This window comes from Dipodomys merriami, unplaced genomic scaffold (genome assembly GCF_024711535.1).
Source record: "Dipodomys merriami isolate MVZ:Mamm:240054 unplaced genomic scaffold, mDipMer1.0.p SCAF_120, whole genome shotgun sequence".
NCBI classification, from domain to species: domain Eukaryota; kingdom Metazoa; phylum Chordata; class Mammalia; order Rodentia; family Heteromyidae; genus Dipodomys; species Dipodomys merriami.
In genome coordinates, this window is record NW_027202494.1 from 1258447 (window position 1) to 1380342 (window position 121896).

At 60.0% G+C, this 121896-nt stretch overlaps 4 protein-coding genes across 9 annotated transcripts in view; 2 read left to right on the forward strand and 2 right to left on the reverse strand.

Moving 5' to 3' along the window:
• Positions 1-20265, reverse strand: part of LOC138823523 (genetic suppressor element 1-like) — a 225934-nt gene extending 205669 nt beyond the window's left edge. For 2 of the 4 annotated variants that reach the window (XM_070016893.1, XM_070016892.1), the window contains exon 1: positions 18994-20263. In XM_070016893.1, the coding sequence (XP_069872994.1) occupies positions 18994-19989 (996 nt within the window). In that variant the 5' untranslated portion in view covers positions 19990-20263. Of the gene's footprint in view, positions 1-18993 lie in introns of all 4 variants that reach the window. The other 2 variants (XM_070016895.1, XM_070016894.1) reach the window with 2 other exon arrangements.
• Positions 20266-53250: 32985 nt separating this feature from the next.
• Positions 53251-58561, forward strand: LOC138823498 (CBY1-interacting BAR domain-containing protein 2-like). Its single transcript, XM_070016858.1, has 10 exons — positions 53251-53380; positions 53867-54101; positions 54283-54351; positions 54430-54531; positions 54673-54722; positions 55380-55572; positions 55761-55865; positions 57126-57239; positions 57905-57988; positions 58436-58561. Exons 1-10 carry the CDS (start codon positions 53361-53363, stop codon positions 58559-58561), a joined length of 1098 nt encoding a protein of 365 aa, XP_069872959.1. The 5' UTR covers positions 53251-53360.
• A 4507-nt stretch (positions 58562-63068) lies between these two features.
• LOC138823524 (uncharacterized protein KIAA0513) lies at positions 63069-91686 on the reverse strand. 3 transcript variants are annotated; one of them, XM_070016898.1, is made up of 13 exons: positions 91572-91686; positions 76757-77230; positions 75384-75483; positions 74269-74342; positions 71443-71513; positions 70623-70818; positions 70205-70245; positions 69225-69303; positions 68238-68315; positions 67119-67148; positions 64428-64508; positions 64111-64205; positions 63069-63316 (listed from the first exon to the last, which is right to left on the reverse strand). In XM_070016898.1, the coding sequence occupies exons 2-13, from the start codon at positions 77083-77085 to the stop codon at positions 63267-63269; spliced, it is 1224 nt and encodes a 407-aa protein (XP_069872999.1). In that variant the 5' UTR covers positions 77086-77230; positions 91572-91686; the 3' UTR covers positions 63069-63266. The 3 variants fall into 3 exon arrangements, with proteins under 3 accessions (XP_069872999.1, XP_069872997.1, XP_069872998.1); XM_070016896.1 differs by lacking the exon at positions 91572-91686; XM_070016897.1 differs by lacking the exons at positions 67119-67148; positions 91572-91686.
• An 8733-nt stretch (positions 91687-100419) lies between these two features.
• Positions 100420-115726, forward strand: LOC138823525 (palmitoyltransferase ZDHHC7). The gene is made up of 9 exons (XM_070016899.1): positions 100420-100493; positions 101519-101723; positions 109185-109270; positions 110804-111134; positions 111778-111902; positions 112951-113047; positions 113315-113396; positions 113871-114001; positions 114314-115726. The coding sequence occupies exons 4-9, from the start codon at positions 110823-110825 to the stop codon at positions 114488-114490; spliced, it is 924 nt and encodes a 307-aa protein (XP_069873000.1). The 5' UTR covers positions 100420-100493; positions 101519-101723; positions 109185-109270; positions 110804-110822; the 3' UTR covers positions 114491-115726.
• Positions 115727-121896: the final 6170 nt, after the last annotated feature.

The following is a 121896-nucleotide window of genomic DNA, read 5'->3' on the forward strand; positions in this document are numbered from 1 at the left end:
TCTACAGGTGAGAAGGTGAGGCAAGAGGCAAGGAAACCAAGCAACCTGAGCCCCAGAGTTTCAGTGCAGAGGAGCGAGGGCCTGGTCCCGGGAAGCTGTGCCCCACGGCCCTGGAACGGAAGCCACTCAACCACGCTCCCTGCCCACGGCCAAGACACCACTGTGTGGCCTGGAAAAGGGCTCGGGGCGCTTCTACCCGGCCTCCCGAGCCGCCAGCCGTGGGGCGCTCCCCTCCCTCCCTCCGTGGCGCGGCGGCTAGCCCTGCGCCTCTACCCAGCCCTCCCCCAGGCGTCGAGGGAGGACAGGGACTGGCTGCTGAGCCCTGTCCCGTCCACTCACAGAAGCTCCCTCCAGCTGGCTGCGGCCCCACGTGGCCTCCCTGGGCCCGTGTCCCCGCCCCGCCTCTTCACGAGACACCAGGTCACGGATGCAGACCCCAGACCCGGTCCAGCCTGACCCCATCCTAGCCTGATGACACGTGCAAAGGCCCTGCAGATCCCAGTGGCACTGCCCAGTGGAGCGGGCTTCCCTAGTGTGCTGCCCCAACGAAAGGCCACGGTGTGGAGCGAAAGCAGACCACCGGCCACGCAGCCACTCCGTCCACCACACCCAACACTCACACATGCGATCTCTAGCCAGACCCAGAAAAACAGCAGTACTAGCTCCCGACCTGCAGAGCGGCCCTGGAGCGGCCAGAGCCTCCCAGCTCCTGAGCTGGCCCGAGCCGCCCGCCGGGGCTCTGCAGGGCCGGCCCGAGCTCTCTGCCCCGCAGCCAGCCCTGCGGCGGCCCTTGGTGATCACACAGCCCCTGCAGGCTCCTCGGGCAGAGGATCCTCAAGCCCAGCACCAGCTGCCCGCCGGGGAACCAGAGACACACTCCGGTTCGTGGATGGGTCCACAGCCGTGGTCCCGGCACTCGACCCCAACCCGGGGGTGGGAACGGCGCTGCGGTGACAATGGCAGCGGGGAGGCGCATGGGATGGGTGGCACCGAGGGCCCTCACGGCGGTGGGGGGGAAGAGCTCGATGCCCCCGGGAGCGGGCTGCGCTCGGGGCTTCTCCAGGGGCGGCGGGCGCGGGCTGGCAGTGCAGCACAGCACGCCAGACCGGGCTTCGTCACAGGAGTCTCCGACGTGCAGACCCCAGAGGCAGGGCAGGCCTTCGTTCGCCCTGTCAGCTCTCTCACAGAGCCACAGAGCCAGAGCCGAGGCCCCAGCTCATGACCCGGAAGACATTCACAACAGCCGGGTCGCCTGAGGTGGGGACGGGCGGCGGGGTCCCACGGAGGGCCTTCAGCCACGCAGCCTTGAGCCCCACAGGAAGGAAGTCCTGCCACGGATCGCTCCACCCAGGGCAGCCCTGCTAGAGCCTGAGGATTGTGCTCCAAGGCCCACAGAAGCGAGATGCCCTGTGGCCATGTCCGGGGTTGCGGCATTCTGCGTGGAGGGCGCTCCTGTGCAGGGCGGGGGGGGGAGGGGCTCCCCTCCGTGCCGGCTGCCGGCTGCAGAAGGGCGGTAGGGACAGGGTTCAGGGGCTCCCTGGGCGAGAAGCCAAGGCATACACGAACACCACACCCGCCAGCCTGTCCCCGTCCTGGGATGCGCGGGCCTGCCAAGAGCCGAGTGGCCAGCAGCGCCAACGCGCCAAGAACCGCGGGGGCCGTAAACAAGTCTTCCCCGCTTGGAGCTGAGGCCCACGTGGGGCCGGAGAGCAAGGGCGGCCAGCGGGCCCTGGGAGGGCGTGGAGGACACCGGCCAGCGGGGGGGGCCAGCCCTCGGCCTGGCAGCCTGCACCCCCTCCCCTAAGCGGCACCCGGAGAACAAGTGTGAGTGTGGGGAGAGCCCTGGGGCCCGGCCAGCTGGGGCACCGCAGCTAAGCAAGGCCGGGGAGGCCCAGACCCAGACTCTGCCCCACCAGGGTCTCCACAGCCTCAAGCCAAGCCTGGGCACCTGGGTGGAGGCTGCCGGGACGCCACGGAAACCCTGATCACCACAGTGGGGGAGGAAGCTCACACTGGCGGGGCAATGGCAGCCTCCCACGGGCCCCTGAGGGAGCTGAAGCCCCCTTCAGTCATGGAGAAAAGGTCCACGCTCGGGGAGCATCGGCCTCCCACTGCTCCTGGCCAGACTGGTCTAAATCAAGCTCAGACTGCTCTGGCTCTCTCCAGAACGACAAGGCTGTGGTGGCCACAGGAACCACAGAAGGGCTACTGTCCTTCAGTCCACACGGCCTCCGTGTCCTTCACGGTCACACTGCTACTTCTAGCTCCCCACTGCGCCCTCTCATCTGCCTCAGGACCTTTGCATGTGCTCCCCCCCCACACACACACACAGCTGGGATGCTCTTCCCTCCTTGTCCTGGCTTGTTCACGCTGCCCCATCATTCAGCCCCGAGGTCCACAGCCATGGGCTACAGGAAGCTCCTTGATGATGTCACAGGCTACTTCCTGTGTTCCCTCTGCCTTTGTTTCCTCTAAGCCTTTACCCAGGGTCACACTCGCATCGTGCCACCCTGTCCCTGGCATCCGTCTGTCCCTCCAGGGCTGGAGCTCCAGGAGTGAGGCAAGGCAGGACTGGTTTTACTCAGCCCTCTTCTCTGCGGGGAGTATGTGCAGGAAGGACACGCAGCCCTCAGAGAAGCCGCTTTAGTAAGGACACACAGCACTCAGGGCCGTCACCCACCTCCTCCCAGGCTCCACCCCCCCCCCGGGCTCCCCACCGCGGGAAGCCCAGGAGGGTCACCGAGAAAGAGAGAAGGGAGAAAGGCTGTGAGGAGCACGCCTGAGCACAGCCGCCGCCCGCCTGCGGTGCCGCCACGGCCAGGCCCCGCCCCGGGACTTCAGTCCCACCGTAACACGCAGCAGGCGAGGGTGGCTTTCATCTCTCCTGGGACCGTGGGGAGCCCCGAGGGAGCTAGGACCACAAAGGACGCTGCACTGTTCAGCCACTATCCTTCCGAAACATTCTGAGGGGCTCGGCGTCATCTCCCCCAGAATGCTCCAGGCCAGCGCTCTGACGGGGGCTCCAGGACGCTGAGCGGACGGACACTCGCCCGGGTCTGCGGTGCCCGCCGGGGCCTCAGAGCCCACCCCAAGGTCAGCCTGCTGTGGGGACACCAGTCCCAGGAGGCTGCCGGCCCCACGCACGGCAGCTGCCCTGGGGCACAGACATGGCAGTGGCCCGGCAGGTCGGATGGCCACGTGTGCGGACTCCACACAGCCTGGCACACCTGAGGCGCTGCCCGACCACACCACGGAGCAGGCCGCCCTCCTGGGAGACACCTCTTGCCGAGGATAACGTCCAGCCAAGGAAGGCCCCGTGCTGGCCCATGCCTGAGCACCGGCGCCCCGTGGGGAGCAGGTGGGCCGTGTTACTAGATTTCACACACAGGAGCTGCACAGGACAGGAACCTGGGAGGCTGCTGGGGGGGGGGGCGGGGCGGCCGGGCATCAGGACAGAGAGAGCGTGAGCATGCGCACAGCACTGGGCTGTTGGTGGTTTTCAAGGCTCGTGGGATGGAACCCAGGGCCAGGCCCACACTCCACCAGAGCTGCACCCCAGCCCGGGACCACACACCTCTCTCCGCTTGCCTCGGAGGTCTGGTCTGTGAAATGGGGGCAGCTCCAAGTCCATCCTCCACATCCCAGTGTCCTCCCCCACGGCAATGGGGAGTGGAGGAGGAGAGGACAGGAGGGAGAGGAGGAGACGGAAGAGGGAGAGGGAGGGGAGTAGAGCAGGGAGAGGAGGAGGGAGGGGAGGAGGAAGAGCAAAGAGGGGAGGAGCAGAGGATGGAGAAGAGGAAGGAGGAAGAGGAGAGAGCAGGAAGAGGAGGGAGTGGAGGGAGGCGGCGGGAGGAGCAGAGGATGGAGCTGGAGCGTGGCCATGCAGCCTGTGGCCTGTCCCCAGGGCAGTGCAGGAAGAGCTTGACCCAGGCTCCCGTCAGCCTGCCGTGGCTCTTCCCTCCTCCCTCCTCGGATGGAACGAACCAGGCAGGACAGACCAGAGTGTCTTCTCCAGACTCCTCCCACAGCCTCTGCAGCGGTCAGCAGAGATGTCTGCACACACGCACACGTGCGCCCGTGCGCGGGCACACACACACACACACACACACGCCCCTGCAGGACTTGGGGGGCGTGGCTCCACAAGCATCATCTGTAGTCTTCCTGGGGGCAAAAAGACCCATGTGCTGGTGTCCAGCACTGAAATGACTGGAGTTACACCTCCAGTAGGCCAGGCCTGATTATCAACCCACTGCCGTCTGGGGGCTCCGTGTCGTCTGGAGCTGGCTGCTAACCCTTGTCTGCCAGCCGGGGCTGTGTGCCTGTGCCTGTACCCCTCCCCTGGAGCCAGGCCCCAGGGCCACGGACATCCAAGGAGGCCCTGGGGGCCGCACAACGTCACGGGGCGCAGGGAGCCACCGCCGCCCCTCTCCAACCACGCTGGCCCAGAGCAGCCCTGGGGTCCAGCTCCTTCCTACACAGGCCAGGATCAGAGCCACACCTGTGGTTCTCCAGCTGGTGAGGGATCTCGATTTGGGGGCCCCTGGGTGGGCGAGGCTCCAAATTCCTACCAGGACTATATTTACCTGACGTATTTTCTTGGGGGGCGTGGTGCTGCTTTAGGTTTTTTGCTGTTGTTTTTGGACAAGGCTTCGCACTTCTGCCCAGGGGCAGCCTCAGACAACGGACCTCAAGTTCAAGACCTCCAGCCGCGGGCCTGGTGGCTGCTAGCCGCATCTAGTGAGGGACTGCGGGAAGGGACTGGCTTGGCTCACGAGCACGGAACCAGCAGCACTTCATTCGCTCACGGAGGCAGGTCTGCAGAGGCTGGCGCTGGAAGGCTGCTGTCCCCTGGGGAGGTGGGGCTCAGAGACTACAGCACAGCACAGGGAGGGCTGAGCCTCCTCTGAGGGGGAAGTTTCCGGTCTGGGAAGCCCACAGGTTCTGCAGACAAAAACGCTGCTGCCGCCGCCGGCCCTCAGGCCATCAAACTGCCCTCCTAACAATGGGTACCATACTCAGTTTTACATTCGTTGAGTTTTAGTCACAATAATAATAATGAGCAGAGCCCCGAGTGCAGGTCCTGCCCCACACAAACAGGGTATGCAGCGAAGGAAGTTGGGAGGCCCCCTGGGCACCAGACTGGGGGAGCAAACCAAAGCCCTCTGGAAGACACCCACGAACAGCGGGCATCGCCCCCGGGGCTGGGTGCGGCACGGGGCTGGGCCGCCAGAGGGGGCTCTGAGGGAATAAGAAGAGTACCCCAGGATCCCCGCCCTGAGGAGCGAGAGCCCCAGGAAAGATGAAACTGAACACACGCTGCGGCCGGCACCAGCGCCGGGAGAGACGCGGGAGCAAGTACATCTGAAGGTGGAGAGAGGGAGGAGACGCGGCAGAGCGCAGGGAGCGGCGGAGGAGGGTGACGGGAGGCGCTGAGGGCAGGTGACAGCCCAGCTATTCTTATTCAGGGCACAGGAGAAGAGGTAAAGTCAGGCAAGGCGGGTGATCACACCATCCAGCCCTGCAGCCGCTCCTCCCCGCGCCCGCCCTGAGCCCTGGCTGCAGGAGGCTGGAGGAGCCCACGCCCGGCCCACCCGCGCCGCAGCCACGCCTCCTCTGGCCCCCTCCTTGGTCTCTCTAGGGGTCTGCCGGGACACTCCGGGCTACCTGAGCCCCAGGGGACAAGGGGCACCCTCTGAACACCATGTTCCCACTGCGTTTTTTTGGGTTTTTTTGGCACCTGAGCTCCCCGACTTAGCGTTGAGAGACGGGCAGAGGCGCGAGCGCCAGGTTCCCACCCAAGCAGCGACAGACTGGGTCGGGTGGGAGAAACGCCGGGTGCTCCGGAGGCGAGTGCTCGCCAACTCTCGCAGCTCTGCCAATTTGCCAGGGGGAAAATAAACCCGGCAGGCTCGGCTCCGTCCCGGGAAGAGGCTGACCTCTCCGAGTCCACACGCCTCTGCCCGCCAGCGGAGGACTCTCTCCCCGGGGAGCCCAGGGCACAGGGGACCGCGCTCTTTGAGGGTGGGCGCCGCAGTGGCCTGTCCTGTGGCCCAGGGGATCCCCACCAGAGACCGCAGAGGCTTGCTGGGAGCAGCCCCGGTTCCGGGCCCTCCCTTCCGTACCCACCTCGGGGAGAGGACCGAGGCCAGGCTGGAGGAGGCCACCTTGGAGTGGAGATTCACCCTGGGCGCAGTGCTGGCGGGAAGCAGGGCCTGGCTTCTTGCGGGAGAGGCTTGTCCGCCACTGCTTGAACCCCAAGACGGTCCTGCACGCTCAGCTCATTCACCAGCCCAACTGACCCGCCACAGCCTCCACCCCAGGTCATCTACCACTTGGAGGACCTGGTCCTTGGCCTCAGGGTGGCAGCCAGGGAGCAGGAGGACCCCCATTTGCCGTTGAGACAGCGGCTCCAAGGTGACAGTGGGCAGGTACACAGACACCAGGCCCGGGGGGGGGGGGGGGGAGGGCACTGTCCATGGCTCCGCCCTGAGCTGGCTGGCTTTGGGTTTCAGGCCCTGAGCTCCCCAGGTCCCCCCATCCCAGTCAGCACCCCCAGCACCCCAGCAATGGCTCCTTTCTTCCGTCCAGCTTCATCACCAGGCTCCAAGCTTGCTCTCCTATGTCAGGCAAGCAGTAGGAGCCACTAAATGATCACTGAAGGGACTGTACACAACCCCTCAACCTTGTCAGTTCCCAAGTTCCCCAGGGGCCAGCAGGACCTGGCTGGCATCTCCTGACCAAGCCTCAGTCCATCCATCCTCCGTGTGGCTCAGCCTCCTCTGGAGCCCAGCTCAGTTACCCCTGAGCATCTCAGAGAAGCCCAGGCCAGGGTGACCTACAAATCCAGTTAAAAATGGATTCTGCTGATCTTAATAAAAGGTCCATTTAGCTTCTGAATGAGGGAAGGCAGTTCCCACAGCCCTGCCCTCTGAACACAGCCCAGCTGCTGTCTCCAGACGCCCTGGGGGCGGAGGGCAGGGGCAGGGGACGCTGGCACAGAATAGTAACACCCACTGAGGGACGGTTGCACAGCCACTGGAAGGCCTGGCCGCCGGGGAAGGGCCGGCCCTCGTTCCTCCCATCAGGAGACCAGGTTCATGATCCAGAAGACTCCCCAAATCCCACATGGGCACAAACACCAAGAGGCCAGTGGGCACCAGTCACCCTGTAGTGGAGGGCAGCTCCTTATCCTCCACGCATCCCAGCTGCCGGCTGCAAGTGCAGTGCAGGCCCTGACATAGGAGGGGAGCTCCGGCCCTGGGCTCTTCCTTGGGAGTGTAGGCTCCAAAGGCCGCTGGTCCGTCTCCCTCCCTCCTGCCCTCCCCCGTGGCAGCCAGTGCACATCTCCCTGAGTTCCTCCAGATCCAAACCCAGAAATCTGCCAGGCAGAGGGCAGAGGCCTGCTATCCCAGGTCCCCCAAGCGGAGGCCACTGCCCCCGGCCCCCTCCACCCCGGCCAGCGCTGCCCAGGGCCAGCCTCCTCCTTCACCCGCAAGCCAAAACCAAAACTCTTTCCTCCATTCGGCCACAGGAGGTGCTGGGCCTGGACACCACACGCCAGGGCTGTGTCCGCACAGCGCTGGGGGCTGGAGTCTGAATCCAAAATGGACCCAGGCCCGGGGACAAGGACAGCAGCCATCTCTAACGACGTCTCGGGCTGCCCACCTTCCCACCCGGTCACAGCTCAGATGTCCTGCGCCCCGCGTGCGCGCGGAGTGCACCTCCCCAGAGACCAGCCCTGCGCACTCACACACTGGACCTCAGGGCTGAGTGAGCAGGCCCACAAGGACAGATCGGAAGCGCGTGCCCCAGAGCACCCCCCCCCTGCGTGATCCCAACTCGTCACTTGACCTCTGTGGGCTCAGGAGGAAGGGAAGCCAGGAGGAGTCTTGCAGCTGCCCCTTCTCCCTCACCACACCCTGTACCCCGTTCCTACCAGTTTCCTTCCCTCCTGCCAGCTGCCTGACTCGTCTTCCTACCAGTTTCCTTCCCTCCTGCCAGCTGCCTGACTCTCAGAAAGACGCCGTCCCTCCAACAGCGGCTAGCTATTGCCCCAGTGAATGAAGCTCAAATCCCGCTGCGTGTCTAAAACAAAACTTACATTAGGATAAAAAAAAATCAAAGTCTGGCTCAAGTGGCAGAGCACCCCGCTAGCAAAACAAGGCCCTGAGTTAAAACCCAGGACCGCCAATAATAATAACAGGTCATCTGAAATCCCACCAGCCCCACAGGGCATCTGTGGCGCGTGCCCTTCCTGTCCACGACCTGTGCCCCGCGCCACGAGGCCTCCCTTCCCCGCCTCGGAGCACCCAGGACCCGGCGGATATCACGCTCTCCACTGGCCCCAGGAGGCCAGCCCAGATCCTCTCACAACCCCACGAACCCCACGGCTGATGCCCCTGGAGAGGGCCGAGACCCTGCTTAGCTATCTGGTCTACTGTTCTCCCAACATATCTGAGCGAGGAAGTCACAGTCGTGCCAACACCGAGTCCTGCCTGCTCCCTGGCACACACGGGAAAGGTCCAAAGTCACCCCCCACGCTTCCACAGTTACCTCTGCTCGAAAGCCTGCCAGAACCCCCCCCCCCGGTCTCCCTGGTAAGATCTGGACCCTGAGCCTGGCACCCACGGCCAGCAGGGCCCTGGGTCCTTTCACCTTGTAGACTGCCATGTGCTGACCTATAGGCATGGCCCCAGGTCAACCGGGGGAGGTCCCATCTTAGGACTCCAGGCTGACAGCTGAATGCTGCCACAGGCCCAGGGTGACTGTTTCCTAAGGAGTCCAGGGCTGGAGCTGGGGCTGGGGGACTGGGGGCCGGAGACTGGGGGCCAGCCCACAGACACACAATCCAAAGAAGCCTGCCCCTCCTCATCCAGTAGAAAGGACACACACAGCACACTACATACACCACACACACACAGCACGCATATACCACACACACACACACACACACACATACACCACACATGCACACACATCACACACACCATACACACCCCACATGCACACACCCCACACATATACCACACATGCACACACACCACATACACCACACACACCCCATACACACCCCACACATATACCACACATGCACACACACCACATACACCACACACACCCCATACACACCCCACACATATACCACACATGCACACACAGCACATACACCACACACACACCACACACACCACACACATATACCACACATGCACACACCCCCACATACACCACACATGCACACACAGCACACATATACAACACATGTACAACACACATATACTACACATGTACATACCCACACATGCACCACACATGCACACCCCACACACACACCACACATGTACACACAGCACACATACCACACATATACACATATACAGACATACACCACATATGCACCCAAATCCACATACACCACACATGCACATATAACACACATATACCACACGTGCACACATAGCACACATATACCACACACGCACACACCCCATACATACACCACACATGGACACACCCCATACATACACCACACATGCACAACACATATATACCACACACCCACACACCACACATGTACACACAGCACATATACACCACATACAGCACACATATACCACACATACACATACCCAAACATATACCACACATACACATACCCCACACGTACATATCACACATACACATCACACGTATGTGCATACCACATGCAAGCCCACACGCCACACACATATGTCACATATACATCACACATGCACACACACCACACACAAACACACACCACACTACACCACATGCATACACTACATATACCACACCATGCAAATCCCACATGCACACACATGTACCATACTACATGCAAACTACACACATACACATTCCACAACATATATACACAAACACCACTCACATGCACATGTGTACACACACACATCACTGGAGAAGTAAAACTCATGCGCAGCTCTGCGGGACTCCAGGCACTGGAGATGGGCAGGGGTGTGCAGAGGACAGCGCCGGCACCCGTGCAGTGGTCTCGGCGAGACCCATGTGAGCCTGTCAGCTAAGGCAGAAGAACAAATCACTGCCCCTCTGGCAGGGCAGCCCTGACTGGTGGAGGGCAGACCGGAGCACCGGTGTTCAGCCTGCTGAGGCGGGACTCACAGAGCGAGCATGTCACGTGCAGATAGGAGGAAACCAGCAAGGAGACAGAGCACACCAGCTAGCAAACACACAGAGTCACAAGTGGGAACAGTGGATCTTTCGTACAGTAAGGAGCAAAACATAGCCCGGTACTGGTAGTTCATGCCTGTCACCCTAGCTACTCAGGAAGCCAAGATCTGAGGAGCAATGCGCTAAGCCAGCCCGGGTGGGGAAGTCCATGAGATTCTTATCTCAAAATAAGTCGGAAGTGGAGCTCTGGCTCAAGTGGTAGAACATGAGCCTTGAGCAAAACAGCACAGGGACAGGGCCCAGGAATGGAGGAGATGGAGGGAGAGAAAGAGGGAGGGAGAGAAAGAGGGAGGGAGAGAAAGAGGGAGGGAGAGAAAGAGGGAGGGAGAAAGGGAGGGAAGGGGAAGAACCAGCAGGAGCAAAACTAACAGTATCCATGCAAATTCTCCATGCTCTAAGTAACACTGCCACTGATACATAAAAAGTTCGACACTTAAACCTGTGGTTCTGACAGAATGCCTTTCTTTGGGCACTAGAAACTATTCATCCAGGCATCAGTGGCTTCCACTGGTTATCCAAACTTCTTGGGAGGCTGAGTAGGAAGATTACAGCCCCAGGCCAGCCCAGATGGACCTATTTGTAAGATCCCCTGGTCAAGGTACAGTGTGCGCAGCAGTGTGTGCACTCATCCCACGCTACACGGGGGATGGAGCCCAGCCGTCCTGTAAGCCCAGCTACACACGAAGCCCAAAAGGAGGAGCCCACGGCTCAGGTACACTCGTCAGGCAGGAAATAGGACCCAGAACTTCTAAAACAGACTTAACAACAACAACAAAAAAAAGCTTGCTGCTTAAGCCTGTGATCTCAACTACTCAGGAGGCTGAGATCTGAGGATCACCATTCGAAGCCAGCCCAAGTGGACAAATCTTGAGATCCTTAACCTCCAAGTAACCAGCAAAAAGCTGGATGTAGAACTCTGGCCCAAGTGGTAGAACACCAGCCATGAGTGAAAAAGAAAGAACAAGAGGCCCTGAGTTCAAGCCCCAGTACTGGCATGGCACGAAAAGAAACATATTAATTAAACATAACCTCGTTGAGAAAAGGGTTGACAACAATCAATGACCCTGTAGCTGCACTGAGGACGAATCTCACCAGTGCTGGGAGTGGGGAGGAGCCGCCAGAGTCCACAGGAGGTGACGAGGAGGCAGTCAGAACCGTGCCACGTCACTCGGCCACCGGGGTGAGGTGGCCAAGCCCCGGGAAGCAGGAAGGACCGGAGCTGACTGGAGAAGCAGTGAAGCCCTTGGGCGGCCTCCAGAGCGTGACTCAGGAGGAGGAGGTGAGGTTTGTCAACCAGGGCAGAGCTGTGTGTTTTGGCAGCCATGTCGCCCAGAGCGTTTATTTGCTGTGGTTTGAAGACACACACTTACGCCGTTCTTATTGTTTTTTTCCTTCACCTCCCCTTTTCTCTGCGACACTGATCTTGCCAACTGCGCCTGGGCCAACTGTGGTGCTTTTCAAGAATGCCCCTCCCAGGCTGGCAAGCGGCCACGGCGCACACGTGCGCACGAAGACCCGGCGGAGGGACGGCCGACCACGCCGACCCCGCTCCTGCTACCGCATGGCTGACGGCCTTGTACATGCCAGGCACAGCACCATACGCCCGACTGCCATCCAAGGGCTGCTCGCCACCCAGCACGGCCTTAGCAGGCATGAGCCAGCCAAGGAGCAGCCAGGGCAAGACCAGAGGCAGACGCAGACAGGAAAGAGCAGGTGTCAGGATGGTGCAAAAAACAGTGATCGTGGTGTGCAGGGAGTCAGACATGTACATCTTGGGGTTCTCATCCCCCCCTTTGGTAACAGCTGATCTTCTCCCCAGAAAAGCATGGGAACCACATGGGAGGACGGGATATGCACAAGCAGGACGGGTCACTAGAATATCCTATTTTATGGGGGGGGGCCTGAAGTTCAGCTGTGGGACTTGAACTCAGGGCCTGGGCGCTGACCCTAAGCTTCCTTTGCTCAAGGCTCTACCACTTTAAGCCACAGCGCCACTTTCAGTTTTCTGAGAGGTTTATTGGAGATAAGAGTCTCACAGACTTTCCTGCCCGGGCTGGCTTTGAACCGTGATCCTCAGATCTCAGCCTCCTGAGCAGCTAGGATTTTAGTTGTGAGCCTCGGGCGCCCGGCTCCCCTAACTCTTGAGCCTGAGGATCCCTCCTGGGATGAGAATCTGAGGTGCGCGCCAGAGCATGGAAGCAAAGCAGGACGATAGTGAGAGGCAGAAATGAGAACAACAGGCCCTGAGCGCCTGTCTCCCACGCCACACCCCGTATCACACTCCCCTGGAGCCCCAGCAGGAGAGAACGGCCATAGAGACAGACAGACGGGCAGCACACGCGGGCTTCTCTGCCACCCAAAGCCAGCACGGTTTTCCTCCTGCCTATCCACCCTAGCGCCTCTGATCACTCGGATGGACACCGAAGTCTAGGGACAGCTGGCACAGGCTCAGGGCACAGGGTGGAAGTATCCCTTTGCCACTATGCCCCAGAGAAGACAGCCTCTTGACCTTGACAGGCCGGGGACAGAGTCCTGCTGCCAGCCGGGCCCTTGAGCCCCGACTACCATGACTCTTCTCCTTTCTTCCACTGACGTGGTTTTGAGTCCAGACCACTTGGCAGCTGGCTAGCCACCTCTCCCGGGAGGCAGCTCCTGGCAGTGTCCCCGGGTGTGGGTGAGGAGCCCGAGGTCAGAGACCTGCCGAGGCCACCGGGAGGAGGTGAGGCAGTGACGTCACCGCAGCGCGGCCAGACCTCCGCCCAGCGGGAGCGGCACAAGCGCTCCTGGAGCCCCCATTTCCCCATCCGCACCCCGGGTCCCCGGGGCCCACATCACTCTGTGTAGCCCAGTCGAGGGACGCAGAGCCTGGCAGAGCGCTGAGGGGGAGCGCATTTTCCATTCCCAGGGAGAAGGGCCCTAGGTTGGCCAGGCTCCCAGCCGGGCAAGGCACACCCCTGAGCCCCCAGAGCGCCTGGGTCCACCCTGCAGCTGCCCCCAGCGGGGGGGGGCTGTGCCTGCCCCTCCCGCTGCCCAGCGCACTGGCCTGGCCCTGCCTTCCTTTGACTGGCCTGATCTCAGCCCCGCCGCTGGGGCGCAGCCAGCCGGTCGCTGCTGCTCAGGCCTGGAGGTGACAGAGGCAGGAGCATCTCGGGGAGGCACGGTCCTTGGCAGAAGGCCCCCATCCAGGCTCCATGAGTTGACCTTGTCCAGGCACCTCAAGGTCATCCAGGAGACAGCGGGGACTCAGGAAGCCACTTTTCCCACACATCGGGCAGGAGCCTCACTCACCAGCCTGTCTGGTCAGCACCCAGTGAGCGGCAGCTGTCCCCGCCGGTCCCCAGGGCTGTCATCACCATCACATGACCATCTTCACTGAGGAGCCCGCAGCACGCCCTGCGTCTCCACAGCAGTGGGGAGAAGCGCTGCAGGGAGGTGCGCGGCCTCCACCCACATGTCCACAACCCCCACGCCCACAACCCGCACCCTCCACCCCCACGCCCACGCCCCGCACCCTCCCCCGCACGCCCACGCCCACGCCCCGCACCCTCCACCCCCACGCCCACGCCCACAACCCGCACCCTCCCCCGCACGCCCACGCCCATGCCCCGCACCCTCCACCCCCATGCCCACGCCCCACACCCTCCACACGCACCCCACGCCCCGCACCCTCCACGCGCACCCCACGCCCCGCACCCTCCACCCCCACGCCCACGCCCCGCACCCTCCCCCGCACGCCCACGCCCCGCACCCTCCACCCCCACGCCACGCCCCGCACCCTCCACGTCCACGCCCACGCCCTGCACCCTCCACGTCCACGCCCACGCCCCGCACCCTCCACCCCCACGCCCACGCCCCGCACCCTCCACCCCCACGCCCACGCCCCGCACCCTCCCCCCCACGCCCACGCCCCGCACCCTCCACCCCCACCCCACGCCCCGCACCCTCCACCCCCACCCCACGCCCCGCACCCTCCACCCCCACCCCACGCCCCGCACCCTCCACCCCCACCCCACGCCCCGCACCCTCCACCCCCACGCCCCGCACCCTCCACCCCCACCCCACGCCCACGCCCTGCACCCTCCACCCCCACGCCCACGCCCCGCACCCTCCACCCCCACGCCCACGCCCCGCACCCTCCACCCCCACGCCCACGCCCCGCACCCTCCACCCCCACGCCCACGCCCCACACCCTCCACCCCCACGCCCACGCCCCGCACCCTCCACCCCCACCCCACGCCCCGCACCCTCCACCCCCACCCCACGCCCTGCACCCTCCACCCCCACGCCCACGCCCCGCACCCTCCACCCCCACGCCCACGCCCTGCACTCTTCTCTCACACAGGGTGGCGTGCAGCATGAGCAGGACCTCCGTGATGAGCACCCTAACCCGTGGGCTGAGGCCGGGGAGCACCCGTGCTCCACCAGCCCCGGGTGATGCTGGGGATGGGACAGTGTGAACGTTGTTCCCCCCAGCCCCCCCCCCGCCGCTGCAGGACAGGGGACAGCTGGCTTCGTCCCCAGGGTAGCTCCTCCAGGGTCCCGGGAGGGGACATTGTACAACTGCATAAAAAGGTGACCCAGGAAGACCGTCTAGAAGAGGGACAGGACACCCGGCAGCTGGCACGCAAAGGGACCACACAGCCCAGAGCTGGCACGGAGATCGATCACACAGATGTTCTCAGGGTGTCAGGCCCCACGCTGCCCTGGGGTACCTCAGGCCCCTGCAGCCCCTTGAGGCGCAAGTGACCCCAGGGCCGGGGGCCCCGTGTGCTGGTGCTGCGGACCACAGGCCAGCACCGCGCCACGCCGGGGAGTCCCCACTTCTGGGTGGGAAGCAGGGCAGGGCGGGGCCTGCAGCAGCCAGCGCTCCGCCCTCTCCTGCTGGCTCTGTCTGGAGGCTATGTACAGCATGGGGGGGTCCCCCCGAGCTGCCATCCAACCCCGGGGCACAGGCATCAGCTGGCCCCTAGCCAATCCACACCGCTATGCACCCTGCGTGCCAGGTGATAGGAGACATGGCCACTCCCCCACAGCAGGTGTTTCTGCAAAGGTAACCGCCCTCCCCACCCCACCCCCACCGCTGCCGCCAGGGCGCACTGAGCAAGGCAGAACCGCAGGAGGGGCTGGAGCAGGGCACAGCAAGCATTTCCAAATGCCACCAAGCTGCTGGAAACACTAGCCAAGTGGCCTGGGGTCATGGGTCATGGGTCACAGGCCATGGTCATGACCAGAGTCACTCTGACCTGATCACGTCACTGTGCGTGGACACAGCCTTGTGGTGTTTGGGGATTAAAGCAGTACAGGAAATTTAAAGCTAAACACCAAAAAAGCTCCCGTTCCCCACTCCCGGCCAATACACCCGGGACTCCTTCCCCACCCAGGGCTGCCCACAGACATCCCCGGGGAACACAAACCACTGCAGCCCTGAACGCCACCCTTCCACCCTGCAGATGGGGAAACTGAGCAAAGGTCACACAGTGACCTCGCTGGTGGCAAGTGCATGGAGCCCTCTTCCTGGAGGGCAGAGGTCCTGTCTGCCACTGTCCCCACCAGAGCCCAGGCCTGAGTGGCCTAAGATCCTGTCTGTGACCAAACACTTAGCTCCTCACAGCAGCGACAGGCTCAAGGGAGAGAGCCCCAGAGATCTAAGCAGAGAAGGGGCCGGGAGGCCCGGCAGCCTCCGGCCCGCCTCCTCCACGCAGAGGAGGCTGTTTGGAAGGCCTCTGCCTTCACTTCCGCTTTCCCAGTGGTCTCCAGGTTCAGGACAAGACATCTGGAAAGTTTATTCCTCCTAGCAGTTAGCCGAGCCCAGCACGCCCCTCCCCTTGGAAGAGGCAGTCTGCGCTTGAGCAAGGCCCAAAGACCACGCTGCCCAGCCACTGCCGAAGGGAGAGTGCCAACGCAGGCCCCCAGCAGGCTCTGCCATCCAAGGGGGCCTGACCAGGTGTCCCAGGGGCCTGGGCCTGGGCAGAGTGGTCGGGCCTCCGTGATGAGCGGGGAGCCTGTGGGTGCGGAGCGCCAGGAGGCCGGAGGAGCAGATCTGTAGCTGCCCAACAGGCAAGCGGTGACAGACGCTCCACAGAACTCAGACGCCCGTGGCGGGGAGAGGTGCCAGGCAGTGACATCTCTGGGTCAGGGCTATCTTTCCATGGCTTCACAGTGGAGCGGGTGCCAGGGGCGGGCGGCGGCCCTCCCTGCCCACCCAGGCCCTTCCCCACCCACGCAGTACGCGGGGGAGACCTGCGGGGCACAGCAGTCGGGGACCCGGAGACAGCCAGCAGCAGCAGCAGTCCAAGGACCCCGGCCCACACCCCTTCCTCCCTTGCCTTTCTCCTCTGTCTTTTTAAACATTTCCTTTTGCAGGGTTGAAAGCTGATTCACTAATGAGCAAGCACTTAGCAGTGAGCGGCTCGGGAGCCCTAGGAGGTTCTGGAACATGCCGTGTCCCTGCTAAGTGGTTTCCCGCGGCTCCCTCCCACGGAGTTCTCAAACCGCACACAGAGGAAGCTGAACGCGATGTGGAAGGCAGGCTGGGACGGCCCCTGGCTGAGCCCCCCCCCCGCCCCCCCACTCCGCGCTGCGCCCATCCGCACATTCTTGTGAACTTGCTGTGCCGGCCCCTCCCCGAAACACCACCGGTCACGCCTGCCCCGCTTCCCGGACCTGGAACCTCGCCTGGTGCACAACAGGCCCTCCAGAAATACTTGCCGGATGAAATGGGAAAGAGAGAGGGAGAGAGGGAAAGAGGGAGAGGAGGGAAGAAAGGAAGGAGGGAGGGAGGGAGGCCAGAGGCTCCTCCCATCCCTGTTACAGCTGCCTGGGAGCAGAGCAGCTCCCTGGAGCCCTGCAGTGACCCCCCAACCCCCCCCCCCCCCGCCACACAGGCCCGGCCCGGCCCCTCCACCCCCCTCCACCCGTGGGACCCAGGCCACCCCCAGCCCGTCCCACATTTGAAAAGTTGGTCCAGCTCCTCCCGCCAGGCTCGCTTCCCCCCCCCGCCCCCCCTCCCTCCCCCCCCCCCCCCCGGCACCGCTGCCCACAGGAGGGGGAGCCGCAGAGCGCCCTGCCTCTGCGCCCTGTGCCAACAAAGCCTTCTTGTTTCCCAGGCCAGGCTCCCGCAGGCCCGGGGTGGGGTGGGGCAGCCCAGGGACCTGGAGGTCGGGCCAGCCCCAGACACCTCCCAGATGTGACTTGAGTGTCAAAGGCAGGCGTGGATGGGAGGACCCGCGAGGGCGGGTGGGTCACCTGCTTCAGAAGGCGGCTGCGTGTAGGGCTGACCCTTCAGCTCCGGCAGCCCGCTCTCCATCCCCACTACCCTGCCTGAGGGACCTCGGCTTCTAACTGGCCTTTCCGGGGTTTGAACTCAGAATCTCATGCTGCCTTGAAAAGCTCTCTGCCTCTGGAGCCCCATCTTCAGCCTGGTGTCTTTAGTTTCCTCCAGTGGCAGTCAACCCATACCCAGTCACACAGTTCAGCTGTTCCGTGGGGAGACACCCCCCCACACCAGGGTGTGCAGGCTGCCGGGGCGCAGCACCCATTGGCCTCAGCCTCATGAAGAACTGCCCACCTTCCACCAGATTCCCCCCCTGCCTGCGGGGGTCCTTGGGGGTCCAGCGGGCCCCACTGCCTGACCTGGGGGTGCTCAGCTCTCCCCCCACCCATCACCCCATCCTCCCGGCGTCCCCTCAGGCCACGCACTGTGTATTTGCTTCCCAGCCAAAGATGCCAACCGAGCGGCCCTGATCAGAAGCTGCCAGGAAGCGGGCAGGACTTAAGACCCGTCCTGCTCCAATCCCGGGCTCCTCCCCCCCCAGGGCTGCACGCTGCGCCTGGAGGTAGGAACTTCTCCGTTCAACCCAGACCAAGGCCACTGGAAGCCTGAAACCAAGGCGGGAAGGGAAGGAAGCCCGGGCAGCATGTGGAGAGGGGCACCCAAGTGGGCAGACACCACGTCGGGGAGGCTGGCAGGCCTCTGTCCCCAACTATCTCTCACACACCCCCATCATACAGGACAGCAGCCATTCATTCCTCAACAGCCCAGCCCCACGCGTGTGTGGCCCTCTGCGGGCCTCTGATGGTCACCGGCCAGGCTGCTGGGCGCCGGGGCCAGGGCAGCGACCGCATTCACAAATGTTCCCTCTCCAGCCCCACGGGGGCAGCCCCCACCGCAGCCCTGGAAAAGCCTGATCCAAGTCCTCAGAGCAGCACAGAGGTGGTCGCCCCGAGGCGGGGGGTCACCCCTGGAACAGAAGACCCCTAGACGGACGGAAGTCTGTTCAGACCAGTCACATTCCACAACTGAAAACCTGTGGGTATCTGCTTTGAGGCAAGCAGAAAGTCACACGTGAACGTGGTGAACTGGCGTGGAAAACTCTGGAAGAGTGAAGGAGCCTGGAACCACAGCAGAGCAACTCCCCGCCGGTGTGTCTCTACCTGAGCGCAGAGCGACCTCTCTGGGACTGCACGGGTGGCCAGTGTTATCAGGCGGACCGCAGGCGCCCTCCCCCTTCCTCCCATGGACAGATTCCCCTGCAGACACGGCAGCTGCGGCCCCAGCCTGCCGGGCCCCGCAGGACCTCAGGGGAGCACCGGGGACTCCCCAGCTTCACTCTCCTCCTGCCCCAAGCCTCCTGGGGCGGTGGCGTGGTGGCCAAAGGAGGGCACCCGCTGCTGGAACACACCCCACAGGCCCAACGAAAGGCCTCGCCGCTCCCTTCCCCGCACACCTGTCGGAGGAACAAGCTAAAATGAGAAGCTGCCGCTTACCTTTGTGGCTGTGGCCGCTGGGGAGCTCCAGCCCGTAGATCCCTGGCGGGCGGTCCCTTGGCCTGCACACACCAGGGTCCCACATTCCACACAGGCACCAATGATCAGCTGCCGCCCGTCGTCCACCAGCAGGCTGTGGCTAGCTCTCAGGGTGTAGAGAAACAAGGGCAGCCTGGCCACCCGCACGGACTTCAGTCCCAGACACCGCTTCTTCTCACGCTGGCAGAAGAAGCAGACGAAGGTCTCCACCTGGTACTGCCGAGACCAGGCGCTGAGGGTGTGGTGTGCGCCGCGCGCCTCGTGCCGCAGCCACTGGCCCAGCAGGTCGTGGTAGCAGAGCAGGCAGGTAGCCACCAGACCGGTGGAGTCAGCCGGCCGGGCCCGTGGGGCAGGCGGGTAGACGGTGAGGAAGGGGAAGAAGGGCTCCTTCTCGCCCAGGCGGCTGGCGGGGTTCACGTTGAGCTGGAACTCCTTCCCGGGGCCCAGCTCGGCCCCGCAGATGTAGCAGACAGACGCCAAGCCCCCGTGGGCAGGGGCGGGCGGCTCGCCGAGGGCCGGGTCCGAGGCGGAGAAGGCCTGGTGGTACCTGCCCAGGAAGCCCTGCACGGAGCTGATGAGCTCCTGGTCTTGGTAGGCTCGGTACAGGGCCCAGATGTCCTCCAGGACGCTGAAGCACTTGGGGCAGCTGCGCACCTCGGAGCGCTTGTTGGGGGCCCGGGCGTTGGGCGGGCAGGGCAGGAGGGCGAGGAAGGGGAAGTGCATGGTGCTCCTGGCGTTCCCGTTGAGGATCCGGGAGGGCACGGCCCGGGCGTCCTGGGTGCAGTCCTCCCCGCAGAGGTAGCAGGCCTCTGGCAGGGCCCCCGGGGGTGGGGCCTCCTCCCTGGGGAGCCGCCCGCCCTTGGAGGCCATGCCCGGCGCGTGGCTGGTCAGGGGCACCACGTAGAGTCGCTGCAGGACGGGCACGTCGGCCAACTCGAAGCTGTGCCACTGCTGCATGAGGGAGGAGAAGCAGCAGGCGCACACCAGGGTGCTGCCCGCCTCGCTGATGGGCTGGGCGCCGGGCGGGGGGCTGTGCAGCCACAGGAAGGGGAAGAAGGGCGCCGGGGCCGGCTTCTCCTGCTTCTGCACGAGGATCTGGCGCAGGGAGGCCGGCGACAGCGCCGAGCCGCAGATGTAGCAGCAGAGGCCCTCTGGCGGCCCGGCCTGGCTCTCCACGAGCGCCCGGGGGACGCGGCCGTCCTTGTCCTTCGCCTCCCCGGAGGCCGGGCACGGCGGCGGCGGCGGCGGCGCGCCGAGGCCCAACTCCTCCTGCTCCTCCTCCTCTGCTTCCTCCTCCTCCTCCTCCTCTTCCTCCTCTTCCTCCTCCACCTCCTCGCCGCTGGTGATGTTGACATCGCTGTCCCCCTCGGACCCGCCGCCGCCGGCCCCGGGCGCCCCCGGCGGCCTGCTGGCGGGGGGCTCGGCGGGCTCGTCCGAGGGGGCGCGCTCACCGCCGTCCGGGCGCGCCGCCGGGAGGGGAGGCCCGGGCCACGGGTCCGGGAGGCCCCGGAGGACGCTGGCGCGGGGCTCGGGGGCCCAGGGCCTGCCCGCGGCGGCCTTCCCGCGGCGCCGGGCTCCGCTCCCGGGCTCCATGTCGCCGGCGGGGGGCTCGGAGGGGCCCCCGTCCTCGTCGGCCGCCGCCGCCGCCCGCGTCGGGGTCTCGGCGCCCCGTCCGGGCGGGGGCGCCGGCGGCCTCCAGTCCTGGCGGCGGGGCGCGTCCCGGCGCGCGGCCGGGCCCGGCTCGGACGGGGGGTCGGTGTCGGACAGCTCCGACAGCTCCGAGTCCGCGGGGTCGGCGGCGGCGCGGGCCCCGTCGGGGGGCTCGCGGGGGGCGCGCGGGGGGCCGGCGCCGCCGCCCGGCGCGTAGGCCGCGTTCCACTCGCGGGGGGCCCCGCGGCGCCCGCCCGCGCCCCCCGCGCCCGCCGCGCCCGCCGCGCCGCACTGGTGCGGGCGCTTGAGCCAGTACATGCGCTTGTCCACCGGCGTGCGGGCGCGCTCGAAGGCCGCCCACTGCTCGCCCAGGAAGCAGCGGCACACGGCGCACACCAGCACGCAGCCGTCGGCCGCCGAGGGCCCGCGCGCGCCGGGCGCCGGCTCCTGCTGCTGCAGGAACGGGAAGAAGGGCTGCGCGGGCCCCGCCGCGCCCGCCGCGCCCGCCGGCCGCTTCACCTGCAGCTTCAGCTCCTTGCCGCGCCCGATGCCGCCGCCGCAGACGAAGCAGGAGAGCGCCGCGCCCGCCGCGCCCGCCGCCGCCCGCTCGCCCGCCGCGGCCATCAGCCGCTGCTTGCGGGAGACCGGCGCCGGCCGCCCGCTCATGGCCGCTCCGCGCCCGCCCGCGCCGCGCCCAACTCGGGCCGCCGCGCGCGCCCGCCGCAAACTTTCCCGGACCCGGGCGCGGGCGCACGGCCGCCCGCAGCGCCGCCCCCCGGGGCCTGCGCCGCCCCCCACCCCCGGGCCCGCGGAGCCCCCCAGCGGCGCCGGCGAGCGCGCCCGGAACGCGGCGGCGGCGGCGGCGGCGGCCGGAGCGGCGGCCGCATGTGCGAGCTCGGCGCCTGCCAGAGCCGGGGGTCATTTAATTGGGGAGGAGGAGGAGGCGGGGCGGGCGCGGGGGGCGGGGCGCGGCGGCGGGGAACCCCTCCCCCGGCCGGCCCCCTCCCTCCGCCCCGCGCCCGCCCCCCTCCCGCCCTCCCCCGCGCCTGCCCCCCCTCCGCGGCGTCCCAAACTGCGCACAATGGCTCCCCAGCTCCTCTATCTATTTTGTGTCCAGTCCGGGCAGCGCGATGATTCATTGGCCCAATTAGGGGCGCTCGCCTGCCCTCCCTCCCTCCCTCCCTCCCTCTCTCTCTCTCTCTCTCTCTCTCTCTCTCTCTCTCTCTCTCTCTTTCTCCCTCTCTCTCTCCCCCTCCCTCCCCCCTTCCCTCCTTTACTCCATCCATCCCTCCCTTCCACTCCCTCCCACCCCCACTACTTGGCCCGGCCTAGATAGGGCCCTCCAGGACCCGCCAGAGCCCAGGCCTTGGCCGGAGGCCAGTCTTTAAGGAAAGGTCACCCAGGACACAGAGGAGCCAGGTAAGCACCCCGCCAGGTCCCAGAAGGACATCACTGCCCAGCAGCCGGGTGCCCAGCCCCTTCCCGCCCAAAGGTCTCTGGGCTGGGGGCTTCTCAGGACCCAGTTTCCTAAATTTGGAGAGCCAGGGAAGAGCTGTGCCCTGGGTATCCCCTGAGTGACCTGTGAATGCATCCCTAGCACCCAGCCCTCAGCCTGCGCCACCCCTCCCCACCACGGGGTCTCCCACAGCAAATATAAAGGGTATCGTGTACCCCCTGGGCCGTGGCTCAACCTTTCTGGGCTCCTTCCCCTGGTGTTAATATTGCGGCCCAGTTGTTTGCACACGTCATGCATCCGGTGGAGGTGGCAACACGCACTTGACACACCTGGGATAGATGGATGTAACACAGAAGCCAAGGCCCTGGAGTGCCCGGCACGGCTCCAGGCACCTCCTGCACTCCTCAGCTGCTTTCCCACTAACTACGCCATCACCCCATTTTACAGGTAATGAGGAAGGGGTGATGGAGTGCTGTTGCTCCTCCAAAGAGGCCCAGTAGGATGGAGACCCAGCAGCGAGGCCCCAGGCCCCTGCTGTCTGCCCCAGGAGTGCAGCCTCCAGAGACAGACATCTGGTTCTTGTTGCCCTGTCGCCCTTCTGCTGGCAGAGACTCCACCACACACACGCATCCCTCTCTCTCTCCCTCACCCCCCCCCTCTCTCTCTCTCTCACACACACACACACACACACACACACACATACACACACACACGCCCCTCCCCAATGCCTCAGCCCAGGCTGGGAAGCCTGGAGCAAATCCGCTCCCTAGACCCCATTTCATGCCACCTTTGCAGCTTCTGGATCCCATGGGTCTGATTTCCTTTCCAGCAGTGTGCAGCTGTCCTGACCCGCCAGCTGGAGCCGGAGTGGGCTGGGGACAGAGGTGTGGGGTGAGCCTTCCCCACTCGGGGTGCTGACACTTAAATGAAAGCCGGCTTCCTCTTGGCGCTGGCCTTATACACGCAGAAGGAGAGAAGGGGCTTCCTGGGAATCCCCGGCTATCTGATCTTTCAGGGCTCACATGCAGGGATTAACTGAGAAAGCCTGGGGGCCAGGGAGGGGGCCTGTGGGCCTGGCAGCCCAGGGAGAAGCTGGCTCAGCAAGCGTCCTGTGGACCCCTGGGGGTCCAAGCCTTGGCTTCCCGGCTCATGGCATTTTTTTAATACCTGGTGGGAAGAGAGGAGGCTGTTAGGGAAACTGGAGAGAGGAATCTGCTCATGGTATCCTTCCCAAATGGGCCTGTGGGTTGCCCTCGGGTGGAATGCAGGTCTTGGTGGAGGTAGGCAACCCCTCACCCAGGCCGCCCCCTGCTCTCAGGCCCCGCAAAGCCCTCTGGCTGCTGCTCTTTAGTGTGGGAGACAGCCATCCTTTTTGCTTTTCTGTCTGCTGATCCTTGCCTGACCTCCCATTCCTCCCATGTTCCCTCCTGAGGGCAGGGCCCAGGGCTGGCTGGCTCACTCCCCGGCCAGGTCTGACTTGCTGCCTGGGGCCCAGTCCTGTCTGTCCCCTGTCAGCGTTGGGAGCCTGAGGCAGACCGCTTAGCTCAACAGTCTGTTTCCTGCTTTTGGCAGTTGAAAGGGCTGCAGTTCCTGACCTTGGACTCAAACAAGACACAGAAGGCTGCCCTGAGCCAGGGCTCCAGTGACTATAAGTGACTGTACCTATGTGCAGTCCCTCCACAACCCTTCCCGGTGTGTCAGGAAGCTCTCCCGCTCCCCTCTGCGCTCCAGCATCGGGGGCCACTGTGTCAGGCAGAGAGCCAGTGGTGGGGCCAAGGTCACAGGGTCACACGGAGAGGCGTGGGGCTCTCCTGGAGCTCTCCTGGGGCTCCCAGCGAGTGATTGCCACGTGCCACGTGTGTGTGTCTGTGCAGTCTAGGCATGCACATGTGTGTGCTTGTACATGTGTGTGGGTGCACCTGAGAGCAGGTACAGGCATACAGGTGTGTGAGCGTGCAGGGGGGGTCCGTGTGTGAGTGTGGGAAGTGTCCAGCTGGTGTTTGTGTTTCTCTCAAGGCCCTCGTGGAAGAAGGAAGGAGACAAGAGGTGGGTGGGGCTTAGTTGGGGAGGGTTGGGGGTGAGGGGCGGAATCACAGCTCCGATGACTGCCACATGGGCTAGGCCCACGCCTCGACCCCTCTGAGCCTCAGAGAGGCTGCAAAATAGAGCTGAATGGACGGCACACCGTGGAGGGTGGGGGGAGAAAGGACCCTCTGCGTACTGGATGGTGTCCATCGTCCCTGCCCCTTGTAAGGCCCAGTCGCCAAGTTGACAGGTTCAGTGACACCCCAGATCTTGGTTGAGACTGAAACTCAGAGGAGGGAAGACACTAACCAAGAACACACAGTACAGAGAATGGGGAGCCCCAGCTGTCAGCCAGTGGGGCAGGAGCAGCCAGACAGGCTTCACCTTCTTCTCTCGTGGGACCCCAGTCCCACAGGTAAACCGAGGCCCTCTCAGAGTCCTGGACAAGTTTCTATCAGCGTCAAATGTATGAAGATCTAACGGGACTGAGGCATCTGCCCGCCCCTGCCCAGGGCTACCAAGCCAGCCTCCTCATCCCCAGCAGAGCCTCCTCCTCACCCTGCGGCCCAAGCTGCCTCTGGGGAAGGCCGGTCTCTCTCCACAGTGTGTGTGTGGCTCTGCTTCCTCCATGCTGAGACTGGAAAGTTCCGGCTCACACAGCCCTGGCACTGGCGCAGGGCAGTCACCGCCCACTTGTTCCACAGGAGACAGGAGGCGGAGAGCACGGAGCGTCTGCACGCATCTCCAGTTCACAGCTGCTGCAGGGGTGGCCCCTGCCCGGGGCCTGCCCAGCAATCACCAGGCGGTATTTTGTGTGTCTGTCTCTGGCTGCCTTTCCGGTGGAGCAGAGCCTGGCACAGGCTGTGATGATCGGAGCCAATCAGTGCTGGGACTGGGGACGCACAAGAATGCTAGGACAGGGAGATACCACGGCTCAGCAAGCTTCGGCTGCACCGCACCGGCCATCTCCCCCCTCACCCCACCCCACCCCCGCAGCCAGCACAACCCCCACCTGCCCCAGTGTCGTCCCTCACCCCGAAGCCATGCCCACGCCTCCGCTTCCCTCCCAGGACCCCTTCACCCCTCCCACGCCCCTGCATCCTGCCTCTTCTCACACAGCCTCTGCTGTGTCTGGCCTTCTGCTTGCTGGAGACCAGAAGGGAAAAAAATATATATCATCTGCCTGTCCTATTTTTTTTTTCTTTTTGCCTAAGAATGAAGCAAACCCTTTTCTACGATACCCATAAAGAGCTTGAAACCTGGCAGGCCACTGGCAAAAAATACATCCTCCTTCTCAGAGGGAAAGAATGTTACTGTTCACAATAAATTATATGTATATAAAAAAAAGCCCTGGGATTTATGGAGGCCTCGGGCCTACAAACCACTCACTTCACACCCGTTATCCCGTGTGACTCAGTGATCTTGGAGGTCTGAGGGGAAGAGTTCTGTCTGTTTGAGAAGGGGGGAAACTGAGGTTCCGTGGAGCAAGGCCTGCTGAGGGGCAGGATTCCTGGAACCGGGACAAGCCGCCCACTGCCAGGGCTGGTGAAATCCTCCAGCATTTCCTCTGCATTCATGGCATCGATGTATTCAGCATGAACTGCAGCGTGTAATGGTGTTTGACACCCCTGCCTTGAGCCCCACTGCTAGAGTCAGCAGGGGGTGGGGTGGAGGGGGGTATCCCCCCACTCCTTCTCTGGGGCCTGAGACAACTTAGGCCAGGAACATTTTGTAAGCTGCAGAGTTTTAAAAACATACACACACACACACACACACACACACACACACACACACACACACACAAATCACAGCTGCATTAGGGCCAGCCTGCAGAATGCAGATCCCAGCAGAGTCGGGCTCCCAGCCTGGCCTTACCTCCAGCACCTGACCGAGTTCAGGAAAGGACAGCCCCTCCGTGTCCCCTCCAGAGATGCCACCACCCCCCTCCCCGACACCAGCCCTCCCCCATCTGGGAACCGAGGAGATGGCCGTGAACTTCAGGGCCTCGTAAAACCGCTCTGATAAACGATCGCCAGGAGGATGACTGGACAAATACTGCACATAAATCTCGCGTGTGCTCGGAGGCTCCTGGCCGCCCCGGCTCGGCAGCCACCCCCCGCAGGCCTCGGCGTGGCCGCCCTCCTAACCTCCAAGCCACACAGGGTCTGGGGCAAGGTCCAGCAGGGGCAAAGAGGGAGCCAAAAGCCACCTCCTTCTGCCCTCCCGGTGCCCGGCACGCAGTCTGCTTAATCTGAGCCATTCAGCTTCTTGCTGGCCACCATAGCGTCTGCTGGCGCTTGCTGAAGGCCCGTCTATGTCCAGAGCTGATGATTGTCTTGCTGAGTCACAACACCGAAAAACAAGTGGGCACTGCGCTCACCGAGTGGGGAGGTGCGGGAGCCGGGTTTGAACCCAGAACCTGGCCACGGGCTAAGCTACAGGCCTGCCGATCCCTCCCACAACAGCATCCTGTCCATCACTGGGTCCTACCTGTGATCACTCCCCAGCTGCCTGTGTCCAGCCTGGGCCCCAGCAGGGGCCCCCAAGTCCTCAGACACTGAAGCCCCTCGGTGGGCAGTGGCAGGCCCCTGGCACCAGCCTACAGGCGGCCTGGGGCCTGAACAGCCATGGATTCTGTGCAGCCTTTCTGTGGCCACTGCAGTGAACATATCCCAGACCTCAGACGCCTGTCCCATTCCTTGTGGCTGGCGGGCGCGTGGGCTCCGAGGGACACGCGGTGGGCCTGAAGCGTGTGCTTCATGCTAACCCAGGATGCTATGTTTTTAAAAGCCTGTGATGGACGTGAGACCCTGTACAGAATAGTGCAAACGCCCGCCTCGCATAGCGGGCTGAATTTTCACAAGCGACTGCACACCCTTGTGTGGCCACACCCAGCAGTGCTCCCTGTGGTCCTCCCAGAAGTCCCTCTGTCCCCGTCCAGCCTGGACAACTCGCAGCCACTTCTGCATCTGCAGTGGCCTTCGTGGGACAAGATTCGCAAGCCACAGAATCCACCCTCGGCAGTTGTGGGCTTCCTTGGCTCTCAGTCCACGTGAAGACGTGAAGACGTCGGCAGCCAGGGCTGCAACCAGCTTCAGATGGTTTTGCCACCCCCCAAAAAGAACCCCCCCCAATGGCCAAGCCCCAGTACCATCAGCCCACTTCTGCTGCAGGATTTGCCAGCTCTGGGCTTTTGAGATGACCGTGGCCTGTCTGGCTCCTTTCGCTGGCTGTAATGTTCTCAAGGCCAAACCACATCCCAGTGTGCGTCAGCCCAGACTATCTTGTACTTTATGGGGGGGCGGGGTGTTGTATGGACCCTTTTGGTCTGGCTTTACTTTCCTTTTTGTGGGGGGAGGGAGGTATCGAGTTTGAACTCAGGGCCTCACACTTGCTCTACTGCTTGAGCTGTGCCTCTAGCCCCTTTGCGGTTGGTTATTTTCAAGGTAGGTCTCACTGTATGTCTCTACCAGCCTGAACTCTGCCATCCTCCTCGTGTCACTGGGAATGACAAGTGTGCACCACTATGCCCACCACCATGCTCACAAACCTTTGTACACACACTGGTCTCAAGCCATGATTCCCTGACCTCTACTTCCTCAGTAGCTAGGAATACAGGGTTGAGTTACCTCATATTTGTGGTAGCTTTTCTGTTGTTGTTGTTGGTCATGAGGCTTGAACTCAGGTCCTGGGCGCTGTCCCTCAGCTCTTCAGTTCAAGGGGAGCGCTCTACCACTTGAGCCACAGCGCCACTTCCTGTTTTCTGGTGGTTTATTGGAGATAAGAGTCTCACAGACTTTCCTTCCCAGGCTGGCTTTGAACTGCGATCCTCAGATCTCAGCCTCCTGAGTAGCTAGGATGACAGGCTTGAGTCACCGGCACCTGGACTGTGATAGCTATTTTTTTTTTTTTTTTTTTTTTTGGTGGTTGTGGGGCTTGAACTCTGGGCCTGGGCGCTTGTCCCTCAGCTCTTCAGCTCAAGGCGAGCGCTCTACCACTTGAGCTACAGCGCCACTTCCGGTTTTCTAGTGGTTTATTGGAGATAGGAGTCTCACGGTCTCTCCTGCCCGGGCTGGCTTTGAACCGTGATCCTCAGATCTCAGCCTCCTGAGTAGCTAGGATTACAGGCGTGAGCCACCGGCGCCCGGCTTGTGATAGCTATTTTTGAGATTAGGGTCTCGCTTCCTGCCAGGCTCCTGCCTAGACTAGAGTCCATACATGTTAGGCTTCCCAACAGCTGGACAGCAGAACCTGGCAAGCTCAGCTGCCACGTAGTTTATATGGATTGGAAGGGGGGGGGTCACAGACTTTTCTGCCTGATCTGGCCTTGAGCTGTAAGCGTCCCCATCTCAGCCCCCCAAGTAGCTGGGGTTTTAGGCACCACAAGAGCTTGCCTTTGGCTGTATTTGTTTACTTATTTTTAAATTATTTTTATTTATTTAGAATTTTAAAGTGTAACAAGGAAACCCCCCTCCATCTAGCTCACATAGCTAATATACTTTTAAAACGTATTAGCATGCAGTAGTTGCACAAGTGGGATTTCACGGTGACGTTTCCATACGCGCACACCCTGCCCTGGGATCAAACTCACCCACTGCTGTTCTCTTTATCCTCACGTCACCCGAGCCTAGCTTTTTGCTTCACATTATGCCTGTGAAATTCTTCCCTGCTTGTGTGTGGATGTGGGGGGGGGGGTATGGTGTGTGTTTTGCTGGGGATTGAACTCAAGCCCTCCTATATGTTAAACCTGCATTGCACCATCGCATTGTACCAGCTCCTTTCCTGCTGTCGCAAGGAGTGGCACATTTTCCTTTTTACTGCTGCATACTAGTCCACTGGAGAACATACTGTCCTGCATCCATTGGAGGACATCTATGTTTTTCTAGATATTCCATCCCACAACTTCTGTGGATGTCAAGTGGGTGTCTTTCTGTTGGATGGACACCAGGAATGGAGCCGTTCCTTCCAGTTGACTGTGCATTGCCCTCAGGATCCTAGGATCTCTTAAATCACATCCATGGTGGCCGCTGGGTTTGCTGCTCCTCTCCTCAGCTCCTGCACACCAGCCGTCCCCTTAGGCCGCCGCCCCCAGGCCCCCCTGCCACCTGAGTGGTCCGAAGAAGCCCGTTCCGGCTTGGCACTCCAGGCCCGGTGGCCGTGTTTGCATTGGGTCGAGCACACACATGTAGTTTTTCTGCCCGGCCTCGGAGACTGTGCGCCCTTCACAGGCCAGAAATACTTCAGCATGGCTTGCTCTAAAAGGAGAAACACATTTTTAAATTCCAATCTGCCTGGGTCTTAGCATGATTTAGAACATTCCAGCTGTCTGAAGGGGCTCCCTCACCAGAGACCAGGAGCTTCCCACCCCTGGCTCACACCCCACCCTGGGCGGCCACCACTCCTGGGAGCCGCACTGACCCTCAGGGTCCAGGCTCATGGTAGCTGGGTGGCAGCATGCGCTTCAAAGGAGACCTGAGTTTTGTAATGATCGCAGACTCTCAGTAGGGGCAGGTATGGTGGCTCATGCCTGTAATCCCAGCTACTCCAGAGGTAGAGATTCAGAGGATGGATGGTCAAGGAGAGACAGGGGCAAAAAGTTAGTAAGACAACTCACCCATTAGGTTAGGTGTGGCGGTGCATACATGCGACACAGATACATAGGTAGACACACAGGTCACACACAGCCCAGGCAAAAACACAAGATTCTACCCTCAAAAGGCTGAAAGGGCTGGGTGTGTGGCTCAAGCAATAGAATCTCTGCCTTCTAAGCACAAGGCCTTGAGTTCAAACCCCAGTGCCACCGAAACGAAGCCCTAAAAGCTCGGTCGGCCTGTTCCAGCCTTGTGGGCATCATCCCACTTTATCCATTCAGTGTGGACTTTCAGGTGGGATTAGAACCTTCTGGAAGAGAAAACTGAAACACAGAAAGGCTAAGCTGCTTGCCCAGGGACACATAGCGTCCAAGCGACAGGCCCACACGCAAATGGAGTTAACGACATGTAAGCACTACATGGCTTTGCCTCTCCACGTGGACAGGAAGCTCTGCTTCTCGTGTCCGCTCGGCCCAGGGCGCGTGGCTCGCCTTCTGAGCTACGCTACAGTGTCCGCGTCCACAGAGCAGGGCCTCACGGCCTGGCCTCCATCTGCAAGAGGGTGAACGCAAGCCAGGGAAGCCCCCTCCCCCCCACACTTGTCTAAGGTCACCCACGGTCAAGACTAGAACTGGACTGAGCCCCCAAGCCTCAGGAAATGCTGATAGTGATGATGGGTAGATGTGCGTGCCTCCCCACCCCTTCTCCTGACTTTATTTCTTCCTGGGAACTCGAGTTTTAGCTCAGAGAAAACCAGCTCGAGTCCCAGGAGAGAAGCAGAGCCCGTGTGTGTGATGTTTCCGGCATCCTGGGTGTCCCCCATGGCTCTCGCCCAGGGCTCAGACATGCCTTCCAGAAAGACCGTCTCTCAGTGGACCTCCACCCTCCCTGCACGGCTATTAATATTGATCGCACTTGAAAGCCGAGCCGCCCGACAGGAGGGAAAACAGCCGTGGACAGGTGCTGTGGCTCTGCTACTGTGGTCCAGGCTGTGGGCAGCTGGGGCCTGTGGAAGGTGGGGGCTGGGCAGCCAAGCCGGGCCTCCAGTAAGTCCAGAGCTGAGCTGCCCCTGTGTGCTGCTGCTGTGCTGTTCCTGCAGCAGCTCCGTGTGTGCTGGCCCACACGGTGGGGACAGCGGGGGCTCTCTGGGCTGAGTGCAGGCTGGGGCCTGGGGCTGGGGACCCACTCCTACCTGCTCCCCTCTGAGGTCTGACATCCATTCTCCACCCAGCAGCCAGCACACTGGCCTCGGTCTCTCTCTTCAAATCCTTCTCAAGTTTCATAGCTCTCAGGTTAAAGATCACACTCCATGTTTGTGTCCCCCACCCCTACCCCCGCTCCTGTCTCCAGGAGACCAGGGACTCTTGGATCCTTGTCCCTACCCTGTGTCTGGGCCTTGCCAAGAGGCACCAGGGGAACCACGCCAGAGCGTCTTTGCACACGCTGTTCTATTGCTGGGAACCCCAGGACTTGCTTCCCTCCTCCCTCTATGCCTGCCTGGATGATGTCTGCCAGTCCCAGGCTGGTCCCAATCCTCCCTTCTGAGAGCTGCAGGCTTGGCCCTATGAACTACATTTCCCAGAATCCCTTTGCCTCTGACTTCCTACTGGAGACAGCCAATGGGAGGGATCAGAGGCTGAGAAACCCAGGCCTACTAATTGCTCAGAGTTCCCCACCCCCACCCCCCTTCCTCCTCCCTCCCTTCCTCTCCCTCTCCCCTCTCATTCCCTCCTCCTCCTCCCCTCCCAGGGCAGTCTACTGAGCAGCAGATTTGTTCGCTCCATCTTCTTCCTCTAACCTTCCAGCCCCGGCCCAGGTGGCACCAGCTTCCTGTGAGTCAGCTCACGTTCACCCTTTGCACCTGGAGCTGTATTTTCACCCATCCAGACAATTCCCATTAAACTTCTCTTTCCTCACCTGGCCCAGGTGCTTTCTAGACCAGCGCCTGGCGTTGCAGGGCCTGGCCCACGATGCTGTGTGACAGGCAGTTTTCTGGGCCCCGGCTGGGGATTTTTCCTCCTTCTGTGCCTACTGCTGTTTGTAATTATGATTTCATGAGTGTGGTTACTTGGTTAACATCTGTCTCCCCAAACTCGCAAATTCCATGCGGGTGAGCGCCCAGCATCTGGTTTTGCTCAACTCTGTATGTCCAACACTAGAGCTTGGGAGAATTTCTGCCACGTTGGAGCAGAGAATAAACACTGGCTTGTAATGAGCTAGTATGTGAATGAGAAGAGCTGGGACAAGCTCATTCAGCCAGACCTCTTCTTCTAGGTGAATCCCTTTCCCTTCTTCAGAAAGCTAAGTGGATTGCTTGGAGAAAATCATCATTGCACTAAGATTTATTGAGTTCCTTTTTTTTCTTTTTTGCCACCAGGATGGATATATTGGGGGTGGGTGGATGAGTAGGTAGGTTGATAGGTGATGGGCGGTGGATGGACAGGTGGATGGGTAGAAGGATGTTTAGGTAGATGGATGGATAAATGGTTGGGTGGGTGGTGGATGGCTGGATTGGTGTGTGAGTGAGTAGATGGATAGATGGATGGGTTGTTAGAGGTGGGTAGAAGATGGATGGATTCCATGGTTGGGTAGGTACTGGATGGATGGGTGAGTGTGGATGGACGGTTTGGTGAGTGGTGAATGTATATATGGATGGATAGGTGGACGGATGAGTAGTGAGTGGATACATGGTTAGTTAGGTGGTAGGTGGATGGCTGGGTGGATGGTTAGGTGGTTGGTGGGTGGGTGGGAGGATACTGGGCAGTGAATCAATAGGTGGATGGATGCACAGAAGGAAGGAAGTACTTTTTTTTTCTACAGAGAACAAAGCAGAAGATGGGCAGGCTGAGTTAGGATAAAACCCCCAAGTGTTCTGAGGAGAAACAGAAAGTGTTGCTGCCAGGGCTCGCTGGGAACATTGTGCTATGTTCCATGAAATCCACAAGAAGTTCAGGTTCTGAGAAGGGTGGGCAGGGAAAGCGGCTCTGGCACTGAGCGCGCTCCCTGTGTTAACCAAGACGAATGACTGGGTTCAAAAGCCCATTCCCAGTGCCCTGGCTGGAGGCGCTGCAAGACCGCGATGGCCTCGGCGGCCCAGACTCCCACGGCGGCGTGCGGCTGATGTGTGCCCGGCTCAGAGGCAGATTGTGAGACCCTGGAGCCGCACGAGTCCAGCCCCAGAATCTCCCGCAGCTCCTGCTCAGTCTTCCCTCTTCCTCCTCGAGACCCAGGTCAGGAAACCAGAGGGGAGCCTGGAAGACAGAGAGGTTTTCACAGTCAGCCCGGGGCTCTGAGGCGACAGTTTATAAACCCCCGACTGTGGGCACATCTCAAACTGCGTCTGGCAAGGGTAGGGAGGGACAGCAGACCCGACAAGCACCTGGGCATGGCAGCAGGGCCGGGCTCAGCCTCCCCCACCGCTCCCGCGCAGCGCCACCTCAAGCCTCAACAACTCTGTCTACAATCTGGGTAGAGTCTCCCCTCTCGGGAGGGGAGACACAGGTATGAACTAGCAAACCCTAGCTAAGAGCTCTCGGCAGATGGCAGCCCCAAACATGTCTATCCAGGCAGGTGAAGATGCGTTCCCTTCTACACCCCAGGGAGCGCACAGCTTGGGATTAGGGATGTGAGCGCTGGAAAACACCACCTGTGCACGTGGTCTGTGACACCTAAGCAAACACATCGAGATTTCTACAGCAAAGAAATGAATGGTGATGCTGAGGGGGAACAGAGGCTATAAATAGTCTCCTGACAGTTCAAGGCAGATTTTTGTGGCCAATCACGTTGTGCAAAGAAGGTTTTCTGGGTTTGTTTTTTTAGCTTTTGCAATTTTGAAGTTACAGATAAGGTCCCTGCCTCAGACACGCTTTGCAGGGAGGAGCATGCACAGGCTGTCCAGGGAAGACCTGGAAGTGAATCCAGACTTCTCAGTGCCCAGGCCAGACCATAGCTGTCCAGAGAAAGGCCCGAAGCCTGGGGGTGAGGGTATGGCTGCCAGGAAGAACAGATGCAATTTCCTTGGCTTCTGGGTATTTTCAAAGGGTTTTACCTGGCCCTGAACTAATGTGGCTCATTGGAGATTTAGTGTTTGTTTTGCAACAACAGACATTTACAAACACCCCTTGTGGGGGGCAGTCATGGTGGGAGAGCATACCAGGCCCATCTTGGGGCCCCACATGGCACCTCTCAGGTGGGTGACAGAGCCCCCTTGCCTTGTCTGCTCAGGGTCCCTGCCCTACCACCACCTGTCCCCTGAGAACCAGCTTCCAGGGGCTGCCTGCAGCTGCCCTGGGTGTGTCCCCCATGTCTGTGGCCCAGCCTCAGTTGGCCCCTTTTTGTGACAGCCTCCAGGCTGGAGTAGTCCTCCATCCCCCCCATGAATACCTGGGGACCCCTGAGGAGAGAGCGTGGTGCCAGGCAGGCGGAGGAGATCGGGAGGTGCCCCAGAGCTGGTGGCTGATTCCCAGCCACCCCTTCAACAGGTGGCCTGCCATCTGCTCGGGCTCCCGCCCCAGCCACGTGTCCAGCCCTCTTGAGTTTAGCTTTGGCTGTGCATGCGGCCTGAGTTCATCCAGCCAGAAAAAGAACATGGTGAAAGCTGTGGGGCTGAGGACAGAGGGCAGGCCACTTGTCTCCAGGGAGGGAGGCTAAAAATGACCGGGGACCTTGGAAATTCCCTCTGCTCAGCCCTGCCCTGTCACTTTGCTGTGTTCCTGGAATGGGCTTGAAAGGCTATTTGGTTCCCACACCCTTAACCAGACAGAGAACACAGCCCAGAGAGGTGAAGGACCTGCCTGGGGTCACCCGGGACTGCCATCCATCGATTCACTCGATGAACCCCTAAATGTTGACTGAGGTGGCTTCCTGCCACCCATATAGAAATGGGGCCTCTGGAGAAAGCAATACACAGGGAGCACGTTCACAGCCCACCGCCATGGAGCTGAGCAGAACTAAGCTGGGCTGAGCGGAGCTGAGCTGGGAGAGTGCTGGAGGCTTTCCAGCCTCAGTCTCCTCATTTGTGGCATGAGAAGAACAGCACCAGGCTCAGAGCTGCGAGGAAGACAGTGGTTCGTGGACGAACACGTCCGTCCAGCTTCGGCTGCCCCTGCTTTTTATCCCCCCAACGACCCTGCGCGATCATTGTCACCAGTCTTTTCTAGACACAGCCCAGAGGCCTGTCAGTGGCCCCACACCCAAGACAAGCCGAGGCTGGGATGGGTCAGTCTGACCACCAGCTGGCCGCCCCCTCCCTCCCTAAATCTGCCTCACCCTAGAACGGACATGTTGGAGCCTGTCCCCTGGGGCAGGCTCAGCTGTCACCCCAGCAGCTGCCAGGACCCTAGCCTGCCACACCTGGTACCAGGCAGAGTCCTGGGCTGGGGGGACACAGATCTGAGCCATCCCGGGCAGGAGGGGTTCTGGGTCTCAGGCCCTAGGTTCTGGGTCTTCTGTGTCCTGTGCCCAGAACTCTGCCTGGCCCTGTGTGAGTACCAGGTCATCAGGATGACTTCCCCAGGCCCAGGGGCAAAATCCTGGCAAGGAAAAGTCAAAACGAGCACACGTGCAAGCCACTCTGACCTCCACGGCCTTACTGTCGAGAAATCTTCAAAACAAGCCCATCAGATGGGAATTTTAAAGAGCGAGTTTCTGTGAGGCCCTGGTGTTTACAGGGACGGAGTCAGGCAGAGGTGAAGGTCAGCTGAGGTCAGCCACGCCAATCTGGAGCCTTGAAGCCAGGTGAGCGGTGGCAGCCCGGGGCCTCAGCCCAGCTCACGCCCGAGTTGCCGGGCCCCGCCCTGGGCCAGCTGCCCAGCAAAGGCCTCTGGCCACTCAGGCTGGATTTCAGCACTTCTGAAGCCAGGGGCAAGAGGCCTGCCTGGCTTCAAAGGAGGTGGGGTGCAATGTAGCCTGATGGGGTTCAGGGAGTAGGAAGAAGCCCCTCCCCTGAGGCCAGGCTGCAGGGGGGCAGAAGGAGGTAAGAAAAGAGGCCTGGGAATCCCACCTCCCGCTGCCTGGGCCAGTACTGGCCTCCTGTCACAGCCCTCAGGGGCCATGAGAATTCTGGGAATCCTCCCAGAGCTCTGTCTTGGCTGCCTTTTGGCCCTGCTGACCCCACCCCGCCCAGGCCATCCTGCCACTTCCGGCCTGGATGGGAGGGGGGGAACAGGAGGAGATACTTCTCCCCAGAGGACTCCCCTTCTAACCCATCTCCCAGCAGCTTTGCTAAAGTGATTCACTCATGCTACTCCTCTGCTCTCTAACCGTCTGTGGCTCCCTTGGGACCCCAGAAAGGCACTTGGAAGGCTGCTGAGACATCTGGATTCAAATCTTGCCTCAACCACCCGCAAGTCAGGCAGGGATAGACACGGCATTTGCTGGGCCGCCCCTGACCTGCCTGTCTGTACGGCAGAGCGGCGATCGGGTCACCGGCACAGTGGACACCCACCCACCCAGTGTTCAGGGCAGTGCCCGTGATCACAGAGAAAGCCAGCCCACGGCATGGCATCCGGGAGCCTGGGCCTGAGCCTGTCACCGCAGTGTCACGCCTCCAAAGTCTGGCCACTTTTCAAGTCCAGCTCCCCAGAGCCTGTGCGGCAGTGTCCAGCCGGGCCCCTCGGGGGCATCCATCAGAGCCCCTCTGACAGGAAGCTGTGTGCGGAGCTGGGCAGCAGCTCCGCCCTGCACTGAGGCTGTCCCCCGCACAAGCCGCCCGTGGGCACAGGTCCCCAGCCCTGCCGGCCACGCAGCGCCCCTCCCCGAGTGGCTACCCTCAGTACCCCCTCCTGCCTCGCTCTGTCAGACAGCCCTTCAGATTCTCTTCTTGGCCTGTGCTTTACTTCCTGGCTTAGGAGGGGTCCTGAGGTAGCTCACTGCCCCTGCCTCCCCCACAGCCTGTATGGGGGTCACTGAACCCCAGTTGTGGCCACCTCAGAGTTCCTGCTAGGCGCCAGACATAGAACTGGGCAGTTAGGCATTTATGAATGCCATCCATGAACACCCCAGCCCCTCCCAGGCCAGAGCCTCTCAGAAGAACTGAAGCTCAGCAAGGCAGGCAGGCACACAGCTGACAGAAGCCAATCCAGAGCTGCTCAGTCCACACTCCGGGGCTTCTGCGGTGCCCCCACACCTCACCTCTGAATTGACTGTGATAGCCAAATGCTGTGGTGCCATTTCCCTGGCCCCTGGGCCCCCAGAACTTGCCTTTCCCCTGGAACCCCACTATCACCAACTGAGGCCTGTGCTAGACTGTGTGTGTGTGTGTGTGTGTGTGTGTGTGTGTGTGTGTGTGTGTGTACTAGGATTTGAACTCAGGGCCTCACGTCTGCTTGGTGTGGTTTGCTTGCTCAGCTGGTGCTGTCTCTTCGACCATGCTTTCAGTCCTGTGTGTTGCAGGTTATTTTGGATATGGCTAACTTTTCTGGCGTACTTCAAACCTTGATCCTCCAGGTCTCAGCCTCCTAAGTAGTTAGGATTATAGGTGTGAGCCCAACTCTGTGCTCCTGACCCCCAGAGCCAGGAGGAGGACTCAGTCTCTCCGTTGTGGCCATCTGTCACCACAGCCACCAGGAATGTGCAGGGTCAAGGCCATGCTCTCTGCCCCCCCCCCCCAGGCTGGCTTAGGACAACTAGCCTCAGCCCCAGGCCTGAAGGAGGTATTGGTGTTGGCGCTGGTCCTCTGCCTGTGGGCCTTTGGCCCTGTCTGCTCTCCTCACGCCTGCACAGCTCACTGGCCTCCCCCCCCCCTTCATTAGAGCTGCCTCAAAGGCAGGAAGCCTGATTCCGGCTGCTTTGTCCCAGCCTGGTGAGGGGCTCTGATGGAGCCAGCCCATATGGCTGCCCACTCCCCGCTAAGTGCTTCCTCCTGGCCCTGTTGTGCCCCTCCCACCCCGGGGCGGGGGAGGGGGGCACTCTGAGCCCCTGCCATGTGCTCATCAGGGGGGGCGGGGCATGTCTGAGCCCCAGCCATGTGCTCATCAGGTTGAGCAGAGCTGGTCCTGGCTGGCTCTCAGTGTTCACCTGGCACCAGGGAGAATGCCACCGTTCCCGGGAGAGGCACCCCCTCCACTGTGTGCCCACACCTGAAATCATTGCATTTCTTTTCTAGAACCTTTTATGTTAATCCTCTGTCAGAAGAAGGCTCCCTCTGGATGCCCTGCCCTCCTTCAGTAGGGTGGGTGCCCGGCTGTGTACCCCCAGCTCAGGGGTACTGCCACCCAGCCGATGAAGTGGCCATGTTGGGGCCCTTGATGATGGGCATGCAGTGATCCTGCTCTGTCTGGTCCCCCCCCCGGCCCCCGCCGTGGTCCCCAGGAGGGAAACAGGACCAGATCAGGTGGCTGAGCCCCAACCCCAACCCCTGCTTGTGGCTGTCAGACGGGGCATGCCTGTGCCTGCCATCGGGATCTTAATTACCAAGAGCTGGTGTGGAGGGTCTCAGCTGATGCGGGCAGGCGGCGAGGACAGCCAGGGGCTCTCGATGTGAGAAGAGGGACCTAACAGCCCCACTCTGAGACAGAGCCCCGTCCCTAACTTCTGATGCAGCCCAGCTCCCCCCCTCCCATCCAGGTTCTCACGCACAGGGGGGAACACGCATCAGCACCGGAAGTTGGGTGACAGGAAACGCTGTGCGGCCTTGGCTGGCTTTGGAGGCTGCAGCCTCGGTCGGGCAGGCCAGGCCCTGGGGGATTGTGGTCACTGAGCACTTCAGGAGGTGGGAGGTGGAGGGGGAGGCCTGGGGGAGCCTTCATCCCCATGGGTGGGTGGCTTCCACGTCCCCGGCCACCCCACACCCTTCGCAGAGCCCCTCTGTCCACAGGAGCGGAGTGGACGCCGTTGGTAGCAATGAAACCCACAGGTGCCCCCGCCTCCACCTGGAGCAGGCCCTGGTGGGAGGGGCGGGGCCAGGGAGGAGGGCGGCCTTAGTTTAAGGGTGATGTGCAGGACCATCAGAGGGAGCAAAGGGCCCCCCGACTGGGATGGGGGTGCAGCCAGATGAGAGTCCTTAGCGTTCTGGCTTTGCCTGAGGCTGCACCAGTATTGTCCCTGCTGCCTGTAGAGAACAAAAGAGACCATGGCCAGCTGGGATCAGGAGATGGCGGCGCTCCTCTCAGACAGAGCCTCGATCAACACCTGCCACACAGAGGAGCATGCTGGGAGATGGCCAAGCCCCAGAGCATGCTAGGAGATCATGGTCAGGCCCCAGGGGATGCTGGGAGTAACTAAGCTCCCAAGATACTTGTCAGCCAGTGCCTGGAGACCAGCAGAAAAGGCCCCAGAGACCCCCAGGCCCCCAGTCAGCAGATGGCGCCACGTCCTGCATGACTCCCACAGGGTATGGGAGGGGGGCATTGCTGACCCCTCCTTTTCTGGGTCACTGTTTATCCTGAGCACTGTCTCCTCTATCTCTGCTTTGTACCCCCCAGCTGAGACCTGGGGCCTCTGAAAACACAAGCATAGCCACAGCCCCATGCCCAAGTGCTTCTCCTCCAGCGGTGACTGGTGCCCCTCCCCCCCCCCAGAGCATAGGCCAGGCCAGAAGACACACCCTTGGGGTGCCTGGAAGGAGGGGTGCCGGCATAGTTACTAAGCCAGGGAACCCCGCACCGTGTCCTGCCAGCAGCACCGCATCCACCATGAATGCGGTCCAGCGGGAAGGCCGCCAGAAGCAGGGCCTCCAACATCAGTACACAGCAAACCACTTGGGAGCCATGTTCAAATGCAGACTCTCAGGACCGCAGGAACCTCTCCAAGACTAACAACGTGTGTTTTCAATAAACGCATTGTAATGAAACAGAGGCAAAGAGAAACAGAAAGACAGTCAGGGTGGGAGACAGAAACAGAGAACAGGAGAGAGGAAGGGAGAAATGAAATGGGATTATAGAAAGACAGTCAGGGTGGGAGTCAGAAACAGATTCAGAGAAGGAGAGAGGAAGGGAGAAATGAAATGGGATTACAGGCACATATCACCACGCCCAGGCTTTTCAAAGCTTTGTCATTCATGGAATCATTTTAACGGTCAGCTAGAGGACCAACGTCCCCTCTCCACTGAAAGAAAACCTCTTTGTTTTTGTGGCTCAAAAAACTGACAAAAACCTGGGCACTGATGGCTCACGCCTGTCACCCTAGCTACTCAGGAGGCTGAGCTCTGAGGATCTTGATTCAAAGCCAGGCCAGGCAGGATGTCTGTGAGACTCTTATCTCCAATGAACCATCAGAAAACTGGAAGTGGTGCTGTGGCGTTAGTGGTAGAGCACTAACCTTGAACCAAAGAGCTCAGGGACAGCGCCCAGACCAAGAGTTCAAGCCCCATGGAAAAAAAAAAAAGAAAAAGAAAAAGAAATCTGACAAAAGTCGTCAGTCCCTCTGGTGTAGGGGAAGGACGGAGGTTGCGGCCTAGGTCTTGGGAGGGGAGTAGCTTTGAACAGGTGACTTACACAGATGGACAGACGTTTAGATGGACAGAGGGCCAGCGCCCAGCTGGGCCAGGCTGATGTGTGAGACAGTAACTGGAAAGTTCCTGGGGACCCCAGCTGGGCTCAATTCTGCCTCTGTCTACTTCGGAAGTGATCACCCGAAGCCCCACCCAAGCAGAGCTCGGTGTGGCTGGACCTGCTTGAGCCCCTCTCCCCCGAAAGGGTGTGGCTCGGTAGGAGCGAGGCAGATTCCCAGCCACTCCCAACTGCATAATCAGAAGCAGAGACTGTCAAGCTCTAGCCTGGCTTAGGGGGGTTCTCAAGATGAGCTCCCCAAGAAGGCAAGAGAAAAAGTCATGATGAGAGTCCAGGAGAGGAAAGGAAGGAAGGAAGAGGTGGGGGGGAGAAGGAGGAGAGAAATGTGAGGGGGGAGGAGAGAGGGGAAGGAAGGGGAGGGGAGGGAAGGCTGGCAGAGGGATGAAGGATTAGTCACGAATCATTAGGCTAATTAATCATTAGCCTTAATCAGACCCCACCCCACTCCCTGCCCCCTGGCCCTGTCCCCTCTGAGCCATGTCCCTGTACACCCCAGGCCCCGCAGCAGGAAAGGCAGCCGGGCTGGACGGCTGCCCGTGGGCCTCGCCTCTCTCCTGGACAAGGCTGGTTACACAAGGGCTTTGTGGTGGTCACTGTCCAGCAGCGGTGTGTCACATGGGCCGCCGGCAGGGAGGTACTCTCCAGACCGCCCCTCTCCCCCCCATCGGCTTGGCCAGGGGTCAGCCCCTCAGCCCGGCTGGCCCGAGTGTTTCCATATGCTCCCTGGTTCCCGTCAGCCACCCCAGCAGCCCGGCCAGATGTTCACATGTGCCCGGAGGTGGTCGGGGAGGCCGGGCACCGGGATAGGCCCACAGTGGACTGCACGGCGGGGTCACGGCCACAGGGAAGGGTGCCCTTTGGGGAGAGCTACCCTCTCAGCTCCATCCTCCCTCCGTCTCAGACTGGCCCTGTGAGGACCTCAGGGGACAGCAGGTTCACCCGGGCCCTGCTCCCTGCCCGTGTGTTCCCGGATAGGTGCCAATCTCAGTATTTCACCCTTGCTCCTTGGCAACAAAAGAAGACATGTGACATAGCCTCAGCCAATCACAAGTCCCCATTCTTCTAGCCACTGATTGGTCCAGACGCGGGCTTGGGACCCAGCAGGACCAATCAAGCCCTTGCCTGAGATCCTTCTAGGTAGAGAGTGGGAGCGGCACTGCCCTCCTGCGAGCATCCATGCTGGAGGCCGCCGCTGGCCACCTGGACCGTGGGGTCCAGATGAGGCCTGGCCCAGGGTGGCCTGTGAGCTCAGTGGGGGAGGAGACTGGCCCGGCTGCTGGCCCGGCTGCAGACGGGGGGGGGGGGGCCTGCACCCCGGGGCCCTGTGAAATCAGAGCAGCTGCTGGGGAGGTCAGGCAGCTGGAGCAGAGAGGAGGGGAAGGAGAGTTCCCAGTTCCCACCCGGTCACCCGCCCGGGCGGCAGCAAGCGGCGTGGAGAGGGCTCAGGAGGGCCTGCCCGGCTGGCCAGTTCAGACAGGAAGTGGGGCCAGGCTGCGGCCAGGCTGGGGGGAAGTGCAGGGTGCTCTCCCTCCTCTCCACCAGCCTGTCCTCAGGCTCCACTTTCTCCCCTTTCCTCCAGCACTTGTGAGCCTCAGGAAGCCCTTGCCCCAGCCAGGCCTCCTCTCGCCTCATCCAGGGGTAGAAACACGGAGGAGGAGGCTGAGGTTCAGAGCAGCCCCAGACCTTCTGAAGTGGACCTGCTGGTGACAGCGAGGGCCGAGGCCAGGCTCAGGTGAACCCCGTCCTCCCGGCTCAGAGACCCCCACCGACAGGCTCGGCCGGGAGGCCGAGGGGACAGCAGACATGCCTTCACACTGGTCCCTGCCTGCCCTTTGTCCTGCCTTGGGGACCTGGGCAAACAGCCCTGGGCTCATGGCTTTGACTCCTCCCTGCTTCTCTCGTCCTCCATCTGAGAGACCTGTCCCCAGATGTGGATGTCCACGCGCGGCCACACACAGCCACCCGCAGCAGGGTCTACCTTGCCGTCCTGGTCCCTCCCCTCCAGTGAGCCATCCTGGCAGCTTTCCTTCCTTCTGGCTTGCCCTGGACATGCAGAGCCAGGTGCCCCAGCCCGCCCCGGGGTGTGGGGTGCGCACGCTCACAGGCGGAAGCATCTGCCCCCCCAGTGCACATCTTGTCTTTTCTCCACTGTGGACTTAGCTGTGCCAACTTAGCAAGCCACGTCACCTCCTCTCGCCTCAGTTTCCCCCTCCGTGCAGCCATGACAAGGACTGCTGTCAGAACGCCCAGAGGGGCAGGCCCATGCCGGCCACTCCATCAGTGGACACCACCCCCTTCCTCCTGTCCCCGACGGAGCCGCCCTCAGAGGGCTGGGGACAGAGGCCAGCGGAGGCCAGAGCCCCAGGGCCACGGGGGTGCGGGGACAGACTAGAGGGGTGGCCGCAGGAAAGGCGTGGCCGGAACTCCGGAGCCGAGCGGCAGCTGGAAGGAAGGAGTCACCAGGTGCGGCCCCTCCCCGTGGGCAGGCAGAGCCCAGGCAAGCCCGGCCAGCCTCCGGAGACCCTGGGGTGTCCTTCGGGACCCAGAGCCAAGCATTGTCCCTGATTCCAAGAGGCGGTGGCTTTCGCACGGGTCATTGTGTGTGGGGTCTGTGGGAACTGCCACAGTTTCTTGGCTTGGTGGCCTCGGTGGGAAGGGGGGGTCCACTTCCTTTCCACACCCCGTGCTCCTGATGACAAGCGTCCACTGGGCCCTGGGAAGAGCCACGTGAGTTACACTCTTTCTGTCCCCAGAGCCCTCGGGGGGCCAAGAAGCAAGTGGCACCCATGGAGTGGTATATAGCCAGTCTTTTTCAGGAGCTCATGACCTGCACAGGCAGGTAGAAAAGTTCCCGGTGGAGGGGGCTTCATGACGTGTGTGTGTGTGTGTGTATGTGTGTCTGTGTCTGTCTGTGTGTGTGTCTGTGTGTGCGTTTGTGTGTCTGTGTCTGTGTGTCTGTGTGTGTGTCTGTGTGTGTGTTTGTGTTTGTGTGTCTGTGTGTCTGTGTGTGTGTGTCTGTGTCTGTGTGTGTCTGTGTATGTGTCTGTGTGTGTGTTTGTGTGTCTGTGTGTCTGTGTGTGTGTCTGTGTCTGTGTGTCTGTGTCTGTGTGTCTCTGTGTGTGTGTATTCTGGGACTTGAACTCCGGACCTGCACACTGTCTCTGAGCTCTTTTGCTCAAGGATAGTGTTCTACCACTTGAGCCACAGCTCTACTTCCAGCTTTTTGGTGGTTGATTGTAGGTGAGATTCTCACAGGCTCTCCTGCCAGGGCCTTGACTGTGATCCTGAGATCTCAGCCTCCTGAGTGGCTGGGATGACAGCACTGGTGCTCAGCAAGTATACATTGTTTGGTGTGGTTTTTGTTTGTTTTGCCAGTCCTGGGGCTTGAACTCAGGTCCTGGGCACTGTCCCTGAGCTTCTCTTTGCTCAAGGCTAGCACTCTACCACCTGAGCCACAGACCCACTTTTAGCCTTTCCTGTGTATGTGGTACTGAACCCAAAGCTTCATGCATAGCTAGGCGAGCACTCTACCACTAGGCCACCTTCCCAGCCCACATGCATGTTTTTGTGAATATATTTGGTAACTGGATGATCGGTTTTTAGAACACCAATGATTGTCAATTTCCACACACACACACACACACACACACACACACACACACACACACACACACACACACACACACACACACACACACACACACACACCATGAAGTCCCTTCCACCGGGAACTTTTCTACCTGCCTGTGCAGGTCATGAGCTCCTGAAAAAGACTGGTTATATACCACTCCATGGGTGCCACTTGCTTCTTGGCCCCCCGAGGGCTCTGGGGTACCCAGAGGATGCTGGGAGGTGTACCCGAAGTCTGCTCCACCAGGTAGATTTGGCAGGTAGAACCTGAGCTATTGACCTCTCTGATACAGCTCTGCAGACATTTGTTCTGCAAACCTTGGGGGGGGGAGCTCCACAGCAGTGGGGGCTGTCCCCAAGATGTCCACGGAGGACACAGTGTCACCAGAGTCCTGGTCTTGCCTGGCCTGAGGCTTGGTCTGAGCACCTCCAAATTTGGTGATGCGGGGACCCGGACCTCACTTCCTGCCCATCCCTCCCCCCGCCCCATGCTCACCCTCGATCCTGGCAGCCGAGAGGAGCCGCCACTGAGGGAGGCCCCCAGAGACCCCAGAAGCTGCCCAAAGAGGAAATCCTCTTCCTCCTCTTACAGGCTGGAAGCTACAGAATGTTTCTTTTGGAATTTCTTGGCCTCCACTGTGTAGAATGTTCTGGGCCCTGCAGCCACAGGCCCCACCCTCTTGGCCATGGGGTGTGCAGCCAGGGAAGGGTTTGTTGGCCCCTCCGCCGCCTCCCTCTTCTGTGCCAGGGAGCAGAGCTGGCAGGCTGCCTCGAACCTCCCTGTGCTCACCCCGAAACCCGGGGCTCCTCCAGAGAGCAGGAAAGGACAGCTCACCCCACCGTGGAGGGGGGGAGGGGGATGGAGGCCAGAAGGATGGGAACCCCCCCCCCAGGGCCACCCGGGCTCTGCTGGGGGCTTGGAGAGGAAAAACTCAGCTCTTTATGCACTTACCACCCCTTTGGCCACAGGATAATGAAATGTTCATGCCTTTCTCCTTCTCCTAAGAAGGGATAAGTCAGACTTCTGCACACGCGTAGAGAAGGCGCCCAGGGCCAGGGGGCTGGAGCCAGATTTCAGCGCAAACAAAGCCTGCACTTGAACGGCAAAGAAAGCGGCCTTCACCTTGGCCCCTGCTCCTCCAGCGCAGGTCAGAGCGGCTGGGAGCTGTGGGGCTCCAGACCCAATTAGGGCTGTGTGTGCCCACGTCCAGTCCTCCTGCCAGATTTATGACACCGACAGATGCCACGGGAGCTCAGGCCTGCCTGGGCTCAACTCCCCAGTGACCTGCCACGGCCGGGGACAGCACTCACTGAGCACCTACTGTGTCCCCGCGTGCCAAATGAAGACAGGGAAAGAGCACTATGGAGCACCTACTGTGTGCCGATGTGAGCCTGCGTGTCGACTCACACAGCACAGGGTGCTCTTGCTGCTGTGGAGAAACCGAGGCTGCAGCCGCTCCATCAGCCCCTCCAAGGAGGAGGTCAGCGAATCTGGACCTGCTCCCTCTCCTCGAGTCCCACCCACTGTGGGGAGCGCAGCCCCCGCCGGTCCGAGCGCAGGAGCCGGGCTGAGGGCTTTTTTGGATGATTGCCACAATCCAGTTTCTCCTGGGCAGGAGCCAAGTTGAGGCCAGGGAAGGTCCCAAGCGGGTCTCTGTGCGAAGGCCCTGACATAGTTAGCAGACACACACTGCGTCGGCACCTACTGTGTGCACAGGGGGGTGGCCCAGCCTCATCCGGCTGGCCTCCAAGCCCCAGGCAGCATGGGGCCTCTGGACCTCTCAGTGCAAGTCCCTTCGGCACATTTCAGTATGCCTGCTGCATCAATCACCTACAGATCGCCACCTGTGGGCGGGGAGCAGGGCCTCATGCCTTCAATCCGAACTACTCAGGAGGCTGAGAGCTAAAGGATCGAAGCTCAAAGCCAGCTTGCCCAGAAAAGTCCTTGAGACTCTAAAATAACCAGCAAAATGCTGGACTGGAGGCATGCTTCAAGTGGCAGGGCACCAGCCTAGCAAACAACCTGAGTGTGGGATCCTGAGTTCAAACCCCAGTAGCACCAGAAGATGAGAAGGAAGAAGAGGAAGAGGGGGGGGGAGGGGGAAGAGGGGGAGGAGAAGGAGGAGGAGGGGAGGGGGAAGAGGGGGAGGAGAAGGAGGAGGAGGGGAGGGGGAAGAGGGGGAGGAGAAGGAGGAGGAGGGGAGGGGGAAGAGGGGGAGGAGAAGGAGGAGGAGGGGAGGGGGAAGAGGGGGAGGAGAAGGAGGAGGAGGGGAGGGGGAAGAGGGGGAGGAGAAGGAGGAGGAGGGGAGGGGGAAGAGGGGGAGGAGAAGGAGGAGGAGGGGAGGGGGAAGAGGGGGAGGAAAAAGAGGAGGAGGGGAGGGGGAAGAGGGGGAGGAGAAGGAGGAGGAGGGGAGGGGGAAGAGGGGGAGGAGAAGGAGGAGGAGGGGAGGGGGAAGAGGGGGAGGAAAAAGAGGAGGAGCCCGAGGAGGCCAGAGCATTGGCCTGCTTAGGGAGGACTGGCTGCCCACCTGGGCAGGCGGCACTCAGGCTAAAAGACAAGGCTGGTTAGGTGGAGTCAGGAGCCCTTTTGGAATAAGCAACCTGCCCCACAGTCCTGGCCTGAGGGGAGGAGAGGGTGGGGCGGGTGTCAACTGGGGCCCCCGCCCGGCACCCCTGCACCTCTTTGGCTCAGTGCCCTCCAGTCTCGGCTCCCAGGAGCTGCGGTGGCCAGGCCTGGCAGGTGGGAGGACTCCCCAGCTGGGGGGGGGGCGGGGGATGTGGGGGGGGAGGGAGGGGGCGCCCTAGGGGGGTGCTGAGCCCCGCCTCACCTCTCTCTGGCTGGCTTTTGTACATGGAAGGTAGCCTGCAAATGGGGGGACGGTGCTGGGAGGCTGCCGATGGAGGAGGCACCCCCAGGAGGTGTGCTGCCTGGTCAGTGAGACCAGGGCAGCCCCGGATGGATGGGGAAGCTGGGCAGGCCCGGCACCAGCAAGGCCAGGCTAGGAGAGGTCCCCCCTCCCCCCCTGCCCGATGTGTGACCCCTTGGCTGTGTTTTTGAGCTGCTTGCCACCAAAGTCAGGCCAGGCCACCCAGGTAGACTCTGACCCTGGGCCAGTGGGGCTGCAGGGCTGCGGCCTCCCCCAGAGGGGCCCCCGATTCCAGTATCTCCACCTGCTGGACTGAGTGGCCAACGTTCACGCAATTTGTTCAGGAATTACGGAGCTCATACCTCCTGTGTGCTGCACTCATGGGCCCTGGGGACTGCTGGGCACACTCCTGCCCTGTGGATGGTGGGGGAGACGGTGCCCAGTGGCCCGCACGTGGCTGAGCACCTACACATATGAAGGCCACCTCTGCAGGGCCGAGACCTAGCGTGCTCTGCGGTCACTGCAGGGAGAATTGTTGACAGACAAGGACACCAGACACAGAGCAGCCAGACGACAGCTTACACACCGCGTGCGTAGCCAGTGAGCAGGGCCAGTGTGAACAGGGACAGTGCCTGGCGGGTGGTTTTGACACACAGGAGATGTTCAGATAACCCCCGCGGTGCCCGCCGGTGCCCCGCCTCCGCAGAGGAGGAAGATGGTCCCGGAAGGGCAGAGGGGTCTGTACAGCACCAACACCTGCGGCTGTTCCCCATCTCCCTGCCAGAGCCCCCTGTTCCCCATCTCCCTGCCGGAGCCCCCTGTGTGCCCGGCAGGCGCCAGCAGCATCCAGGGAGCCCAGAGTGCCCACAATTTCCAGCAGCAGCAGGACCTTGAAGAAGAGGAAGACAAGGCAGATTCAAAAGCCTGCAAAGGTTAAAATAAATTAACTTGTACCACGGACCCTCGGTAGACAGGGTGGAGCCAAGGTCCTCATTTGCATAAAAGGAGGATCTGCATTGGCTGGGGCACACCTGCCCGGTCTTCTCATTTGCATAAGAGGAGGAGTCTCACAGGCCCATCTTTGAAGCCATTCCCAGATTACTTATGCAGCCGCATGAGCTCTAAGGGCTGTGCACATTTTGCACAGGGATGTCCGGGGATGGATGGAGGGTGGAGGATGGAGGTGGGCGAGTGGAGGGTGGAGGGCTGCAGCGCCCCTGCATTGGTGCTCCTGCAGGCTGCAATTCTCTGAGGTCCAGCAGGCCAAGCCTCAGGGCCACCCCAACACCAGTGGGCATTGCCAAGCTGTCACCAGATCGCTGGTTCCTTCGGGTCTGGCTGGCAGCTCCCTCAGAGGGACGTGGCCCTGCGGTGGGGCAGGGACAATCTGATGGCCTCCGGCTGCAGTTTCTTGGCAGCCTGGCTGCACTCAGGCCTGGGCTGGGCCTGTAGGAGGGGTCACTGGCCCAGGGGGGTGATGGCTCCAGAGTGTGTTCACGAAGCCACTGGAGCTCAGTGTGGCTGTCTAAAGGGCACGGTGGTGTGCCAGGCCAGGATGGAGGTGTGTCCTTGTGGCCCAGGCCGCGGGACGTCGCCCTTCGCTCCCTCTGGCAGACGCAGCGTGGACGGTGGCCTGTGGGCCGGCAGAATCGGTGGAGGGGGCACCTTCCCGCTCTCCCCGCTCTCCCCACCCCCACCCAGCTCAGGGGGGCAGGAGTGGGGGGCGCGAAGGTAAATAAAAACAGCCACTGTGCAGGAACTACAGCCCAGGCCGCTGGAGCACCAGACCACGGCGCGTCCCCACGAGGAAAGAGCCTTCTCACCAGTCCCATGTCATAGGTAGGGAAACTGAGGCCCATGGCAACATGGTGTCTGAGCTGGGATTTGAGCCAAGGTTACCAGCAGGTCATCTCGGAGGGCGGGGTAAGGACGCCGAGGGTCTGGGGCTGTGTGTTCCCTTCCCTGTCACCATCGTCTGTGTGTGAGATGATGTTCTTTCTCTGAATGAAATGTTTGGTTTAGTTTGGGGTGCTGGGGTCTGAACTGGGGGCCTCCCACTTGCCCGGCACTGGCATCTCGGGGTCGGAGCGGCCCCGTGGCCCTGGGGTGAAATTCGGGGAGCTCCACTGGTTGAAAGTTTTTTTTAAGCTCTGTTTCTCACTTGGCCGTGTGAGCAGGCGCGGGGCGTGCGCAGCCCCTCGCTGCGGTTCCCAGCGCCGAGGCTCGAACTCAGGACCCGAGGCAAGCCGGGAGCCGCCTGCGCCGGTGCCACGGGGCTCTTTCATTGTGTTGGCAGTGGAGGACAAGGCCCGGGCGGGCGGATGGCGCTCTGACCTCCTGCACAGCTCCGTGAGCTCGAAGCAGCTTAACAAAGAGATGCAGAAGAGGCAAGGCGAGCTGGCGTGGGCTGTCAGATTCCGGCGGTATGGGGGGGGCGTCCTCGTGAGCCTGCGGGGGAAGGACACATGTCACCCGCGGTGACACGCACAGTCTCCATTTCCCCTTCCTGTCTGCTACCTGTGTGTCTGGATTTTTTAATAATTAGAGGAGAGCTTTTCAAGGAACGCCCCCGAAGCCCCTCCTGGAGAGCTGCTAATTGCTCTGGAGTTGTCTTTTCTCCATCCTGGAGAGCAGTGGTCTGGGGAGACCCAGAGCTGAAGCCTTGGTGCCTCCCCCCCCCAAGCAGCTCCCAGGGGAGCCCAGGCCGTGGCTACCACTCAGAAACTTCAGGACCTCAGGCTGCTGTGGGTGCGGGTGAGCCCAGGGACCAGAGCTGCGGGGACACGCCCCCCTAGCCCACAGATGAGAAGGTGAGGTTCAGAGAGGGTGAGTGGCCGCCCAAAGTCACACTGCACACCAGAACCGGGGCAGGACCTGGCCCCGGCGCCCCTCAGCCACCCCAGCCTCCGCTCACTCTGCTCCAGGCTTCCCCCAAGGAGCCCCTGGGTTCTCTCTGTTTCTGGACCCAGTGGGCAGCCACCTCTCGGCCCCCAGCACCCCCAGGCTTTGAATCCCCACTGGCTCTTCCTAGAGAAACACATTGGGGTTTTCTTTGCCTTTTTCTGCTCACTGGGAGAAATCCCAGAACCGCACCCTTCCTGATTGTTCGGTGATGATGGCCGACAAGCATTGAGCGCCCCAGAAACATGAGCGGGTCCCCAGGAGCCAAGGGGACACCAGGACACCTTCGCAGGGGCCTCTGGGACAGGACAACCCAGCCATGCGCTCCATCAAGGCCCTGGGGGGCAGCCGGACCCGGAATGCACAGGACGCCGGCACCAGCCTGGCTTGGACTCCACGTGGTCTGCAGATGCCCTGGGCCGCCAGAGATGGGGGCCGGACCTCAGGATGGCTGTTCCCCGTCACAGGGCTCAGCAGGGTACAGGACAGTGAGAGAGAGGGAGAGGGACAGAGGGACAGAGAGAGAGAGAGGGAGAGGGACAGAGGGACAGAAGGACAGAGGGACAGAGAGAGAGAGAGGGAGAGGGACAGAGGGACAGAGAGAGAGAGAGGGAGAGGGACAGAGGGACAGAAGGACAGAGGGACAGAGGGACAGAGAGAGAGAGAGAAGGAGAGGGAGAGGGACAGAGGGACAGAAGGACAGAAGGACAGAGGGACAGAGAGACAGAGAAAGAGAGAGGGAGAGGGACAGAGGGACAGAGGGACAGAGGGACAGAGAGAGAGAGAGAAGGAGAGGGAGAGGGACAGAGGGACAGAGGAACAGAAGGACAGAGGGACAGAGAGACAGAGAGAGAGAGAGGGAGAGGGACAGAGGGACAGAGGGACAGAAGGACAGAGGGACAGAGGGACAGAGAGAGAGAGAGGGAGAGGGACAGAGGGACAGAAGGACAGAGGGACAGAGGGACAGAGAGAGAAGGAGAGGGAGAGGGAGAGGGACAGAGGGACAGAGGGACAGAAGGACAGAGGGACAGAGAGACAGAGAAAGAGAGAGGGAGAGGGAGAGGGACAGAGGGACAGAGGGAGAGAGAGAGGGAAAGACAGAGAGACAGAGAGAGAGAGAGAGAAAGAGAGGGAGAGAGAGAGAGAGAGAGAGAGAGAGAGAGGGAGAGAGAGAAGCAGATGGACAGACAGGCCGGGTGACAGCGCCAGCATGCCCGTGGCCTCCACCAGATGTCTCCATGCTGGGAGCCAGGAGGTCCCGCTCATTATTCCAAATTCCCAGAGTTTCCAAAATGGTCCAAGAGAGGCCCCTGGCTTCTCTCCCAGCTCCCCCCTCCCCCTACCGGGTGGCCCGGGGCAGCCCCTCTGGCCCAGGCCCACGGCCTGAGATGAGGTCTCTTCCGCCCCCCTGTGGACACCGGCTGCAGCACAGGCTCGAGTTTGTCATTGTCCCCGGAGGGTTGGGGTCTCCAGAGAACAGAACCATGCCTCGGCTCCTGTGACACTGAGGGGACCCCACGAGGCTGGCGTGGGCGGGGTCCCCTCACCCACTGGGTGCTCTGATTTGGGACACTGAGGAGACACAGGAGCGCGCTGTGTCCGCGCTCCGGCTTTGTGTGGCCCCTCCCAGCTCGGGCTGGGTCAGGCGTGACCATCCCTGTCACCCTCTGTGTTCAGTGCCCACGTCCCTCCTCTCGCCCGCTGGGCCCCCCCACAGCCTTGGTGCCCCCAAGATCCCAGGGGATTTTTGCCCCTCCTACTCAGAGGCCCTGGACCGCCTCTACCCTACGTCCACAGCAAAGACCCTGTTCCCGAGACTCAGTCCGTGTCGTGAGGTTTGGGGTGGACAGGCATGTTGGGGTGACACCGTGAAGTCCAGCACCCCCCCCCCAGAGTGAAGAGAACAGGGAAGGGGAGAGGGGTGGCGGGTTGGGGCGGCCACACCACGCAGAGCAGAGTGCGGGGTCCCCTCCCCTGCAGTGGAAGTGAAACGCATGCCCGCCATTAGAATGCGGGGTTTGCTTGGAGCCCCGGAGGGAGGTCAGGGCAGAGTGAGGGGGTGGCGGGGCCCGGCGGGGGCGGCACGGGGGGAGCACGGCTCTGGAGTGGAGCACAGATCCCCAGACGCACGGCGCACCTGGGGACGCTCCTCCCCAACACAGCAGGGCATCCTCATTGGGGCCTTGGAGACAGTACTGAAGCCCAGAGAGGGCAGGTGACTGCCACGGCCACACAGTAAAGCCACGTGTGGAATCTGAACTCGTGTGTAGCTGCTGCTAGAGTCCTTGCCTTCCTTCCGTCTTGAACAAATCCTGAGCAGATGGGAAACAGTGTGTCCATTACCCAACAGCCAGAGATGAGGTGTAACCACCGCTAAAGATACAGTGTAACCACTGCCAAAGATACAGTGTAACCACTGACAAAGATACAGTGTAACCACTGACAAAGATATGGTGTAACCACTGATTAAAAGACACAGTGTAACCACCGACAAAGATACAGTATAACTACTGACAAAGATATAGTGTAACCACCGCCAAAGATACAGTGTAACCACTGACAAAGATACGGTATAACCACTGATAAACAGTGTAACCACTGACGAAGATACAGTATAACTACTGACAGAGATACAGTGTAACCACTGATAAAGATACAGCGTAACCACTGACAAAGATACAGCGTAACCACCACCAAAGATACAGCGTAACAGCCGACAGCATCCAGGCAAAGTTTCCACAACTCTCTGCCTACTTCAATCTCTTAATTGGTCTCATTATTCTTTCCTTCCTTCCTTTTTTCTTTCCTTCCTTCCTTCCTTCCTTCCTTCATTCCCTCCCTCCCTCTCCCTCTCTCCCTCTCTCTCTCTCTCTCTCTCTCTCTCTCTCTCTCTCTCTCTCTCTCTGTGTGAGGTACGGGGGATTGAATTCAAGACCTGTTCTGCCACTTGAGTACCCTGTGTGTGTGTGTGTGTGTGTGTGTGTGCACGCACGCGCGTGCGTGGGTGCGTGCCTTAGTGTGTGGCATTTTTGTCCAGGGCCAGACGCAGACCACGACTCTCCTCCCAGAATCTCCTCTGGGATTACGGGTGTGACCCACTGTGCCCAGCCTGTATACATTAAAACGCAAACGTCTCACAGTTGGTCAGAGCAGTTTTCTCCAACTTCTTCGTGGCGCTGGACAGAAACTGCGTGTGTAGAGCCCCGGGCGGGTGAGACACCGACGCCGCGGCTTTGTTCCGCTGGGTCTTCTCATTTCCTGCACTGGCCAGACGGGCTCCAAATTCACCCTGCGCCTCTCAGCCGCACCCTCCTGAGTAACCAGGCCTCCCTGACACCCACAGGAAGCGCACACACAGCGGAGCCTGGGCGGCCGCCGGCCAAGCTGCCCGGCCCCCAGCTGCCGTGAGGAGGGAGCGGGGGGGGGGGGGCTCTCTGGGTGTCCCTGCTCAATGCACGAAGCCCCGCCCCGGCCCCCTTGGCCAGCCCCCGGCTGGCGGACGGGGAGGGGGGGCTGCACACCTGGTCGGGGAGGCGGCCAGCCGCAGCTCCTCCCAGGGTTGCCCGGCAACCAGGCGCCAGCGTCCCCGGAGCCCACGCCGCACACCTGTGCCCAGCCCTGTTGGGTCTCCCTCAGAGCCGGGCGTCCCGGGAGCCCGGGCCTAATTCCCCGAAACTGCCAGCACCACGCCTCAGCCACAATGAACATCGTCCTCTCCAGGTGAGTGCCACGCTGGGGACTGGGGGCCCGGGGTGGGGGGCGCAGGGGTGAAAGGTCGAGGGAGGCGGGGCTCCAGACCGCCGTGCCTCCGCTCTGGGGCTGGTATGTGGCAGGCAAAGCACGGGCGCCATTTCCTGACTTCCTTCCTCACCCCTCAAAAGCCGCTCTGCCTTGCCCCCCCACTTCTGTGGAGCCCCAACCCTCTCTACCCACCCCTCCCTCCAGGCTCCAGCCTCCACCACGCTGCAGCTACGTTGCAGGCCCACATCTGATCCCATCCTTTAAAAACAGGCGGCTGGTGGGCACCGTGGCTCACGCTTGTAATCCTACCTGGGGGGGAGGGGAGCTGTGGCTGTGGCCTGCCCTGGTCCCCGCCCACTGGGGCCATGTCACCTCCCGAGCTGAGCCGGCCAGCCCCGGAGGCGCTGGGGTTCTGCAGGGACCGCGGGTGTGGCTGGCTGCCTGTCTCAGGCCGGGGCTCCGCAGGGACAGCCAGGTGAGGATCATGGAGAGCACCGTGGCCAATGCCGAGAAGCACTTCGGCCAGTTCTGCTCGCTGCTGGCCTCCTACACGCGCAAGACGGCCCGGCTGCGGGACACGGCTGACCAGCTGGTCAAGCAGCTCATCGACTTCGCCAACACCGAGAGCCCCGCGCTGCGGGCCGCCGTGAGGGGCCTGGCGGAGGACCTGGCCAAGCTGCAGGACTACCGGCAGGCCGAGGTGCGTGGGGCCGCAGCCTTCCCGCCGGGGGGGGGTCTCCCTGGCCGCCCCGAGGGACCAGCCAGCGGTGCTTGCTGCTCGGCTCTGCCCGGTGCTCCTCGGGGTGTGAGGTCTGGGGCCCGGGGACCCTCAGAGAGGCTGCGGCTCGGCCTCGGCCAGCTGCACTGGGGGTGCCTTGCAGGTGGAGCGGCTGGAGGCCAAGGTGGTCAGCCCGCTGCAGCAATACGGAGCCCAGATAAAGCAGACCCGGGTGAGTGGGGCGCTGTGGACGGGTGGTAGCGGCCCCCCCCAGCAGGGTCCCCGGCACATAACCGCCTCTTCTCCACAGGCAGAGATCAAGAAATGTAAACGTGTCCAAAACAATGAGATCAAACAGCTGCAGAAGCTGGAGAAACTGAGGCAGAGGTCACCCTCGGATCGGCAAATGATTGTATCCTTCCTGGCACCTCCCCCCCTCCCCCTGCATGCACGCTCCCTGTGTTTTCAGCCCCAGGTCCCCTGGGGGGGAGGCTGCCAAGGAGCCGCCCAGCAGGCCACAGGGGTTCCCCTGGCTCCTTAACAGCCTGCCCAGTGCCAGGTGAGTGGCCGGGGTTCGTCGGGGGCCGGCGGCATGGCAGGCGGGTAAGGAGACCGTGGGCAGAGCCCTAGCTGCACCTGGGGGGGGGCACAGGGGCTCAGGAGAGCTGTGCGTCCGGCAAGCCACGCGTGGGCTTTGGTTCTTCATCAGCGACACCCTGGGCGCGAGTTGGGGGGGGAGGAGGGCCTCAGCGGTGCTGGGAAGCAGGCTCGGGACCGGAGAGCAAGGCCCGCAGGCTGAGGCCTGGGGGGGGAGCAGGGCCCGCAGGCTGAGGCCTGGGGGGGGAGCAAGGCCCGCAGGCGGGGGGGGGGGGAGCAGGGCCCGCAGGCTGAGGCCTGGGGAGGAGGGGGTGGTCGCCGCTGCCCGTGTGTCACTGAGTGACCTTGGCAGGGCCCTGTCCTCACCACTTCTTGGAGCTGAGCCACAGCTCACCTGGGCGTTTTTGGCCTCTGAGATCTCGGGGTGTCACGGCTGGAAGGATCCCCTGCACACGTTAGGTTCGGGGCCACGGAATGTTAGCTTAAACATCGCGAGCATGCTCAGTCCTTCCAGATCGGGTCAGAAGTCACCACCGGTGCCTCCCAGCTGCACCCAGGGCAAGGCTGCACCCTTTGGGGGCTCCAGGGGTCCCCAAGAAACCCCATCACCATTTTTACCTTCCACAGACACTAACATCCTCATCCCCAGCCTGCCTTCCATAGCTTCCCCCGCTTCTCCTGGGAACCCCGGGGCGGCTTGGAGTCACCCTGGGGTACCAGGGAGCCCAGGAGGCCCCCGCCCGGGGGAGGCTGCCATCTGCACCCTACAGGCCCTGTCCGCTGTGCCACTGAGGCCTGGGAAGCAGGCGGCCTTGCTGTCTCTTGTTCAGAGTACGGAAAATCAGGCTCAGAGAGGGTGAGGGGCCTGCCTACGCCACCCAGCGCATGAGCAGGCCCAACTACCCCTTCAGCCATGGTTCCTCTCGGCCCTTCCCTCCATGAGCAAGAAGGCTAGCCACCCCAAGAGGCTGGAGAGCGCCCCGCCAGAGGCTGCCAGGGGTCACACACTCCCTGACTCCTCTCCCTTCCGCAACCCTGGGCCAGGCGGAGAGCCACGCACAGCGGGCGTCGGTGGACACCAGCCGCACCACCCACCAGCTGGAGGGGACGGTGGACGCCTTCCAGGAGCGGAAGCTGCAGGACCTCCAGGTGGGGTGTCGACGCTCTGTGCACGCACACACACGGTGTGGGCGCACGCACCTGTGTTTGCACCTGTGTGTGTCCAGGCGGACCCCGAGCCCGGCCCCCGGGACACCCAGGCCGGGCCTGCCGCGCTGCCTGGAGCGAGGCCCAGCGCTCGGGGCCTCTGACATTCCTGGGGCGGCGCCCCTAGCTCGGGCCGTCGCGTCCTTCGTGGTTTTCTTTGTTCGTCAATTTAACAAAAGCCGCTCCATGCCAGGCGTGGCGCCTGCTCCCGGGCCGTGTGTACCCAGCCAGGCCGCGGCCAGGGCTGGCACCCCGCGGCTGAGCCCGGGAGGAACACTGCCGAAGTGCCTGGCACCGCCGCTCCACGGCAGGGAGCTGGGACCCGAGCGGCTGGGGCCCGTGGCTCAGCCTCCAGAGCAGGTTTAGTGGGGAGAGACTTACCCCAGCCCTCCCAGAAAGCCCCCCGAGGTTTAAATGAGGGAGAATCAAGAGCTTGGAGAAACGCATTCTCTTTGTAAACCACATCGGATTTCGGGTCTATCAGCTGCAGCCGCGTTTACAAACAGCCGTGGAAAGCGGGTGTGGCGCAGGCCTCTTACCTGCTTGCTCTCTGCAAATCTTCCTGGAGGCACAGCCCTGGCCCCACCAGGCACAGCCGGCCTGCTCTGCCCGGCTCCCCACGGGCTGTGGAACTGCTCATGGCGCAGAGCAGATGGGAAGAGGCCCTTCCTGCTCAGGAGCCAGAGGCAGCACCCAGCCCCTGAACCTGACCCCAGGGTCCGCCTGCTCCGCCCAGCCGGCAGGAGGCTGCTGGTGGAACTCAGGTGCTCCCACTCCACTGGGCCTCCCCTCTCCTCCCCTTCCCTTCCTTTTCCCTCCCCTTCCCTTCACACCCCTCCCCTCCCCTCCACCACAGGGCTGAAAATGGGCTAGAGGTTTCCTGCGTGAACTCCTTCCTGGACGGAACTTAACCCAAAGGGATCAGAGCAGGGTGACCAGGGAGAGAAAGCAGAATGGGGTGCATCCAAGGAAACAGAGGAGGGCATGCAGAACCTTCTGGAAGGTTTGCTGTCCAGGGTGCAGAGCGGTGTCCTCCATGAGTACTAGGTCAGGTCCCGGGCCCTGGCCCCTCTGGTTCAAACACAATAAATCACTGCTGGCTGAGTAGACTTTCCCTGCAGGCCAAGCCCCCTCCCCAGCCCCGACTGTCAGGCTCTGGGGTGACAGGTGTGTTCCTGCAATGTGACTCGGTTTCCCCCACAGAGGATTTTCTTGGACTTTGTGAGCATCGAGATGATCTTCCACGCCAAGGCCATCGAGATCTACTCCCATGCCTCCCAGACCCTGGAAAACTACGACCTGGAGGGAGACCTGCAGGTGGGTCCGGCCTGTCCTGCTCTGGGAGGGGGGGGAAGGGGGAGGGGAGTTTCAATTTTGGGTCTCACCGGGGATTGAACCCATGGCCTCAGAATGCTTGAAACCACCGGAGCCACGCCCCCAGCCCTGTTCTTCGGCGATTCTATAACTGACGCCTTGTTCTTGTGAGCTGCCAGGGCCGACCGGGCGGTGGGCGGGGCTCTGTGCGGGTCTTGGCATGCTCATCCTCTCCCGTGCCCAGGATTGAAGACAGATGACGATGCCCCCCAGACCTAGACCCCCGGGGGAGCCGCACCAAAGACTTAACTTGCAGCCCCCAGGAGCTCCTGCAAAACCCAGCACCCACTTCCTAGCAGCCTGGTTTTCCTGCTCTCCTTTCCTTATCCTGATTTTCTTTATCTCGCCACACCTCGCCTTCCCTTACCACGTCGCTGGCCGCAGGTTACCAGGCCTGTGACACTCTGTTTTAGGATGAGGGTGATTTTCCTGTGTGCCTATGGACACGTTGCCTAGCCTCTCTGAGCCTCCGTTTTCTATGTATGAAATGGTGTGTCCATGTCCACTTTCAGGACAGCTGTGGAGATGTAAATAGGAGCTGCACAAACAGGCCTCTGTCCCCCTCCCCCTTTCATCCAACCCCCCCCCCCCCGCTGTCTCTCCGGCAGGATTTTAGAGACAAGATGCGCGGTGCGTGTGGACAGGGCAGGGCCAGCAGCTCTCCCTGTGTGCCCTGGGCTCCTGCTAGCCAGGTGAGCAAAGTGGGGGCAGGCAAGGGTGGCCGAGACCTGGAGATCCGATGAAGGGAGGGTGCTGCGGGCAGGACGGGGCTGTGGGGTCTGGAGAGGCTTGGCCTTGAAGTGGAACCAACACAGCTAGCCACAGCCCAAGCCCGCCAGGCAGGCATGGGACCCAGGGAGGAGTGATGGAGAGCCAGCCGTGACCAGACCTGGGGGGGTCAGTGACGGGGGGGAGGGGGGGACGGTGACCCAGTGGGAGCAGCGACCCAGGGAGCAGCAGTGACCGGGGGGCTCTCCCCCTCTAAAGACGGTAGAGGGGAGGTGGACCAGGTCAGGCTGTCTTGGTCCAAACCCACTGGTTCCAGCTGTGTGATCTTGGGGTACCCTGTGTCCTCTCTGGGCATGAGGAACCCCCCTCCCCAGCAGAAGAGGCTGGTGAGCAGAGCACGCTCCTTCCAGAGCTGTGGTGCACACGGGCGGTCAGCCGGTCTATGTGAAACCCTCAGCCCAGCCCCGGGGAGCCGCGGGCCGGGGCTGCCGTTCCCGTTGATGCCTCCGCTGTCACTGACGTCTGTCGTTACCTAGAGCGCCTAGAGCACGCTGCAGAGCCAGAGAAAAGAAGAGGCGGCAGGCGCGGCCGACCCGGCCGAGAACGACCCCCTGGAGGACCTCGGGGGACAGGGGCGGGGGCGCCGGAACTAGGAAGAGATTCCTGGCAAGAGTCAGAAGGACCAGTGTCCGCAGGGAGCGTGGGCTGGCCCGGCTTGCCTCATCTGCACCCACACTGTTTGCCTGGCACACAGTAGGTGGGGAGGGAGCCCCACGTGGCTCTCACTGAGCCGGAGCAGGGGACTCACCACGCATCACGTGGCAAGCAGCGTGGGTTCGCTTCCTGCGCTGTCCAGATGGAGCGCCACAAGTTGGGGGGCTTGGACATCAGAGAGTCCATTCCCGCACCCTCTGCAGGCCGACGCCCAGCGGCACCGTGCGGCTGGTGGGGAGGAGCGGCCGTCTGTCCCGCACCTCGGTCGGCTTCTGCAGGGCGGGCAGCTGCTCGTCCATGTCCTGCAGGTGCGCCGCCTGCTTCTGCCCCCCCCCCAGGGTTTTCCCTGGGGGGTCACGGCAAGACCACCGCCATCAGACACCTCAGCTCACCTCCTCCAGAAAGCCTCCCCTGACTGCAACCAGCCAGGAGTCCCGACACCATCCAATGGTGGATGCAGTAGTGTTGTGCGCAGATCTCCTGCGCGTCTATACCGCATGGACACACATACATTGTCTATTACACACGTGAGCTTTCAAAAACGTCAGCTGTGTCTCCACTGCGCGGATCCGGTCTGAAGAGGAGGTCCCATAGCTGGTGGTCTTGAAGAGGAGGCTGGCCAGCTGAGTTTGGGCTCCCCTCTTTTTGGCCGGCGGGTGGGAGGGAAGGGGGAGGAGCTGCTGCCTCCTTTGCCCTGTTTATCGCTACCTCTTCTGAGTGCTTTGCCTGAGAACACAAAGCGCCAACATTGCTTCCTGACACCTGAGAGCCTTGTCCTGCCCCAGCCCAGGTGAGGGGCTCAGGAGGGACGGGATCCAGGGGAGACACCATACGGGGCCCCCCAGGACGCAGGACCCCTGGGACACAGGGCCCCGGGATGCAGGGAGGGGACCTAGCCTACCTTGGGTCAGGGGCATACAGATTGTAGCGAAACACTGCTCAGAAGTTATTTCCATTTCTCTTACATTTAGTTTGGTGGCTTTTGAATGACACATTTTAAGTTCCTTCTTGTTTAAAAAAATTAGAAAGTTTAGCGCTCTTTCTGTCTGCAGGAAGCAGATGGTAGCGTCAGGTAGCGGTGGTAGGTGTCGGGTACCGGTGGCGGGCATTAGGTAGTGGTGGCGGCTGTCATGTAGAGGTGGTAGGCATCAGGCACTGGTGGCAGGCGTCAGGTAGGGGTGGCGGGCGGCAGGTACCAGTAGACCGTTTTCTCTTAGGGAAACGTGTGCAGGCTGAGCCCCGCCGGCCCAGCCCACTCTTCATCCTGGCAGTGGGGAGCCAGCCTGCCACCGAGTATCAGGCACATGTCCGGTCCTCTCGGGCGGGGAGGGGATCCCTGTCCTCCAGGGCCCTGGAGACAGACCCCTTCCATCAGAGACACGGGTCTGGAGTAGCCGTGTCCCCCTTGAACCCACAGGCTCCGGCCCGTCTAGGCTACTGGCCAGTTTGGGGGGAACCAGAGAGTAGGAAGCCCCAAGCTCCCCCCCCCCCCGCCCCCGTCAGCTGTCGAGTGAGCTGGGGGGATGAGGCCCGCGTGCCTCCCCAGAGCCCTCCAGTGGGCAGCAGGACGGCTGGGCTCCGAGGGCGGCAGGAGGGCCCCTGGGGGGGGGGCAGGGGAGCCTCCTGTCTGCAGAGCGGCTTGGCGCGATCCTCCCAGTGTGAAAGCAGCGGACCACACTGGCTTTTGAAAGATCGTTTATTTCAGGTCCCGCCCTGGAGCCCAGGGAGCTGGATGCGTGTTTTTTCTGGCAGGAGACAGGTTTAGTGCCAGCGGCTCAGAGACCTTCCGCCCTGACACTTTCTCAACCTGGAAGTGGAATTTTAGAGCGTGACTCACAGGACACGAGGTTACTCTGCCACGTGACTCCCAAGTCCTGGCGTGGTGGCCGAGGGGCTTGCTGTAAGACAGTCCGAGGGTGGGGGCACAGGGCGGGGTGTGGCCGGGGGCTCAGACCACCGGGTCCCCCCTCTACAACTCCCTGGGGGCCAAATGTTGGGCTCGTCCATTTCAAGACCACCCAGCCCTGCTCCGGCCCCTCCCACAGCAGGACCTAAGGGAGGGCACCTTCTCTCTCTCCCCATGTCCAACCACGGGGCCTCAGCTCCCAGGGCCGGCCCCACCGCCAGAGCCGGGCGCCCTTCTTTCCATGAGTGCTGTGCATCCAGAGCAAGGCGGGAGGGGCCTGGCTGGGTGGATCTTTCTAGATAAAGTGCAATACACCTGAGGAAGGGCGGGGGAGGTTCCGCTGTTCTTGGCCACCTTTCTGACATTGTGGGGAGGGACGGGAAGAGCGAGAAGACGGCACTGTACTGGTCCCTGCGATTCACACGTCCCTGCAGGTCAGACAGGGACATCTGAATCGGCGGCTAGGGGCAGGGCCGCGCTGCTCCGGGCTCCAGGTGTTGTCTGCCAGGACGGCACTTCACTTTGGAGCTCCCTGCACCAAGCCTCTGCTCCTGAGCTCAGCGGGTGGCCACAGCAGCCGGTGTGCATCCACCAGGGGCCCCAGCCCACCTGCTGGGCCTGAAGATGTGCGGGGGGGGGGGGCGGAGGGGGGGGAGGAGGGGGGAAACACACAAAGCAAAACGATCACCCAAGCAGGGGGGTGGGCAACCTCCGGAGCTCCAGCAGCTTCGCTGGCATGCTGAGGAGTTGGGAGCGAGTCCTGGGGAGCAGCACCGGGGCTGAGCGCAGCAGGCCATGCCGGTGGAGGGCGGCTTCCCTCCCGGGAGCTAGCATGTGCGGATGGGGGGGAGACACACGGAAAGCCACGGCATTCCTCTCCACTGGGGTTTGGAGGGTCTGTGTGGGGCACAGCCAGGGGAGGTCAGGCTGCTCCTCTCCCCCAAAGCTCAGTCAGGGCGCCGCCATGGACCCTGCAGCTGCTGCCCAGGGACCTTCTCCTACTCAGGGCGCCTGGAGCACAGCAGGGGACTGCGGGGGAGGGCAGGGGAGGGGAGGGGAGGGGAGGGCAGGGCAGGGGAGGGGAGGGCAGGGCAGGGGAGGGGAGGGCAGGGCAGGGCAGGGCAGGGCAGGGCAGGGGAGGGCAGGGGAGGGGAGGGCAGGGGAGGGCAGGGGAGGGGAGGGCAGGGGAGGGCAGGGGAGGGCAGGGCAGGGGAGGGCAGGGCAGGGCAGGGGAGGGCAGGGCAGGGCAGGGGAGGGCAGGGCAGGGCAGGGGAGGGCAGGGGAGGGCAGGGCAGGGCAGGGGAGGGCAGGGCAGGGCAGGGGAGGGCAGGGGAGGGCAGGGGAGGGCAGGGGCGCAGTGTCCGAGGCGGCACACCAGCAAGCAGGCTGCCGCAGCCGAGCACACTCCCGTCCTGCCCATGAGCCACGGCCTCCGGCCTGGGCGCCACCGGCTCCAGCGCCCCAACCTGGCACTGCCCAAAGCCCAACCTCCTGGAGGACACATGTTCCATGGCCCAGCCTTGCTCCGCTCTAGAACATTCTGGGAGGCACGGACCTCGGGGAAGCCTCGGGCACAGACGTGGGTTTGTGGTTCTCACAAGACAGTTCATGACTGAATGGAGGGAGGGAGGAGGGGCCATGAAGGGCAAAAGGAGGCATTCAAGGTCAGCGGAGAACAGGAGCAGAAAAGAGGTAGCGCAGGGCAGGCGGGCCCTCGGGCCACGCCTTTGTCCCACAGGCTAGATGAGGCCACTTCTGACTGGGGGGGGGGGGGAGAGGGGGACGGGAGGGAGACTACAGAGCCCGGGGCTGTGGAGGGTGGACGTGCCTCCTGTCCTGTGGTGGTCACCGTGCTCAGAGCTCAGTCAATCAGGACCAGTCTGCTCAGAGGTCAGCCAAGCCCCTGGCTCAGCCCACGGGGCAGCCAGAGCCCGCCAGGGTGCAGGAAGGGCCCTGTGGGCTGCTGCTGGGGCCTTCCCGTCCCAGCTGTGCGGATGGATGCCTAGCCCTCGGCCTGTGATGCGTGGAACTTTCTCCACTTCTGAAGGAGGCTGGGCTGGGCAGACAGTCTGAGGGTCTACGAAGACGCCAGGCGAGGCTGGAGTTTGTCACACACCGCCACGGCGGCCTCTGCGGCAGGGAGGCCCGTCGGGGCAGGGAGGCCCGTCCGGGGCAGGGAGGCCCGTCCGCGGCCCTGTCTCTCTCAAGGAGTGCATGTCCCCTCCCTGAGCTCCTTGCACTCCAGGGTCCCATCACGGTGGGAGGTGGGGCCAAGCGGGAGCCACAAACGGCCAAGAGCAGCCACGAGCCGCCTCCTTAGACACAGCTGCACCGCAACCCTGTGCCCGCCAGGCCCTGGCCCACAGCCTGCAGGGCCGCCGCCGCCTCCTCCTCCTCCTCCTCCTCCTCCTCCTCCTCCTCCTCCTCCTCCTCCTCCTCCTCCTCCTCCTCCCTCGGTCTCGTCTCGCAAGCCTGGCTCGCTGGGGGCAGAAGGTCCCGAGGACGCCATGTACAGGGGCGGGGGCAGATGGGGCGGGCAGCGGGGGTCTTCTAACCGCTACGTGGAGGCGGCTCTGGGTGCCGCTGCTGTCATGCGGGTTATGGTGGAGGCCCGCAGCCTCCTACTCAGCGGCCATCTGCTCGATGTGGTCGCTAAGCAGCTTGTATTGCTCTGGAAAAGAAAGCAGGGTTAGGGGAGGAGGAAGGGCGGGAAGCCATGGCCGCTCCCCTCTCACCTCCTCAGCCACAACTAAGGATGGGCTGCTGACCCCTGAGCCGCAGCGCCCGGGCCGCCCTGTCCCGTCCCCGGCAGGGCTGTGCCCCGAGTGAACAGGGATGCGGTATGAGCACAGAGGGGCCTGGGTGGGGAATTGGCACATGGCTTTCCTGGGAATGGGGCTGTGGAGTGCAGCCCCAGAAGCTTCTGGAAGTGCATGTGGTCTGATGGTCTGATGCTGGGGGCTGCGTGAGGGGGAGGAGGTGGCCGCCGCTGGCAAGGCGGGGCTGCACCGACTGGCGGGGGACACACACCCTGGCGCCTCCTGAGGCCATGAACTTGGGGGCAGGATAGAAACGTCTTCTAAAACACTCAGGCAAGGCCTTTGGGCCCAGGAGAAGCAGCAGCTGTGGCAGATCACGGCACATGAAGTGTGAGGAAACGCAGACCCCCTCGCCGCCCCCCTGGCCCCTGTGGCAGGGCAGTTTGGGAAGCAAACAGGCCGGGGACTGGCTGTGGCTGGAGTCTGTCTCTGCAGGGCACCGCCCGCGATCCCGCTCTCCCACCCACCGCACTGTCCCCCTGTCCAGGTGGAGCAGGGGCCTGGCACCCACCAACTCGGGGGAGGCTCGGAAACCAGCCACGTAGGTTCAGCGGCGTGTCTAAGTGGCAGGCATGCGGCCTTCGCAGAGCGGGAACCTAATGGCCGGAGTCCCCCTGCGCCCCCGGCCCGGCCCAGTCCAGCTCACCCTCGTCCAGGTTGCCGATCACCGCCTGCTTCTTCAGGAAGTCGCTGCACAGCTTCTTGTTCAGTCCGAAGGCCAGCATGTTGTGGGTGAAGGTGCTGGGGGCAGACGGGCACTGTCACCCCTGCTGCCTGGCCCTGGCCGAGAGGACCGACTGGGACGGGAAGACTACTGGTGTGGGCCCCAGCTCTTCCCATGCCGCGCCCCCTGCCAGGCTTACCCCAGCTCTTCCCACGCCGCGGCCCGGCCGGTGCCCCCCGCCAGCCTCACCCCAGCTCTTCCCATGCCACGGCCCGGCCGGTGCCCCCCGCCAGCCTTACCCCAGCTGCCCGAAGGCGATGTTCTCGTTGAACCGCAGGCTGTCGTCCCGCTCCTCGGGGGTCATGTGGCACCACTTTTCCCTGCGGGCACAGGGGGGCAGCCCGGCCTCAGACGGGCCCCAGGCTCGGCCCACCCCGCTCCACCCCCAACGTGAGGCCGCTCCTCAACCACGGCCTCCACCAGAGCCTGCCAGACCCGGATGCTGAGGCGCACACACAAGGGTGTGCTCCTTCCTCTGAGCCCCGAACCATCGCATGTCCCCGGCCTGCAGCCGTGACGGGACGCAGCCATCCACGGGGGCCCGGGCCACCTCACAGAGGCCCACAGGGGGAGGGCCCGCCTGTGCCCGGAAGCCAGTGCACGCTGCTCTGCGGCCGGCTGTGCGGCTGGTGTCTACGGGAGATGCAGGCCCTTCCCAGAGGCCTCTGCCCCCAGACCTGCTCACCCCCGCTCTGTCCTGCCCTTAGCGCCTCCACCGTCCTTCCCCATGGCGCAAGGAGACCCTCCTCTAGAAGCAGAGCCTCCACAAGCCCGGCTCTGCCCGGCTCCAGAGCGCAGCGCAGCGCAGGCCGCAGGCAGAGAGTGGGGGCCCGGGAAGGGTGCCACCTCGCGTTCCCTGCCTGGCCTGGGCGAGGGCTTGGGGGGTCTCCCTGTTCACACTGTGCATCTAGACAGGTACAGGCACCAAGGTGGGCGCCAGAGCCGCCCACCGCCAGCTCGCGGCCCCTGCTGCCTGGCTCCTGCTCGTCCCCAGCAAGGCTCCAGCACAAAGTCCTTCTGGGAGGACGGAGGGAGGCGGAGGGAGGGGGGAGGGAGGGGGGAGGGGGAGGGGGAGGACCGTCAGAGGTGGGAGGAGCTTGTGCTGGCCCACACCCCACACCCCATGGGGACAACACTGGATGGGATGGGCGGGCCCCAATAGAGGAGAGGAAGAGGAGAAAGGGAAAGGAGGAGAGAGTAGTCAGGGGTAGAGAAGCAGAGGGAGAGAAAGCCCAGGGGACGGAGCCCAGCTCCTCTGCACCCTGCTGGCCCGCTGGCCCGAGGGACACACCACTGGCTCTGCTGGGCAGAGGTCACCCGGCAGAGGTCACCCGGCAGAGGTCACCCGGCAGAGGTCACCCGGCAGAGGTCACCTGGAGCCTTGGCACGGGAGCCGCCCACGAGGAACCCCTCCGCCCCCCCACCTGGTGCGCCACCGGGGGTCGTGCCCAGCCCCGCTGCCCCTCCCCCTCCCCGCCCCAGTCCTCAGGACTACCCGGGCACACACGTCCCCTGGCACCTGGCCTGCCGTGTGCTGCTGTGCACCGCGACCCCTGCCCGACCCCAGGCCAAATGGGCACGGCTCCCCTGGAGCTGTGAGCACAATATCCCTTGCTGCAGCTGGGGGGAACCCCACTGTTAACCTGACTCAGGGGAGAGGGGGGAGCACGAGTGGCCGAGGCTGGGCTGGCGGGGCTTCCTGAGCATCCCCCACCCCCCAGGCCCAGCCCTGACACTGGCTAAGCTCCTGCATTCTGAGGGGTTCTAACGGGTTCTGGATGCACCAAGGCCTGCTGCTGCCGTGGCAGGTGGGTGGTGCCGAGGTCTGTCGCCGTGCTGGCCGCTCCTGGGAGGGCCTGGGCGGCTGAGAGCACTCTTAGCTCTCGGACAGGCCAGAGGTGTGGAGTCCGCATGGGGCTCAGCCGGCTGTCCCCTCAGCTGGGCTCAGGACAGGCCATCTGGGTGGCAGCAGCGCTGGCCAGCCGCAGGGAGGCCACAATGCTCCCCAACTCTGGGCCTGGGCTACCGTCCGGAAAGCCTTGTTCCTGGGGCCTGCGCATTCCAGGCCTGTCTGCTGGCGCCAGGTCGGTTACCGGCCACAGCTCCTTCCAAGTTCCTAACGAGGCTGCCGCAACCCCGCTCCAGGGGTAGGCGGTGGAGCCAGCTCTGGGGCTAGCCCAGGCCAAAATGTAAGGCCCTATCTGGAAAATAACCAAAGCAAAAAGGACTGAAACACGCTTCAAGGGGGAGAGTGCCTACCTAGCAAGTGGAGGGCCCTGAGCTCAAAGCCCCATGATCGCTAAAAGGAAAAAGAAAAAGGTTTCTCATGACAACACACCGCAAGCTCATCTCCAGTGAAAGGAGGCGCCTTGCGCTGTGAACGCGCCGCACGTCGAAAGGCCGAACTTCAACCGAGCACACACCACCCAGGCTTCAGGCCCCGCCAGCGCTTGCAGGAAGCAGTCCCCGTCTGGCTCCTCAGGGGTCCCCTCTGCTCCCACAGCCTCCCCATCACCCAGCGGCTAGAGGCGAGACCCCCAGACCTGCTGGCCTGCAGGCCCTCCGTGCAGAGACCACACAGCTCCTGCCCGTTGCCTCTCAGCCGGGTGAATTTCCTGGTTGTGGACCCATGGGAGTCCACGATGGATTAGAGGTGGGCACAGAGGCCGAGTGGCCAGTAGAGGGCGCCACAGGCCCCGAGCTTGAATGGGCTTCCAGACTGCTGCCCTTTGCCCAGAACATGCTCCCGTGGCTCCAGTACCACAAGTGTTTTCTGGCTGCCTTGGTGAGAAGGTCCCACCTGTGCAGGCCCTGGCCTTGTTGCCAGCCTGCCCTGGGGCTGGCTGGCCTCCCCAGGGACACCCTCCCTGCCCTGCAGAGCCTTCCACAGCCCCGCTGTAAAAGGGAACGGAGTCACATGACACACACACCTCTTCTCCTCCTGCTCTCCAGCATCCCCTCTGGAGCGGCAGCAGAAACAGTAAACAAAGGAATACGTCAAAGTCATGCGCAGTACGCGGCGGGCCAGCAAGCGAGGAGGAGTCATCGCAGGCAGAAGCAGAGGACAGAGCGCGGGGACTGAGACTCCATGGCTACACGCCCCAGGCGCCCTCACCACATCCCCTGGCACAGCCTGGAGCCCTATGTGAGCCCCTGGACCGGATCTCGATCCCACCCGCCCATGCGTTCCCCCAGTGGCCGCCTCAGGGATACTGGGCCAGCCACCTGGCCCCACGGTGGATCTTTGGCCACGCTGGTGTGGAATGGGATTCAGCCATGGGCTGGCAGACAGAGCCTCCAGCCAGCTTCGCTCAGCCCCTTCTTCCTGACATGGATGGAAAGAGGCTCGTGGCCACCCCAGTGACAGAGAAGACAAGGTGCCACCAGGGCTCAGAGAGGCTCAGTTCAAAGTCTCAGGACTGGCCAGCTAGTAAGGGCACCCAGGGCTGGCACCGCTTCCTCAGGGTTGCTGTCTCTGGCTGCCCCGTGGCTTATCTTAGTCAGAGGGTGCCAGGCACGGCCCGGGCCAGGGCCAGGTCCCTTCCTGCTGCTGTGCTTTCTGAACAAGTCCTGGAGTCCCGAGGCGCAGCCCACCCTCAGGGCGGTGCGTGGCCTGCGCCGGCAGCAGCTGACCGTGCCAGGACAGCTGTGCTTCCAGGGCTCAGCGTTCGCACAGCGAGCAGTGGAGGCAGGGGAGGTGGGCTTATTCAGTGGGGTCTGAGCTTTCAAGACATCCCCAGGGTTCAGTGTCTGCACGGTGAGAAGCTGGCGTGGGGAGGGGGTGGGGGGGCTGGCCTCATTCTGCGGGGCCTGTGTTTCCGGGAGGGCCGGGCCAGGCCAGGTCATGCCAGAGCCCAGGACAGAAGCGCTCGTGCAAGCTGGGCACCACCACGTGGGCCCCTCAGGAGTCGGTGGGCTGCAGGGTGGTGGAGTGGAGGACGCAGGGCCAGGGCAGCTCAGCCCTTCTCTGTGGCTCTCGCCAGTCACCGGGAAACAAAGCCATACCCTGGTCCTCTTCCCCAGGGAAATGGACCACACCTGGCTCCTACCTGGTGGTGGGAGATCGCTTCCTCCTCTCACAATGGACAGCGTCAAAGAAGGCCGCGTTCCAGAACCTCAGCGTGTGCCTGTAGGAGGAGACACGGAAAAGCTGGAGGACACTGGTCTGAGCTGCTCCTCACTGCCACGCGGAGCCTCCCGCATCAGCACTTTGCTAAGCAGCCGAGGAGAGGCAGGGCGGAGGAGAAGACAGCGTGCGTCACCGTGAATAAAGCATCTTCCATGTTTTCATGGGTCCTGGCCCAGCACCCACACTGGGGTTGATCCACAGCTCCCAGGTGAAATGGACGCTGTTCTCAGAGTACTCATGGCCGTGCACTCATCACTGCTCACTGTCCAGCTCCAGAATGCTCCCCCCCACGTCCATTAGGAATCACTCTTTACACACGCCACCACGCCCTCCATCTCAGCCGTGGCAGCTCAAGGTCTGCCTCTAGGGTTTCCCCTCTGCGGGGCATTCTGTGCGTGTGGGCGCGCGTAACCTGCGGCCTCTGGGTCTGCCTTCCCTAAGCATGACAGGGTCCACGTGTGGCAGAGGCTCTGCAGGCATCCAGGTCCCCCCCTTTCGGAGGGCAGGTAGCACTATGGTGTAGACAGACCACATTTTGCCTCTTTTCTCCTGGTGGTGGCCATCTACGCTGTCTCTTTGGGGCTTCTCTGCACAGTGCTGCTATAAGCCTCTGTGCAAGGCATCCACGTGGCCACGTAGACCTAGAACATGGACCCAGAGCACAGTGGCTGGTCACGTGGTCACTGTGCTAACCTCTGAGGGCCTGCCCCGTGCATATTCCCACCAGCGGGGAGAGCACCACCATCTCCACATCCTCGCCTGCACTGAGTAGCATGCGTGTTCCCCTGTGGCTGCCCTACCACTGATGTGGCTGATCTCCAGTACTGCTGACAGACCCGCAGGCGGTGAGGAGGAGCTGTAGGAGGCACTGCCCCTGGTCAGCAGGGAAGGGGTGTGGCGGCCTTACCAGATGGGCTGCTGCTTCAGGTGTGTGTACAGGTAGATCTTCTCCCCCTTCTGCTCAGCCTCGGGGCTGGACAAGGTCTCTGTAGGAGGGAGAAAGGTTATAAAGACACATGGTCAAAATTCCACAGCAGCTGGGCTCCAGTGGCTCACGCTGAAAATCCAACTACTCAGGAAGCTGAGTTCTGAGGATCATGGTTCAAAGCCAGTCCAGGCAGGAAAGTTCATGAGACTCTTTTTTTTTTTTTTGGGGGGGGGGGTCCGGTCGTGGCCTGAACTCTGGGCCTGGGCGCTGTCCCTCATCTCTTCAGCTCAAGGCTAGCGCTCTACCACTTGAGCCACAGCGCCACTTCCGGCTTTTTTTATTTTTGCTTATGTGGTGCTGAGGAATGGAACCCAGGGTCTCATGCATTGCAAGGCAAGCGCTCTACCACTGAGCCACCTTCCCAGCCCTCCATGAGACTCTTATCTCCAAAAATCACAGAAAAAGCTAGAAGTGGCGCTGTGGCTCAAGTGGTAGAGTGCTAGCCTTGAGCAAAAGGAGCTCAGGGATGGGGCCCAGGCCCAGCATTAAAGCCCCAGGACTGGCAAAAAAAAAAAAGAAAAAAAAATTCCACAGCAGATTTCCTGCGAGAGAAGGCACGCCACACGTGGCGCTAGAGCTCCTCTGGGGACAGACCTAAAATGACGCCCCCCGAACCTCTCAACAACCCTGGGACTGAGAAGTAGCTTCCTCAGGCATCCATAGACATTCAGTAAGAAAACACAGACCAACTTGTGAACTCTCTAAGGCACCGTTCTGTGTTTAGAGGGAAGCGTAGCCCTGAGCTGTTTCCAACTCCTCTTACTGGCTAACCACAGGCTATAGCCTCTGGTGAGCCGGGAGTCTGGCTTTACAAGGTCCTGCCTCCCCTGCCCTACCCGCGAATGTCCCTCCCCCCTTCCTACGCGGCTATGCCACCAGCTCCTGCGGACAGCACTTACCCGCCTTGGGCTGCCTGTCCTTGGGTTTGTTCTCATCTTCTCTGGAGAAAGAAAAGCCACAGAAATGTCAAATGTGGCCCACTTCATGTTCCCGCCAATCAAAGACACTTGGCACAGCGGAGGCAGGCTGTGTGGCTCCCATTAGAGGTGTTCAGGGACATGCAGGGGTCTTCCTGAGTTCCCTGGCCACTAAGTGCCCCCAGAGAGGAGAGGGTGGGGCAGAGGTGTGATGTCCCCCACTGTCAACTGGCAATCACTGTGGGCTCATCGGTCCAAGAGCCAGCCCTGGACTGCCTGTGTGGGGGAGGACACCACGGGAGGCTGCGGGCACAGAATCCCAGCAGGCCTTGAGCTGGCTACAGCCCGCCCAGCCTCGGAGGCCTCTCCCCACCAGGCAGAGGCTGTCCGGGCCACTCACTCATTCTTCTTGGCCAAAGGTCCCTTGAGCTTGGTCTCCAGCCCCCCGAAGAAGCCCTTCATGTTCTCTGTGTTCTTCAGCAGCCTCTCGGCAATGTCCTTCTTCTCCGCCAGCCAGCTGTTGGCCGACTTCAAGTAGGAGTCGATGCTGCCAGCAGCTCTCTCCCTGGGCTCGGAGGGGAGCAGGTGCGGCTTGCCTGGAGGGAGGGAGGAGATGAAGAGCCAGGTTAGTGCAGCCAGGCAGCGGCTGGCACAGGAGGCTCCTGGGGTGTCTCGGGCTTTCCCTGCCTCGGTGGTGGGAAGCTGTCACCCCAGAGGTAGCCAGAGACATGCCCTTAGGGGCGCTGGGACATGGGAAGGGCACCGGCCATGTGCAGAGGAGTCAGGAAGGAGCTAGGGGGGCGGCAGGCGGCAGCCCGCAGCTGAAGTCTGCCTTTGGACAGTGTGTGCGGTGTGAGGGGACCAGAGGTGTTCCCAGGACAGGGCACGGTCATGGGATCTGGGGGGCGGGGGAGGCCTCAGAGGCAAGTGTGTTTTGTGAAAACATAAAGCTGAGATTCCCCCAGTATTCCCGTCTCCCCCGCCCATGACACCCTGGCCTCATTTCCTGACAGCATGCCTTTCCTTTGCTCTGTGGACTGCGGCGCTGCCCACGGACAGCCCGTGGCCCACCCACTTCCAGTGCCTCACTACTGGCTTGTCCCCTCCCTGTCCTTGGCCTCTGCTCTTTGGAAGCCCACAGCTTTCGCCATGCTGCCAGCTGGCAAGCGGTGGCCTCGGTGGTAGACGTGTGTGGAGGCCAAGGCCGAGCCGGGTCTCACCGATGTGGTAGTAGGTGAAGCACATGGTCATGAGATTCTTGGCGGGGCCGAAGTCATCCATCTGATGGCACCTGGATGGGAAGCAAGGCCCCGATGGTGACTTAATCAAACCGGACTTTAAAACACTCCATAAACACGTTGAAATTAACCCCTCACTCCCAAGACAATGCCACGGAAGGGACAAAAATAGTCCCCCAGAGCCAGCTAGGAGCCTCTTCTGGGTGCACAGCCCAAGGCTGGGTCTGACAGAGTGGGAGAATGCTTTGGTCCCCTAGATGCACTCTGTCACTTTAGGGTGACGATCAGCAAACTGAGCCCAGCTCACATCCACATGCTCAGGCCAGAAGCCACCCCCAGCCTTGCTCCAGCCAGCGGCTCAGGGCCCTCCGCCAGCGGCTCAGGGCCCTCCGCCAGCAGCCTCTGCGCCCTAGGTATCAGCTATAAGTCACACGATGTCTCCACACCACGGGCTGGGAGCCCAGATCCTCAGGGGGTGGCAAAGACAAGGACCAGAGAAGGCCCCACTGTTGGCTCAGTGAGCCTTGGGCAGGGCCTGAGCCAGGAAAGACCTGGGCCACACTGTCCCCTCGCTCCTGGCCCAGGACTGGATTTGGAGAACAAGAATTGTGTCAATACTCGTTGAAAATCAAGACAAACTAGTCCATAAAAGAAACATATTGAACAGTGTGCCAAAACTGTCGAGAATTATTGTTGCTATATTGCACTATACTTAAGGTTACACCTTATGTGTTATGGTTATGAAATATGGATAGATAATTCCATTCAGCAAACAGAACAGGGAAAGCGTGGAAGGAGGTCTATGGCACAGGAATGACTGTAGACTGTCACAGTGCTGACAGTGAGAAAGGCGTGGAATGCAGGAGCGGGATTCATCCTGGCAGATGCGTACACCAGAACGCCACACAGCCACTCAGATGTATGGCGGTGTGTGGGCAGGATTTGCTCCTGGGCCTTGTACTTGCTAGGCAGACACTCTACCTCTTGAACCACACCCCCAGCCTTTTTTGCTTTAGCTTACTGTCCAGGTAGGGTCTCACTTTTTGCTTGGGGCTGGCTTTAGAACATGATCCTCTTACCTCTGTCTCATGTAGCTGGGATGACAGGTGTGTTCTACCACACACAACTTACTTGCTGAGATGAGGCCTTGCTAAGTTTTTGCTCAGCCTATCTTCAAACCACAACCCTCCAGTTCTCTATCTCCAGAGCACCTAGCATAACAGGTGTGAGGACTGCGCCTGGTGAACGCAACGTCCTCTGTGGAGGGGTCCTCATGCTCTGGTCTGTGCCACTTACTGTGGGTTCCACCAGGAGAGGACTGCGGGTGGGAGTAGGGGGTGGGGAAGGGGCTGTTATTGCAAGGAAGCTTGTTTGCCTTTCTTTTCTGTTCCCTTTCATACTTCTCTGTGTAGTTTTTAACCTTGGACAATTATTAGTTTTAAATGAGAGTCATCTAGAATGTAGATGCTACATAGTAGGATTAAGGGCCATTTTCATTAAATAAAGTTATTTAAAAAGTGCTAGTCAAAAAAAAAAAGTGCTAGTCAATTTAAAGAACTAAATGTCTTCCTTTTTTGCCAGTCCTGGGCTTGAACTCAGGGCCTGAGCATTGTCCCTGAGCTTCTGTGCTCAGGGCTAGCACTCTACCACTTGAGCTACAGTGCCCACTTCTGGCTTTCTCTGTGTATGTGGTATTGAGGGATCCAACCCCCCTACATTGGATGCATGCACGCTAGGCAAGCACTCAACACTAAGCTACATTCCCAGCCAAAGAACTAAATTTCTAATGCAATCACAAGACTGATGATCAGAGGGTGAAGTAAAAACTGAAGACACTAATAACATATAACTCCATAAGTACTCCTGTGGTACTTTGTAAAATAAGCGTTCACAAAAATGCGACAGTTGCAAATGTCCGCACAAGGATGCGCACAGGAGGCAGCCTGGAGGCCTGAGGGAACAACTCCAGCGAGGGCTTCCCCTCCCTTCCCTCCCGCCCGTCAGACCCTGACAGCCCTGTGTCCGGGGCTTGGGACACGCCGAGGGAGCGCAGGAAGGGGAGGAAGGATTCCTACCCTCTCTACAATGCGTGCCCACGTTCAAGGGGAGGAGAAAAAGCAAGAGGAATGCAGAGGCCAGAGAATGACAGCTCCAGAGGGTAACATGAGGACTCTGGGGACAGTGGCCTCTGTTTGGAGGGGGAGAGTAAAGGAGGGCCCTTCTCAGACCTAGGAGGAGGAGGAGAATGGGCTTGGTGCCTGTAGGGAGGGCGTGCTCTGCCCCACCACAGCCCTCTTCCCTATCCAGCAGCAGATCTGCCTCCAAGCACCGCAACACCGCTTCCTTCCAGTGTCCCAGGCTTCTATGGTCCAAAGCCAAAAGAAAAAGCAGCAGCTCTAGCAATCTTGGGAGGGAGACTGTGTGGTCACATGGCCCATTCCCTGACAGGTGACAGGTGAGGCAGGAAGGGGCTGCTCTTCTGTCCCCACTCCCCACAGCCCCCTGCTCCACACGGCTTGCCGCGGCTCTCAGTCTGCTCGGGAGGGGTGGCAACCTAGTCGGAGCAGTTCACTGTGGGAAATGCACACACTTCAGAGCTGAGGTGGGGGTGCCAGGGTGTCACACGGGGGGCTGCGCCTGGGACTCGCTGCAGCTCTTTGATCGTTAACACTGGTGAGGACCAGCAGCACGGCTTTCCTGTCACACGTCTCCCTCTGGCTGACGCTGGGCACGGCCGAGCAGCTGTGGGGAGGAGAGGTGGTGGGAACAGCAGCTGTCAGGCCCAGGCTGGGGAGGGGGGTCACTTACTCGAACAGCACCACCGCGAAGGACTGCACCAGGCGGTAGAAGGTGGGCTCGGACACGCACTTGGACTTGCAGCGCTGTGGAGAGAAGCCAGTTGCCTGAGGGTGAGCTGAGGGCTTGCTGGGCTGGCCGGGCCCAAGCCCCCCCCCACGCCCACCTGCACCGGCAGGGGCTCATCAGAGCTGAGACATGTAGGGACTTCACACTGTCACCCACACCTAAAAGCCTGGGAGGACAAACTCGAAACCAACGCTGGCTATTTCTGGCTCATGGATTTGTCGGTAGCTTCTTCTGTATTTTCTTTCTTTTTCTTCTATGAAGACTATATCACTTGGAAAAAATGTCTACTGAATACCTATAAAATTGTTTTGAGCTTTGTTAATACAGTCTTCTTTACATGGCTTTTATTGTCTTGAATATATTATTGATCAGTTGCAAAAACAGAATATTAAAGGTTATTTTTAAGAAATTTGGGGGCTGGGAAGGTGGCTCAGTGGTAGAGTGCTTGCTTTGCATGCATGAGGCCCTGGGTTCGATTCCTCAGCACCACATAAGCAGAAAAAGCCAGAAGTGATGCTCTGGCTCAAGTGTAGAGTGCTAGCCTTGAGCTGAAGACCTGACGGCCAGCTCCCAGGCCCAGAGTTCAGGCCCCACGACTGGCAAAAAAAAAAAAAAGAAAAAAGAAATTCATGGAACCGGTGGTTCATGCCTGTAATCCTAGCAACACAGGAGGCTTAGATCTGAGGATTGTGGTTCAAAGCCAGCCTGGGCAGGAAAGTCCATGAGACTCTTATCTCCAATAAACCACTTAGAAAACCAGAAGTGGTGCTGTGGCTTAAGTGGTAGAGCGCTAACCTTGAGCTGAAGAGATGAGGGACAGCGCCCAGGCCCAGAGTTCAAGCCCCATGACTGACACAAAAAAAGGGAAGAAATTCATGGATGGCCAACATAGGGAAGCTTTTCTGGACCTGGTGGTGCCCCACGAGCGCCTTCCTGTTGTCCTGCTCTACGCCGCCTTTCGGCTGAGCTGCTTCCCCGTGCTGTCTCTTCAGTGGAGTGTGGGTACAGGAAGGAGCTGGGAGTTTGTTACCATTGCTTGCTTCCCACCTGCAGCTCACCTGGGCGCTGACATAGCGCGCAAACCACTCGCGGCCTTTCCCATCCTCACTGCTGCAGTATTCCCCAAACCTGGCCTTCTCTTCCTGGTCCAAATCCTCCCTGAGGAAAGGCAGAAGACAAGGGCAACGGCTCAGTCCTTTGGAACAAAGACTCACAGTGAGGCAAGAGCAGGAGACGGAACGGGGGAGCCCAGCCGCCTGAGTGCCCTCCCCTGCCATCCACAGCACGTATGTGTCGCTCTTCTCACAGAGGCCTGAACTCAGACCAGCTGACCATGGCAGATCAGACCTTGGGTTCTGGAGCCCGCACCCTGCCTGGCTCTGCCCAGGGAGGTCTGAGCCCTAGACCTGAGGAAGCTTTGCTTCTCTTGCAAACACTCAAAAAGGAAGCAGAAGGTTATACACTTCTGTGGTATACTCCTGTAATTCCAGCACTAGGGAGGCAGGAGTTCGAGGTTAGCTTTGGCTACATAGTGAGACCTTATCTTGAAACACAACCCCTCCACCCCACCCCCAGCACCACTGGAAGGCTACAGAGAGGTGGCAGGAGACTGGGAGCAGGCCGCTGCTCAGGAATCACTGGGGACTGGAACGCCGCCACCTTGGGTGGCCTGTACGTTTAATTCCAGCCAGTCACCGCCACCTCTAGCCAGATACCCAAGGAGACAAGCCAGCGAGAAGCCACCCTGGCACAGAAGCCAGGCGGTCTGTCCTTGGATTTGGCAAGGACGAGGTGAGCCGAGCACTGTAGAATGGCTGGGCAGTGGGGAAAACGATGGCTCCATAGGGAGCCAACTGCGGATGCACAGAGAAGTTTCTAAATAATGTGTTGGCAAAGAACAGAGCTGATGAGGGCCCGAGAGAGCTGTGCTTTCTTCCTCTGCTTTCCGCTGCCCGCTTGCCATAAGAGACTCCTGAAGATAAGTGCACAGCCCTGTCTTTTCTAGGACCTGCCTCCTGGGCCATGAAGCCCAGCCAAGGCACACAGGTGAGAAGAGAGAGGACTGAGGGGCAGAGAATGGACAGTCTACCCAGCCGTGCCCAGTGCTGACAGGAGTAGCATGCAAGGCCCGGAGCTGCACAATGGGCATGGTGGCAAAGGTGCCACGGCACCTGCCTCGCTCGTGAGCAGAGGTCTGGGGGAGTGTGAGGAATGGGGTCCAGAGGAGGGGGCCTCGGGGCTCTCTGCGCAGCTGCCCTCTGCGCGGGGCAGGCTGCGCCCCCCGGGGAGCTGGCATCGCTGGTCTGGGGTGAAGCCCAGCTCAGATGCCCTTTGCAACCTCCCACGCGCCTCTCCGTGCCAGCGAGATGGGCTGGGGGCCGCCTCAGTGCCCCCTGGGAGAGGGGGGCCTGGAGCAGGAGGCAGTACCTACCCTCCCGAGAAGACCTTCTCCACGTAGCCGCGCATGAACTCCCGGAGTGCCAGGCTCTCTGCGTCGGGGGCGGACTCGGCGCTCTGGGTGGAGGAGAAGGACTCGTTGGAGGAGGAGCGGCGGTCCTGGCCCCAGGATGGGTGCGAGGGTGACTCGCCCATGTCGTTCTCACTGTCTGCGGACTCCGTGGCCTCGCTCTCCGACGCATCGTCTCCCAGGGAGCTGTCCCTGTCCTGCGCGGCAGGGGGTGCTGCCTGCAGAGAAGGGGAGGTGGGCAGCTCCGTCCCAAAGTCGATCAGCGAGCCCACAGGGACCTCGGGGGCTTCCATGGCGGGTGGGCTGCTGCGGAGGCCGGGAGCCCGCGGAGCGCCTTCCTGCCCAGTCAATGCCAGCTGCCTGCGCCGCGGTGGTGCCTTGAGAGGCGCAGGCCGCCAAGGCCAGCTCCTGTGCTGCGGCTCGGTGGCCCTAAGGCATCTGGAAGAGCAACACGACACATAAACAACCGTCTCCACAAGGGGCCTCTCCTCCCCACGGGCAGCCACGCACAGAGAATGACACGGTGAGTCACACTGCCCACGAGGACAGTAATCGGGGTGCCGCTCCCTTGGTACGCTGTTAGACCCGCTAGGAGGCAGGCGCGCCCGAGACTCTCATTAGAGACATGAGCCAGCCCACTCCCAACAGCCAGCCGCGCAGCCCATTCAGAGCCCTGCACCTGCCATTCCCCTGCTTCGTGAAAACGCCAGCCCGGCCGGCAGGGAAGACGGCCGGCGAGGCTCGGAGGCTGGGAAGCGGCCACGTCTCACTCTGAGGGCGCCCCTCTCTTTGGTTCTTCCAGCTTCTCGGGTGCTTACCACACCCACGGCTCCTGGCCTGGCGTCCCCATCCGGACCTGCAGCCACCCACTCAGGGGACAGTGGCCCTCCCGTCCCCGTCCCCATTCCTTCATCTGAGGCTCCTTTCCCAACATCTTCCCCAAGCCCATGCCAGAATTTGGCTCACCCCCCATGCCTCGGCTCACGTCCTGTTTCGTGAAGCGGCTTCCCGCCACGCCTGTTCACACGGAGTCCCCTCCCTGGCATTTCATGTAGACTCCGGAGTAAAGCGCTCCACATGTGCTGGGGATGGAGGGCCCGAGGTGACGTGCTGGCTATGAGGAGGGGCGCGGGGCGCGGGCACGAAGCGCCAGGCATGGAGCCCCGCGCTCAGCTGTGCTCTGCTGAGAGACAGCACGTCTCTACCGCGGCTCTGAGTGCCACCCACCTTCTCATCTCAGAAGAAACCAAGATAACCGGCCGCAGAAAGGAGAGGGAAGACAGAAGGAGAGCTCAGGTCCAAAGGGGAAGAGGTTGGCACCGTGAGCAGATGCAGTAGAGTGACGTACCGACAGGTATCTGAGCACAAAGAACGTGGGGCAGGAGGCCAGGGCTGGCTCGGGGTGCGCGTCTGCACCCCTGGAGACACGCAGACCACAGGCACTGTGGCACGCGGGTTGTCAATGGTACTTGTTTCAGCTTTAAGGACAGAAAGACCTCAGCCTGCACTGCGTGATTGGTGGACTGGCCAATGCCGAATCCCCTATCCTAACCATCTCGAGGTTGCTGTCTTTTAAAGCAAAATCAAATCAATACCCAAAATGTATCAATAATAACCACACGGCTCAACGAGTCCTTGCAGGACACAGAAGGTCAGTAGCACTCCAGACCCTCCCAGGAGAGGAGCTGGAGGGGTGTCTGGGGTGAGCCCAGGCGGCAGCAGGATGCCCGGCCCCTGCATCTAGGAAGCGCTGGAGCAGCCCCTTTGGTAAGGGCAGAGCAAGGGCCAAGGGAAAGAGCCCTCTGGGAGGTAGTGTAGGCGGCAGGGGTAACCACTTTTCTGGGCAGGAAGGATAGCAAGGCTTAGATCTGAGAACCCAGACAATGTGGAAAATTCCTCTATACCAACGGGCACTCTGAGGCTCCATCTACACCCATATTCGTTCTCGGGAGTTGAATCAATAAAATGCTGATAGAGGATGTCGGGAATTGTAAACCAAGAGTGACAGAAGAAATTACAACCAAGACCAGAAAGGTTCTGGAGAGCCCAGCCATGAAGGGGCGAGTCTGTAAGATGCCTCTTGATCTGGGATCTGCAGGGGAGACAGGTTCCTCCCCTTACACATCCTCCCTTGACTCAGCTCTTCACGGAAGGCTCCGGAAGTCCTACTTTACCACATTCCCCCAAAATAGAAGTATCTAAGAGTTCAGCAACCCTGGGGCGGGAAACCAGGGAGGGAGAGGGAGGGAACAGAATCCCAGGAACCCCTCCCAGCCTGAGCCTCCTGGCCCTGAGTCTTTCCACAGCTGGGTGTGCCCCAGCTTTCAATCTACACAGGTGAGCTCCGGTGGAGGGGGCGGTCCAAGGGACTGCGGGGCGGTGACCCCTGCTATGCCAAACGTCCAGCTCACAGCCAGGCCCCCTCAGTGAATGAACAGCTGTGGTTGTCTAACAAGAGGACACAGCCAACAGTTCGGGCAGCTGGATGCAATCTGGACCGACTGCCGTGGCCCTCTGTCCTTCTGGGTGATTGGGCAAAGGCTTTAGTGCAGAGGGAGCGCCTGCCGTCACTGGTCTGATGGATCTGGGGATAGTACCCTCTCCAGGGAACCCACCAGGGTCAGGGGTGGAAGCGGATGAGCAGCCATTCTCTTCGGGACTGGGGCTCTGTCCTGGCAGCCTGAGTCATGTGCAGAGCACACGTGTCCCTGTGGGAGGAGAGCTCCGGGGCCTCTGTGGTGCCGGGACCCGGGCAGCCGCAGCCAGCCCTCTTGTATAACGCCACCGGCGTCCATCACCGCCTACGCGGGCCACCGGTCACGCTGGCTGGCGGGCAGGCAGGCACTCTGCCCTGTGGGGCTGGCCAGAGCTACCCATGCAGCAGGGAGGGTGGCCGCCATTCCATAGGAGCCTCAGGGAGCCTGGCAGATGCTAACCCGTCCTCCAAATAGCCACCTGGGCCTGACTTCCCAGCCAGTCCAAAACCCGCCCCTCGCCGCGCAGCAGGCCAAGAGGAGAGCCCTGAGCGTGGTCAGTGTCCTTCCCTGGTGTGGGCCCTGGGCCCCTTGTGGCCTTCTAAAGTCCTCCCTAACGTTGAAATACGATCAACAACATCACGGAAGCATCCCTACTCACTCTGTCCGAAAGTGGTCACCCAAACATGCTCAGACACCTTTGCCATATTTTTTGGGGGGGGGGGTCCAGTCGTGGGGCTTGAACTCTGGGCCTGAGCACTGTCCCTCAGCTCTTCAGCTCAAGGCTAGCGCTCTACCACTTGAGCCACAGTGCCACTTCCTCCTTTTTTCTTTTTGCTTATGTGGTGCTGAGGAATCGAACCCAGGGCCTCATGCATGCAAGGCAAGCACTCTACCACTGAGCCACCTTCCCAGCCCCTTTGCCATATTTATAAGAGCTACAAGCTGAGAGAGTATGCACCAGGAAGAATGCGATGTAAATGTTGCTACGTTAATTCTGCCACTTGAAATAGGAAGGTGAGCATAGCGTGAGGAATGTTCATGTCTAATGGAAATGCAGCTCCCCTGGGAAGGCAGGGAGCAAGTCGGCCGCACTCCTGCGACTTCCTCCGGCTTGGCTTCACCCGGCTCTGGGAAGAGCGCTGAAGCCCCCACCTTCCGGTTTCCTCGCAGTTCTCAGCAAGTCCACATCACTCATCTTGTCGTCAAATGTGGCTTTCACGCCTAGCAGACGGTGCAGCGTGGCTGTGGCCGCCCCTGAGGACAGAGGGCCTGCGGGCCCAGTGCAGGCGGCGGCCTGCCACCCGGGCCGGGGGAGACAGCCCAGCGTGGGAACTGGCATCAGCAGGGCAGGGGGGCCGCGCCACGCCCACCCGTGGAGCAGGCGTGGAGCCGAGGGGTCTCATACAGGGGCCACCTGCCCACAGCCTCCCTCTGGTCATCTCTGTTCTGCCCTCTTGTGCCCCGTGCTGTCTCCAGGGAACGGGAGCATGGAGGGGAGCATGGAACATGGAATGGAGGGAGAGCACTGAGGGGAGCACCGAGGGGAGCATGGGGGGGGAGCACGGAGGAGAGGTGGAGGGGTTGTGTCCACAGGAGGACACTGATACAACGTTCCACAAACAACAGCCAAATAAACACTCCTCTCAAGAACACCACACCATTGCTGGGTTGTGACGCAAATTTAAAACAACTGAAACCATGCTCCTACCATGATGGAATCCCACTGGAAGCCAGCCACAGAAACCTAATGGGAAAATCCCCCAGCAGGCGAAACCAAACCCACGTCATCATGGCCCAGTGGCGGACAAGGGCAACTCGAGGCAAACCAGCAAGCATGCAGCCTGGATGGAGGAGACGGCTCACGAATGCCTCAGGATGGGACTGGACGGCTGGAGAGGACGCGCCCCCCTCCACAAGGCCACGCATCTCAGCACTGCTCACCACGGCTGAGCTGACCTTGAGTGCTTGGCTGAGGTTGGGTGTGTTAGACTTTGCCACTGCAGAAATAGCACTTTAAAATCTCCCTGTCTATTCTGGGCTTTTAGGAAGGAAATGGCTGTGCACTGCCCCCCACTCCCTGGGAGGGAATAAGGCCACCTCCTGGAGGACAGAGTATCTCCAGCTTCTATTTGGAACTGTGCGTGGGAGAATTGAAGTCCTGCAGAGTTAATCACACGACATATAACACAACCCCTGCCCCCCACTTCTGGGTGCACATCTGTCTAAGAGATGTGAAAATGGATTCACCAAAAGTCTGTACACCCGGGGGGGAGACACAGACCTAGACACAGACACAGAAACGGAAGTGGTTTGGTGGGTAGTAGTGATTAAATGTGCTCCCAAATAGCCCACATGTACTGCATGTTAACTGGGGTATGGAGAGGAAGGCAGGTGGAGCTGAGTGTCTAAACACAGAAGGTTCCTCCATCTTTGGGAGGAGGCTCTAGAGGCCCAGACTCCTCAGCTGCACAGGTGGCTGCTCAGCCGCCTGGCCCCGTGGCCCCCGCGCCCCTCCCTCCCCTCCCCAGGGCTCCCCGAGTGCCAGCCCCTCCTGACAAGCGGGTCGGGAGCCTGGTCCTTTGAGTGGATGAGTCACCTCCATCTCTGCCGCCAGCGGGCCTCCAAGGGGGACACCTGCCTCCAAATGGCCGCCCTCCTCCGCAGTGCGTGTCCGTGGGCACTCCGTAAGGACACGGGCGAGGCTGGAGCGAGGAGGCAGGGCCGCACTCCTGGCTGCTACGCTAGGCTCCCTGCAGGCTGTGGGGCGGGGAGCATTGGCTTACATGGGCAAGGATAAGTTAAACGGAGCTCTGTCTCTTCTCTTCCTCTGTCTACAGAGAATGCTCTGGATCAGGCAAGCTTGGTGGTTGTAAAATAAACAGGGTAAGAAAGCATCACATGTAAAAGGCACTACAGACACAAGGGGGAAGGCGTGAGGAGGGAGGGCCTGGCCGCCCACCTGGCCCTCTGTGGGGCATCAGGTGGCCGGGCCTAACTGCACCTCCTCACCCGGGCAGCCAGGCTCGGCCGCATCTGGGGCACACCTGGCCTGATTCCGGGAGGACACACAATGCCCTGCTGCCCGCCCCATCTCCCTTTGAGCCCCACCGTGAGTGACCAGTACCCCACGCAACACCAGAGCAGTGACCGTCCATGGCCTTGTGCAGCCGGAGCAGGCCTGGAGGAGATGGGCGGGGAGGTGCTGGTGCTACACAAGTTGTGGCGTGAAGCTCCCTGCCACAGGAGGCCCCGCCCGGCCCCAGGCTGATTTGGCATGGCAGAGGCTGTGGGAGGGAGGGAGTCTCTCTGGAAAGAGGAGGGGGAGTGTTTCTAGAGCTGCGGGGACAGCAGGGTCTCAGGCCTCCCCCTGCTTCTGAGTCACCTCCCTGAGCGCTGAGACCTGCCCCGCACGCAGCGCAGTGGGAGACGGGAGACGGAGACGTGGCCGCCCTTCCTGCTCTACACCCACTTCGCCCAGGGGGCCCCGCCCTCCCACACTGAAACTGCCCACCCTTGGGCAAGCGCCAGGCCCGGAGACCTGGAGCAACCACAAGGAAGGGCTTCCTTCTGCCCGGCCCGCTGAGGCTTTCCAGAAGTAAGGTAGGAGAACAGCTTATTCTCTCAGACATCTCCTCCCTCAGCCCAGGGCAGAGCAGCCCAGCCAACCAGGAGAAAGCGGCCCAGCCGGCCAGGTAAGCGAGCCCTCATCTTCGCAGGGAGACGCCCTGGCAGGAGAGCAGCCGCACTAAAGCCAGCCTCTCCCCACGGGCCCGAGGCCAGTGGCAGGCACACAAGGATGCACAGGAAGACCCAGGAAAGAGGCCCTGGCTCTGATGTCAGCATGCTTGGTCCTGGGCCCTCATTTTGTTTATGCTTTTCTTGGTGTGATCACTCGCCATGAATCATTTACATCCTATGCCGGACAATGTATTCCAGCTTGAATGTAAGACTCGAAAAATGTGCTTAGGGGGCTGGGAAGCTGGCTCAGTGGTAGAGTGCTTGCCTTGCATGCCTGAGGCCCTGGGTTCGATTCCCCAGCACCACATAAGCAAAAAGGAAAAAAGCTGGAAGTGGCCCTGTGGCTCAAGTGGTAGAGCATTAGCCTTGAGCTGAAGAGCTGAGGGACAGCGCCCAGGCCCAGAGTTCAAGCCACGACCGGACCCAAAAAAAAGAAAAAAAAAGAAAAATGTGCTTAGGGAAGTAGAATGTCCCCAAATCCAATATGGAGGAAAGTGTTGGCCACATGGCTCCTGCTGGTGCTTCACCTATCAGACTAGAGCACAGAGGAGTGGATAAAAAGGTGAGCGTGAGGGATGGAGAGATGAAGCGAAGGAAGGAAGGAGGGATAATGGAGGGAGAGAGAGAAGGAGAGAAGGGGAGGGGGAGGGAGGGAGAGAGAAAGAGAGATAAAGATTGAGAGATAGTAGGAGAGGAGATAGAAATGGAGAGAGAGATCTGGGTGCTGGTGACTCATGCCTGTAATCCTAGCTACTCAGGAGGCTGAGATCTGAGGATCAGGGTTCAAAGCCAGCCCGGGCAGGAAAGTCTGTGAAACTCTTATCTCCAATTAACCATCAGAAAACCAGAACTGGCACTGTGGCTCAAGAGGCAGAATGCTTGCCTTGAGCTGAGTTCAAGCCCCATGACCAACAGAAAGAAAGAAAAAAAAAGAAAGAAAGAAAGAAAGAAAGAAAAAGAAAGAAGGGAGGGAGGGAGGAAGAGAGAGAGAAGGGGGAGAGAGAGAGGGAGGGAGGAAGAAACAGGAAAAGGAAATAGAGACATATACGCTGAGATAGAAAGCAGAGAGACACACGAAAGATAAGAGTAAGAGACACATGGAGACAGAGGGATAGAGAGAAAATGAGTGCCTCGCTGTGCGCCCTGAGGCTACTTAGAGTGGTCTGAGGTGTGAAATGAGAGGCCTCCTCTAGTTACAAGTCAGAATCTGCTATAGTGCCCCAGCTGGTCTTCAAGTCCTGGGTTCAAGGGATCCTTCCCCATCAGCCTCCTGAGGAGCTAGGATTACAATTTCCTTTATTAAATATGGCAATGATTGTACAGAACTTATTATAGAGGTTAGATGTAATCATGCTTTAAAATGTTTTTTTTTTTTTCCCTCCACTGAAACTCACATGTGCAAACAAGAATAGCATCTTGAGACACCTCAAGGAGGCCTTGTGAAACACACCGGCAACCTCAGCGTGCTGCGCTAAGACCTGCAGACACCCCAATGCTGCCTCAGCTGGTGGCGGAGGGGGAGGGGGCAGGCGTGGGGGGGGAGTTAGTACAGGCTGGCTTTTCCAGCCAGGTAAGCATTGCTGGCACACACACACATCTTAGCAATCACACAGTCACACAGTCGTGTGGGCCCACTACATACCCGGCTCTCAGCCACTGGCTGCCGCTAATCTGATTGACTTTTCCAGGAATGTGAGCCAAATCTCCTAGCACCCAGCCTAGGGATGAGGAAACCTTAAGGCTTAGAAGGATAAATAGTTGTCTAAAGCCACAAAGCTAAAGCAGAAGTCTAGACAAAGCTGGTAGAGCAGATTCCACAGTCTGGCTCTCTCCAATCATGAATAATGCGATGGTGTGGACCTGCTTGGTATGTCCCCAAGGGTCCACCATGTTAAGATCTCAGGATGGAGAATTGGGGGAAGGGTGTGCTCCAGAGGGGATGGGGCCTAATGAGAGGCCCCTAGGTGGTTGGGACACACTCTCAGAAGGGACTGTGGGACCTGCTCGTCCTCTTTCTGCTCGGGGTCAGTGGGATCATTGCTCCTTCCTACCTGTTTTCACTATGTGATGTAGCTCCCAGAGACCAAGCCAGAGGTGCCCAGCTTGGGATAAGTAAACCTTTTCTGTTTAGGTAGTTGCCTCCAGCATTTTGCTGTAGTAACACAAGCTGGCTAATACAGTAAAGGACCCTCCAAATCACTGCAGTATACGGGGGTGCGCTAATTCTCCCTGTACCACCTGTGGCAAGGACTCCAGCTCAGGGCTTCCTGTTGGAAACGGTGGAGCAACACCTGACTTCAGAAAGCCAGTAGTTATCCAAAGCAATGGAAGACGTTTATCTAGTTCTCACTCTGAGAGTCTGGCAAATGTGGAGCTTGGAGAGTTGGCGGGCACTCTCATATTCTCTGTCTGTCTCTGTCTCTGTCTCTCTCTCTCTCTCTCTCTCACACACATACACACACACATACACTGCTACAGAAGTTACTCCTGAATGAATGCAGTAGCTGTGAAGGTGTAAAGGATGCGTGGGACAGAGCGGCTGAGTGCTGGCTGTCTCTGCAACTTCTCAAACACAGCTCTGGGTTGCTAGTGCTGGCCTCCAGGGAAGGGGCGGGGCTCGGTGGGAGCCCAGGGAGGACAGGGACAGCATACAGGAAAGGCACAGGCTGCAGGGACATTTCCTGATGGGACAGGGAGCCCAGAGCAGGAAGTGACCGTGAGGCCGGCTTCACAGTGGCTGCATCTGGAGCCCTTCCTTCCACGCACCATGTCACCAACCAGGCGGGTTCAGGGCCACTCTTGCACTGGGCTGGCTTGTCACTTCTGCTCCACGGTGACAAGTGGCTCCCTACCAATTACCCTTTCTCCTCAGTTCACTCATCTGACAGGTTTTGATGGACCCCTTGCTGGGATACAAGAGGAGCCTCTGGCCTTCACTTCCCAAATGCCAGCTGCAGGGAGACCCACACGGCACCGTCAGAGCCCGGTGACGAGGTGTGCTGGAATTCTGGATGCAGATGCCACTGGCGGCCAGGCCCAGGAAGACGAGCTCTGCCTGGGAGACCTGAAAGGACCCGCGGCGGTGGCAAGCCTGACGGCAGCCCGAGCGTGCCCGTCAGACAAGGGCAGGTATTCCAGACAGCGAAGACGGACGGCACGAGTCAGCAGGCGTGAGGTGGCTCGTGAGCCCCGCACAGCTACGCAGCAGATCTGCACAGGCCTGGCAGGAGGAAAGTACTGCCCGGTCTAGCACGCTCCCCTCCACATGGAGCTGTCCCCAACCCTTACACGGGAAACACACTGTCAGCACCTTTCTACCCCTGCGGAAGGCAAAGTGGAGTTCTCTTGTTTGCATATAACAAGATGATTTTTTTTCTAGTTCTGGAACCCAGGGCCGCTCCACAGTGTGGCCAGGACTAAATGTGGTCATGAGCCATAATGAGGTTCAACCCTGCCTCTCCCAGAGCAGAGAGGACATGGGACTAGTTCTCCTACCTTCATGGACGCCCCATTCCCTATGCAGCACCCATGTTCAAATAAATCATTATGGGGGGGAGGCTTAGGTTTGACTTTATTTGGTTCTCATCTCTTCTCCTTCCTCTGCTCTCGTTCCCCTCCCTCCTCCTCCTCCTTGTATGGGAGACAGGATCCAGGGCCTCTCACATGCGCGGCAAGCACTCTACCACTTGAGCTACATCCCTAGTTCTTGAGTATTTGATTTTTGAGGCAAAGTCTAACTTTGCTGGAGCTGGCCTTGAACTCATGATCCTCCTGCCTCTGCCTCCTGAGAGGCCAGGATTCCAGGCATGACCACCATTCATGGCTCTTTACCCTACTCACATTTTCTATTTAGCATCAATTAGTTGTATTAGAGGGGTTCACTGTGGTATGTGTAGACCAGGGTCTGCTTGGCTGCACGCAGGGGGCTTCCCCCCTTTCCTGGAGGCCCCACCCGGCTCAAGCATATCACAGCAGCCCCCAAGCACATTTGCACTGGCACGCCCCCTCCGCCACGGCTTGCTGTTTCCAGCCCTTTCCCCCAGCTCACTGGCTGAGTCACCACCCTGAGTCACGCCTGGCCATGATGAAAAGGCCAGGAAAATGTCTCTGGCACACCTGCTGGGAAAGGGAGTTGCTGATGACCTGGTCTGCCCAGGGGCAGCTGCCCCGAGTGGGGGCAGTAACAAAGGGAAAAACAACCCCCTTCCTCTCTTTGCCATTTCCCTCTGCCTTTGTGGGCAGCTCCCCCACAATGCAATGGGGCTTGAAGCCCTGAGGACAGAGCAGGCTTTGCTTTCCACTGCGCTAGTTTTGTGTGTGTGTGTGTGATGGGCCCCAGAGCAGATGGGCCTGCGTGGGTGTGATATGGGCTGCAAGGGGAGCTAGGGCCAGCTCCTGGAACAGAAAGGACATTTATGTTAAATGAGCACAACTTAAATAAAGTCTGAGTTGAATGTGGTAGCACACACCTGTAATCCTAGCACTGGGGAGGCTGAGGCAGGGGTATCATTGGGTTCAAGGTCAGTCCAGGCTACACAGTGAAACCTCACCTCAAAAAACAAACCACCAGCCAGGCGCTGGTGGCTCACACATAATCCTAGCTACTCAGGAGGCTGAGATCTGAAGATCACAATTCAAAGCCAGCCCAGGCAGTAAAGTCCATAAGACTCTTATCTCCAATAAACCACTAGAAAACCAGAAGTGGCCCTGTAGCTCAAGCAGCAGAGTGCTCACCTTGAGCTGAAGAGCACAAGGACAGTGCCCAAGCCCAGAGTTCAAGCCCCACAACCGACAAAACAAAAAACAAAAAAACCACCAAATAAGTTCTGCAGTGGAGCCCATGAAGATGTCCGGAGGGGCCGGGCCTCGGATGCACACCCCACAGCCAATGGTGTGCCTACAACAGGTGGCAGGAGGGGACAGAAGGCTCCACAGAGATAAAGAAAACCACCTGATGGACAGGAGTAAAGACTGGTCCTGGGAGGACATCGATGACCAAACGTGAGTGCATCACAAAGGGGCTCACCACGTTCACACAAAAACCCCAGGGCGCAGGAGGGAAGGACTGCTGACTTCGAGGGGCTTCTTTTAGGGATGACAAAATGTTCTAAAATTAGATTGTGATGGTGGTCATACTGCTCAGTAAAGTCTGTATAAGTCATTGAGTCACACACTTGAAATGAGTAAATTTACAACATGTAAATTGTGCACAGTACACCATACTGCAAGAGGAGAGAAAAGATCAACAAAGCAGGAAGGGATGCCCGAGATCCACACAGAGCAAGAGGAATGCTCAGAGTCCACACCCAGAGAGGGGTACTCCAGTACCTCCAAAGACATTGCTAGACCTTGAAGTTGGAAGGTGTTACGGGTTGAACTGGGTCCCCTCCCCAAAAGATATGAAGCCTGACCCCTAGAACCAAAGAACTAAACTTCTTTGCAAAGAGGGACATTGATTGGTAAAGATGAGCACCCCCCACCCCCGCCCCAGGAGGATGGCCTTATATCCACTAGGCCTGGTGCCCTTAGAAGAGAGGGCACAGGAGAAGACAGCCACAGGACCTCAGAAGAGGGCCTGGAGTGCCAAAGCACAAAGGAAGGAACCTCCAGGATTGCCAACAAGAACCAGAGGCTGAGAGACACAACCTGCTCCCTTTGAGCCCAGAAAGGAACCATCCCTGCCCACAGCTTGACTCTAGACTTCTGCACTCCAGAACTGTGTTTAGAATGACCGTGTGTGGTACCAGTTACCAGGACACTAATACAGACAATCACTTAGTTGCCCATCCACCTACCATGTGCACTGGCCCCCCATGGCCAGCCGGCATCTGCGGTCTCTCGTAGAAAGCCCACTCTGGCTGACTGCTCCAGTAATGCTTCCCACTCTGACAAGAGCTGCCTGTCCTAAACATCAACTCTTTAGCAAATAGTTATTGAGCGCCTACTGTTACAGGCCCCATTGATGCGGTAACAAACGGGGAACAGATATTAAAGCATTTTCAAACAAGATAATTTCTGATTCTGTGATGAAGAAAATGAATTATTGCAATTTGATAGGAGTGAGGGAATGGGGGGGCAGAGGGAAAAAGAATTATCACTCTCATAGTTAGGGAAGTCTCACTGAAGATGTGACTCTGAAGCAGTGCTCTGAGTGACAGACAAGGAGATGGCCATGGGGGAATGTGGTAGGAGGGACAGCCCGTTCAAAGGCCAGGTGCCAGAGAGCCAGGAAGGCTCAAGGCCCAGAGAGGTGGGGCCTGTGTGTGAGAGTGGTAACTGCTGAGCTGGAAAGACAGGGGAGGTTGGTGTGCGCCTGTACAGTTACCTCACCAACCAAGGCAGATTCTGACGTTTGTCCAAGAGCACCGAGGTGCTGGCAGAGAGACTGCGGGATGATCTAGTTCAGATCGGAACCTTTCTGTCGGGAACGGTCGTCCTTTGCTTATCGGGGCCTTAACAACAGCCCCAAACTTTCTGCCAACCCCCAATCCCTCAGCACCACAGCAACTTCTCAAGACTGCACCCGGCGTTCTCCTACGTCCATCACCCAGTGCGGTGTCCAGAACGGAATGTGATGTCCCAAGAGCAGTGCCTCTGGGAGCCTTTCCTCCCAGATCTGTGCTTCTAACCATGTGTCAGAGAGTGCCCGGCCTTTCATTCCTCTTTGAACCACTGGCTTGCTGAAATGCATGGCAGAGAGCCCACCACCACCACCACCACCACCACCACTACCTAAGTCCTTGCTATATTACCCTGAGCTAGAGAATGGAGTAAAAGGTTGCTCCATCCTAGTGAGAACAAGTGTGCTGGGGGTGAGGGGTGTAAAGAGGAGGGAGAAAGTGCCACCTTAATCCTCACAACACCAAGTATAAAATACCCATGCACACAAACACAGCTACTGGGCACTAGCACCTGTGGTTTCACAACATTTCTCTGCCGGGTGGAGACCAAGGAGAACCATGAGAGTGAGTATCCCTGGACCAGCCTTGTCCTCTTGCAACACACAGCTGAAGGCACCTGGACTATTTGCAACATCAGACACTTGAGCAAAAGACATTATTTGTAATCATACTTCCTACTAGATTTCTCAAAAACCATAAACAAATCTGAGTAGAGGAAGTGCAGAAGACACAGCCGTGCTGGCCAGCCTGCTGTCAGCAGGGCAGGGATGGGAGAGGGCGCTCACAGCCCTGTCAGGACGCGTAATCCAACCACACAAATCCCACGCCCCCTGTGGGGGGCAGGATTCCACATCTAGTGTTGACAGTGAGGTTTAACACCTTGCTTCACCCTGGGCCAGTCAGCCTCGGCTTCCTCGTACATCTGGGACACAGGGGGGTAACAGCACCTGTCACTTCCAAGTTTATGGTGGAGCTGCATTAAGAGCTGGTGTTGAAATCACCTTTGCAGGGATTACAGGTGTGAACCATCATGCCCAGCTTTGATATTTCTTTTAACCTGGTTGTTTTCCGAGCAGGAGAAAGGAAGGGAAAGGGAGAGAGTCAGGCACAGGGTGTATCTCATCCACCCTAAAGCTTCCCCCTAAACAAATCGGAGCAATTTGGGGCTACCGTAAATCAATTTGCCTCTGAAGAAACGAGGTGACTGTCACCGGAGAGAACCCCCTCTCGTGCCTGTGAAGACTCCCCAACTTACGGAATGTTGTTAGCAAATTCTTTGTAAGTTGTGATTCATTCAGATCACTGGGTGATCTGAATTGGAGCGTCCCCCTCCTCTTTAACCGACAGGACACGTGCCCTCGAAAAGGAACTGCAAAAGGCAATGCACAGGCCGGTCCCTGGCCATTAACTTCCCCGCTTTTCCCCCTTTTCATTGAACGGATCTCAACAGCCTCTGACCCGGACTTCAAAGGAATAAGCACTCCCATTTCTGACCCCTCTGGCCTCTCTGAACAATGGTGGATGGACACTTGGAAGGACTGCTCGCTGGCTGGCGCGATCCAGTCCCTCCCTCCCTCCTCCTCATCTGCCTGGCCGCTCTCGCTCGGTCTGTCTCTGCAAACTGCTCAGCTGGGCGGTGAGCATCTCTCTCCTGGCCGCCCAGCTTTGGGGCTCTAATCCGGTGAATCAGAAGCGTTAGCCTCTGGTTACTGGGCGGGATGCGCCTGGCTGGGCGGCTCGGCCGGGCCCGGGCTCGCCTGCAGGAGGGAGCTCCTGGGGGGGGGGTCCCCGGGCCGGCCGGAGGCCCGCTCCTGCCCCGCCGCGGGCCTGTCCCCCCTCCCCCGGGCGCGGGGCGCGGGGCGCGGCGGGCCGCCGCACGGCCTCCCCCTGGCCGGGGCCCCGGAGGCCGGGGGGGGGGGGGCCTGGGAGAGCTGCGCCCCCGTCCTGCGCCCGCGCCCCTCCCGCGCTCCCGCCCCCCCAGAGCGTGGGGTCAGGGGTCAGCCCGGCGCCGGCGGGCTCCACCTCCCGCCCGCCGGGACGCGGCGACCCCGGCCCCGCCGCCGGCCCCCGCGCTGCCATCTGTCACCTCGCAGACAGCTCCCGCCCGGGTCCTCGCGGCTCCGGCTGCCCCTGCCCGCCCCTTCGCGGGCCCTCGGGTCTCACCGCGGGTGAGGACGGCCGCTGTGGACCGGGCGGCGGGCTGGCGGGCCGGCGGGCGCCGTGGGGCGCGCGGCGGCGGCTCCTGCGCTCCGCTCTGCTCCGCGAGCAGCCGGGTCCTTCCGAGGCCGCGTCTCCAGCCGTCAGTCAGCCGGGCGCGCCCGCCCCCTCCCGTCCGCGCAGGCGCGAGCGCGCCCCGCCCCTCCCGGCGTCACGTGACGGCTGCACCTGCTCGCGGAGGCCGGCGCCAGAAGCGGGGGCTCCAGGCCGGGTTCTGGCTGCCTCCCGGCTCGGGGCCGCCGCCTACAAGGCCTGGGCGCCGTTCCCGCCTGGCGTCGCGGGGTCCCGGGGTATGCTCGACGGCTAGCATGCCTGTGGGCGGGCGGGTGACTCAGTCCCCCTGCAGCGGGAGGTCTGGGATCTTCTCCTGAACACTGCACTCTAAACATGATGCCAGGCCACCGAGTTCCATTTAAACAAAGTTAACCATGGACACGCCCTCTCTGGCAGCTCCTTGGAAGAGAGCAGAGAAGCAGACATCTCTCCAGGGGGCTTTGGCAAAGTACAGACTGAGTCCTGACACGGAGTGTTGCTACCCTTCTGTTCGCCCAGTGAGCCCCTTCCCACAGCTTGGCAGCTCCCTGCCTAGACAGCACTAGGCCCACTAGTAATGACAGTAAACAATCAGCCTCCAGCCCCCTTTGCCTTGGGATGGCACTCCTCTGGGGCAGCCACTACCCTCGAAGGCGGCAAGAGCCCCTTAGAGTGACCTCCAGGCCAGGGCAGCTGCAGGACCCTCATCTACTACTTGGGCAGCAGCCATAGATCCTTGTCCACCATGATGAAGCCCCTGGTCCTTACATCCACACCAGGGTCTCCGCCTCCTAGTCCCTTCTAGCCCCTCCTAAGCCTCCTAGGTTATACAGGTCATCTCAGACAATAGCTGGCACTTCTCACTTCTCTTTTGTGAGATGGGGTCTTGCTGGTCCCTTTGCTGGCAATAAACCTTTCTTTGTTCTTTGTGCCTGGATGTCTGCATGGCTTTCTGGCAAAGTCTAATTTATTCTAACACCATCAATCTCCTAAAGACATGTCCACATAATAACCACCCTCTGGAAGGCTCCTCAAAGGGTTCCTCATTAGGCCTCCCTCCCAACCGAGCCTCACAACTTTCTTTTATGGCTTATCTTTCACTTTTTTGGGGGGGTCCGGTCGTGGGGCCTGAACTCTGGGCCTGGGCACTGTCCCTCAGCTCTTCAGCTCAAGGCTAGCGCTCTACCACCTGAGCCACAGCACCACTTCTGGCTTTTTTCTTATGGGGTGCTGAGGAATCAAACCCAGGGCCTCATGCATGCAAGGCAAGCGCTCTACCACTGAGCCACCTTCCCAGCCTCCTTTCACTTTCAAATAGGTTTATCCCATCTTTTAAAATTTTTTTAAAAAGCCATATCCATAGTAATGCTCCCACAAAGTGTTCCTGCATTGGCCTCCTTTAAAGAGAGCTGAGGGTATCCTATCTGGAATAGAGCTGCTGAGTGTCATTGCAGTGATAAAGCTGTGGAAGGATTGGAGTTTCGCTGCTCAGAGAAAAGACATCTTTGAGTAGGAGTGAGCATCTACCCTGGCTGGGGAGCAGAAATGGTGGCGCCCCCAAAAGATGACTTGAACTATGTGGACTTGTTTGGAAAAGTTTACAATGTACAAATGAAATTGGGAGTTGGGCAAAGGTTTTGGGATCTCCAGCCTCATAGCTGCTTCTTAGTTCCTTCCAGATTTGCTGAGCCAACTGGATGTGGCCATTGGAGGAGAAGCTGGGTCTGGCACCTGGGTGTGGGCTGGGGAGGGGAAGGCTGTAAGGCAGTCCTCATTTCCTTATGTGGACACGAAGGCTAAGTGGCTTCTGCAGGGTGCCGCCCTGAGTCAGACAGCATGCAGTACCACCGTGCAGACGTGTGAGGACAGAGGAAGATCATGTTGCCGTGACTCAGTCAGGCATAGGTCGGGCTCCTGAAGCCCCAAACTCCACACAACCAACAGCTCAAGTACTGAAAACAAAACATGCGCGCAGTGAAGGTCAGATTTGGATTGTTTGAGGGACACACATGGCATATGCCTTCCCACCTCATAACAGGTTTCCTGACCTTGCCAGAGTGTATTATACAGTGGCAGATGTCACGGTCATTTCTAAAAAGGAAAAAAGAGTTCTGCAAACCACAGGCCACTGAACTTGCTATTGGGCCGGGGAAATATTCAGGGCAGATGACTCATGAGAAATATTTGTGACCCCTCCAAAGAGGAAGCATCAGTGACAAAAAACATGTTGACCTTCTCTGCTACTGGGGAAACAAAAGTTATAGCCAGGCAAACATGGGGGAGTTCTGTCTCTGGACCCCAAAGGGAACTTATCATGACTCAGTTCTAAATGATAATCCAAATTAAGTTGGTCTACATAACAAGTTTGGGGCTGGCCCAGCAGCTGGGGGCACACAAAATGTCACTAGAACTTGTCTCTATTCCTGTCTTCATAGCCTTGCTGCATTGGCTTTGTACTCAGACTTTTTTTTTTTTGGTGCCAGTCCTGGGGCTTGAACTTAGGGCCTGGGTAATGTCCCTTAGCGTTTTCTGCTCAAGGCTGGTGCTCTTCCACTTGAGCGACAGCTCTACTCCCAGCCTTTTTTTTTTTTGGGTCCGGTCATGGGGCCTGAACTCTGGGCCTGGGCACTGTCCCTCAGCTCTTCAGCTCAAGGCTAGCGCTCTACCACTTGAGCCACAACACCACTTCCGGCTTTTTTCTTTTTGCTTATGTGGTGCTGAAGAATCGAACCCAGGGCCTTGAGCATGCAAGGCAAGCGCTCTACCACTGAGCCACCTTCTCAGCCCCTCTACTCCCAGCCTTTTGGTAGCTAATTGGATCAGAATCTCATAGACTTCTCTGTCCAGGCTAGCTTTCAACCATGAGCCTCAGATCTCAGCCTCTTGCATAAGCCCCTGGGGTCTGGCTAAAACCTGATACTTTACAGGGGCATGGCATGGCGTTCTACGGGTGAGTCCAGTACTTTATTTATCATGCTCTTGCTGGTGGGCATGGGGGTGAGTCTGACCTGCAGCCTTGCAAAGGTGCTGTTCCAAGTCCTCAGCACACGAGCTGCACACACAGAGGGGTCTATCTGCACGGAAACGCCTTGGAGAAATTACAGGCCAAAAGGATGGTGCACTGAAGTTTTTGCCATTCCTATTACTGACTTGGTCTGCAAAGTGCTGAAAACCGCATGATTGTACCACGTTGGTCTGCCTTACCAGGTGCGAGGTGGCACTGCCCCTTGCCTTGGATTTGCAAACACTCTTGCTCCTCTGAATGTGCTCTTCCCACTGTTTGCATGGAATGTTGGTGGCGGTGGGCTGGTTCCTGGGTGAACCAGGTCCTGCAGGCTCAGCATTGCTTGAGGGGTGGACATGCCCTCCCCCCATCAGAAGGAAGGTTCTCTGCCCTTCAGTCCCCAGTGAAATCACGGAAGGGCAAAACATTGTTCAACCACAGTCTTCAAACAGGAAAGAACCTAAGAAATCAAGTCTAATCTCCTATTTCAGAGGCTTTTTGTTGTTGCTTTTCTTCCTTCTTTTTGTAATGCTGAGACTTAGAGAGGGAAATGACAAACAGATCATACTTTAATTCTATTGAGAAACACAGTCTTGATAAGAGCTAATCTGATACCACCCTATTACACACACACACACACACACACACACACACACACACACACACACACTTTTGTTGTTTGTCATGGGGCTTGAAATATGGGCCTGAGCAATGTCATGATGTCCCTCAGTTCTTCAGCTAAAAGTGAGTGCTCCACCACTTGAGCTACAGAGCCATTTCTGGTTTTCTGGTGGTTTATTCGAGATAAGTTTCATGGTCTTTCTTGCCTGGGCTGGCGTTGAACTGTGAACTGCAGATCTCAGCCTCCTGAGTAGCTAGGATTATAAGTGTGAGCCACCAGAGCCTGACATATTTTCTTTTTAAGATGTGATCTCATTACAAGGCCCAGGTTGGCCTCAAAATGGAAATTATCTAGCCTCAGACTCTGAGACCTGTGAACCTAGCAGGCACCACCAAACCAAGTGGATCTGGTTCAATTTTTTTTTTCAATAATGGAATTTGAACTCAGACTTCAAGCCTACTAGCCAAGTGCTCTACCATTTGAGCTATTCTCTATTTATTTAATTAATTTATTTACTTTTTTGTCAGTCATGGGGCCTGAACTCTGGCCTGGGCGCTGTCCCTCAGCTCTCAGCCAAGGCTAGTGCTCCACCACTTGAGCCAAAACACCACTTCTGGCTTTTTCTGCTTATGTGATGCTGAGGAATCGAATGCAGGGCCTCATGCATGCAAGGCAAGCACTCTACCCCGGAGCCACCTTCCCAGCCCCTGAGCTATTCTCTAGTCCTTCTGCTATACCAATTTTTTTTTCCTGATAGCCATGCTAGCTTTGACCCAGTGGGCCTCAGGTCTCCATTCTCCTACTTCTGCCTCCAAATTACAGGCATGTTACAACTGTGTGCCACCACACCCAACCCCCAGCACTCTAATGAAGGATTTATTGTGCCATTTTCTTCAGTGAGGGTACAATTTTAAAGTTATAAGACCTACCCTAGGAAATAAAAACAGAGGCAACTTAAACCCCAGTGGGGACTGATAAGAAAATTCTGAGAAGCCTTACGTTTAGTTAAAGGAGCAGAGGAAGACGGAGAGGAAGAGAGATATGCAAGGTTAATCAGTTAACAGCTTTGGGTGGAAAACAAACAAAAGCTGGGTGTGGTGGTACACCTCCATAATCCCAGCACAAGGTTAAGGCAGGTGGATGCCCAGTTAAGAGGCTGGTTTAGGGTACAGAACAAGACTGTCTCAAGTTGCCCCTGCTCCATAGGAGACAAACAAGAGACCCTCTCTCAATACTGAATGTATGAGTCTTAACTCGGCCAGGCATGGTGGTGTACTTGTAATCCCGGCTACTCGGGAGGTGGAGGTGGGAAGCTCTCTGGCTGAAGATCAGTATGTGCAAAAAATTAGTGAGACCCTATTGCAAAAACAAAACATAGCCGGGCACCGGTGGCTCACGCTTATGATCCTAGCTACTGAGGAGGTTGAGATCTGAGGATCACAGTTCAAAGCCAGCATGGGCAGGAAGGTCTGTGAGACTCTTTTATCTCCAATTAACCACCAGAAAACTGAAAGTGGCACTGTGGCTCAGGTGGTAGAGCACTTGCCTTGAGCTGAAGAGCGGAGGGACAACGCGTAGGTCCAGAGTACAAGCCCCACAACCAACAAAAACCAAACCAAACCAAAAAACACAAAACCAGGTAGCAGCAGCCCATGCCTGTAATCCTAACTACTCAGGTAGCTAAGATCTAGAGGATCTAACAAAATCAGCTCATTCAGAAAAGACCTCACGACTTTCTCCAAAAATAACCTACAAAAAGCCAGACTAGAGGAGGAGTGGCTCAAGTGTTAGAACATCAACCATGCAAATGTGTCTGGTATGCTTGAGGCTCTAGGCTCCATTCCCAGTATTTCAAAATCAAAACAACAAACCCTGTCATCTCCCCATGCACCCACCTGCATCCTGCTTCTAGTCCAGCTCATCCAGAGGTTAACAGTCACTTCTACGGACCATTCTCCATCCCTAGGGTACCTAGTGGTTTCTTGTCCCTCTTAGCCAAGGTAGAAGAATGTATGCCTTCCAAGCCCCTTACCCCTTTTTGTGGTACTGGGGTTTAAACTTAGCGCTTCACACTTGCCAGGCAGATATTGTACCACTTGAGCCATGATGCAGGCCTCTTGGCTCTTATTTAACCAGGTCAGTGTCAGGTATGTTTCCCAGGATGCCTGGCATGACAGGCACGGACCACCACACCCAGTGTTTCTTTCTGAGATTGGGTCTTTTGAAGTTTTTGCCTGGGTTAGAGTTGAACCAAGATCTTCCTGATCTCCAGTCATCAACTAAGTAACTAGGATTACACATGAGCCATCTGTACCCAGCTTGCTCTACAAATTGTTACTAAATACTCCTGGCTATGTGTGGTGGTGAGCAACTCTAATCTCAGGTAGTGAGTAGGGAGGTGGGGCCGTGATGGTTTGAAATCAGCCTGGGCAGCACAGAACTGCGGGACAGCAGTGAAAGAGGAAGGGAGGGAGGGGAGTGGAGAGAGGGAGTGAGAGAGAACGTGAGGAGGAATGAGCTTGCTCTCTAGTTATAGGATCCTGTCTTGGTACCTGTAGGAACTTGACAAACCCTTCTATTCCAGAGATGAGTATGCTTTCAGAGAATGGAAGAGAACAACAGGCTGAGGATTCCTCCACTCTCCACTCTTCAATGTCGGTGAGAGACTTTGAAGTGGGTCACGAGGCTTGCTGTGAGTAGAAGGGAGGGAAAAATCCTTTTCCCTCTTCCCTTTGGAATTTTGGGGCAGGGCCCCTGTCATAAACATTAACAAACATTTACTCACCTGTACACTCTGCAAGCATGGGACAGACACGGAGGAAACTCAAAAGGGAAGTTCTGAATTGGTTTAGCTAGCAAATCTGCAAGGGACCGAGAGGGAATACAGGACACAGGGAAGTGGTTTTAGCCTACAAAGAGCACTGAACAGGGACAGGTTGTATAAGAGAAGTCACTGATGGGGTTACAGATTTCCTCCTATGTACCCTCTGGGCTAAAGTCCAGTGTCTCCAATAAAGAAGAATTTAGCCTGCCTTCAGACAGGAAAGGAGAAAGTAAAAGTGTTTGCTTTTTTAAATATATATTTGCTGTTGCTTAATTAATTGCCTCCCGCTCAGCCTACTTTGGGGGTGTGAGACACATTCTGGTTTCCTTGAGGTGTCTGGGAGGAACAAGTAAACATGGAGTGACATTCCCTCCTGGGTAATCGGGTATTGGGGGCAGGGGTGAGAGGGGTGTCTTTGTCTTTAGGCTGTCTATAATGAGATGTTAAGAACAGAGAGCAATGCAAATAGTTCTTGCCCATAGATATTAGCTGTACCAATGAATCTTGTCTAGTGGAAGTTCACTCTCCCCCACCCCCAATCCTCCAGGGAAGGAACCAATGCAGCATTCATTAAGCAGTCTTCCACCATTTCTGACTGCTTCTGTATGAGCGTGCCTGCACCAAGTGCAGCATCTTCCATCCTCCCCAATAAGCTGAGTTAAATTAAACCCTTGACATGTTCGCTTCTGTACAGGACGCGAGTTTACCATTTTAGAAAACAGGACGATTTTAACATTTCCCTTTGCAAGCATGCCCCAAATATGACAGCCGCTTATAGTCTTGTGGTTAGTTATCCAAAGACCACCAACCTTTCCTTTACTATATTTAAAGAGAACTGACTAAGGATTGGAAGCCCACCTCCTCATGAGTCAGACACCAGGGGAGAGCAAGTACCATGCCGGCAGACTGCCATGGCACTGAGACAGACCACACACATTCACTGCACCTTGTGCACTAGGTTAAGATAAGCAGTGCTGATAGAGCACTGTTGACGTTAATGATATCCCTTCATTGTAAGCACTACTCTGGATGTTCATTCGTCCTTAAAGTAAGGTGTGGGGGTATGGGCATTCTGACTCTAATTTACAGCTGTTAGACTTTCCTGGTGTGCTGGCTGCCTTAAGCAAAGGATTATCAGCCAAGTAGCCCCTATACTGGCTAGGCCTGACTGTCCTCAGGGTGGTCCACTTGCTTTGGACACTCCATGATAACAACAGTTGAAGACATGCTCCAGACAGCCTGCATTGATGCGCCCTGGAAAGCAGCATCTAAGGAAGACAGGCCTAGGTGAACTGGCAGAGCCCTTCCCTTGTTGGCTTAACAGAAGCCTTGTGATTGGCACAAACACAGTCCTTTATTTGCATGAGGGACTGTGCTTTGATTAGTAGCAAGACAGTCTTTGTGCATGAAGGTCTGCCATAACTGGTGCAAACCTTCTAGCTATCTTCCTTTCTGGCTAAAACTGGGCTTGTTCAGCTCCCTTTTTTTTTTTTTTTGCTGAACTCTGGGCCTGGGCGCTGTCCTTCAGCTCAAGGCTAGTGCCCTACCACTTGAGCCACAGCACTACTTCTGGCTTTTTCTGCTTATGTAGTACTGAGGACTTGAACCCAGGGCTTCATGCATGCCAGGCAAGCGCTCTACCACTGAGCCAACTTCCCAGCCCCATTCAGCTCCCTTTTTGAATCAACCAGCAGACACCCTTCCTGGGCTGTCCTTGGTGCTGCCAAATTAGCTTCAATAAATGGCTTCCCTTTAAGTCTTTTCTTGTCCACTTTTGATTCTTTTATCAATATAGCACCAAGGCAGATGGTGGAAATGGCAGCAAAGTGTCAGGCCATAGTGGTCTGGGAAGAGACTGGCTCCTGATCTCTGAAAGGGTGATCACCCTAGGAACAAAGCTCTAACGCTCTGTGCAGCGCCAGAGGCCTGTATAAGAGCTGTCCCTCCAAAAGGCACCAGCGCAGTTGATAGCGTCGGCTACTGCCACCAGCCACTTGTGTTGAAGCTGAAGATTTCAGAAGCGGTCAGATCCCTGGCCATTGGTAGTTAAAAACCCAGAGCCATCAGCCTCCAACCTCGGTGCCTAGAACCGAAGCCCCTGCCTCTGGACCCTGGTGCTCACAGGCTCTGCACAGCTGTGAGCCCCTGCTTCTGCCGGCCCAGCAACCCCTAGGCCTTGCTCAGGATGGTGCGCTTCTCACCTGCTCACAACTCTCCACGTAGAGGGAAAGGACCAGCCGGCTGATTCGTCGCGGCACCATTCTGCGGGGGGCAGATGCACACGATACAATTCAAAAATAAAAAGCCAGCCTTTCGAGCTCAAGTCTGACAACCGAGCGCACCTCTTCCTTCCACCGGAGATTCGGGGAGCAAGAGGGGCCCGCGGTGAGAGGACAACCTGGGCTGCGGGGCGCCGCGGCACGACACCTGGGGACGTCCCCCCGACCCCCCGGCCTGCGGGACCCCCCCCCGGCCTGCGGGACGCCCCCCCGGACACACAGGGACCCCCCCCGGCCTGCGGGACTCCCCCAATCCCCCCGGACATACAGGGACCGCCCCCGGCCTGCGGGACCCCTCCAACCCCCCCCCGAACACGCAGGGACACCCCCGGCCTGCGGGACCCCCGATCCCCCCGGCCTGCGGGACCCCCGATCCCCCCGGCCTGCGGGACCCCCGATCCCCCCGGCCTGCGGGACCCCCCTCCCCGGCCTGCGGGACCCCCGATCCCCCCGGCCTGCGGGACCCCCGATCCCCCCGGCCTGCGGGACCCCCGATCCCCCCAGCCTGCGGGACCCCCGATCCCCCCAGCCTGCGGGACCCCCCCCGGCCTGCGGGACCCCCGATCCCCCGGCCTGCGGGACCCCCCCCGGCCTGCGGGACCCCCGATCCCCCCAGCCTGCGGGACGCCCCCCCGGCCTGCGGGACCCCCGATCCCCCCGGCCTGCGGGACCCCCCCCGGCCTGCGGGACCCCCCGATCCCCCCGGCCTGACGCGCAGGGAGCCCGAGGAGGCCGCACGGATTTATTTTCACGTGAACGCAGGACTTTTGGGGTCTGGGTTTCAAACCGGGCCGAAGGAGGCTCCGCCGGCCCCGGGGGGAGCCCGGCCCGGCCCGGGAGCGGCCCCCCTCCCCGTCCGGAGTCCCCTGCCCCCGCGGAGGAGCCCCTGGAGCGGCGCGGAGCCGCCCGGCCGCGGCGCGGGCTCCGGACCCGGTCGGACAGGCGGGCGGTTCTTCCGGGCCGCCGGCGTGTGAGGGCGCAGCGCGGGGCGGGCGGGCGGCCCGGGGCGGGCGGGCGGGAGGCCCGGGGCCGGCGGAGCCGCCTCCAGCGGCGCGGCGCGGCCGGAAGTGCGCGTGTGCGGCCCCTGACACCGCGGGATCCGCTTCCGGGTCACGCCGCCCCGCTTTCCAGTCAGGTCTCAGGGCTCCCGCGAAGCATCGGTGGCCGCCGCCTCCCTCCGGCCGGCCCGCCCGCCCGGACAGCGCCCAGCCGAGCCGGGATCCCCTCCGGCCGGGCCATGAGCGCGGCCGCATGATGCGTCCCTGCCCCGGCCGCCGCCGCCGCCGCCGCTGGCCGCGAGGAGCCGCAGCGCCGGGCGACCCCGCCCGGGCCTCGGGTGAGTGCGGCGGCCCCAGCCCGCGTCCGCCCCGCCCGGCCTCCACCCCGCGTCCTCCCCGCCCGGCCTCCACCCCGCGTCCTCCCCGCCCGGCCTCCACCCCGCGTCCTCCCCGCCCGGCCTCCACCCCGCGACGTCCCCGCCCGGCCTCCACCCCGCGTCCTCCCCGCCCGGCCCCTCCCGGCCTCCACCCCGCGTCCTCCCGGCCCCGCCCGGCCTCCACCCCGCGTCCTCCCGGCCCCGCCCGGCCTCCACCCCGCGTCCTCCCCGCCCGGCCTCCACCCCGCGTCCTCCCCGCCCGGCCTCCACCCCGCGTCCTCCCGGCCCGGCCCCGCCCGGCCTCCACCCCGCGTCCTCCCCGCCCGGCCTCCACCCCGCGACGTCCCCGCCCGGCCTCCACCCCGCGTCCTCCCCGCCCGGCCCCTCCCGGCCTCCACCCCGCGTCCTCCCGGCCCGGCCCCGCTCGGCCTCCACCCCGCGTCCTCCCCGCCCGGCCTCCACCCCGCGACGTCCCCGCCCGGCCCGGCCTCCACCCCGCGTCCTCCCGGCCCGGCCCCGCTCGGCCTCCACCCCGCGTCCTCCCGGCCCGGCCAACATCCCCCCCCCCCCCCCCCCCGGCTCCGGCTCCATTCTCCCTCCGCCGCGCTCCTCGGCGCCGGCTTCCCTTCCCGACGGCGCCGGGCGCTGGGGGCCCGCGCGGCCGTGCCCCGGCCTTGGGCGTGAGTCGCTCCGCGAGGCTGGGTGTTCTCCTCGGGCGATGCCGGGATTGCTTACGGAAGGCTGCGAGCCCCGGCCGCGCGCCGAGGGTTGGCGGGCTTGGGTCCGGGGCGCTTTCCCTGTGTTCAGCCTCGGTGTTCCCTCACCTTGACCTGGATGTCTCCGCCGTTTCCCTCTTACTCTCGGCCCACGCTCCTCGCCTCTCTCCTGCACCCCGACAGTGAACTTGGGCTAATGATCTTGGGTTCGAGTGATTGCCTGAAAAGGCATCAGGGGCGATCAGGCGGCCTCCAGAGCAATGCCTGCCTCCCCAAGTCCCTTCGATCATTGAATGAGCTCAGTAGCTCACGAAAATGGGTTTATTGTGGCAACTGTGTTCAAGTGACAAGAAGTGCAGGTGGAAGCGCCCCTCTGTCGCTGCTGCCCAAATCCAAGCCCGTGAAAAGTGCTTTTTGCTGTCTGCTGGGCGTCAGTACCGAAGCCCACTGGAGGACTTTTATGCTTGAGAAATTTAAGGGCAGCCTGGACAACACCCATCTCTGAAAAAGCTAAAATGTCTGTGACTATCCAGCACTCTTTCATCTGAGGAAAAGATGCTCCTCCTTCCCTGCATTGATGCGCTTGTCTGTGCTGGGGCTGCCGGTTATTGTGGACCGAGAATCCCCATTGACCATCACTCACCTCTTGCTTTCTGCTCTGGCTTCTGTGCTGCTTTCTACACACGTTCCTGTCCTGACGATTTCAGCTCCGCTTCTTCCTAAATTCCCATCTTGAAAGACATTGACCATCATCTTTGAGTCCTCAAATGAAATCCAGACACCTGTGGGGCCAAGATGGTGTCTTACATTAGTCTGCCTCGTGGTGGCTTTGAAACATCTATATTGCCCTTCCATGTGTTGTTGGTGGTAGAGATACCTACAAGATAATTTGGCTAGGCAGGAAGAACACGAATATGAATCTTAAATCGGAAGACATGGCGAGGGCACAAATGGTAAAAGAGACCAAAAGGAGAAGGCTAAGTAAGGACTGAGCCCGCCTGGGTGCTCTCAAACCTAGTGACCCGAGGTTAGCGTTCTCAGGGTGTAGATCGGGATGAGGGCTGCCTGAAATTGGGTGACAAGGGCAGGACGCAGCCTTGAACAGGAGGCGAGGGGAGGGGAGGGATTTGGCAAGCTGGTTGAAGACTCTGGGTAGGTGCAAGGGACACAGGAAATAGGAATTCTGAACTCCGTGCAGCCTGTGCGGCGCGGGGCCTCAGCCAGGGAAGCGCCCGCTTCTTTGGAGTCAAGCTCGTGCAGTGTCAGTAAGATGTTTCGGATTCCTAGAGTTCTCTGGCTCCATTTGTTTGGTGCAGTGTTCTCAACCCTAGGGTGCTTTAGCAGAAAGCCTGGTGCAGATTTGAACAAACTACAAGCCTGGCTTGAAGACTTGGTGTCCTCCTCCTGATAGTGAGCTAGTGTTGTATCCGGTGAGCTGCTGCTGCTTTTGTGGGACGCAGGATCAAACAGTCGTGTGGACAGAGCTCCCGGGCGTAGTAGGTATGCAGTTAGCAGCCTTTCCTGTCGCCTGCTGTGTCTTACGTGGCATCTGACTAGCTAGGTTTTCAGACCATTTTGCATCCTGCTGGGTCTGCTGCTGGGTCACAGGTACGGAAGTTCCATTTCGGTTGTGGAGGGGGGCTGGGAGTGCCAGTCTTAGAGTCTCAGGTGTCTAGAGTTCTTTTTATGTCTGGACTTGCGTTCTTGAGAGTGCGTTCACTGTGCTGGTTTTCTCCAGCACACTAGCTGCCTGGTCTGGCCTCTCGCATGGTTGTGGCTCAGAGTGGATGGAGGGAAGCGCAGCCCCTGCGTAGTCCTGGGGACTGCCTCGCTTAGGCCGTTCAGGGAGCCCCCCTCGCGCGTCCTGCGAGTTTTTCTCCGCGTCCCCGTCTTGCTTATTATGTATGTCCTTAACCCTATTTCTCAAACTCGCAGCCCTCAGTCCCACTCCCAGGCAAGGACCCCCCCACCCCCCGCCCTCTTCACTCCCCGCCCCTCTCATGCCAGTGCCCATGCCCACATCGTCAGGCCTGCCTCCCTGCTCTTCTGTTGGCTGTGGGAGGTGAGATCTGAGGGCACTGGGCTTTGGGAGGCCTTTGAAAAGGCAGCTTGGGGCAGCCTGGGAGAGGCAGAATCTGGGCTGTGTATGTGAAGGTCCCCACAGTGGGGTGAGTGTTGGGGAGCTGGGAGTTTGCCTAGGTGAGTGCCCACAGTACCTGGATCTAGGGGAGAGGGGGGACTCTGCTTGCTGATGGGGGGATGTATGGAGGTGGAGGAAGTCAGGGACGCGAGCACTTGGCTTTTGTCCTCAGTAGCTATGTGCTTTACTGCAATAGGAATGGGGGCATCACGATCTGGGGTTCTGCTTTGACTCCCTACCTCCGGGGGGGAGTTGCTGAAGAGCTCTTGGCTTGACCCGCTCGTATGCTGTGAGGTTGGGAGTTTTCTAGCTGTAGCTGATGCAGGGTCACTCCTGGAGAGGATGTATATAGACGGGAAAGCAAGACTCCCTGTTCAGAGACAGAGATCTCTGGGGAAGTGGGGAGAGGCAGGCGGGGCAGCTCCTCACCACCTGCCCACCTCTGCCTCGTGGCTACACTGTCCAAGTGCTGCTTCACAGTGACCACGAGTTGTGGTCTAAAAGACCTTTCCCTTTCTAGAAAGGGAAAATAAGGTGCTGTTAGCAGTACTGGTCATGTGCCAGCTTGCCACTGACACTTGGCTTAGTGTTCTAGTGTGTTTTCTTTTTTCTTGTTGGTCGTGGGGCTTGAACTCTGGGCTTGGGCGCTGTCCCTCAGCTCTTCAGTTCAAGGCTAGTGCTCTACCACTTGAGCCACAGCACCACTTCGTTTTCTGGTGTTCTATTGGAGATAAAGAGTCTCATGGACTTTCCTGCCCTGGCTGGCTTTGAACTGTGATCCTCAGATCTCAGCCTCCTGAGTAGCTAGGATTACAGGCATGAGCCACCAGCGCCTGGCTCTAGTATGTTTTCTTAAACCTTTGAGAAATAGAAATGGTTTGTTCTTGGGGTCATTGAAGAAAATAGTGGTTTCACATGGCGTATGTTATTGGTAGAGTTTGGGAGGACAAGCTAAATATTTCATGATTGCAAGTTGGTAGAAAGAACATTTTAGAACACATTAGATGATATGAGTGCCACACTTGTTTGCCAGGTCGGATGAGAGTGTTGGCTCACTGAAGCTGTCCCTTAGCTCCGCTCCTCTTCCTAGTAGTAGCATCAGGCAGTGACCTGGGGTGCTTGACCACGACTCTGCCCTTCCACGTGAGTGTGGACGGGAAAGCAGCGGGAAGCTTCAGCATGCGCAGGAATCACAGGCTCGGGCCTGTTGTGCTTGTGTCAGTGTTTATGTGAAATACACTTTCTCTATGGCCATGGGGACTGAAGTTACTGATCAGCATGAATCTAAAACAGGCCTTGACTGGAATGCAGCCAGGCTGCAGCTTCTGCAGATAACTGCATCTGTTGCCTACCTGCACAGAGCCCTTCATCGTCGTCTCCTGTTTATTGAGGTATAGCTTGATAGACAGTGAAATTATATATTTATATATATATATACATATACATATATGGAGTGTATATACACATATTTCCTTGTTTTTTTAAAAAAAGCAATTAGTGCGGGTGGGTCACACTGCACCGATCCTTGTGTCTGGCTTCTTTTACTTAGCTTGGTGGTTTGGAGATTTGCTTGTATCAGAAATTTTTTTCTTTTTCTTTTTTTTTGCTCAGAAGCATGCTATGATATGATTAGACCACACATTATTAATCTTCTTATGGCTTATTGGGTGGTTTCCAGTTTGGGGATATTGTGATGAGGCAGCTCTGCGCAGCTTTGTACACATTCTTGTGTCCGTATTCATATTTGTTTTCTGGAGTAACTGTCTGGAGGTAGCTTGCTGTATGGTGGACTGGGTATTTAAGCACTGTGCTGCCTTCCCAAATGGTGCTGTTACTTCTGTCCTTATACAAACAATTAGAGATTAGGTCACATCGTAGCTGTGCTACTGTATGCAGGGTCTCTACGGTCGACAGTTCTGTGTTCTGCAAACAGGCTTTACATTTTTGTTTTATTTTGTGCCAGTCCTACGGCTTGAACTCCGGGCTGGACACCACTGTCTCTGAATTTTCTTGCTCAAGGATAATGCTCTACCACTTGAGGCACAACTCCACCTTTGGCTTTTGGTGCTTCATTGGGAGCTGAGTCTTTGGGGGCTTTGAACTGTGATCTTCAGATCTCAGCCTCCTGAGTTGCTAGGATTACAATTTTGACCCTCTGGCGCTGCCCGCTTTAGGTTTTAAACATTGGTAAGATAAGCTCATTGGAAAACAGTTCCAAGTCTTATTAAGCATCTGTTTGAGTCAAGTTGCTGTATCTCTGGCATGGTGGCCCACAATTGTCACTCCAGAGGCTGGCTAAGGCAGGAGGACTGAGTCTGAGGTCAGCCTGGCAGACCCTTGGCGGGAAGACCTAGCGCATTACGGATAGCCCTGCTGCAAGGTGTTTGTCTGGGACATTCCCTGCGCACTGAGGGATCACCGTCTGAGAACATCACAGTGCGCAGGGGCAGGGGGCTGTTCTGTGGGGCTTGGCTCCCAAGGCAGGAGCCTGGGCAGAGAGCTTGGGTGTTGGGAACTACCACCAAATGTTTAATGTTGGATGTTAGAGAGAATGCTACCCCTCTGGTCTCTCCATTCCCCAGACCCTGAGGCCCTCCTCCCTGGTCCACTGCTGTGTGTATGGGTGTGTGTGTGCGTGCGCGCGTGCATGCATGCGTACGTACGTGCACGCATGTGTGTGTGTTTCTCGGGGCTCCTAGTTTCAGACACAGGCAACAAGAGGGCCTGTGAAGCCAGGACTGTGGACTGTAGGGATGGTGGGGCTGTGTGGTGACTTCACTGCAGATTCCTGACTTCTGGGTCAGCACCTAATTTTCTGCTTTTATAACTGATGCATAAAAAAAAAAAACACAATTTTGGGGTAGCACGTGATACTTCAGTACGCGTGTAGATTACGTGGACTTTGGATTTGCCAAGCTAGAAATCCCTGTGACCTTGGACAGCCAGCCCTTCATCACGTGCTCCCGCTGTATAGTCTCTCCTGAGCTCTCTCCTGCCCTTTAATTCTCTTTCCTGGCATGGTCCTCACTTGTACCCAATTCTACTTCAGAATCTTAAATTCTACTGCCATTTTTAGTTTTTAGTAACCAGGAAGTTGCCATACCTCTTGTCTCACAGATCCCGTGTCTGTTCCTGTGTCTGAGAATATTGTGGTTTTGCTGTGTTCAGTGTTCTTCTCTATACCTCGTTCCCACTCTGAATTCTTTCCTGGATCTCTCCCTCCCCTTCCTTTCCCCTCCCTGTGGCAGTTACTTTATTTTATTGCTTACTAGAAGGTGAGCACAGGCCATCATTAAGAAGTTGGCAGCTAGCTTCCCCTATGCACGTTAAAGATGCATGTTAGGAAATATCCACCCTGCTCCTTGTTCTGCCATCCAGACTTAATTAGCTTAGAAAAGAGCGTTGAGATAGTAAAGCCTCTAAAAGGTCAGGCCGGCCCAGGGCCGCCCAGGGCCAGAATTTATAGTTCCCTTACTGTTCCACTCGGGTCAGAGACCTGCTTGCTGCCCCATTGCTCTGGACTTAAACACACACACTTTGATTTCGCTTCCTCCACCCCGCAGTGTCGTCTTATAGCAGCTAGAGCTCTTCCGTACGTCCTGGTGGCCAGTGTCCCCGTGTCTGCTGCTGCTGGTCTGTGAGGGAGTAGCAACGCTCTTGCGGCTTTACTGGACTGTTGCTTTGTGGGTTTTTCTGGGACAACTTGCTTTCTCCTCTTCAGCACTCCATCTCTGTGGTGCCAGTCGGGAAGCAAGCCCCTTGGTACTGATAGAGCTTTGGCTTCTGTTGTCCAGCGGCCTCTGGCTCTCACTTCCCACCCTGGGCTTGCCCTGTGTCCAGGATGGAGAGAGCTACAAGCATTTGGAAGCTGTGTCCGTGGGAAGTGTGGCCTCTGGCAGCCCTGCCCAGCCTTAGGGAAACTTGGCAGTGACTGACACACTTGTTGGGGACCCCACACATCTCGGGCCACATCAGTGTTTCTAGAAGATTCCTGGATTGTCCATTTGCCAGGGTTCTGTGACCCCCACTGGGTCCCAGCTCTTCCTTTGCTGCTTTGCTCCCTCCTAGCAAGGCCGGCTCTCCAGACTCGCTCTCTCCCCTTTCCTACGGTTCACTTCACATGGCCACTCAAACAGTTTGCAGATGGCTGGAGTAAGGAGCAGCCAGATCTGACCTGGATTATCCCTGGGTCTTTCTTGAGAGATTGTGGCTTATAGGTTTGAATTTAACGCTAGGCCAAAAGAGTAGGAGGGTACAATAGACTAAAAGTAAATTTCTCCTGGGCATGGTGGGGCTTGCCTGTGGTTCCAGCCCCTAGGGAGGCTGAGGCGGGAGGATCTTAAGCCAGTCTGGGCAACATAGATAGAGCCCATCCTGAATAAAAGCAAAACACCAAAGTCAATGAGTGAATTTCCAGGGTTGTGATCTGTGTGCATGTGATCAGAAGGTAGAAGGCAGCGAGTGAGTGGAAGCCAGGGTGCTCATGCCCGTGAGCCGCACGCTCACACCTTCCAGTGCAGACAACCAAGTAAGTCACGTCTCCAGTCAGCTCTTGATGCCTTTCAGGTCCTGTCTCGAAGGCCGGCATGCACCTTAAGATCCTCAAGAAAAGGCACAAAATGTTCAAGTGATGGTCAGCGCTGACCTGTGAGGTAAGAGCGTTTGTTTGCGGAGACAGAATCACCTTGTGGCCCAGGCTGATCTTGAACTCACGATTCCATATTGGCATCGCAGCCTGGTGTGTGTCAGCACACCTAGCTGGAGCGTGGCTCTTGGTGCAGGGAGGAGGGTGTGATCCGTTTCCTTCTCCAGACTGACCACTTGGGTTGCGAGGAAGGAAGCGGGAGCAGGGCCCGGGTCAGCGGCGGTGAGCCAGTCGCCAGCCTCCCTTGCGTCTGCACGCTGGCTGCCCACGTCTGCCTGTCGGCCGTCCTCCCTCCTTCCCGGAATGTGACAGTGCTCTCCAAGCCCACACGCGGCCGGCCGTCCTGGGGCCCCAGGTCCTAGGAGTGCACCAGGCTGTAGCCGCGGCAGCACACCTGCGGTCCCGCCAGGCTGAGGGTCCTGTTGGGGCTCCCACGGAAGGAGGTCTCTGTGGGTGCTGTTGGGGCGCTCCCACGGAAGGTCTCTGCGGGGTGCTCGCTTGGAGAGAGAAGCTAGAATAGACAGGACACACCCCTACCCTGCAGGGGTGTCCTTCTGGCTGCCAGCTGCACAGACGGCTGGTTGTGTGCTCTCCATCCTCCATTTTCCTATGTTACTTAGAAGTCTGAAGCTGTTCCCGCCTGGCCCGGGAGTGGGGCTGTTCATGGACTGTGCTAGTCCGCGCTTTCGCGTTGAGAAGGCGTTGTGGGGAAGTTCTCAGGGGTCTGAACCTCTCCAGCAAGGTCCTCACGTGTTTCCATGACTGCCGTGTGAAAGCTGCCGCCAGCCATTCCAAGTGCAAGGCCTCCTTCCCTTCGCACACCTCGCACCCTGCCTGCATTAATCGGGTTCCGTTTCTGCTTGGGAAGTGCAGCTCTGTCCCCAGCACACCCCTTGGTGTTTGCTCTCGTCTTGAGAGGCCAAGACAGAGAGGACTCTGACTCCCCCGGCTTTATTTGCCAGCAGTGTTCCGCCCTGGGTACACATGATTAGAGAAGGTCGTGCATCAAGGAGGCTGTCCGCACAGTCGCTGCCGGGGGAGGAGCTGGGTTACTTTACTGTCTGGCAGTCTCTGGGGGCACCCTTGCCAGGTTGAAGACACGAGGTGTGTCCGGACACGGGTGTCGTTAGGGCTGGGAGCGGTAAGAGGAGGCTGGTGGGCAGCGCAGGTCACACATAGGGAAAAGCCAAGAGGGAGCTGCAGCTCCGCATGAGACACGGGGTCCTGTCCCCTGCCCGCGTCCAGGCTGTGTGAGCTGGACTGACCAAAGCAGAGCAGGTGGACCGTGGGGCCAGGGAGCAGCCCCATGCCAGGCAGTGGGAGCTGTGGATGTGCATGCCATTGTCTTAGTGTGTGGCAGGGTGACCAGATGGACAGTAAGGCAAAGATGGGGCCGTTCAGCTCTGAGCCGGCTCAGTCTGTGTGTTCTTTCCTGCTGTCTTCAAAGTCTTCCAGTGACTGTAAAGGAGCCCGGGGCACGGGGACCCCTGTGGAAGGTGGCTGTGTTCCCTGGGCCTCACCCCCCCCCGCACCTCCACAGGGGGTCGCGTCTGGGAATCATGCAGCCGTCAGGACGCCGGCTGCGGGACGTGGAACACCATCCTCTGCTGACGGACGACAATTACGACTCGGCGTCCTCCTCGTCCTCCGAGGCCGACGTGGTGGACAGGGTGTGGTTCATCCGCGACGGCTGTGGCATGGTCTGTGCCATCATGACCTGGCTGCTGGTCGTCTACGCAGACTTTGTGGTGACGTTTGTCATGCTGCTGCCCTCCAAAGACTTCTGGTACTCGGTGGTGAACGGGGTGCTGTTCAACTGCCTGGCGGTGCTCGCGCTGTCGTCGCACCTGAGGACCATGCTCACCGACCCCGTGAGTGTCTGACCCCGCGCGCCCGCTCCGCCTCTGGCGCCCGTGCTCGGTCGTCCGGGCTCGCGGCTTCTCCGCGTCCACTGCGGGGAGGCGCTGCTCACACACAGGGCCCGGGCACCATGGCCGCGCGCTGCCGTGGCACCGGGGGCAGTCTCCGAGCCACGTGCAGACATCCCCACTCCAGAGCATCCTCTCTCCACACACCCTGGGCACGGCGCCTCCTCTGCACCTCCCCTCCCAGCCTCCCTCCCCCGCTGCTGGCGGCCGCCCAGCCCCTCCAGTGCATGGGCCAGTCTGTCCGGCTGGGGTCTGAACCCCGTTGCTGGGCTTGTGAGCATGCTTGGTGAGGCTGGCTGCAACATCATGAGATACAATGCCTTTGAGGTTCTGGGGTCTGCTGCTGCTTTCCACCACTGACAGGAAGTGCAGGGGGGGAGGGGGAGGTTCTGTGGGGGAAGGGTATCTGGGAAGGCCAGCCTCTGGGCTGTTGGCTGTTGAGCGTGGGTGGATGTCATTTAACCTGACACTTCCGGCCCTGCCCTGTCATAGCTAGTTTTTCATACTCACGCTGTAAGAGGTGGCCCTAGCACGAAATGCATTAACCTCCCTTTCTCCCCAATTAACACACGCGCCCGTGCGGCAGGGGGCGGTTCCCAAGGGGAATGCTACCAAGGAGTACATGGAGAGCCTGCGGCTGAAGCCGGGAGAGGTGATCTACAAGTGCCCCAAGTGCTGCTGCATCAAGCCCGAGCGCGCCCACCACTGCAGGTGCGCCCGACACACCCCCCCAACGCCGCAACCCCGGCACCCTCGAGAGCCTCGGGCCAGTGCCCGCCCCTCCCCCTCCCCTCGGCCCTAGACTTGCCAGAGCAGGAGAAGCGGCATGGGCCTGCCCTCGCCAGGGCCTGGTTGGCAAGGGCTGGTGCGTGTGCACGCAGCTCACCTGCCAGCTGTGTGGAGGGAGTAGGAGGTGCCCCTCTGCCCCGCTCCTGGGCCTCTCTGCCTCATTCACAGGGCTCGCCCTCCCGTGCTCGGCTTCCCTTACCGGCCCTGCTGCTCACAGAAAGCAGCGCCGGTGTCTGTGGGGCATGCTGGCAGACACCGGTGGTTTCAGGGAGGAGCCAGAGCAGTTCAAGCAGACACTGGCACGCTGAAGGTCTCCTGGTGCCCTGCCCAAGTCTTTGCGCAGTGTGTCCACTCACTGCTCCACAGTCCTGGCTCCCCCAGCCTGCTGTCCCTTGCAGGACACTGAGCAGCTGCAGCCTGTGTGCTCAGTGTGCGGTTAGCTGGGTAAGCCAGCGCCCACCCTCAGGGGGGAGGCCCGGGTGCCCAGCTCTACCCAGTTAGTTGGCATAAGCTGTTTCTGAAACACAGCTGGGAGCCATTCAAATCCAGTGCAAGGGGTTTGGATGGTAGACCCCAGCTGTAAGAATAAGGCCGCCCTCGGGCGGGGCTGCGTGGCACCGCGTGGGTGTGAATGGGTGGTAGGATCATACGAAGGCGCCAGACATTTCTTGGTCTCGCTGTTTGGCCCAGGCTGGCCTCCCAAGGGCCGGGGTCACAGCCACCCACCACCCTATTTAGCTCTGTGAATTTAAAAGCTCAGGTTTTTGTTTTTCTGAACCGGTCAGCTTGCTGCATTATCGATAGGTATGCCTGACCCAGTTTTGCTGCAAGAGTCTGGAACTGTGCCTTGTAGTGCAAGGACATTTAATTTAAAGGAGCAGCACGCTGCGTCGCAGGCCTGTACATTACTTACAGGATGTGTCCTGGCCTTGCCCCAGAGCACGCGTGCTCAGTACACTCTCCCTTTCAGTATTTGCAAGAGATGTATACGGAAAATGGACCATCACTGCCCCTGGGTGAACAATTGCGTGGGAGAGAAGAACCAGAGGTTTTTTGTGCTCTTCACTGTGAGTAGCGTGGGTGTGTGGTGTGACAGGAGCGCCCGCCCAGAGCTGGCCCAGAGCGGAAGTCAGTCCTTGGTCCAGATGCCGAAGCCCCCACTGTGCTGGCACGGGGTGGGGCTGTGGTCCCAGTGGATGGGGCGGTGCCTGTTAAGTGGGTGCCAATCCCCACAGCTCACTTTCCAGAAGACTCTGCTCTTGAGCAGGCACGTGTCTTCGCGGTGAGGGCGGGGGGGAGGGGGGATGGGAAGGTGATGCCCACCTCCCCTGCAGATGTACATCGCCCTGTCCTCGGTCCACGCGCTCATCCTCTGTGGGCTCCAGTTCATCTCCTGTGTCCGTGGGCAGTGGACCGGTAAGTACGCGCTGCACGGGGTGGGGACTGCAGGGGAGAATTGGGGGTCCAGTCCTGAAAAGCCCATGGGCCGGGCTGACCCCTGCCGTGCGCTGTGCTCTTCAGATGCCGTCATCATCTGTAGTTTGCAGGCTTTTGAGACTAGAGGGAAATTACTGTTGTTCCCCCACCACCACCACCACCTTAGCCATGTCTGTCTCCTGCCTAGCTGACCTGACCTGGCCTTGTGTCTCTGGACTTCAGGGGCCCAGGCGGGCTTTGAGGGGCCCCCATTTTAGGGGCCTGAGCTCTGGCGGGTGGGGCGGGTGTGGCTGTGTCAGACCTGGGGAAGGTGCGCCTCCGCCGGGCCCGGCAGCAGGGCTCAGGTTGCCGGGAAGGGCCGCCTTGCCACGCCTCCCTCGCACATCGCCCGTGAAGCCGTGGGGCCTGCCCTCGGGCTCTGCCCCGCAGTCACCCGGCCCGCTCTGCCCACAGAATGCAGTGACTTCTCCCCTCCCATAACGGTGGTCCTGCTGATCTTCCTGTGCCTTGAGGGTCTCCTGTTCTTCACGTTCACGGCAGTCATGTTTGGCACCCAGATCCACTCCATATGCAACGACGAGACGGTAGGCCTAGCCTGCCCTGCTGGGGGCCTGGGGGTGGTCCCCTGAGCCCCGCGTTCCCTCCCTCGGTGCCCATTTCAGGTCTTGCCTGGCCCCCTGCCCTGTGCTGCCGCTAGGTCGGCTCTGGTATGTGTGTATGCGAATGCCTAGAAGGCACCACATAGAAATGCCGGGGCCCCTGGGGGTCCCGCCCGCCAGGCCAGGTCTGATAGCCGTCTGCCCAGAAGCTAGCTGTGCCGGTGTGCAGTTCAGGGCCTGGCCAGTGGCCAGGGCCTTCCTGGAGCTGCTGCCCACTCGGTCCTTTCTTGTATCCAGGAGATCGAGAGACTGAAGAGCGAGAAGCCCACGTGGGAGCGGCGGCTGCGGTGGGAGGGGATGAAGTCCGTCTTTGGGGGTCCTCCCTCACTCCTCTGGATGAACCCCTTTGTCGGCTTCCGCCTCAGGCAACTGCAACTCAGGCCCAGGAAAGGGGGCCCTGAGTTCTCCGTGTGAGCCCCCGGCCGGCCCGACTCAGTCTCAGACATTTGTTATCACTAGAGGCGGCGGCGGCGGCGGCGGCCTTGCCCACATTGGGACCAGCAGCAAGTGGAGCTGCCCAGCAGCTGCGGGCAGCCAGTGGCTCCACGGACCCAGGGCCTGTCCCGAGGGAAGGCTGCCCCCTTCCTGCACAGCTGTGTGGTCAGGAGGCTGTGGGGTGCTACATGGGTCAGGAACCCCATGTACCAAGCTGCTCTTCTCAATCCAAGATGGCAGGCCGTGTGGCGGGTGTGACCTGTCACCAGCTCCCTGACCGGAAGGGGCGTCTCCACAGAGACCTGGCGGCCTGGGCAGGCTCTGGCTCTGCACTGAACAGCAAGTTCGTGTGTGCGTCCATCTGTGTGTGTGTCTGTGCGCGCGTGCATGTGTGTCAAAATCGGCAGTGTTGTTGAGGCGGTGTGACATTTACTGGTGTGTGCAGCAAACAAGCTATTTTTAGACACCGCCGTTTCAGGGAAGTGGGGTGAGCTGGCGGCCCCCGCAGGGGCTTCTGTGAATGTATTGCATACGGAGAGCCGGATCCAAAGAGCAGTCATTCCTGCGCGGCCCTCTGCGGCCGCGCTTTCATTTTACTTTCAGATCCACAGTGCTTGAGGCCCAGGGCTGAGTTTGCGGTTGCTCCGGCCGCGCCGTGCACAGCCCCGCGAGCCTGCGGCCCCTCTGGGCACCTGCGCCGCGCTGGTGGCTTTGGTTTTTATGTTCGTTCTCTACCCACAGCACAGGTGATAACTGGACCCTTGGTGCAAGAGAGCTTAAAATTATGCCAGGAAGCAAACAGCTCCCCTCTGCGGGGCTTGCCTTAAACTCGCCTGCTGTCCCTTCGCTGCTGGCCGTGTGGAGGCCCCGCGCCCGTGCCCGCTGACGGGGGTGCCTGCCTGGGCACCAGCTGCCTTCCTGTCCGCTGTGTGTCGGCCTCAGTCACTCTGCAGTGACCGCTGGTGACAAGCCGGCGGGAAGGGACAGACTCACAGCCAGAGGTCAGCGCGGGTTGACCAGGACCGTGTCCAGTAGTCGCTGCACACCGTGTCTGGCTGGGACACCGGTGGGAGGCTTGAAGTATGTCCAACCTGTTCAATCAAAGTCACTATCACGCGGTCGGCACCGCGAGACTTGGCGAATCAAGTATACTTGACTTTCAACCTCTCCTTTCAATGTAACTTTTATATAAAATAAAGTAACCAATGGACAGTTCTCATACTATTTCCTGTGTCGATTCCGTGTGGGGTCTTCCTGATGGCCTCCTCCTTGGGGTTCCAGGTGGCTTCTGCCCTTGACAGGTAAGGCCATGCTCACGCGCCGCCGGGGTTGGCTCTGCTCTGTCTTGGCTTTCCCCTAGGTGCCCTGGATCTTTTTTTTTTTTTTTTGTCGGTCATGGGGCTTGAACTCTGGGCCTGGGCGCTGTCCCTCAGCTCTTCAGCTCAAGGCGAGCGCTCTACCACTTGAGCTACAGCGCCACTTCCGGTTTTCTGGTGGTTTATTGGAGATAGGAGTCTCACGGTTTCTCCTGCCCGGGCTGGCTTTGAACCGCGATCCTCAGATCTCAGCCTCCTGAGTAGCTAGGATTACAGGCGTGAGCCACCAGCGCCCGGCTCCCTGGATCATTTTTAAGAGTGCATAAACTATTTAGAAATCGCCCTCAAAGGCCTGAGGCGAGGCTCAACTAGTGGAGCAGCTGTCAGGCTGCAAGGCCTGAGTCCAAACCCCAGTATGGGAAAAGAAGATCCTCTTTGATCCACATTGCCAAGTACCTAGAGTTTGTGGTTTTTGCTGATTTTTCTTTGTTCCCAGTCCTGAGGCTTGAACTCAAAGCCTGGGCACTGTCCCTGAGCTTTTGCTCAAGGCCAGCTCTCTACCACTTGAGCCACAGCGCCACGTCCAGCTTCTGTGTATGTGGTACTGAGGAATCAAACCCAGGGCTTCATGCGTGCTAGGCAAGCGCTCTCCACTGAGCCTCCTTCCCAGCCCTTGGCTGATGTTTTGAGACAGGTGTGCCATAGCCCAGCCTGGCCTGGTGTTCAATCTGTCTTGTCTTCCTGAGTGCTGGGATTACAGGCTTGCACCAACACTCGTTGGGCACATTTTAAAAAATATTGGTACTAGGAGGGACCCAGAGTACTCTTCCCACACCGCCACCTTCCTAGCCATGGGGGCGCTGGGGATGGAAGGGGAGCCTGGGACGCAGGGGCAGCCCCGCCCCTGTGTCTCTGCTGAATTGTGCTCTGCTGCCCCCCTCTGGCAGGGTGAGCAGCCTCAGTACATGGAGTGGAAAGGAGGCGAAGACTCCTGGGTGGAACGGTGGCTGTGATTGGCTGAGCTGTGGGAGCAGTGGAAGCGGCAGCCTGGGAACACTTGGAGCCAGGCCCAGCCACACGCCCGCCTGGCCGAGCACCGACGACGTGCCTGCAGCCTTAGTGCCGGCCTCAAATGGTGCGGGAGGCAAATGGCTCTCTTCTCGGGGGGCCGGCCTCCAGAGGAGGTGCAGGGATGCTGAGGGGTGGCTGTGGGCCTGTCCCCGCGCTGGCACAGGATCCCGCATGCCCAGGAAGGCGGGCAGCTCTGCGGGCCTCCAACTCCAAGGGGACAGAAGCGGGGGCAGCAAGTGCCGGCTGGCTCAGCGCAGTGGGGGACAGCTGGACTGTAAGGGAGGCAGGGCAGGGTGCAGGGACCGGCCAGTGGAAGAGGGGGCGGGGCGGGGCGGGGGGGGCGTGTGGGCCCCGGGATTCACCCGCCCTCCCCGCGTTCACCGGGGCCCTCCTCGGCCCACGGTGGCGTCAGATGGCTGCTGTGCTGTTCTGGGAAGCACTGCGGACCTTGCAGCGCCGGGGGGAGTGGCCTGGTGTGCTCATACCATCGCAGCCCCTGCGTAGCCGCTCACCCCAGGGCACTGCCAGCAGCGCCCAGACCCTTGGTTCAACCCCTGGTTGCTGGGGTCCACCAACCCCGATGGTACAGTGGAGAAGAGCACGGCACCTGGCTCCCTCGTCGCCGGAGGACACTGCCCCCTACTGGCCGAGACGGATTCCAGGTGCGGGGCATTCTGGAGAGGTTCTAGACCACACCTGCAGTCCCAGCCTCCCCACTGACCGGTACACCGCGCGTGCTGGGCGCTCAGGCCGCACAGTCCCCGGGCTGCAGGCCTGAACAGACTGATTTCCCATCATGCCCTGCGTGACTGAAGGGCCATTCCCTCCCCCCACCCCGCATTGTCACCTGCCCTCAGGTGAGGATGTGCCCACGTCCTCACCACAGCCATTGCACATTGAAAACCTCCAGCCTGTGCTACTGAACGCACAAGGCTCTCACCACATTCTAGATGGGGAAACTGAGGCTCAGAGGTGCTGCAGGGTCCCCGGGGAGCTAACCATAATGGCCAGCATGATTAACAACAGCTGTCTGGTAGCAACCATGCAGGAAGCTGGCGGCGTGACGCCTTTGCTGCCCTCTTACCTGATCACCCGCAGGCCGTGCAGAGCGCGGGGAGCTGCCGAGGCACCGGCTGGCCCCGTGCTGATGGGCGCAGCTTGGTGGCTGCTTCCCTCCAGCTGGGCTCAGGGTCCAGGAATCCTGGGAGAGAGAGGTGAGCACTGCAGTGTTGCACAGCGACCACCAGAGGGCACCAGCAGCCCACAAATGCCACATGCTCTCTGGATGCTGTGCATCCATTTGGACCAGTGTTTTGCGTAGTTTCTGTTTTGCTTTCTGTGTTTGCCAGTCGTAGGGCTTGAATTCAGGACCTGGGCACTGTCCCTGTGCTTTTTTTCTCAAGGCTAGTGCTCTACCACTTGAGCCACAGTTCCACTTTGTTTTGATGGTTCATTGGAGATAAGACTCAAGGACTTTCCTGCCCAGGCTGGCTTTGAACCGTGATCCTCAGATCTCAGCCTCCTGAGTAGCTAGGATGACAGGTGTGAGCCACCGGCACCTAGCTAAACCAAGGATTTATTCATCACTCATGTTCAAGGGCTGTGACCTCAGCTGACCCTAGCGTAGGACATTGGCGGCAGGAGAAGACGCATCCAGGGCAGCCTGGGGGAGAAAGGAAGGGCCCGAGGAGTCCTCCAGGATGTGGCTGTCCTATGTGCAGGGCGCCGCGGCGGCAGAGGGAGCAGGTGGTGAGCGGCTCAGAGGGCTGTGCACACGGCCTGTGGGGTCTGCAGCACAGGATGGTGTTCCGGGAGGCAAACTCTGATTGGACCACAGGGTCCCCATCCCTCCCTGGGGAGGGGCTGGGACAAAGCAGCCCCACCATCCGGCCTGTGGCCACCCCAGCCAGCCAGACTGGAGCCTGAGGTCCCCCTCCCAGGGGCTGTCTGGATACTTGTAACATCATTCAAGTGTAAACTCACCAGCCGACGTGTGCAGCCTGACACAGACCGGCTGTTCTGAGGGCCTGAGGACCACGCCCGCTAGAACACTGCCCGGCAGTGGTGCGATCGTGGCAGCCACTCCCACTTTAGTGTGAATGAATTTGTCTTCTTTCACAACTGTGCAACCCAGAATTTGTGAGAGAGGAGGCTCGGGCTGCCCAGCCCTCCGGACCAGAGGCTGCCGGCTTCGCAAAGGCAGATCTGACGCCAGGCCCACACCTGTCAGCCCAGCCGCTCAGGAGGCGGAGATCTGAGGATCACAGTTGGGAGCCAGCCCAGCCGGGCAGGAAAGTCCATAGACTCTCATCTCCAATGAACCACCTACCGTCCAGAAATAGAGCTGTGGCTCAAGTGGTAGAGCACCAACCACCCTGAGCCAAAAAGCTCAGGGACAGCACCCAGGCCCCGAGCCCACGGCGCAAGCACTCTGGGCGTGCACATTCGCCACTGCATGACCAGTGGGACCTGGGCTGAGGAACCCCATAAACATCCGTGTCTCTCGGGGGCTGGCTGCCCTTCATTCAGCTCACTAACACAGCATCCTTGCTCACAAAGGGGGGGGGGTGGGATTTCAGGTTTTAAAAACCAAATAAAACCCTAACCAACAAAACAGCCCAGGTCACTGATAACAAATCCCAGCAGGACAAACGGCCTCAGCAGCGAGTGGCCGCGGCGGGCCCCAGGGCCCAGCTCTGTCCTCCAAGGCCACTGATGTCCAGCCGCCATCCTTTCTCCAGCCCTGCTGGAGGGCCCGGCCCGGGCAAGCTCGGGCTGAGGCTGCAGGCCGGGCCTCTGTACTAGTGATCAGGACCTTTGCCAGTTGCTGAGGTGCAGACCAGGGGTTTTGGGAAACCACACCCAGCTTCCCCAGCCCGGCTGGCGGGAGCCTAAGGATGCAATGCTGTCTGGACTTGGAAAGATAATTTATCTGAGTGAAGTGGCTATCACATAAATGATCACCCCAGCCAGGCCCTGGCCACCCAGGCTTCTCGGGAGGCTGAGATCTGAGGATGGAGGTGTGAAATCTGCGAGACTCTTTATCTCCAAGTAATCATCAAAAAGCCAGACATGGAGCTGCGGCTCAGGCGGTAGAACACTAGCCTTGACCAAAGAAGCCAAGGGACACTGCCTAGGCCCTAAGTTCAAGCCCCAGGACCAGCACAAACTAAAGAGCAACCATTTAAAGTTCAGTGGCACGTAGAACTCCTTCCCTGCAGCCCTCCCCCCCTCCATCCCTTTCAAAACCTGCTCCTCACGCTGCCTGCGGGGAGCCCTGGGCCCTGGCTGGGAGGCCGCCCTCCGGGACCCAGCGCTGTCCACAGCACAGACGAACTGCTCTCGTGCTGGACTTGCTCCTGTGTGTTCTTGCTTGGCTTTTTCTCTTAAGGCCGACCTGCACTCGTTGAGCGGCACCTCCAGCTTTCTGCTGGTTAATTGGAGATAAAGCATCTTACAGACTTCCCAGCCTGGATGGGCTGGCTTTGAACTTGGCTCTTCAGGTCTCAGCCTCCTGAGTAGCTGGATGACAGGTGTTCAGATTTTGTTGTTGTTGAGACAAGGTCTTGCTGTGTAGCCCAGGCTGTCGTGGAACTCTCTCCGCCTGTCCCAGCGTCCCAGGGCCGGGGCGACAGTGCCAGGATGGCAGGCCTGCACTGCTGCGCCTGGCGGCTTGGTTTTATCGTGGCATTCGAGGGGAAAACACCACTTCACCGTCAGGCCGGAGCCAGGGCCTGTTCTTGGGGACGAATCTTGCTACCTCATGCCCCCCACCCGCCCCCCCGTAGCCCAGGAAGCCCAGCCCCTCACCTGTGAGCAGCTGAGGCCAGCCTCACCCCTGCAGGTTGTCTTGGCATGCTGGCTCACTTCCCGGAGACTCAGCTTCCTTCCTCTTCTGTCAGGGGAGCCGCAGTGCACAGGAGCTTTCTGTGGCCTGCTCCAGGCTCAGCCCTGGAGGACAAGGCCTGCCCGGCCCTCCGGCCCCCGGCCCGGGGCTCCTGACCTCTTCCCTGCCTCCTCTTCCTATCCTCTGAGCAAAGCTGAAAACACTCTCCTCCTCTGAGTTTAGGGGCTCAACGAGGCGCACCTGCACAGCGGCTCAGCTTCGCCGGCCCGGGCTGTGGGATCAGGGCAAGGGCGCCGCCCCGGGCTGCGGCTGCGTGGAGCTGAGTTCCTGGAAGCTGGCGTCCCGGCTGCCTTCCCCGGCTCCCCTAGGGGGCTGAGCCGCGTGACAAGCGCAGCCCATGGCGCTTCCCCCTTCCTGAGCCAAGGAGGCAGGCAGGTCTGCCAAGCCCCTGTGTCCATGCACATGCTCCCAGGAAATTTCCACGGCCCCTGGGCCCTCTGCTTTCCCCACAGCCGGCCTGGAGTGCCCGCTTCCAGACAAAAGGGTTCCGGGCCTCTGGCCCTCCCGGATGCAGGCTGTTGTTGCCGTGGCTGGAGTATTTTCTTCCTTCTCTGTTAGGTTCGCCGGCATTGGGGTGTCCCGCGGTACGGTGGAGGCCTCGGGGACGGTGAACACCTTAGAAAACTTTGAGTGTTCCTGGGGGGCCAAATCCACCCACCACACCATCCCGGCCCCGTTCCTTAGGGGCTCCTCTCTGCTGGCTCTGAGGACGCCCACGGCCTCGCCAGCCCGGCAGCCGACAGGAGGCACAGCCGGGCACGGCCAGCCCACCAGCGGATCCCAGCTTCTAGGACCTTAGCTGACTCCTGCGGAAAACAATTCTTCACAGCTCGGGGCTTGAGGCAGATGCTTGTGCTGCGAGGAGCACGTCCAGCACGCGGGCAAGAGCAGGTGTGGGCGGAAGTATGAGTTCTCCCAACCTCATCCCCAGTCAGAGGAGGAGCCAGGACAGGGGCGGGGTGGGGCCACGCCCACCCAGCCAGCCAGTGACAGGACAGGAGAGGGCCTGGCCATGCCCACCCAGCCAGCGACAGGACAGGAGAGGGCCTGGCCACGTCCACCCAGTAGCCAGTGACAGGCTGGGGATTGGG

Coding starts and splice junctions, on each gene's coding strand:
- LOC138823498 (XM_070016858.1), top strand. CDS start 53,361: ATGAACATCGTCCTCTCCAG. Junction 54,102..54,282: donor AGGACTACCGGCAGGCCGAG/GTGCGTGGGGCC, acceptor GGTGCCTTGCAG/GTGGAGCGGCTGGAGGCCAA. Junction 57,240..57,904: donor ACCTGGAGGGAGACCTGCAG/GTGGGTCCGGCC, acceptor TCTCTCCGGCAG/GATTTTAGAGACAAGATGCG.
- LOC138823524 (XM_070016898.1), bottom strand. CDS start 77,085: ATGGAAGCCCCCGAGGTCCCTGTGGGCTCGCTGATCGACTTTGGGACG. Junction 70,819..71,442: donor CTTCACCTACTACCACATCG/GTGAGACCCGGC, acceptor CCCTCCCTCCAG/GCAAGCCGCACCTGCTCCCC. Junction 64,206..64,427: donor ATCGCCTTCGGGCAGCTGGG/GTAAGGCTGGCG, acceptor GTCTGCCCCCAG/CACCTTCACCCACAACATGC.
- LOC138823525 (XM_070016899.1), top strand. CDS start 110,823: ATGCAGCCGTCAGGACGCCGGCTGCGGGACGTGGAACACCATCCTCTG. Junction 113,048..113,314: donor GGTTTTTTGTGCTCTTCACT/GTGAGTAGCGTG, acceptor CCTCCCCTGCAG/ATGTACATCGCCCTGTCCTC. Junction 113,397..113,870: donor TGTCCGTGGGCAGTGGACCG/GTAAGTACGCGC, acceptor CTCTGCCCACAG/AATGCAGTGACTTCTCCCCT.